Source organism: Amphiprion ocellaris, chromosome 21 (assembly GCF_022539595.1).
Source record: "Amphiprion ocellaris isolate individual 3 ecotype Okinawa chromosome 21, ASM2253959v1, whole genome shotgun sequence".
Lineage (NCBI taxonomy): Eukaryota > Metazoa > Chordata > Actinopteri > Pomacentridae > Amphiprion > Amphiprion ocellaris.
The window spans coordinates 21,353,183-21,489,718 of record NC_072786.1 but is presented as its reverse complement, the minus strand read 5'-3'; the positions used below and the strand labels follow the sequence as shown (position 1 = coordinate 21,489,718).

The following is a 136,536-nucleotide window of genomic DNA, read 5'->3' as shown; positions in this document are numbered from 1 at the left end:
TTTTCACCAGCATTGCAGCATTTTTAACAGATCATAACAACAAATCATTACATGTTTTCAACTAATTATTTGTCACATTTTTGTGTAATGGCACAGTGTTTTGAATGACAACATGTTACCTCTTTCTCTGTCTGTAAATGTGTGTTAGTGGGAAGCCTGGCATTGCAGAGCTTATCATGTCTTACCTTTACCTTACAGCTCACAGTACAGATGGTTCAGTTTCCCAGTGATGTGTTAAAAATGCAAGTGCAAGAAACCACTCAGTGTCCTCAAGCAGCGAGATGTCTTCCCCTTTGGATTGCATCAACTCTTTGATTTTGGCCAACAGTGACAAAAAACGCTGCAAAACTGTTCCCCTGCTGATCCATGGGGTTTCTGTGTGTAGTAACAGGTCACCATGTTCAGCTAACAGCTCCTCCAGCAGCACCTTCAATGTCCTGGTTGTTTGGCTTTGGAGCCATTTATGATCTTCACGACACGAGTCATCACATGATCAAATCCGGCCACTTTTGTACATACATATGTCCTGCTGGTGAATGATGCAGTGGTAATGTAGGAATGTTGGGAAGTCTGGATCCCCTCTGCATCGTACAATGAAGCCTACATGGCGACCCGTCATGGAGGGAGCCCCGTCTGTCGTCAGTAAAACAAGCTTTTCTAAGGGTACATTTTTCTCCACGAAGAAACTTTTCGTCGCGTAGCAGACGTCAAAGCTGCCTTTAAGTCCGGGGCTTTTCCTGTCTGTAGTGCGCATACAGTCTATGTGTGCTACCAGGTGGCTAGTTAGCATGGAAGCTTTGTAGCGGCTAAAGTAGCGTCTCTCCACATTGTGTTCGCTTTGCCGACACAATAGTCACCCCGCAAATAGGACACTTACATTTATCTTTCACTGTCGTGAAAAAGAACTCTTCCTCCCAGTCATCGTGAAAACAGTGTTTTCTCTTTCACTTCTCTGTCATGTTTTGGGGGTAAAAACCACGTCTAGCATCCCTAGCTGTCTGCGTCCGGACGCTTCAGCAGAGTGACGTGTAGTTGGACATGCGCAGTGAACTTTGACTCGGACAAGGTCAAAGTTCATTTACACCGAAGACATTTTTGTTTTTTAAAAAAAATATAATAAATATTGTAATTTAAAATCTGCATTAATGTAAGTACTTTTGATTTAAAAAGAAAAGCCACTATAATTTTTATAAGGAATTTCATGGTGACTAGTGTTATTTTTAGAGCGTGTGGCAGGCAACTCACATGGTCTCTGCGGGCAACCAGGCGCCCGCGGGCACCGTGTTGGCTACCCCTGCTATAGAGTATACAAAATAGTTTAAATTAGTATGGGTGACCTGTCTTGGTGTCCCCTGCCTTCACCCTAAGTCAGCTGGGATAGACTCCAGCCCCATAGGGTGACTTTGAACCAATGAATCAACCAAAGTGTAGTTAACTAACATTTTAAAGCCAGCAGTGGAACTTAGGTTTCTGAGCTGCATTAACTTAGACTGATTTACAGTGTACTTAACAATAGAACAATGTTTTTTAAAAATCCATTACAAATTATAGTCCTGCATTCAAAATTTAACTCAGGTAAAAGTACAAAAGTATCACCAGCCAGATGTATTTAAAGTATTCAAAATACAAGTACTCACACAACAGAATCCCATATTATTACACTGTATTATGGAATTAAAGTACTATTACCAGTGGATTTGTGTGTAGACAGCATAATACAGTTGGGCTAATTTTAACTACTGTATATACAGTTGAATACTTTAAGCGACTCCTGAGTATTCTAGCTCAGTGCTGAGAAGGTCATTCTGGCTATGCAATATAAGCCATAACTATGCAACACATTTATGTTTGTAACATCTACATCTGCACAGTTCAGTAGATGTAGTAAAGAGAAAGTGGAATGCTTTCTTTTAAAATGAAGTGAAGCAGAAGTATAAAGTAACATGGAAATACTCAAGTACCTTAATATTATACTGAGTGCAATACTTGAGTGAATGTACTTAGCTGCATTGCACCACTCCTTGAGTTTTATGCTACTTTAAAACTTCAGCACAACATAGTTACCTTTTTATTTCACGTGCCCTCCAGTGATTCTTTGAGTACATTTTACTGATAACATTTATGTATGTTTACACAAAGAGGATATATAGGATTTATATTCAAGATTTTAACTCGTAATGGAGTATTTTTACATTGCTGTACTAAGTATGGTATTTGAATACCTGACTACTTGTAGTAGTTGCATCAAGATCAGTAGCTGCAGACATTATAGGAGCAGCAGCAATAATAAAAAAAGAAATTGTCAACCCAAACACCTGTCTCCGTTTTATTTGTCTTTCTTTCCAGTCATGACAAAACACAGTAGGAGTACAGTATTGCTCCATTGACCTACTCCACATACGGCTACAGTGCCACCTAGTGGAGGGGGAGCGCACACCGCTCAAGGATCAGGTGAAACCTCTGAACACTGTCCAAGACAAGGAGGCAGTGATAGATAGACCTATATGCAGCATCTTAACCTTGCTGTGAGATCCGCACAAAGTCATAGCAGCTGCTTTGCTTTGATCAAATTATGCTCTAATGGCATTTTCAGGCATACGCCAAAAGAAACAGTCCTGTGCACTTTTTCTAATTAGGATATCTGTCTTACTTACACAAGCAGGTCTGTCAGGGAGAGAATCAGAAGGTGGTCTGGAGGATAACCTCGTAAAATTTGCTTCTAATCATTCTGCAACAATTGTTCAGCAGGCAACAGTGCAATGTGCAGGCATTAACACGGCGTGGATGGGCACCCATCCACTCGTGACATGCAGCTATGCACCAAGAGAATTAAAATGACGTCCTTGCACAGGACACATCTGTGTTGTAAGTTCACAAATGTACATTTTCCAATCTAAATGTGGAGTTTAGAGCGGGGATGGCGAGGGAAATTTAAAGGGTCAGAGGCATGCTTTTAAGAAATATCTGTCCTCCAGTCCCCACCTTCATTTGTATGAGGCACTCCACTTAATGACCCACATGAATATTCAACAGTTGTGTAAAGACGGTTGCTATGCTCAGCAGCACTGAATCAAACACAGAATATAAAAGAGGGAAAACAAATAAGGTAGCGCATCAAAACCTCTGGCCTAATGTCTCAATAAAGACCATATGCATCAATTAAAGTGAGAGCATTCGCCGATAAACACTATTAATTTGGGTAATTCCATAATCCCCGTCTAGTTCATTACATGAAATTAAGGCTGTAAAGCCCCTGAGGCTCATGCCATAGCAATAAAAACACCAAGTATAAGCCAGAGCTTTTACTCCATGTAAATGCATCAAATCCCAGAGCCTTATCACTCTCCTGCAGCCTTTAAAAACTCTGCTATATTCAAGCTTACAGAGGCTTTCAAAGGCAGAACCTTAGGGAGCATGTTATCTTCCCTAAAGTTGAGAGCCATAAAAATGCATCAATGAGACTGTATATTTCAAAGTTATGCTCGAAGCAAATGGTTCATAAAAGATGCAAACAAACCTAAAAAGCAGCACAGACACAAAAACACACAAAATAAAGAAGTGTGTCAGCAGCAGATCATCAGCCGTCGCCCGCCTGTCCTTCAGGCTTTAGGTGAAGACGTCATTGGATGGTCAGTTGACCGTCGTGCTGCCGTCACTACTCAGAAGATCGCAGGCACTTCCCTGCTGTCCTGTACTGTTGCTATAGGCAACGGTGACTGACAGCAGGGAGTTAACCTCAGCAGTTTCCCCTCAGCATCAAGGCTTCAGACATACGCTGGGTTTGGGTCAATGAGGTGAGCACCTGGAGAGCAGAGAGCACATGTCAAGGGTCTGTACTGCCCCGCAAAGTGAAGGTTGGTAGAAAATTATCTTACTTTGTCTGCATAAAAGTATAGCTCTAGCAAATCATATTTAACATGAAGCCTGACTATAAAAGAGAGATAATGATCTGTAGATGTGGGATGATGTTTGGAGCTTTAATTCCATCATTTACTCAGTAAATTGACAGCTCAGAGCCTCTTTATGTAAGGGCCAGTTTAAGTTATCTACACCCCTATGTGCTGGCTGATGCAGACCTGAACGTGGACAGTCACATGGTTTTATTTATACAACAATATCAGTGACTGTTTATAGAAATTGATTGACTTTGTGGTGTTACAAATAGGTTTCAGGAAGAGACGTTTTGAAGCGTAGTGTGGTGGCTGTTGTTGTCTTGGCAGTGTCTGACTCCTTCTAATTCTTGGCTAATTCAGAGATGAGAAAAGAGGTGGAAGAGGAGTGGAGCTGAAGGCCATGCATCCACAAAGTGCCAAACCATTATTTATGTATGATTTAAAGCCCTAATACTATTTAAAGTATAAAAATGCATCCCCCATACAGTTGTTATGAACGGTGACATTATCTATCAAAACCAAAACTGTTTTTGTACCAAATTGGAAATATGTTTATTTCTGCTTTTAACAAGACAATTAACCCGGTCTTGGAGCCAGACTCAAGCGAACATTTAACAAAATACATATATACGTATACACTACCGGTCAAAAGTTTTAGAATACACCAATTTTTCATTTTATTGGAAATTATGCATGTTAATGTCTCATTGCACTCTGAAATGAAAGGGTAGAACAAATACACAAATGAAGTAAAAAAAAAAAATCAATTTAGAAACCAAAATGTGTTCTTTGACTCATCAAAGTAGCACCTTTGACAGATATAACAGCTGAACACACTCGTGGCATTCTTTCCACAATGGAAATCAAATATTCTTCAGAAAGTTCTTCCCAACTCTGTTGCAGAAGTTCCCATAAATGTGTGGCACTTGTAGGTTGCTTTGCTTTCAGTCTTCTGTCCAGTTCATCCCAAACCAGCTCCATGGCTTTAAGTCTGGAGACTGTGCTGCCACTCCATGGTTTCAAGCTTACCATCTTGTTCTTTATTGCTAAGGTAGTTCTGGCACAGCTTGGACTGGTGTTTTGGGTCATTATCTTGCTGTAGGATGAACCTCTGACCAACTAGGAACATACCAGAGGGTTCTGCATGGTGCTGCAGAATGCTGTAGTAGCCGTTTAGGTTCAGGGTTCCTCTCACTCTGTACAAGTCACTGACCCTGGATCCAGTAAAACAGCCCCAGACCATCACACTTCTTCCATGTTTGACAGTTGATGTCACACACTGAGGAACCATCCTTTCTCCTACTGGATGGCGTACAAAAATCCTGCATGATGAACCAAAGATTTCTAATTTTGATACATCAGTTCATAATACCTTCTTCCAGTCTTCAGTGGTCCATTGGTGGTGTTTCATGGCCCATGCAAGCCTCTTTTTCATATTCTGATGTCTTAGCATTGGCTTTCTTGCTGCAACTCCACCTGTCAAACCTGCAACTCCATGTCTTCACAGTTGAAACTGAGACTTCTCCCTACGACCACTATGAAGCTGTGCTTGAAGCTGTTGTCCTGTGAGCTCCTATCACCAAGCTGTTGACTCTCACAAACTTGTCTTCTGATTCTGTTGTGTCTTTGGATCTTCCAGACCTCTTCCTGTCAGAGTTTCCTCCAGTTTCTGAGCCTTTTGATGGTGAAGAAAACTGGACTCACTGACACCTTGACTTTCTTCACAGTTTCTCTGTAGGAAAGACCTACATTTATAAGTGTTATGATGGTCTGTGTCTCTTCTATTGTTAACTGCCTTTTCCTCGCCATTTTTATAGCAACACACTACTTTCTGCAGTATAATACTGTTCAAATGATGCTCTGGAGGGTATGGAGCCACCTTGTGTTCCAGCACTACTTTTATGCAGACAGAGGGGGTTGGAAGTAATCTAGAAAAGTTGGGACACCTGTAGGATTTGGTAGCACCAACTTTCAAGGCTTGATCAACCTCCATTGCTGCAGAACAGCTTTAAGTTGTTAACCCATTTCTTGTTCCCTGAAAAAGGCCTTTTTGTATAATTCTGAAATGTACATTATTTTTCAGTTTTGGCTAAACTTAACTTTTTTTTTAATACCTCCGGCAGTTCACTACTTACCTTTGTACCATTTCAAGCTATTCATTGGACTTAGACTACTTGAATTTCAATAAAAAAGTGGAAAAACCGGGTCATTCTAAAACTCTTGACGGGTAGTGTATACTATAAGGTGTATAAGGTTTTTTGCTGCCTGCTGCAAAAATAGTGTTGATGTGAGCAGCATTATGGGCTGAAAATCAAATCAGTAAGCTGAAAGATGCTTCGACACTGTGCTCAACTGTGGAAACCTGCAGAGGAAGATAATTCTCACATAGTGAGCGACACCTTTCACGTTACTCACAATCATTTGGTTCAGTGGTTCTATTTTGTAAAAAATGGATTGGTGCAGCTCTTTAACTGATCAGAATAATTTATGGAATCAATATGCTCAGTCACATAAGTCTACAGATGGTGGCTATAAATCTCTGACAAACATATGCAGATACAGACAGTACCTAAGCGGTATATCATGGCATGGTGATTACCAACTATCTGCATTTGTAAACTATAGAAGGGATTAGCACCTTGAGAATTTTTAAAATCAACGAAAGGTTATTGACTGAGCTCCAAGCAAGCCGAAACATCTGTGTCCAAACTGTAGTTACATTAGTTCAAAACCATGCAAAATGACTCTATGTGTAAAGGTAGAAAAATGACAACATATGCCAAACACAAATTTAGAAATATTTGATATGCGAGACTAACAAATCTGAACTCTGACCTATAAAACATGCTGTCAAAATAAGGTGCATAATTACAGACTCTCTTGTCCCTCAGAGCAATCAATCCACCTCATCAATCAGTCCAGAGGGAGTATATGGTTAGCCATTACTCAATATCACCAAACAACTTCTTACTTGACATTGCCAGGACCAGTGACCTATACTTAACACTTTATTGAATGCCTTATTAATTAATTTGGGAAAATGTCAAGTATTAACCCACTCATGCACCGTGGGGTCAACTTCCACAGAGACAGAATGTGAGCGACAGGTTTTATTAAACACTGTCCATGAATAATTCAGACAGGCAGCATTCAGAGCAGGAAACTCATTTAAATCAGCGGCTCTGCTATTGACCCCAGACAGCACAGTTTTCATAAGGCAATGTCTCAAAACTGAGCTCCCAGCGTAGTATCTCAAAACTTGTGTAACAGGACAACAAGGAGGCAACAGTGAATTGCATTGATGGCTAAGAAAAACTCAATAAGTGCCAAAAACAGCAGTTAGTCATTTTCTGTCTTAAAAGCCTTGAAATTGAAGTTATTTTCGAGATTTAGTGCAGAAAAAAGAGGATGCTGACCTGGGCTGCTCCAGGGTGGATGCCAACAGTGGCATCTAGCTGTTGTTTGGTGAGACCACATTTCATCGCTGTAACAAAACCCTGGAGGATGTCTCCTGCGTTGGGGCCCATGACATGGAGACCAACAACACGCTCCTGTTGTAACACAGCAGTGGTGTAGATAGTTCAAAGGTTGAGCTGTAAGTTACTGATGTTCAAGCACATATGTCACAACAGACTCAAAATGTTCAAACCTGGTTTGTCAACTTTCTCTCTTCTTGATCTTATATACTTAAGGTCTAAGTCAGAATTCTCAACATCACATCCAAATTGAGTTCCATTTCTATATTTTTGTGGGTCATTTAGATTACACTGAAATTAATACCCAACTCTCCAATCCAACTCCAAATTGAAGTTCAAGTTGAGTGATTTGGTTAGTGTTCTACAGTGACAAAGTTTGTGTCCAACTCGATTACCAGCTCTTCAGTTCCTAAATGTCAGCCCATATGTGTCAGTTATTCAGTGGGAGTCAGGCTAAATAAAATCTCAAGTCCGCGAGTAACAGGTCAGAACCTGGTTCCATGTCCCCAGGATCTTATCTGAGTTTAGTATAGACTAAGTTCCTTGATAGGTAAGGCAACAAGCTGTTTTGCACTGTAGGAACTTGTGGGTCATTTTTGGGCAGCCTCAACTTTTGAGTGTGTTCCGATCACAAGAACTGTCCCTGTACAACCTCATTCACAGTTGTTTTGTGGGTAGAAAGCAGCACCAACTCCTGAATCAAAAAAGAAAAGCTGAGAGTCACGTGGTGAGGTATCAGGGAATGGCTGCGCCGTAGGAGAGCTCTGAACCCCGTCAACCTAATTCTATTTTTTGGCAACTAAAACTCTCTCCAAACGTAATTTCAAGGCAGGGTTCTCGACGTTTTTGTGGAGGATGACTGCAAATTTGAAGAAAAAGAATGTTCAGACTCGTTTGCAAACGATGAACATTGGGGATGCTACTGCTAGCTCTCCTACAGCTAACACTGCTAATGCTAACACTGCTGACACCGGAGAAACTCCAAACACGGATATGAGCGCCTTATTCATGGAGATGACAAAAATGGGAGCAATTATGACTGGAGTAGCAGCTGATGTGTCGTTTATTAAGTCTGATATGGCTGAACTTAAGAACACTCTGAGTGCGACCCAGGTCCGGATGGCCGAAGCCGAGGGCCGCATCTCGGATATCGAAGACAAGGTAACTACTATGGCTCAGGACAACAGCGCATACGCTAAAACGCTCAAGCACCTCTGGGCTCGAGTTGAAGATCAAGAAAATCGAAGTCGCAGAAAGAATGTACGGCTTATTGGATTGAAAGAAGGCTCAGAGACTGGCGGAGGTTTGAGTGATTATGTACAGAAGATCCTTTCTGATGGCCTGGGTCTAACCGGAGCAGAGTTTGAAATCGAGAGATGCCATAGAAGTTTACAACCCCGCCCCGGACCGGACCAGCCACCTCGCATCATAATGATAAGATTTCTCCGCTACACTGCACGTCATAAAGTCCTGACTGTTGCTAAACAAAAGAAAGGTTTTACCTGGAATGATTGCCGCCTGTCGATTTACGAGGATATGACTGCAGAACGCGCAAAGCAAAGGAAACCATTCTTCCCAGTGATGAAAACGCTCTGGCAGCATCAGGTGAAACACACGCTGGCACATCCCGCAACACTCAAATTTACATGGAAAGGACAGCGAAAGAGCTTCGATGATGTGGAGGAAGCTCAGAGATTTGTACGTGACTACATTGAGAGTGAACTGGCCTGACGAGGATGTAAAAGTAGCGGACAGGAGAGAGTCCAGAAATAATTCCAAATGACGGGGACAGGATCACTGGGGTGCAGCCTGGGCAGCTGGAGGAGCCGAGGACGCTGTCTGCGGGACCCGCACGGACCAGAGACTACTTGAAGCTTCGCCTATTGGGCATGTGCGCTGTCATGTTCCTTTTTAGAACAGCGCCATTTATTTTTTGTTTTGTTTTTTCTCTTGAGAGCGTTCAATGTGAGGTACTAATTTTGTTTATATTTTGGTTCACATTAAGCTGTCGGTGTATGTTTAATTATTTCAGACAGGGAGGTACAGAGCGTTTAAATGTGGAGTAATGGGTAGCACAGGAATAAATATAGTTTCATGGAACATAAATGGCTGCAGCACACCAATTAAACGTAAGAAAATACTGAATTATCTTAAGTCTCATGACACTGACGTTGCTTACATTCAAGAAACTCACTTTGAAAATGAAAATGAAGCAGTGAAATTAAAGAGAGATTGGGTGGGCAAAATTTTTCATAATTCGGTTTCAAGCAAAAGTCGTGGTGTTATGATACTTATACATAAAAAGTTACATTTTGTTCTACTGCAACAATTTAAGGATGAAGATGGGCGACTTTTGTGTCTCCAAGCACTTATTAATGGTGTAAAAGTAGTATTGTGTAATGTTTATGCCCCAAATAGAGATGAACCTAAATTTATTTACAAAATCAATGAGATGTTGGGGAACATAGAGGGACATATCTTGCTAGGTGGAGACTTTAACAATGTGTTAGATGAATATATAGACAGAAGCACCATCAATACAACCTTAACAACTAAAACAGGATTGGCTTTGAAATCTCTAAGAGAAGATATTGGCCTGGAAGATATTTGGAGACTTGTTCATCCCTTGGAAAAGGAGTACACATTTTATTCTCATTCACACAAAACATACTCCCGAATAGATTATTTTTTGATCTCCAATGCATGTGTTGATCTAGTGGTGAACAGTAAAATAGGTGTCATTGCCTTAACCGATCATGCTCCTGTAGAATTACGTATAAACTTGCAAACGGAGAGAGTCAATAGAGGTAGATGGAGACTAAATACAAGTGTACTGCAGGATGAACAATTTGTGCTATCTCTACAAAAAGATATAGAATATTTTTTACAGGTGAATGTTGGGTCTACTGATAGATTAGCCACAGTGTGGGATGCTCTCAAGGCATTTGTCCGGGGAAAATGTTTGGGTTATTGCTCAAAGAAAATTAAAGAAAATAAGAACAAGATTAAAACTTTGGAGGAAAAAATATGTATTTTTGAAAAACAATTAGCTGAAAAATTCAACGAAACTAAATTTAAAGAAATCTGTAAACTTAAATATAATCTTCATGACATATATAACAAGAAAGCAGAGTATGCACTTTTCCGGCTTAAAACACATTTCTATGAAAATGGTGAAAAAACAGGGAAACTATTAGCAAGACAACTTAAAAAAATAGATAGCCAAAATATTATTACAGCAATTAAAAAAGATGATAAGTTAGTTACATCGTCATCTGATATTAACACAGTTTTTAAAACATTCTACCAAAACCTTTATACATCTGAAAATAAGACTAACACGAAACAACTAGATGAATTTTTTGATAAAATAACAATACCAAAGATTTCACAAGAAGAAAAGGACAAATTGGAAACCCCCTTAACAGAGGAAGAAGTAAAGAAGGCAATTAATGCAATGAAAACTGGAAAGTCACCGGGGATTGATGGCTTTCCGGCTGAATTTTACAGGAGATTTACAGACACACTCTGCCCATTTTTAACAAGAGTATTTCATGAAGCTTTTGAACATGGGTTGCTTCCTCCAAGTTTTAATCAGGCAATAATATCACTTATCCCGAAGACTGACAAAGACGTAACGGACCCAGCCAATTATAGACCAATAAGTTTAATAAATGTTGACTGTAAAATATTATCTAAAATACTAGCAACAAGATTAGAAACTGGGTTACCACAAATTATACATAAAGACCAAGTTGGGTTTATCAAGGGCAGATCTGCATCTGATAATATGAGAAGGTTGTTACATCTCTTATGGTTGAACAAAAACAACGTTGATCCTGTGTTAGCCATATCTTTAGACGCCCAAAAAGCGTTCGACAGGGTAGAATGGTCTTTTTTATTTACTGCTCTGAAAAGGTTTGGTTTGGGTGACAATTTTTGTCACTGGATTAAGATTCTGTATTCCAAGCCACAGGCAGCTGTTTTTACTAACGGGGTACTCTCCCATTTTTTCGATATTTCCAGATCGACCCGTCAAGGGTGCAGTTTAAGCCCTCTTTTATTTACCATCTTTCTAGAGCCCTTGGCTATTCAAATTAGAGAAAATTCACTAATCAGAGGTGTGTTGGGGGGAGGAAGGGAACACAAATTGTTTTTATACGCAGACGACATTTTGGTTTTAAGTAAAGACCCTGCTAACTCTATTACAACTCTGCTAGAGGTTATTGATGAATACTCAATGTACTCTGGGTATAAAATTAATTGGCAAAAATCTGAAGCCATGCCAGTCTCTCAATCTTGCAGTCACGGCTCTGTGTCTGGTTTCAATTTCAGGTGGATGCATAAAGGGATGAAGTATCTAGGAATTGAGTTGGACCCAGACATTGAGGATATTTTGGCTGACAGCATGGGCAAATTGATAAACAAAATTAAGACAAATTTGGATAAATGGAGTAAATTAAATTTGACATTATGGGGGAAGGTAAATGCAGTGAAAATGGTCATAACCCCACTTATTAATTACTATACCGGAATGTTACCAATATGTATCCCCCAGCCACTATTATTAAATTACAATAACATGATAAAACACTTTCTCTGGGATGGTCGTAAACCACGCATTAACCTAAGTCGACTCTGTCAGCCGAAAAAGGAAGGGGGCTTAGCCCTGCCCAATGTGGAACACTACAGTATATCCTTCGAAATGTCTAGACTAGCCAAACATTGGGCGGGGAAAGTTGACCTGGATTGGATTTTAATTGAACAGGAACTTACTTCTCCATTTACGCCAATCGAAACTTTATCTCAAAAGTTGAACAAAGACAAGTTTGAAAATCCAATCTTAAAATTTTCCAAAATGGTATGGCTGGAGGTACATAGAAAATACAAGCTTGATCCGTATGTCATGAGGTACTCGTCTTTATGGAACAACCCCAAAATTAAGATTGGCAAACAGTCTATCTACTGGGCACAATGGCTACGAAAAGGTATAAGAACTGTTGGTGACTTATTTGAGGGCGATGTCTTTATGACATTTAATGAAATCAAGCAGAAATTCAAATTAGAGGGTCATGGCCACTTTTGGAAGTATTTACAGATACGGGATTGTTTAAAAGGAAAATATAAATCACAGGAGAGAACCCCAGTAGAGACATTTCTGCTATTACCTCCATTACTGTGTAAAGCCTCTAAATGGTATAACGTTTGCCCTTGGGCAAATAATAACACAATTAAAAGTCTAAAAGCAATATGGGAAAAAGATTTACATTGTTTTATAGATGACGATATTTGGGATTCAATTATGTCAAATTGTGGATTATATGTTAGAGAAGCCAAGGGAAAATTCATTCAATATAAAATTCTCAATAGATATTACTATACCCCCTCTCGACTTTATAAAATGGGTATTAGCAGAAATGATCTGTGTTGGAAATGTCAGAAAGCTCAGGGTACTTTGATGCATGCTCTGTGGGAGTGCCCTTTGGTTTTTCCGATTTGGAACAATGTTTTAAGTTATATGCAGAGTTGGTTATCTTGTAATGTACCCAAATCACCTAGACTATGTTTATTAGGAGATAGAACAGAGGTGCCCTTGTTAAACAGACATAGTTTTAGAGTTTTAAATACTGCTCTTGTGACATGTGCATGTCTGATCCTAAAGTTATGGAAGGATCCTCATTCCCCAACTCTGAAAATGTGGAAAGAAAAAATGACTGAGAATATGGCCTGTGAGAAGATGTTAGGACGACTAACCTCTAGGAATGAAGACGCGATGGAACAATGGGACAATTTTTGCACCTTCCTGTCTACAAACTGAATACAAACTTAATGCATTACGACAGCTGGTTTTGTACTGAACCTCACATTTTGTTGCTTGGGTGTTTTTGTCTGTGTTCTGTGGTTAAAATGTAAAAACATGGAATAAAAACTTCAATTACAAAAAAAAAAAAAAGAAAAGCTGAAAGGACAGATGATAGGGACATTCCTGTGAACGTTTACGCCACCTCAGGCCTGCTCTGGGTCCCTGCAGTGGAGACTCACCACTGTCTTTTCCACGTCACACAGTCTTTATTCGGTGTGTAATCTTGAGTCATGTCTACTGAGTTTTCAAGGCTATCTGTGAACTTGAGTCATGAAGGTCACATTCAAGTGGACATCCAGCTCCTCAATGTCTTAGTCATTTCATATCGGAATAGAGTCTCGACTCCTCAGTTCCTAATATCCTTAATATCCCGTTGAGTCTATCTCCCATGTTACAATCATTCCCTTGACTTCGAAACTGGGTATGAATTCCTCAGTGTATGAACAGAAGTCTACATAGTCGGGGCCAAGTCACAGTTCCTTACTATAAGTCAGAGTCACCATAATCAAAATGGAGTCATAGTTATTCTATGTGAAATCAGATTTAGTGGGGCAGTTTTGCAGTTGCAACTGGGATATATCCCATGATATTGATGCTCAAAGTAGGCTATAAATAAAACCCTGCTGAACAAAAACAAGATTTTGGCTTTAGATTGTGACACTTACAGTGGATATAAGATTGATTTGATTGAGATTTGGTTGTGAACAGAGCGTGTGTGTCTACACATATTCCAGTAGGGCCTACTTAGGAAGTCATAGGGCTCAAAAATGCGAGAAAGAGAATCATCCAAATTAAAAGGCGACCCACCCCTATGTATTTCAAGAGCCTGTAACTCTAAAAATATTCATAGTATGAAGGTTACCTATTACATGGCTTCAATACTAAGTTATCGCACAAAAAAAAATTTAGGTGATGCTGAAATGGGCTGGTTGGGGAAAACTGAATGATTTTTCATGAAATGACCCAGTAATGCACACTAGAACAAATTTAAAGTGACAAAAACAAATGAATACATATTAAAAGCCACTTTTGCGTTTATGCTGGCTGCAATATTTTTCAATCTGTAGTCAGGGAATCAAGTGTAATTAAAATGTCAGAGAGATCACAGTATAATTCATCTACACAAAGCTAATGAGTGAGAAGAGCAGAGAGCACTGACATTAACACAGTTATCACCAGCTTGACAAAGACGCATTATGAAATGCAGCCATCTCCAGTGATGCCAAGTCAATCGTGGAAAGAGCTAAAAATATAACAAAAGGGTGGGCAGATTATTGAGGTTTGAGATAGTACAAAACTTGTGGCACTGTGACTAAGGATTGCCAGAGGAATGAAAGAAACCTGTCTTTTATTTTAGCTGTGCGAATGTATATTACACCTAAAAACGTGGTGGTCTGAAAACGTCTATTACCACACAGTCACTTCATTGGGTGGCTAGTATTATCATCAATGAGGGCAAACTAATAGATATAGTCAGTACTTTAGCATATACAACTTTATTGGCCACAGCAAGAGAGAGAGTGGATGAAATAATACAAACACCTATCAGCATGCTATACAATCATGCCTGCAACAAACACTACCTTTGTGAAGTCTATTGAGGTCAGTTTTATTGTTGAGGCCTTTAGAGATGTTAATTGAACTCAGTCTAAGTGTGGCATTTGTACTGCATTACAGTATCAGCTGCTACTTTATTTGCTTGTATTGTAAATCAATATATTAAACACATTAGCTTTAAAAATGCACATAAAATGTAGATGTAAACCATTTCAGAATTCATGAATGATGAATTCTGTCTGAGTTGTTAGAAAACATTTGCATACTTACACATCTAGACAGACACAGACACATTAGCATTATTTGAGAACCAGTCTTCTGCTCACTATTTTAATCTCAGTCCAATATTCACTCTACTATTATCTCTGGCTTTGTCCCCACCAACTCCCGAGAAAGATATCTGCTTCTTTGGCAGCTAAATGCTCCACTATGCTTACCATCTAGTTGCTAATTTTGCCTAATGCCTGGCCCTGTGTAGGTGGTGTACAGTGAATTTTTAGAGCTTTGTCTCTGACCTGCTGCATTTGAACACTTGATGAAAGTGAATTTAAACTTTGAGGTTACAGGCCATAAAGCGTAACAATTCGTTAAAAAGCCGTGTAGAGATGAGGGAGCTGCAGAACTGGTGATAACGGTCTGTAGGTTTGTCAATATGAACCACACATTACACATGATAAATTGAGTTATTGGTCGTATTTAAATTAAAATGTATTGATAGACAAAATCTTAATGATGCATACGTGATCGGGGATGTGGCAGATGACTTTAACATAGCAGGAGTTTTTATTCCTTGCAGGCAGAGTCCACTCCAGAGGCCAGTAGTAGCTGTGATAAACCTGCAAAAGGACATTTTGATTTCAGATAATTCCACAAGTTGACAAGTCCTGTTCGCTCAAGTATGCATGCTTGTGTGTGTGTGTGTGTGTGTGCCTCAATGCTGTCCTCTCCAAATATCAGATTGGCTCTCTCCTCAGACAGACCACAGGCAGCATATTCCAGTGGAGTGAGCACAACAGTCGGCACAATGGTGTAATCACACTGTGAGAAAAAACTCTATCAGTTCAAATCACTCCTATCTACGCTGTTTCTCATGCGACGATTGTCCTCAGTGCTCATGTAGAAATTATACAAATGATGGTTCCTCTTTCCAGATTGTGTACCAAGATGCTGTCTCCTCCATAGAGTCGACGTGCCAGCAGCTTCCCAGCATGCACTGAGAGGCCAGTAGTGGAGGGGCGCCCATGCTGCACTGATCCAATGGCATAAATGTGATCTACGCTGGTCTGGTCCCTCTCATTCACCAGAATCCTGCCAGTGCTACACACACACACAAAAATATACACACCACAGTTAAACAAAATCTGCTATGCACAAAATGAGAGCTGAAACGTGGATGGATTAAACCCACTCCTGGCTGCACTGCACCCTGACACACTCCAGGCCGATGTCACTGGTGCAGGCCTTCCTCCCGACAGCGAGCAGCACCTGCACACAACAGACAAACACAATCAACAACAGACTCTACAAACCATTGGCATTCATGTTAATACAAGGCTGCTGGTTTCTGTGACAGGAAAAATTATTGGAGAGAAAAAGAAGAAGACGTACTGTATCAAAGTGGTCTTGTTTAATTTGGCCGTCCTTGGAGATAATAGTCACTTGAAGTCTCCCCTTAGATACCTGCTGTGGTGCTGTAGTCAAATCACCTACTAATAAATGATACATTCAGCCTCTACATTAACACAGAAATCGGAATGTCACTTAAAATTCACACCGGTGTAATAGTTTCTGTAGAAAGGGTAGCAGTTGGTGTCGTTCAATATTTTTAAATCATAACACCCCGAAAAACCATAATTCTCAAAACTTTCTGACCCCTGCTCAGTCTATGGCTCTCGGCTATAAGGACACTAGTTCTTACTGAAGCCATAAATCTTTCAAAACAGCTCACAAATATGTCCTTTCATCTTTAAAAATGACTCAGTAGTTTTCTAAAACAGATGGCCACTGCACCTTTTAACACACATTACTGAAACAGGAGGGAATAGCGCATTTGTTGGGGACCATGTTCACGTAATTAATCTACATTTGGTGCACTACTTTGTATTCCCTGCAGCAGGGCAGGGTATAAACGACAGTGTATGTTTATGGTAATAGAGGACCATAGAGTGCTGCTCTACAGCACAGAGGAGGAAGATATATCAGGCTTTGGGGACAAACTTGCACACAATACTTACCAGTCAAATTAGGTCAATACATGTTTCTAGCCATCAGAGAAAGTTATATTTGCAGCAATATTTGATGATGTTGTTTTTCAGGCTGATATATATGTTTGTTTGTTTTTTGAAAAACTGTATTCTGGACCAAGACTGAAGGTCAGCTTCTGCAGGTTTCATCTATAAATGATACACTGCTGGACATCAAAGGGTTTGAGCAGTGATCTGATCCTGTCAGTTCTTAGATCCTACCAGTTCCACTATTTGAGACTACTACATTAAAGATAAAACTAATGCATTTAAAAGTGCATTTTAGGTACAAGCAGAGATGTACTAAATGTGCCTATATAGTTAGTACTCTACAGACAAATACATTATTATATTATATTATTTTACAGGTGGTAGTCTTGTCCAGTAGTTTTCAACCTAGAAATGTATTTTTTTATGAAGCCCAAAAGGTTGAAAACCACTGGTTTTATCTGTAAAAATGCGTCCTATTTTCAAAGCTTATCTATAATTAGTTTTATGCAAATTAATCTGAAACTAGGAAAACAGCTGTGTTGATTCAACTAAGTATAATGTGGAAAACATTATCAAATATATAACCATTTAAGCCATGTATTGACATACAATTAATATACAAGTAGTAGTATATAATTACATGTGCTAAAATGTAATGATAACACAATCACAGGACAGTTGATGTCATAATATAGAAAACGCATAAGAAAGGTCTATGTGAACTACTAGGAGGCACAGGGCTTCTCTGCATAACAGTGAACGTCAGTACATGAGGTGTCAGAAAGATTGGTAAAACTGGTAAATACAATCCTCTTAGAAAGTACTCAGCATGTTCACAAGATAAGCAGTATGAAGTTCTTGGGAAGATTCATGTAATGATTGCTTCCAAAGCAGGGCATACAGAAACATTGGGTTGTGGGATAGTTTATGAGAAAGCAACCGCAGGAACTGACAAGAAGGAAATCAGATGACACCTTATCGAAAGCTGACTTTCCAGAGTGATAAAGAGATTTTGCAACGCACTTGGTGCAGATTGGGAATTCTGTTGAAAAATGTTTACAGCTTTCATATCTCAGTTTCTCTCGGGACCAACTCAGTTTGTTATACACTGTGATGGGGCTGAGTGCATGTTTTCTTTCCAAATGTTTACAGAATAGCACAGTGCAGCAGATGTGGTAGTAAGAAAATGCTCTACATCAGAGGGAAAATGTTTAATATGTACCCTTGAATGACAATTGCAGTTCAAGTATTACATTATAAAATGGCTCCTCAAGATTGTACTGAAGTGCAGTACTTCAGTATATTTACTTGTATTTTACACCACAGCCTTTGGCTTAGAGAGGTTAAATTAGGGATTTATGCAAAACACAGTTGAGGCTGATTTGGGGGGATATTTCAGTACAAACTACAATTAGTATCTTGTATTTGTATGCCTCTGTCAACCAGTTAATTTGCAGTTACACTACCATTCAAAAGTTTGGGGTCACTTAGAAATGTCCTTATTTTTGAAAGAAAAGCAGTTTTTTTTCAATGAAGATAACAATAAATCATTCATATATCCAGTCTAGACATTGTTAATGTGGTAAATGACTATTCTAGCTGGAAACAGCTGATTTTTAATGGAATATCTCCATAGGGGTACAGAGGAACATTTCCAGCAACCATCACTCCTGTGTTCTAATGCTACATTGTGTTAGTTAATGGTGTTGAAAGGCTAATTGATGATTACAAAACCCTTGTGCAGTTATGTTAGCACATGAACAAAAGCGTGTGTTTTCATGGAAAACATGAAATTGTCTGGGTGACCCCAAACTTTGGAACGGTAGTGTATATCCATGTCTGTCCAGACAAGACCTTTGACTTCTTGGTTTAAGCAGTAGTAGGCAGAAATCTGGAAAAAGCATAGAAGGAGGAAGTGATTAAGTCCACTCAGGCCACTTAAATTATAATATGCTGAAAGGCTAGTAAAAAGCCTAAAAAAATACTGCCTATCCCAGCTTTAAATGGCTTGTGCTTGTATATAGCACTTTTTCAAATTTGTGGTACCTAAAGCACTTTAACAATATTTCGTATTCACCCATTTAACCTCACACATGATGCAAGGCTACAGCCTGTCATCAAAACAGGGATGTGACACGCAGCCTGGCATACAAGCCTTAGCTGTCGTCAGTGTGGAGGCATAAAAATGCACATGCACAGAGTTTGGGCAAATTTTTCTGGAAGCTTGCATTATGTTATTTTACAACTGAATATTTGGTTTGTATCACAGTCCTATTGTAATAGGTGTAAACAGTTACCTTACCTGACATGACACCCTCAGTCTGCTCCACCTGGCGCACGCACACACACACACGCACACACAAAAACATACACACACACAGTCTAAAATGATGCTGTGTTTTTAACAGAAACATTGCGTTGCTGTCTGTGTGTCTGTGTGTCTCTGTACCTTACTGAGTGAACAGTGATGAAGAAAGTCCACTCCTCCAACAAACATATAGTTTTCTATCTTCTCTGCCATTTTCAGATCAAACTCCTGCAGAAGGTCAGCTAGCAGCATGACGGTGACTTGCAGCCCCAGACTGAACAGGAAGCCAGCACACTCTAATCCCTCAGCACTTCCACATACGACCAGGGTTCGAGCTGGGGGGTGAGGCAGGGAGAGGAGGTCCTCACTAAAGGGGGGACAGGGTGTTATTACATGTGGTGTACAGTGCATTGCAGGAGATGCAGTTTTCTTTATTCAGGTGCATGTGGTATCTGGTGGATAAGTACGAGCTGACCTGGTCAGGCAGTACTCTCTGTCTCCAGGTATGTCCAGATACTGAGGTCTGTCTCCTGTGGCAACGACTAAAGTCTCTGCTGTCAGATGCCTTTTCCTCCCGTTCACATCTGTCACCTGATTAAACACAAATCGGAAAGCTTACATTGCACCATTGAAATTATCCAAGTTTGCTTAGATGTTAAAGGTACACAGTTACAGTCAAAGTAAGTATTGAAAGGCTGAACTTGGGGAATAAATAGCTAGCTCTCCATTTCTAAGAGAAGTTCACAGACTTCCCATTCATGCACATAGAAATGTCTGCATTTAGTGGCATTCACTGGCTTTGACATTCCCCATGGAGGTTGTGTTTTGCTGGAGAGCCTTAAATAATCTAACTGGTTGAGTGCAATGTTGTATTGTTAATTGAATTGACGGTAACTGTGTAAGCCCTTGATGAGCAAAACTGTGAGTGAGAAGAGTCACAATATGCATAACAGGTCATACAGCAGATTGTGCAAAGCTGGATTTATGCTGAAAAGCACCTGAAACCCCAGAAATCGTCTTGATATTGGACATGGGATAATGGCAAAGGCAAACGTAGATATCAGGGTGTATACAGGGGATATCAATATTTAGAACACCAGCATTTGTCCTCTCAAATAAAAACATGAAAGAAGCAGATTTTTATTTGAAATAACACTATAACATTACCATTACATGCAGCAATGCATTTGACACAGGCTTGTTTTTTTCTCCATAACTGGGTCAGTTTTACTCCACAAAATATGAAAATGAAACATGACCACTGAATCTCTTGTGGAAAGCATTTTTAGACCCATATGTACCTCAGTATATTTTAAATTGTTACCCACTACTGGAATATTGTGTTTTCCTTTACATAATTAAAACTGTTTCCACCATAAACTGATTTAGAGAAAGCACAAACTGGCACCAAGTAACTGACCACAGGAGAGTGAGTTGTGTGTATGTAAATCTCATATACAAATCACCAACAGTGACTGAATAATGCTAATATTTGGGGCATCTTGTTGACTTAGAGATATAAAGCACTGTACATGTCATCATACAGTTATCAACTCAAGTCTAACTGGAAATTTTAGCTGAATTTTTGAATGAAACTTGTGGTAGATGCTCCCAGGCTCCTTGCAATCTTACTCACATGTTTTGGTCTTGTTCTAAATTTGTTAATTTCTGGCAATTGTTCTTTAAATCCATCTCCAACATTTTAGGTTTAAACATCAATCCATCCCCCCACATATCCATCTTTGGTAGGCCGCCTGACAATCTTGCCACCTCAACCACTCAGGAAAATGTTGCCTTTGCCTCTTTAATTGCCCGCAGGAGGATCCTTCTCTGATGGAAATCTTCACAACCTCCCTCCCACAAAGCATGTCTGCACGATGTCTTGTATCTTCTTAAGTTGGAGAAAATTAAATTCACTCTGACAGGTTTTATACTCACTATAAAACTTCTGCTTCAATATTTTGAGAAACTCTCATCTAATGAGGTATTATACACCATCGCCTGCCGATACCCATCCTTTCCTCTGGCAGCGCTCGTCCCTCTCCTCCTCCCCAAGTTGGGGCAAACCTGTGCGTGACTAATTACCAAATTTTAGGTTCTGACTATACTCCTTCCTAAGCGTGGATTCTTCATCCGCTGAGGCGATGGCCTGGATGCGAGCAGCTGTTGTCTTTTCCTTTTATAGATCAAGTTGAGCAGTGTGTGTGACTGATTCTGTTTCTTTGACAGGTCATACTGCTTTTCCTTTGTAGTTGTGCACTATACATGTAACAATATTCATTTCTGCTAAGGTTTTTTTTTAATGTCTCATAATTTTGTACTATTATTATTTTTGATACTACTTCTCAAATGTATTTATTTTTTTTATTTTTCCATGCTTCCTTATTTATTTAGTCATTGTATTTTATCTTTGAGAGTTGTCCACTCTTACACGTTGAATGTCGACTGCATCCCAGTTGCACTGTATGTCTTGAACTTGCTCAATAAATATATATATAGGTTTTTCTATATTTATTTTTCTGCAAAGATTCTATCACAGACTTGGCCTGTAAGTGTTTTAACCAATCAGCGCTTACCTCGACTGTATGAGGCGCCACTATCTCCCCTCGAGCTCTGAGGTAAAAGACGCCACAGCTCTTCAGCTCCCTCACCAGCTCTAAACTAGCAGACTTTAACTGCTCCTGCACAGCCTGCACAAGATCACTCCAGCCATGTGACACTGAAACCAACAGCACAGCATTTGTGTACACGTCTGACACATGATTATATAATTGCTAAAATTGCTTGTGTTTGATTTTGATTAATTTTAAACTGTTACTAATTGTGCTTGTTTTGTTTGAATTTTGCAGCAAAACTTCTAAATTATCTATAAATGAATGACAGACAAATGGAGTGTTTGGTCATGTGATTCATCATCACTCACCAACTTACCCTCATGTCTGAACCTCCAGCCGTATTTTTGAGAATCTTGAACAGCTTTTCCCAGCAGTGTTGCCTGTTGTAGAAATTTCCTGATGCTGTCCATGTTGAAACTGGAGCCTCCCAGTTCTGCAGAAAGAAGAGAAGAGAAGAGAAGAGAAGAGAAGAGAAGAGAAGAGAAGAGAAGAGAAGAGAAGAGAAGAGAAGAGAAGAGAAGAGAAGAGAAGAGAAGAGAAGAGAAGAGAAGAGAAGAGAAGAGAAGAGAAGAGAAGAGAAGAGAAGAGAAGAGAAGAGAAGAGAAGAGAAGAGAAGAGAAGAGAAATGATTCATTATCACCACAACTCTTGACAGTGTGAGAAATGAACTCACCTCTCTCGGTTCCTCTTGGAGAGGGAGCCAGAAAGTCAAGGATAAGCACCTTTTTCCTCAACCCTGCTGCTTCCTGAAGGATGAAGAGGAGAGAAAAACAGACTGAGAGGGACACTCAGACAGCAATGGAGAGGTGAGAAATTAAATATTTAAACGGGTTAAGCATTTGTCCTTCTCAACAATCCCAGCTCTTGCCCCTTCATCTCATTTCCACTTTCCTCTAGAGCTGCTCACAGATCATCCCATTACCATAAAGCCCATTAATATGATAATCATCTGAGCTGTGCTTTGGCAAAGAGCGCTTTTATTGACCAGATTAGCAGTAATTATGAGGTTCAGTTGGTCGAAGTGTCCTCTTCCACTGGGAGGGATGCAGGAGCTACATTAGGATGTGGAGAGGAACTTGGGAAAGTACAGACATAAATAAATGGAGAGTTATCCATGTTGGACAGCAGTCAGATGATGACCCGGTAGCTTTAATGTGTGCAAATAATGAGCAGGGAATCATCAGGAGACACATAAATCGATTCGTTGCAACAAACAATAATCCAGACAACAAAAGGAAAAGGTAAATACACACTGCTATTTCTGTACTTCTTCTATTCTACATGGACATGGCAACATTTTCACCACAAAATAGTAGAAAGCAGGATGTAAACATAACTGCACACTCAGGTGAGTTGTGAAGTACGGCTGCAACGATTCCTGGAATAATTCGATTACTAAAATTCCTCGAGGCCAAATTCTCTGAATCAAGGCTTCTTTTAATCCACTACATACTAGACCCCAGGTCACTAACTGGTGGACTGCGGTCTGAGTCTGGACCCAGACTTCATCCTATACGGACCCGGACCTATAATCAATGAATTATAAGGGGATTTTAAATTTGACAGGACGCTACTATTTGAAACGCTGCAGCTTTTCTAGTGTTTACAGCATTTATTAGATCAGAGGACTGAACTATGAAGGCAGTTTCACATAGTCAGACTTTCGGCTCAACAAAAACTAAACTCTCAGTCAGAGTTAACAGGGATGAAGGAGGTTTTTCCACTTTTTTCGTTAACTCAGACTTTCTGCTTCAATCTCGTCACACAAACAGAAGCGTTTAACCATCATTTGACTCGTTTTCTGCACGAAACAAAACGATTGTAAACAGGTTGTTTAAATGGAGAACAATGAGGAACATAAACATTTATGATGGTAAAAAGCTGCAACTGGAAATGATGTAAGACAGGAATGCTGGTAGAAAACTGTTAAACGTGTGTTAATGTATTTATTTTACCAATCAATGCAGCTGATTATTGATAACAGACAGTTGAACAATAAAACTATCAAACTTCATATATTCAAACATGAAATTGTATTGAAGTGCATGTAGGTCTGACACTGTCTCATAATGAAGGAAATCATTTTAATTTGTGGCCAAATCAAAGTGAAACTAAAGTTACTGATCGAATATTCTCTGTAATAAATACTAATAAACTGATCAGTTTTCTTATTTGTGTTCTATCAGCTGCAGTAGCAGCAGTTTAAACGGAACAAACATAAAAACATATTTATGAGATTTCTGTATCACCAACTAAATACATGTGAAGTTCCCATGGCTTTGAGTTTCAGTTAGATGCCCCTGTATTATACTATATATGTATAATACTCCTGTACTATCCTATATGTGTATAATACACCACAGATGTTTGCCCGTGTTTCACCAGGACAGTTATTTCTGTTGCACAGTGCGTTCACTTCTGCTTTTGATGCTGTAACACGCATTCCAAACACGGGATACGATTACTTGATTAATCACCAGAATAATCGATGGAATACTCGATTACTAAAACAATCGATAGCTGCAGCCCGAAGTAACATAATCCACTGCATTACCAAAGAAAAAAATCTAATCAGAACACTTTCTATTACTTCAAATTCCATCCATCCATTATCTATACATTTAATCCTCCTCAGCATCGCAGGTAGGCTGGAGTCTATCCCAACTGACTTAGAGTTTCCATGTTTTCCCTGTGCATGTGTGTTTTTTGTCCCGGTTCTCCAGCTTCCTCCCACAGTCCAAAAACATGCTGAGGTTAATTGGTGATTCTAAATTGTCCGTAGGTGTGAGTGTGAGTGTAATTGTTTGTCTCTATATGTAGTCCTGTGATAGACTGGTGACCTGTCCAGGTGTCCCCTGTCTTCACCCTAAGCAGAAAGATCTCGGGAAGGTCGGGACACGAACCGGGGATCTTCTAGCTGCAAGACGAAAGTGCTAACCACACACTGAAAATACTGTTCATCATACTGAGAAAATGGACAAAAATTTGAGTAGCACATTCTCTGTGTCTCTTCAAACGTCTCAAAACACTTTCTATGCAAATAAAATGCATTTTGCACATTCAGCCCTTACAAATCAAATTTTCGTTACAAAAACAGCACTAGCACAAGCTTCAGGTGTGTTGTATGTATTCTACAACATGTGAGATGCTGTTTCTTTTGTGTAAGATTTTGTTGTTGCTCGTTCTTCTTTTTTAAATCAAAGGCCACATGTGACATTGGTTATTTAATTCTAATCTAATTGCACATATTTTCAAATGTAATCTGGGCTGATTATAGTGTTTTATTTTTGCAGTCTGACTCCATAATCCCAGTAACATCTAATGGCTTACTATCCAACTCCGGTTGTTCACAGTGTCTGAGCAACAATCGGAAATTACACATGTGACACTTTTGTTACAGTTTTGACAGATAACTGATTTTTGTTGCTTTTAATTTCAAAATGGTCTATATAACCTGTTCATTTTTTCGTATACATAACAAAAGCCCTACACTTTCAACTCGAAATATGACAGTTAATGCAATTTTGAATCATTTTAGTAGCTCTGCACAGGAGCTTACTCATTTTTGCTGTATACCGCATATGCATATCTGGAAGGTCTGACTGATGGAAAACAAACCCAACTGCTACAAGAAGTCTACAAGTGGCTGCAGAGCAGAATAAGAAGTGAGCTAACCTTGGCCACAGCCAGGCCTCCTGACCCCCCTCCAATAACCAGCAGGTCATAGTCGTAGAGGCCCAAGGATGGCCCTGTCGGTGGGTCCATGTTTCACTGCCACAAGCCTGGACACTGAGAGCTGTTAACTAGAAGCACAGACACAAAGATCAAAACCACAAACACTCCCGAAGAGAAGGGACTTTGGTCTCTATGCTCTTTTGCACTGAATGACGTCAGCTGACAGGAGCGTTCAAGTCTCAGTATTGAACATTATGAAGGACAGCTGCCAAATTTTATGATAAAAGTCCAAATCTGTGCTTTTCTATGCACAAAATTTTCAAAGTCGTTTTGTTTTGGGGTTCCCTGCCTGAATGGAAAAGACATGTTACTTTTTATGTTAGGTTAAGATTGAGTAAAAACATAATCACAATGCTATTTCATAGAAAGCAATCAAAATTACTACAGCAATAATTCAAATGCAGTTCAAAGAGCTTTACAAGCTATTAACACAACACAGTGTGGTAAAAATATTTTCAGACACTGCATGCCAAAACAATGGAGTAAGACAAAATACTTGATGGGTGGTTAAACTACTTAAGTCAGTTGTTCTTGAATAAAAGCCACTGATCAATAGCATTGATCCCATAAAACCAAAACTAAACAGTACATCGAAAATGACTGAAAGCTAGATGACTAAATACTATTGTCCGTGTAGTGTATATTAATTTAATCTTGACAGACACTTGAGGAGGGTTTAATATCACTTCCAGAGAGAAAACCTGGCAGCTTTATTGGCACAGTAGCAGGGCGCCATCTTGTGCTGAAACTTTTAAATGTCAACCTGGATTTAGCATGTAGAACGCAACAGCTGCATTTAGGAGTATAATGCTTCAGGACACTATACATTTTAAAAAAATTGTACAATGCTCCGAAACATATAAACACAATAAATATAATGAAACTCTTGGGTTCAATACAAATACCAATAGTATTTGTGCAAAACAAAATGCCTACCTTCACTTTTCTTGGCATAAAACGCTGCTCGGAACAACACGGCTTACCTTATTTTTCATCAATAATGACTAAGGGGAAATGTCAGCACTTCGCTGAATGGTTTTCTACACACTTCTTATTAACTTAAAGTTTACTTATCTACGTAATTAATTATTAACCATGCAGCTAAAATAAATCAGACATTCGTGAAACAAGCCTACTGGAGAATTTAGCGCCTTCATTAGCTGTTTGGCTTCAGTCACTCGGTGGGAGTGCGAACACTTGTGTAAACAGCAGAGCGGTTCTGTGAAAGGAAAATCGGGGGGAGGGTGAAACATTTGCGGGAAACCAGCAGACGAGCGGAGATGCATTCGGGTACTACCATAAATGTAGGAATTGATACCAATATAATGACAAAACTACGAGACAATGAAAGACCGACATTATATTAAGCCTATCAAGTTGATTTCATGCTGTGCTTGGTGAAGGAGAAACCACAAAATAAATTTCTGTAAAGGTTGGACATTATTACAATTATATAAATTTTCGATGAAGGACATTACTAGCTTCCCCTTCTGATTGGACTGAAAGCTGTGAATTCTGAGCTTGTGAGGAGTCCCTGAACATAGCACGGCCCTCTCCTGATCAGACGCGGTAGTGCAGCCGCGGCTCCGCGCTGGGACTGGTCCTTTCGCAGCCATTTTCTGTCCAACCAAACAGCCGTCTCAGGAAGGTAACCAACCAGGGCTTCATTGCAGGTTTGTGCCTGGCTCCGGCCAATGATTGCTAACCGATTTCTCGTTAGCTCGAATGGAAATGTCCGTGTCTGTCTGATTTTTTATTTGTTGTCTGAGTGTGGGCTGCTCATCAGGAAGTATCCAGCGGGCGAAAGTTTAAAAAATAGAATTTAACATTTCGGCCATGGCCACGTCTTGCTCTGTTCTGTGCGACAAAGAACAGGCCAGCGCTGAGGCGAACTGCAGCGGATTCACAATGAGAATTTATTCAAGGGATACTGTGTGGCTGAATATGTTAACTACACAAGGTAACAGCCCGCTGGACAGCCTTTCTTCATTACAGTGGAGTCATTAGTTTTCCGAAAACCCGTGAGCCGACCAGCTAACCCTGTTCTTGGGTTAACGTTAGCTAACGTTAGCTAAATATCTCACTTACCCGCGGCTGGATCTGCTCGTTAGCATTCGGTAGCCAAACACACATCCGTGTATTTAGCGTGCTGCTAACATAAACGGACCTTACCGTGGTTTTACAGCGGTGTAACCATCACTATTTTGAATTAAAGTTACTGTCCTAACCGCAGTAATTAAACTAGCTAGCTATGTCCTGCCAAATTCGGTGTTTTCCACAATGTACCGATAACAGAAACACATAAAACATGTATGAAGGAGGCTGCTCATATTTAGTCACCTCTGAAAATATGTCCGTCCTCTTAAAAAGACTACACAGATAAGCTATTCGGAGCCTTTAATGTAGAATACGACTGCAGACCAACTGAGTGTAACGTCGGACACAATACCAGACCCGCCAAGTCGGTGAATACAGAACAGACAGGTCGGTTGCGGTCTCTACGTCCTCAGAAACACAGCAAGACACATTTATTCATCTGTGAGATACTGATAGCTTCTCTCCTAAGCCAAAAATGGACAATTTAAGAGTTAATTGTTACAGCTATCAGCTATTTGGTGTTGTTGGCATGTCCGAGTTGTTCACGAGCATTCACGTAATCAATAAAACAACTATATGCCCTCCGGATGTTTATTTTGAGGCTGTCTTGACATGATTAAACCTCCAAGTCCATCATATTGAGATATGAAGCCTCGGCACGTAGATTTGATAGACCAAAGGTAACTCCAAGACAAATTCTCTCCAGGTTCTCTGTGGCTGTAATAACCTCTTAACCAAAGTTGCATGAAAGGGCAGTGTTAAACTGGCTTTAAAATAAGTTAATATAAGCTGTCAGGAATCACCATACATACAATGACTGCACTAACATGCAGGCAGATCCTTTGTAGCATCTACATGCAGAATGTAATGATGCAGTCAACGGTTGTTCTCTCTGCTGATTAAGTTTTCCAATAAACTTTGATCAGTTTAAATACTCAAACATGCTCAGATTATAATTATGGATGTTGCCAGATGGGACTGCACAGTGGCTCAGTGGTTAGCACTTTCACCTTGCAGCTAGAAGATCCCTGGTTCATTGCCCGGCCTTTCTGCATAGAGTTTGCATGTTCTTCTTGTGCATGTGTGGGTTTTCTCTGGGTTCTCCAGCTTCCTTCCACAGTCCAAAAACATGCTGAGGTTAATTGGTGATTCTAAATTGTCCGTAGGTGTGAGTGTGATTGTTTATCTCTATATGTAGCCCTGTGGTAGACTGGTGGCCTGTCAAGAGCCCCTAATGAGGATTAAGCGGTGTATAGATAATGGATGGATGTTTCAAGTTGTACTCAGTTATGCTGGTTGACATTGTACTTGATTTTCCAGCTGGTGGTAAGAAGTGCAGCTACAACAGCAAAGACTAGTGTCGCTTAAATTTTTTTTAGAATGAATGCCATATAGTGTCTCCGATTTCCCTCATTAATGTAGTTGAGTTTTGGTCATAATTTGATGTTGTTGCTAAGTGATCCAAATGCAGATGACCCACAGACAGACCAGGTCCATGAGAACAGTGTAACAGCAGTCTCAGTGTATCAGTTAAATTATTATTGTAGTCCAGTTAACTTCACATTTAATCTATAAACCTACAAACTGCCCATTTAAAAATATTGATCCTTTGCTTACACAACAAGATACAACTATGGGTCAAACTAAGCTACTGTAGGGCAAACTAGAATAAATAAATCTTATTTGCATAAATAGATTGTCAGCCACCCATAACTGTTACCCTTTACTCTGTTTTGTACTTCCCTGCATCAGAGTTATGTATCTAGGTCAGCCTGTCAGGCGTTTCAGAGTGTAGAATCCACAGCGTAGCTACAGAGAAAGAAGACGGGCTTTCATTATTTATTTCATTTTATAGTTCAGAGCTTAGTAAAACAGCATGTTGTTGAATCCCAAAGGAGAACATCTCCTTGAGTAGTCTGCGTGTAGGCAGCTTTGTAAATGACTTTCAAGTCATGCCTTCACTGCTTCCAAGAGGTGATTCAGAGATGCTTATACATTCAGATTTTGCAGGTATACTGTATTGCTACAGCTCCAGATGTTGATGTGGAACTGTTTGTGTTGCAGATGGACGGAGACAGCTCAACCACCGACGCCTCCCAGCTGGGCATCACCGGAGAGTACATGCCTTCCAGTCACTATGTTCTCCAGTCTCAAGATGGTGAGGAGAACAAGTGTTTCTAAGCAACCATCACCATCAGTTGGGGATGGGTACCAAACTCCAGATTTAAACCTTTTTTTTTTAAATTTAGTATTGCTATATAAGTGTTACCTTGCACATTTCTTCTAACCAACTCATTTTCTAATTCGTGCATGATGCATTTGAAATTTTCCAATGAAGCTTTTGTGTGAGGAGCAGAACAACTCTCTCTCTCTGATACACACTGCAACACTGTACAACACACACACAAACTCTGCTTTTACTTACAATAGACAGAGTTTGACACTCAAACGTTTGGCTCCACTTTACAAGTACAAGAAGTCTTTTGGATGTAAAAGCAGAAACACAGTAAGTCTGTCAAAAACATTCAATCAAAGTTCACCACATGCAGATGGACAAATACACAGCTAAGTAAATTGTATACAAATGGGTTAATGATGAAAAAATAACCTTCAGCCTATAGAGTATCATCAAAACTGTTGTTCAGAAATTCAGTTTTCAAGACAGGAAAGATTATGATTAGGGGGCTGAAGGCAAACTCTGCTTTGCTTTATTTTCACCCTTTTTCTAAATGACAGTAAAACAATATTAATACCACACAGTTAAAAAATACTAACTTAGAAAAAAATCCTGCATTCATTGTTTTTTTGAACTTTATAGTGAAAAATTAAAGCAAATAAATTTTACAAGACAAAATGTTCACTCTGTTCTTAATTTATTTCATTTGTCTCTTAAAAAATTAAAATTAGAACCAATCAGTGTCGTTGAAGTTCTTGATCAGTAAGCAGTATTGTTTGCAGTAGGAGGAATAGAGCTGATTCTGTGTGTTTTGCAGATGATGGAGAGGAGAATCTAAACGACCATGAAGATGGTGGCATCAAGGAGAACTACAGGGAGCAGGACATTTATCTTCCTATTGCCAACGTGGCTCGCATCATGAAGAACGCTGTTCCTCAGACTGGAAAGGTTTGTGAAGGAGAGGAGAGGGAGCAGGGATGACGAATATTTGTATGGTTGTTTGGCATTAGATTTAATACCATGGTTAATTGGTACATCACAGGAAGGCTGGTCATCCTGGTTATTTGGATGGAAATTGTAGGATTGTGTGTGTCTGGAGTGGAAATGTTTTAATATTAGCTTTGAACCTTAAAATTAACATTTTTTTATGAACAATGGGCCTCATTCAACAGCCAGAACTTGGCAGTCGTGTGAGAAGTGTTGTGAAATGTTTAGATGTCTGTTCCAAAGTGTCGCAACACAGAGACAGCACAGCACCAAGAGACACATTTAGCAGCGAAAGTCGAAGTTTTGACAATTAGCAAGTCTGCTGTGAGATCAAATTTAGGGACCAAATTTGCGTGCATGTGACAGTTGCTACATCCAACATTTACCCATCATCCATTCAGAATGGTTTGTGAAATAATGCTGGTCAAACATGTCGTACGTGCCAGTTTTGAATGACGTTTGGAGGGGAAAACATGCACACAGACCAGAACAGTGGAGGCAAATGGGTGGAAATAAACCCAAGAGTTTGTGCGTTAGTGCAGAGAGATGACACAGGCTGATGATGTGTCTCTGCTTTCACACTTTATTCTATTTATATGGTGGCACCGCTGTTCACCACGCTGTCATCATACAACCTGACATAGCTCAAAGTGATGATTCAGTGTGGATCAGAGTGACAGACTTTATTTGAGCCATCTCACGCAGGGTGACATGTATTAAAGTGACATGACTGTTGGTGTCACGCAAGTCCAAAGCTGCCTTCAGACACAAGTGGACTCTAAACAATGTCTGCTCAAACGTGGGATAAAGTATGAAATGTCATGTTACATTTTTTTATTGGCTTATTTCAGCACACACACTTGTACAGCTCAGTAGTTGTCGGAATATTCTCTGTCTCTCTCTCTCTCTCTCTCTCTGGTAGTTGCTTCAGGCCTCCTAATGGATAACTCTGTCCAACATCACCCTCTGTAGGCTCCACAGTGATCACCTCTCATATTTGTCATGGATTGCTGCACTTTAGAGGGATGTTATTTGAATCTGTCCGTGTTAAATCTTTTAGTGTCCATTTGTGGCTGAGTACAGCGTGGCTCTCTAAACACACTGCTGCCAGCTGTACTGCTAATATTTCCTAATCGTGTCAGGTCCTCTCATGCAGCTGCTGAAATTAATGCATTCATTACTGCAGTTTCTGTTAGTGTCAGAGTCATGCTTGACTGCTCATTGGTCACAATTAAGATGGCCAATTACATTGCTAAATGATTAGAAGAAGAGAAGCTAGGCATTCAAATACGAAGTTATATCTTTAGTTTCACAAAATGGACATAAATTCAATTAAATCGGTAAAAAAAATTGTTTTGAACTAACAAACAACTTACAAAGATTTGATCAGGCATTTAGTAAGATCCAGACTGAAGGAGAGGATGTAGATTCAGATGTGGTTAAACGCAATATAACCCCATCTCTCTGAACAGCTGTCATTATCCAGTTAAAAAGAGCAGCTTCTGACAGGTTTGATGAGAGGAAGTGAATGTGACTTGGGGAAGAAACTGTTTTCTTCAGTGTTTCTCAAAATAGCAACAGATAGCAAGGTTTTCGCACACTGAGAGAAGAAGACATTGTTCTATGCTGAAATCAAGATTTAGACTAAATTAATGGAGGCAGTAAACTAAAATAATTAGATATTTTCTAAATGTTTTGTTTTTGCCCCATGAAATATAACTAACTCTTCTTTATTGCCAACATCTGTTTCATCATGAGATAGCATTTTGTAATGTGTGTGGGATTTGTTTTCCACAGATTGCAAAAGATGCCAAAGAGTGTGTGCAGGAGTGCGTGAGCGAGTTCATCAGCTTCATCACGTCTGAGGCGAGCGAACGCTGCCACCAGGAGAAGAGGAAGACCATCAACGGGGAGGACATCCTGTTCGCCATGTCCACTCTGGGCTTCGACATGTATGTGGATCCACTGAAGCTCTACCTGCAGAAGTTCAGAGAGGTGAGACACAAGTGCCAGATAAAGCGGTTCTCTTTGAATTTCTGTTTCCATCTGTGGCACAGAGCCCTTTTTATTTATAGTTTAACACAGATTGTGAGCTTTCCAGTGCGTTTCTGTCATAGTATGTTACTCTCATTATCTATTTATTTGTCAGAATCACTCTTTGATCAGAGCAGAGTTAGAAGAAATGTTGCCAGAATTATTTGACGGGATTCCAGCTGAATAACTGTTAAAAAGTAACCCAGTCTTTAGGATATGAAAAGCTAAATGGTGCAGTTTTACCACCTGTGATCACCCTTAGGTGATCATGCCAGCCTAATTTGTGTCTTAACTGCCAGTTGTGATTAAAAGCAGTACAGCTTGGCTGGACCATGAAGCACCTGGGTTGCCAGATGTGTCTGGGATTTTCTGCAAGAACAGCAGTAGCATTCAAACATTTTTATTTGCCATCTAGAGTACCGGTAATTTGGCCACCTTAAATAGATCATGGCAGTACTCGATACAGTTTTAAATGTATGATTCTTGCAACACCAAAAGGTAAAAAGTTTTGGTGAGTTCAAGTTTAGGGTGTCTGCAGGTCTTTAAAATTCTCTTCTTCTCTCTTCTTCAAAACAGAGAAACTAATCCTATCAGTTGGCAAGTTGAAGCCTCATGCATCAGCATTCTTCTACAGAATCAGTTTCCATTCTAAACATGTATGGCTGAATTACTCCAAGTGTTACAACTTGTTATTGTGTACTGTAGGGAAATGTTCCAGTGTTGGAGCGGAGTTATATGTGAGCTGGTGTGCTCAAGCTGTAGTGAGGGGGAAGATGTGTGGAAAGAGAAGCAAGGATTTGATAAATCTGCACATTCTAGGGATATTAACAGCGTGAAGTTATATCTAAGACATTTGGAGGCATGAAGATACTATTTTTTATTAAAACACACATACATTGATATTCAGAGATGAGTTTTTTTTAAAATGAATATTGCTTTTCTTGGCCATATGAGGTTAGTTAAACACAGTCAGCTCAATAGTGCTGCACCATCATCATCATCATCATCAACCCTTCTGGCAGGGTTTGAGAATCAGAGGGTTAAAAGGGTCTTTGGCAGAAATCCTGAAGTAGTGATGAAAGAAAGATGTAAAACAGAGAATCAGTTTAGCAGCTTTCTCTTTATTGTCATCTCGTTTCAGAGCTATGATGTGACTCAGTCATCTCCAGGCAAAACAACATTCATGTTTAGTTTCAGGTGTTGCTGTGCTCACACATGTAACATTTCCTGGTATCTCTGGTTGCTTTCCAGGCGATGAAGGGGGAGAAGGGGATGCCCGGGGTGGCGGTGGGTGAGAGTCTGGGTGAGGAGCTCACAGACGACAGCTTCAGTAAGTGGAACAAATTTTAGAACAAGTTTTAGCTTTGCCCTTCGGTTTGTGGTTTGGCCGTCCTCTTCTTATCACATACTTCTGTTTAGTTTCTGTGACTGCATTCTCAGTCCATTTTATTGAAATACACCTTTTCTTCCTCATCAGCAAATCCACTGCCGGCTGGGATTATCACAGCAGATGGTCAGCAGCAGAACGTCATGGTGTACACCACCACCTCATATCAACAGGTGAAACTCTCAACTTAGTGCATGAAAAATAACTGTAGAGTCTGTTTGTTTTTCTGCCAAAATTACAAAAACAGCATGCTAAGACTGTAGTGAGTAATCGGGGCACACTAAGCTAAGTTTAGCGTAATAGCAGCATGCTAGTCTAGATTAGTTAAACCACAAGTGACGAACACTGAGACAACAGCTCTGTCAACACTAACCATGAAGTAACTATTGTGCAGCTTATCGGATCTCCTGTGTTCCAGATTCCCACTGTACAGCAGATCCAGTTCTCATGACGAGGCCCTACTTTGGGCCCAAACACAGCGGCTCCACACGGGGCCCTCACTAGCCGGATGACCTCTGACCCCGCCACGGGGTGAAGGTCATTAGACGGACAGGAAGGAGGGGCATCTGCAGAAACCCTCATGTACAGAGAAATCACTACCTGTTCAGTAGAAAGTATAGTTTCTAGTTGTGAGGTACCAAATGTTTTGGAGAGCTTCCAAAGCAGCTGGGTAATTCAAAGCTTTATTTTAAAGGCTAGTCTTCTTACAGTACCTGATTTAGTGGTGGAAATCTGTTTGTGCGTGTGTTAATGTGTTTGCTTTTATGCATTTTTTTTTTCTTTTAGGGTGTGGGTTGGGTAGAGGAGGAGTAAGGGGAAGTGTTGCATCGAATGCTTATTTTTGAACACCTTCTCTGTTTAAATTAAGAGAAGCCACGTTGTTACTGTCATGTTAGATCATGCAGCTCTTTTGTAAGTTCACACAGTTTACCATGTGCTATAACGTTATGGAAATCCTTTGAATAAAAATTCAAACGTGATGTTTAAAGCTTTATTTGTCTTTATTGCATACAGCCCTAGTTTGCATGAGTGCAATGAAGTAGAGCTGCAGCTTTTCTCTCTGCTGCCTTTTCTTTTATTTTTGTAACTTCTTTCTGCATTTGTATGGTTGAAATACCCCCCAGACCCAAAGAAGAAACACTCCCGATCAGTGAAATCACTGTGTTACAATGCTATACTGCTCCATGTTGTAAAGAAAGGTTAGTTTTGGGAACCGTCGTTGCCTAGAAAAAGTATTCACCCCTTGGAAGTTTCCCCCTTTGTTGTTTTTCAGCATTAAATCATGGTCAGTTTAATCTGGCTTTTATTTACTTGTGCCAAAGTGAAGACAAATTTCAACAAGGTAATGTCAATTAATTTAAAATGTAAGTGAAGTGACTGCATAAGTATTCACCTCCTTTAAAATGACCCACCTAATTCAACACATGTACAGCCAAAATCTGCTGCAGACATTCATGTTCCCCAGAGGAAGAAGTATACTGAGGTGTCTGTGGTACCCAGAGGATGAACCCTGGTGACTGTCTTCTGTTACTCTTCCTCTGGCAACACCAGCTGCATAAAGTCCACACTCATCCAGAAGCACCTCAACTTCTCCTAGATGGATTGGCATTTAGATTTTGTTTTAAATGACTTTGTTGATGTCCTTACGTTCCCTCTAACGCCACCATGAGGTTAACACATAAACTACTGTTCAAAAGTTTGGGGCCACTGAGAAATGTCCTTATTTTTGAAAGAAAAGCAGTTTTTTTTCAATGAAGATAACATTAAATGAGTCAGAAATCCAGTGTAGACATTGTTAATGTGGTAAATGACTATTCTAGCTGGAAACAGCTGATTTTTAATGGAATATCTCCATAGGGGTACAGAGGAACATTTCCAGCAACCATCACTCCTGTGTTCTAATGCTACATTGTGTTAGCTAATGGTGCTGAAAGGCTAATTGATGATTAGAAAACCCTTGTGCAGTTATGTTAGCACATGGATAAAAGTGTGAATTTAGGTTTATGTCATTAGATTTGACACGATAAAGAGAAACTGTAGGCTGCCTAGACAGAAGGAAAAACTATTTGAATTCGTATCCAATCTCCTATAAAACAAATGAATTGTCAGTGCAGTTTTCAAAATGTTAAAATCCCCCATAAACAGTATGGGTTTTTAAGTATAAAAGCAATGAAAAGACAGACGCATCTAAAGCAGCAGCTGTGCGACCATGAAACCACAGTTCAGCCCTGCACTTCATCTCCATCCTCCTCTCACTTACACCAGCCAACAAAAAAACATTTACTAAAGAGGACAAAAGCACTACAAGCTGAAGTGGAAGGTCTGTGGTATTTATCTGATGGTCCCAACTCAGCTTTTTAACTTTTGAAATCTCCAGCCTCCTCCACCGTGTCATTTAGTGACATTACACTCGCTGTCTTTGCCAAAGCTGCCAACACTGGATGAAGCACTGCCAGAAAAAGACACAATTTATGAGCATTCAGCTGCTGACTGTGTATGTCCTCTCCTCTCCACACCGTCTGCCAACCCAAACACCATCAAACCCATAGAACAGGGGGAGACGGCAGACACAGAAGACGATGAAGAACAATAAATCAGGCACAGCTCATCAGTTCGTGCACTGGGACTTTACCTTGGCTGGATGCACTCCATGGAAATTTCCACCAGAAAATGTCTCTTCAATTTCTGCAAATACCAGCTGGAGGTAAGCTGAGGATGCGAAGACCACAATCAGTCTCCTGTGGTTTGTGAAACACTGGCACCTTGTGGCAAAAACATTTCTATTACTTGCTCTAGTTGGGGGGGAAATGGCCTTGTGTGAAGAAAACAAAACAGTACAGCCTCAGCCCTTTGTTTTCACTATCTCAAGTTGCAGTTTCATAGAGGGATTGTCTTATTATACTTTTACTAGAAGACAGCAAAATCAGAAGTACCCAGATGAAACTTGGAGAGCCTTTAATGCTCCACTGATGTATTTAGATTTAGCCAAACATTTGTGACCATGAGACAATGACGTTCTCCTTCACCCATGCCTTTCTAATTAATCATTCAGAAAGTTGTAATTGAAGAAGTCACTGCTGGACTTTGGAGGTTCCTTGATGTCTGTAGACTTATCATTGACGGAGCCCAAACACAGAAGGAAGTTCTGAACTCTCCAGAAATCCTTTGCTGTGACTGAAGAAAAGCAGAAAATCATCACATTTCAGAAAAATTGAACCAACAAATGCTTCACATTTTTTCTGGTTAATACCTTTCATCAGTTTTTGAATTTCAGCTTTCATTTCTTTCTGTATTTGGACGGGACAGTTCATATTAATGAACGTACAGTCTCATAAGTTCACACAAGGTTCCTGTTACAACCCCGGCTCGGGGGGGAAGGGAAGCAACATAAACAGTTGTTGGTGGTAAAAATCAAATTATTTATTACAGAAAAGGTTGAACAGAAATGTGCAAGTTACTATACAAATGAGGCAAAACTAAGGAAGAGGGCTGGTGCGTGCTGCTCAAATCAAAGAAAACATCAAAACACAAGAAGAGTTCTCATAAGGAGAACTTAACACTACAATCGCGGTGGACAAAAGAAAAACGGAACAAAAGGCTCACTAAATGGGAACTGACAAAACAAAACTTACACAGGAGTCAGCACCCCTAATCCTGGTGAAACTAGACAATAAGGAACTACCTGTAATGAAATGAGGCTGTATCAGTATTTAATTCTAACCCTGGCCCAATTCCTATCACACAGACAATCTTGCCTCAACCACACAGGAACACAGAATGACACGCTGAAAGTCAGTTCAGTTGAACTGACAACTCTTTTAAAGGAGTTGGCAGTTTTCGGTTGGTCGGCCTGGGGAGCGCCGCACCAATCACAGGACTCCTGGTCGCAGCCACGCCTCTGCTGTCACGGTCCAACCAGGGAGTGGGGATCACACAGCCCTATTTGCATAGACACAATATTGTTAAAACACACACACACACACGGGGTAGGAGGCGCTGGCCGTAACAGTTCCAGTTAATAAGTCGGATTTAGCACAAGGCTAATTTTCAGCCGTTGTCCCAAACATAAAAGGAAAAACATACAGGGATACAGACGGATAAAAACAATATAGTAAAACAAAGACCATGATGATGAATGAATTCTGGTTGGGTAAACCTACCCTAAAGTGCTTTTATTTCAGTAAAGTGCTTTCTAGGCAGAGCTTGTCATAAAGTGCTTTCTAGTGCTTACAGTTAAAGTGCCTGATTTTCTCAGTGTTCACAAGTTTGATTGTCAATCAGCCATGTCTAATGCTGTGTCTTAAAACTGACAAAGGTGGATCTTTCTCCGATAGCTGTAGGTGAAGTATTCCAGTGTGCGCAACCTTGAATAGATAAGGCATTCTGTGCAAAGGAGGCCTTTCTAAATTTTACTTCACAATCACCCCTTGTATTAGTAATACCATTTCTCTTTTGATAAAATCCCCCTGAGGCAGTCAGACCATCCCATTCACAGACGGATATATCAAGCAAGCACTTTTAAATGATTTGAAATTATCAAGGCTTAGGAATTGATATTTCTTCTTTAAGATTGCAAAATGGTGAAATGACTGTGGCTTTTTGTCAAACACCTTGATGGCTTGATTGAATTGATTCTGACTGCTGGGCCAGAATCATATTAAAACCAGTTTCTGTAGGATACATGGTTGTCTGCGGAGCTGTTTAACTCAGCAACGTTCATCTTCTGGATCAATATATCTGCATCAACCTGCAGCAACACAGGAAGCACACAGCTGAATTAAAGTCATCTGCCTCCAGTCTCACTCCAACACTTCTGTCATCAGAAACAATAAAAACCTGACAAGTGCACATTTTTCAGTTTATCATCACATGCTCTGCTCTGTCTTGGCAGAGTGGAAATGAAATAACATCCTGACACAATCACATAATACCTGTGGGACGCAGGATGTCGGCTTCCTGAGCTTGATCCTGCATGATCTATGACTGTCTTCAAGAAGAACAGCAGACGGAAATCAGAGAGCAGGCTGTCAGAAAACATGATTGCATAAGTCACTGTATCAAAAAGACACACGAACTGTCCCTTGTGTGTGATAAGCAGTGAATTCTGAGGCATGGTGTCAGTGCTGGGCTGAAGGTCCAACCTAAGATCTTAGAAGAGAAGATTCCAGAGTCATGAAGACATGGAAGCTTCTCAGCCTCCTCCATCTGACCCTGGTGAGCTCACACAGCATGGATAGCTACATCACGACTGTTTTATTAATCAGTTAATCTGTAATGTTGTATTCCACAACACAGTGAATCAGACGATATCTGTGAAAACAACATTAACGTCACGGATATTCAGTTGTCAACAAAAAAATGGTTAAAATTGTCATAAATCAGATCAAAGTAAATATTTCTTGGGTGATGACAAAAGTATATACATTTATTTTCATTCTGATTAGGTGGCCCTTTCAGTAACGTCTCCACTTAAAACTGATATGTGACCAAGACGGACAAAACTTGAGGTGCAATATTATGGTGAAGTAGTATGTCCCATTATATGGCATGAAATAGAACATACTTTGTAAGGACAGCTGTAGTACATACACTGCCATTCAAGTTTGAAGTCACCCAGACAATTTTATGTTTTCCATGAAACCCACACTTTTATTCATGTGCTAACATAACTGCACAAGGGTTTTCTAATCATCAATGAGCCTTTAAACACCATTCGCTAACACAATGTAGCATTAGAACACAGGAGTGATGGTTGCTGGAAATGTTCCTCTGTACCTCTATGGAGATATTCCATTAAAAATCAGCTGTTTCCAGCTACAATAGTCATTTACCACATTAACAATGTCTACACTGGATTTCTGATTCATTTAGTTCTATCTTCATAGAAAAAACTGTGTTTCTTTCAAAAATAAGGACATTTCTAAGTGACCCCAAACTTTTGAATGGTAGTGTAAATAAAGTGAAAAGAAAAAGTTTGTCCTTTTTGCTCTGTCTCTACCAACTCCTGAGAGAAACATTGGCATCTATAGGTGCTGAATGTGTGGCTTTTCATTTCCTAGATTTCTACAGCAGAGGTGAAGAGTGTAAAGTTAGCCTGAGTAACAGTATCATACTAACCGCAATAGATAATTGATGATCAATTTGGCAGATTGAAATTTGCCTTTAATACACAATACTCATATTGTGTGTTAAATGTACCGTGTGTCCATTCTACGCCAGTTTAAATAGCATTCTGAGGTCACGGGAAAAGTCACCATTCACTCCTTCACATTCATTGTTTATCTCGGTCAATCTGCTATGTTATGCTTTCTTCTACTCAGTCATTCTTGATAAGATAAATACCTCAATGTACGTGCAATATACATGAAATGTCATTTTTCCTGTGCGTGGCCCCACCTCAGGGCCCACGGGTTGGAAGTGGTCTCCGTCAGGCCCACGCCCACGTGGCTCATTTCCTCCTATAGAAGTGCAGGGATCGCCCCTGGTCCTTTTCCCCGGGAAGCTCCTGTTGGCTGTTTCCTGAGCTGCTCCCACTCCGTGAATAAACACCACACTTCGGGGTCTGCCTCCAAATTCTCACATCCCCTGACAGACACACAAACAGACACATACTTTCACAATGTGCTGGCTGCACCACAATCTTCTGTCTGAGGAGCTGTGCCCAACAAAGACACAACTCGGCCTCCTCCCTTTCCTTTTCCTCCTTTTCTGCAGTTTTACCTATTTGTCTGTTCATCCTCACCCTCCACCCACCCCTTTGTTAAGGTTAAGACTATAAATAACTGCAAACAAGCTCCTAAGAAAGACAGTCCAAGTTCAAGTTTTACTGTGGCTACTTTCCAAAATGCTACACAAACTGAAGGAGCATTTAGAAAATACATTGTGATCATTACACCCCAAAATACAAAAGCTTGGATGTCTTGGTCAAGTTCATCGCTCATCCCCAGTTCACATCCCGACCTTCCTGGGATCTTTCTGCATGGAGTTTGCATGTTCTCCCTGTCTATGTGTGGGTTTTCTCCAGGTTCTCCAGCTTCTTCCCACAGTCCACAAACATACTGAGGTTAATTGGTGATTCTAAATTGTCTGTAGGTGTGAATGTGAGTGTGATTGTCTGTCTCTATATGTAGCCCTGTGATAGACTGGTGTCCAGGTGTCTCCTGCTTTCAACCTAAATCAGCTGGGATAGACTCCAGCCCCCTGTCACCCTAATGAAGATAAAGTGGTGTATAAATGATGGATGGATGGAAATTTATTGCTGTCAATTCGATCTGAGTCATTTACTATTTAGTATCTCCTAATACAGTGTCCCAGTCTGACACTATTTTCCTAGAGAATGCACAGTTCACGTTTTGTAGATGAGCTGTAGAACCTGGTTAGTGGAGCCTGTACACTGCAGTGATGTGGGGTGTTGGTTACTCAGACTACAGGCCGTTCAAGTTTGAAGTCACCCAGACAATTTCATGTTTTGTTGCTAACAGACAGACAAACCAACGCCGATTGTCACATAACCCCTGTCGCGTTCCTTGGCGGAGTAATAAAGGGACATTTATCTCACCAGTCCCTGTCACTATGTTCCACTATGTGCTTCAGTTCACTGGATCAGATAAAGTTTGTTTTTATTAAACCAAAGGGATGATGTGAGGTCCAAAAACATCATCATTAAGCAAAGAACAGCATCATACATTAGTTCAAATACTTACAATCCCCTAAACCATCCACCACTACTACCCTCCTTGAAGCCTTCCTAAACAAAGGCTTCAGTACAGCTTCCACAGACGGTTTACACCAAGGTGTGATATATGAAATTATGGGTTATTAGCAGAATCATCAGAGAAACAAAGCTGAAATAAGGAGTGTTTGAGTTAAAGATAAAAGTGGTTGGATGTGGCTCTAGCCCTGCTAACAACAATGAGCCAATGTTACTTTCTCTTAGCCATCCTTATGACTGTAAACAGACCTGGTTATCGTTTAATTATCTGTTAATCATCTATTCATAATCAATTACTTATATGTTTACTCGTGTTCAGAGAAACTAAACCACTGCTCTCTGCAATGTGACTTGTGTGTTGTATAACACAAGTAGTTCCCAAGTAGGATAAAAAGAGGTTAGCAGGCTCTTATGAGGTATGAGGATCCAGTCTGTAAAGTTTCTTTGTTACTATATGAAATGCAGATTTAGAGTTTCTGATTTGGGCAGAAGAATTCCACAGCTCATACGTTATGCAGTGTTTGAAACAAGCCAATGGAAAGAGTTGTGTGTTGACTGTCAAACTATAAATAAACTTATACTTGTCTTACTGGACAAATTCTGTCTTTCTCCAACTTGCAATGGATTAATACTTACAACTCCTAGCGAAGAGTTTCTTGTATTTTTTAAGGTCATATGAGTCATAACATTTTTTCCGCATGATCATTCCTTAACTTGAAACCAGTTAGCTCCAGCTGTCTAAACATAACTAGCCAGTAAATATAGAGGTGGCATATACAAATAGTAATGTTATGAGGATTTGTCAGGTGGATCAGTCAATGAAATAGGGCTCAGATGAACACCAAACACTGTGTTGCTCCACTGCTGGCAGGTCAATGAAAGACTATTGTGTTTAACCTGAATGAAGGAGCTGGAGTTAAGCTTGACAGTTCAGTGTTAACCTGAGAAACACGTACAGCTGACTAAACACTTCACTCAAAGTCCACTTTCTCTACTGTGAGTGATTTGAAGATTTTAAAGTGACCAACTGAGCGCAAAGCTTGAAGGCCATGTAACACAGTCAAAAGCTCAAGTAAGCAGACCTGGAGGAAACTGCCACTTCTAAAGTCAAGAAGGAAAAGTCTGGGTCAACTTTTATTGTTCTGTAGAGTGCAGAGTATATTGGACTGCTTTGTTTGAAATCTGTTACAGAAAACTATGATTTGGTCAAAAGCTTGAGAGCTGTCAAGTACGGAGACCATGAGCATTGATTATTTTGTCAAAATTAGTGTTTGTTTCTCATGTTTCATCCATCCATCCATCCATCCATCCATCCATCCATCCATCTGTACACCGCTTAATCCTCATTAGGGTCACAGGGGGACTGGAGTCTATCCCAACTGACCAGTTCCTGGGTTATGCTTTCCGAACAAACGTGATGTGCGGAAAGTAGACGTTTGGAATCCGCATGAGAGAAAGCACTAAACTAGAGTAGAAGAAATTTTCTATCATTTACACCACTTACAACATGACATTTTACCAAATAGCTGCATTTCAGCAGTTAGTTTTAATTTCACGCCAAGAATTGTTCATAACCACAGTGATATCTGTGATGAATCGTATAAATGCCTGGATTTCTGAACTTCTGCTGCTAGAAGCTCTAGTTCTTCCGACATTTTTTCCCATAGACTGTGTGTTTTTCACATGTCTCCGTATGTGTTGTGAGAAAAATTTGGTGGTGCACAACATGGAAATTTTCCCCCTCAGATGGGCCACATGAGGGGGTGTAGCTGCTAAAATGACGTAATTCGTCCGAGCGGAGCTGTGCGGACCTCATGGACGCGTCAAACATAAAACAAGCTTTAGGGCAGTCTATCACAGGGCTACACATAGAGACAAACAATCATTCTCAAATTCACACCTACGGATAATTTAGAATCATCAATTAACCTCAGCATGATTTTGGGAGGAAGCTGGAGAACCAGGAGAAAACCCACACATGCACAGGGAGAACATGCAAACTCTATGCAGAAAGATCCCAGGAAGGCCAGGACGCGATCCAGGGATCTTCTAGCTGCAAGATGAAAGTGCTAACCACCGAGCTACTGTGCAGCCCCCTCATGCTTCATGTAAAAAGTAAATGTGTGATGTTAACTGGTAATGACAGTAAGCCTCTAAAACATACAAGGAGATGTGATGCTGACAGAACACAGAGAAGGAAACAAAGTGATAAAGAGTTTTGACATAAACGCCATTATTCAAAGTAAAGTATGTCATTGTTGCTGATGTCTGACAGAAAAACGAGAGATTTCTCTTCCCCAGAACAGTGTTATTCATAAGGGAACTGTACAGGGACACTATATGTCTGCAGTAGATCAGGTCAGCGGTTCGTGGTGTCAGTCAGAGATGGATCCATATGGTAGCACCTCCAGATAAGTCCTATCACAGGCAGATAAAGGTATCGTCCATCAGCTCACCCCCTGCTGTCGCTCATTCCTCCGAGGCTCCTTGCCTCGATAGCTTCCTCTCAGGCCTCATGTCTGGAGAATGTTCCTGCAGGACACACACACACACACACACACACACACACACACCTTCCTTCTTATCCTACGTCACCTTCTTCCTCCCTTTAACCTCTGACCCCTTGTCCTCCTGATCTGCTTGACTAGTGGAAGATGGTTTGCGTGGTGCTGAGTGAAGTGAAGGAAGGAGGGTTAACAACAAAGCTTTTCACAGTCAGAGAACAGGAAAGACACATTTGTACGGAGCAGAACCCCCTGACACTGAACCAAAAGCTCCTTCTCCTTCACACACATGCTGTACTTCAGGCTGCAGCTCCACTTGGTACCAGGCTTCTGATAACAAGGTGTGGAGTGTTCTGCGTCCTATCATTACTCTCATGTCATGCCTCCTCCCACACTGGACACGCTGTGCAGAACAGAGCGGCAAACATCGAAGTATCGAATAGTCTCCTGATGAAAGATTTGCAGTTCACACTTCAGACGATCAAATCTCTCTCATCTCTGATTCTTAAGATCATGCAAATATGCAAATGCTTACTGGGAGTCAGGAGCCGCAGGAGAAATGGTGTTTATGCGTATTTTGACAGGTATATTTCTGAATGGGCTAGAGAGCATCACAGCCTGGAATCAGCTCGATGCTCTGGTCTGTCCAAAGCCAGGGTGGAGGAAGTGAACTTTAGAGTGGAATTTAATCCGTTCCTATAAACAACTGTTTTCTCCACCAGGCACTAACTCTTTAGAGGATCAGTCAAGACAAATTCATCCTGTGCAGCCAGTCTTTTTTGTAAAGTTACATTGTTATGAAAAGCTGGTAATTCCCTCAGGCAAAGTCTGCAGAGGGGAGGACTTACGGAAAATGTACATAAAGGGCTCAAAATGTCTGAGAGAGCTCTTGTGGACTTGGTGATTTGACAGGTGTAGAGCTCTAAGCACTCATGGAGTTAGAAGCTCAAAGTCTGAGTGTAGACACTGGGACTGAGCCATACAGTCTATACGCTGCTGCACTTTAGTGCTTTATGTTTAAACAGCAGACTCTTCTAAGATGCTGTTTTTTAAGTTATTATTTTGACTTTTTTTTGTCATTATTATATAGGACAGTGAAGAGAGACAGGAAACATGGGTAGAGGAGTGGGGGAATGACATGCAGTGAATGGCCATGAGCTGGATTTGAAGTCATGACCGCTGCTTTGGGGACTATAGCCCCTGTTCATGGGTCACCCGCTCAGCCAGTTAAGCTTTCTGGGTGCCCAAGATGCTTTTTTTTTTTTTTAAAACAATCACAAAACCTAGAAGTCATTTTTTAAAATTGCAGTCTTGCAAATTCATTTATTGACCTTGATTCACTTATGAAAAGCAATAAAAGGAGGAAACTTGTGGGCACTGTACTTTATTACAAGTCAAATCTGTGACAGCAAATCAAAGAATTTTAAGTCAAAGAATCCAAATCCTTGACGTTTTTAAGTGACTCAGCCCTGCAGCGTCACCTGTTAAGTCTGTAAGAATGTTTGTGTCCTTTATATCCCGTGGAGGGATGGCCATGCAGCTATTACTCAGATAGCATAAGTAAAAGAGTTTGAGTGCATGTCATAACTATTGAGAAAACATAGCATTAGCCACAATAAATCTGCTCAGAGCTGATGCAAAAATGCACTAAATTATAGGGAGGATTAGCATCTTATCTGCCTGCGATTGGTACCACGTCTCATGGGAATGTCAGAGAGCTGTGTGATAGCCCTGGAGAGAAGCAGCGAGGAGCACCATGGTGGGAGGTTTGAGGCGGGTGAGGAGGGGAGTCACGGGGGGGAGGAGAGGAGCTGTGTAAGGGGGATGCTATGCAAGATGTGGAGGAGTGTGAGTGTGAGGGGAGAGGAGGGCAGCAGGGGGGACAGTGAGTGTTTAAAGGAGAGCAGAAGGTGCTGAGGAGGTTACTGTTGAGGCGTTGTGGGGGTAAGGGAAGAATGCACTCTCACATTCCTGGCATGCCCACCTCATTGTAGCAGGCTAATGAGGCAAAGGAGGGAGCTGTGCTGCTGCCCCGGACCCAGAGAGAGGACAAAACCGGCCGAGTGCCGGGCCAGCACGGAGCGGCTGAGCTCACGGCTGAGGAATTCCGAACGCCGGACATGAGAGGGCACGGCTCGCTGCCAGCACCTCTCCAACAGCAAATGCACATGTCGATTCCAGGACGACCAAAGCTGGGCCGCAGAGAAAAGTCACGCATCAGCCAGTTCTGACAGCCACAGCATAGACAGCATGGACATTCCTGCCTCAGCAGAAAAATAAAAAAACTCTCTTTACTCAGTATATGCCTGAGTTTGTTTCTTAATTCAACAGCACAGAAGGAATAGAGCAGAAATGGGAAACTATAATAGGCATGTAATTAACAGCAAAACCTAAAATTCAGAATGAGGTACATTACCGTTCAAAAGTTTGGGGTCATCCAGACAATTTCATGTTTTCCATGAAAACTCACACTTTTATTCATGTGCTAACATAACTGCACAAGGGTTTTCTAATCATCAATTAGCCTTTCAACACCATTAGCTAACACAATGTAGCATTAGAACACAGGAGTGATGGTTGCTGGAAATGTTCCTCTGTACCCCTATGGAGATATTCCATTAAAAATCAGCAGTTTCTAGCTAGAATAGTCATTTACCACATTAACAATGTCTAGACTGGATTTATCATTCATTTAATGTTATCTTCACTGAAAAAACTGCTTTTCTTTCAAAAATAAGGACATTTCTAAGTGACCCCAAACTTTTGATTTGTGTATGTTCAGTGCATATAAACCTTAGTGGAAAGTAAACAGTTCGGAAGACAAGATACAAATAGTTAATGAGGAATTATTGAGACACAATCTGATCATCACTGAACAACTCTGACCTGAGGACTTTACAGCAGATAATGATGAGGCACTACAGACCAGGCTGGGAGGTACTATAATAACGAAGCAGCAGGTAATAATATTAACCATCATTTTCTTTATAATGCATTGCTGATTCAGTAATTAGCAATGACTGAGCTGCTGCTAGTTAATCAGGAGCAGCTTGTGAAGAAAGACTTTGCTTTTCAGGAAATACTCAATAATAATTAACTGATGGTCAGGTTGTTCCTCATTTGCTTCTTAGCAATGAGTCCTATTTTTTTGTACCATGCTGGAAATTGTTACCAAAAGATCTGCCGCAAAAACATGTAACCTTGGTTTAGTTGGTAGGTTAAACTTTAATGGTGTGCTGTTTCCCAATACACATCTATTCAAAGAAAACACAAACTTAGAGCGTCGTTATCCTTACATTTAGTTGCATGTGTGCACATATGATGTCTACTACACATATCCTGCATTCCTCTAGAGCAGGGATGCCAAAACCAGCCCACCAGAGGGTCCTGCCCAGCCCAAGGAATGACTTTGTACAGTACAAGGCATTAACTGCATTTTTTCAATAAACAAAACTTTTATTTTTACTGCTATTGTTTTATTATCACTTCCAGATCCCTGTGACTAAATGCCTTGTGCCTTTGTAGCTACACTGTGATCTGTAAGTTGTAATGCACATATGTAAATGGTAAACTGAGGCACAATATTGTTGAAATTGCACTTATTTTTCTTAAGAAATTTCAGGTTGTTCATAATGTTCTGTAAAAAGAGAGTTCATTAAATGTGAACATTTTCAGAATGCACTTTTTTGCACCTAAACATTTCAGAATGCACTTTTTTGCACTTAAACAAAGGAAAGCATTTGGAGTTGTGGCTATTACTCTGCCAAGGAACCTGGTGTGGAGTCAGGTGGAGTTACGTGACAATCAGCGTTGGCTTGTCTGTTTGTCTGTCTGTTAGCAACATTACTCAAAAACGGATTAATGGAATTGGATGAAATTTTCAGACTTTCTAATCTACTTGGACTTGGCTTGGAGGGCTCCATACCTGCACAGTAGATCAGTGTGTATGTATTTTGCATATTCACACTATTAACCTTGCAGAGTAGCCAACTCATCATCACAAATTTACACACAAACCCTGGCAAACCCAAGAAGCATAACACAGTTAGCTGCTTAGTCAATTTTCCAAAATGTAGACAAATAAACAAGCAGTACTGATATGATGCCAAATTTGTGTACTTTTTTCTTTTTATAAAAGATTTTTTTTCCACACAAGAAACAGCTGTCCATTGATTTTGGTATAAAAGTTGTCATAATTGTTCTAAATAGCACCGCTTGCATTTCAGCATCGGCCTTCAGCCATTAATCATTAATCCAGCCTGCAGTGGCAAATGTCAGTGAGCAGCTTCAGACCCAAATCAGTTCTGATCAGCAGTCTACAGGGAGCTAAAGTTAACATCAAAGTGGAGAACATCCTTCCTACTCGTGGATCACAGCTGACAGGCGGACCATTGACAAGACAAAATAAGTCCGTCACATTCAGGAAGCTCTGTGACATATCCTTCCCTCTCGCCCTCCCTCCATCTGTCATTTTCTCGCTGAGCTCAGTTCACTGAACTGCTAATGAGTTTATACACCGTGTCTGTCCTGGATCCAGCTGGCCTGAAGAGGTGCATCATCCAGGCCACATGGAGGTAATGGAGGGTAAAATCTATGTGGAGCTCCGGGATCGAGCCGCTCTGCAAGTGCTAAAGCTAACATGACATTCCTGCGACCAGCTGCAGAATTAGGATGGCTGCTGGCTGCTGTCACGCCTGTGGGCACATTTGGACATTCATCAGAGCTAAACGTGGAGAGTGTAAACACAACTGACATAACTCCATCAGCTCACCCCGACCACGTCTGCATGCTGTGTTCAAAGTCAGATAACTGTTGTTAAAGAAATACTGTGACATAAAGAGACCAGACACACAGTAACAGAATGACAGACATAAATCTCTATTTAGGTTTTAACCTCAGCTTTATGCTGGCTGAATTAAACCCAACCATGTTCAGATATCAACTAATCTCTGATAGGCCCCCCGGTGCCAGCGTAAACAGAGCTTTAGTTGTGGCAAAGTAGATATTCAAGCATGTTCTATCTGGATGATGGTTTCCCTCATTGAATCTCAAAATACAGCCATCAGTCAAAGGGGACTGCTATGGTTGCTTCAGGACTGCTGTTTGTTGTAGATCAACATCTGGTTGTGACTCTTCAATCACGAGGCACTGGCTATGCAGCACCAGGCTAAAGATTCAGCACCGCGGGGTCTGCAGCCGGCTCTCTCCTGGATACAGATTTGTGTTGGGAATAAGGTACTGCTCCAAGTTAAAAACTTCAAGTATTTTGTTCATGAGTTCACAAAGTTAAGATGCAACATGGACACTCATGGACACATACTGCTGTTGTTCTACTTTTCAGGATTCTGCTGATTTGTGACAAACATGCACAGCATTCTGCACATCCACTACTGCTGAACATGTGCACTGTTCAACTTGTAATCACGTTGGGCTGCATATGGACCCTAATGGACGCAGGTAGATGATGAAATTTACGTCACAAGGACCCTAACATTAGCTACCCTTCATGCATTCATTGAAAGTTTAACACCAGCCTTAGGCGGTGACTCAGAGAATCAGATCAATGAGACAAATGGGGAAGCAAAAGCTAGCAGGACACATTAATGTGAAACATGCCAGGTTGAAATACCCTGGTAATCTTCAATAAGACCAATATTTTCTTAGGCAGTGTACAGAGCTTCTCCAGCTGAAAACTGTTGCCTGCTGTTTGCTGGTAACACGACTGTTGAGAGGAGGGAGTGAACAAACATTTAGAAGCTCAGAAACAAAAACTATGACCTGAAAGATACTAAAACACAAGTGTCATAGACGTAGAGTCTGGGGCTTATTACTCTGCCGCGTTCCTTGGTGGAGTCTTGTGACGATCGGTGTATGTTTGTCTGTTTGCCTGTTTGTCTGTTTGTCTGTCCATCTATCTGTCTGTCTGTTAGCAACATTACTCAAAAACGGATTTGGATGAAATATTCAGGGAAGGTCAGAAATGACACAAGGACCAATTAATTAGATTTTGGCAGTGATGTGGCTTATAGTCTGGATCCACGGATTTGTTAAAAATTTCTGTATCATTACAAGATAACGTCACTGTAACGATGACAACAAGTGAACACTATGTCAGCTGCCTGCTGATGATCACACAATAGTGATCGCCAGCCTCTGCAGACTTATCCGTTGGAAACGACACGAGGAATGAACAGCCTTGGCGGAGTACTGCGTTCTCTGAGTGCTCTTCTTGTTTTCTACATATTGCCACCTGAAGCAACTGCCTTCACATGCACAGAAAAATATTGATCATACCTGCTTTGGATTTAAAATGCAACTCTTTTTCTTGTAATTTTTTACATTTTTTTCACTTTTATACATCAGTCACTGTAACATGTAGATGTCCCAAAGGCTGACAACATGATTACTTAATGAATAAATAACTGTGACTGAGAAATCTCACACTAACACATTTGTTACATGGGGCTTAAATACGTTTGTACCTACAATCAGGCAGATCCCCATGAATGAACACATGCTAATGACAACAGTGAAGCAGATCCCCAGTGTCTGTACACACCCACAACACTACCATGAATGATCTTAATGCACATGTACACACACAATTACGCTCTAATCCTGGGATCACTGAGTGTAACTTAGAGATCTGCCGTCCTAGCGTGACTCCTGACATCGTCATTGTGTCTTTGAAGCTCAGTCTCCAAAGCTTTTTATTAATGATTCCTAACTGTTCCAGTGGCAGGAAACACCCACGAAAAGCTCCACACCCCTGATCTTATCTCTCCTGTCTAAGTTTTTCCCTCAGACTTCCCATCAACAGCCGGTGGAGCTTATTACGTCCCTAAAAGCACAATAGCATTTAGATTACAAGGTCTCTTTAAAACAGTGGACTTGTTCAGAGTTGTTGCTTTTTGCACTGAGAGAAGGATCTGGATTAGATCCAGTTGTGCACTGTCAGTCAAGAGAGATTTGGAGCCAAATGAATGGAGGCATAGTGAAAGTGACCTGAAAGCCATTCCTGGGACGTTTCTGAATATCCGTCGTCGTGGCTACAAGCACATGAGTCAACTCAGTGGCTCCTGCAGGGTAACAATTCGGCCAACTGCCTGACTTTAATCCAAAAGTCAAACACAACGCCAGCTGGACCAGTGTGCCAGTTTTAAGAGTAAATGAATCTGTCATTGTAGGCTAAAAAGAAACCAATGAATATTCATCAATGTGAACTGACACAGCCGGGATGTGTTTCTAATGTTTCTATTGGATGTGTAGAAATAATGCTCTTATACTTTGAATGTTGAGAGGCATCGTTATCATATACAAACAGAAAAAGAACGATTGTCTTCTTGTGTGTGCTCGATGTTAGTGGTCAGGTGACAGTGTTTGATTTTGAACGTGACCCCAGTGAAGGTCAAGTCTTCAGTCAGTTCAAGTCTCAGCTCTACATCACAAACTTACCAATAAGCCTAATTTGAAAGATATCAGTCTATCAAGTCAGTCCCGTTACAGTACACTTTCACCTCATGAGACTCTCTTGAGACACATTTGGGACTTTAGGCAGCAACAGTTATGAGAACTGCTCAGGACACTGGAAATATGCCTGTGCTCTTTCATGACGCTAAACCACCCCCAAAGTCTCTATTAGAGTCTAACCAATATATTGGTTAGCAGATGTTATCAGCAGATCTTGGCTTGTAACAGATAAACTGTTACCTTTACAGAACATAGGACAGAGAGAGATGCTTGGGGTAATATACAAATGGTGTCATCATATAGTTTGTCCAGCGGAGTGACTCCAACTCCACTGTTTAAAATACTTTCAGCACTGTCTGCAGCACATGTAGCAGAGTACATATCAAAGCTGAGCAGACCATAGTGTGGAATCAGGTGGTGTTTATAACTGAATTTGCTAACTAGTTATGAAATTTTTTCATTGCTCAAAAGAACTCAAACGCATTTGGTCAATAAATTGGTATCATAATTTCTGGTTTCCTAAAAATTGTTACAACCTCAAGTGTTTCCTTTTATCTATTCTTATCTCAAATCCAGCATTGGTTTCACCCTTATCCCTACTGCACATTTTATTTAAGTGACAATCTTAACAAGAAAAGCACTCAGAGAGCAGTACTCCACCAAGGCTGTTCATTCCCCCATATGTCATTGTCGGAAATGCAGAATTTCTTTTTGAACTGCAGCATTTGTTTATTTATTAGTTAATGATGATCAGAAATCACGCAACATAGAATGTGTCCATTTAATACAGATGTACCCACAAACAAAATGACCTTGAGCTGATCACAGGCATGTTATGTATATGTATGTGATCTCACAGGGATACAGAAATCTTTAACAAATCCATGGATCCAGACTATAAGCCGCATCACTGCCAAAATCTAATCACTTGGTCCTTGTTTCATTTCTGACCTTCTCTGAAAATTTAATTAAAATCCGTTAGTCCATTTTGTTGCGCACAGACAGACAAACCAACGCTGATCCTCACATAACTCCACTGTGTTCCTTGGCGGAGTAACTAAAAAAATATAAACAGCATGATATAATATATAGTGCACTATATAGTAAACAAGCACAGACATATGGATGGATATATTTGATCTTAATATATAAAGATGTTCTGTTGTAAACTGCAGTAATCCAAAGAAGTCATTTGGAATATGTATATGAATATATTTAATGAATTATACACTATATACACGACTGTTCAAAAGTTTGGAGTCATCCAGACAATTTTTATCTATCTATCTATCTATCTATCTATATATATATAATATACATACATATACATGTGTATATATATACATCCATCCATCCATCCATTATCTATACACCGCTTATTCCTCACTAGGGTCGTGGGGGGGGCTGGAGCCTATCCCAGCTGACTCGGGCGAAGGCAGGGGACACCCTGGACAGGTCACCAGTCTGTCACAGGGCTACATATATAGACAAACAATCACTCTCACATTCACACCTACGGGCAATTTAGAGTAATCAATTAACCTCAGCATATTTTTGGACTGTGGGAGGAAGCCGGAGTACCCGGAGAAAACCCACGCATGCACAGGGAGAACATGCAAACTCCATGCAGAAAGATCCCGGGAAAGCCGGGACGCGAACCAGGGATCTTCTCGCTGCAAGGCGAAAGTGCTAACCACTACGCCACTGTGCAGCCCGTATATATATATACATATATATATATAAAGTTAGGACACACCTTCTCATTCAATGGCTTTTATTTAATTATTTTGTACATTGTAGATTAATACTGAAGACATCAAAACTATAAAAGAATACATATGGAATTAAATTGTAAAATACCAAAAAGTGTTAATCTTTGGTATTAATTGACAATGTAGAAAATAAGACAAATAAATATAAAGCACTGAATGAGAAGGTATCCAGACTTTTGGCTGGTAGTGTACACACTGTATATATACTGTACAAGTATACTTTCTAAGCACTACAGCCCATATCCCACCTAAGCAAGACATTTCATCCACTATGATTGAAAGAACATTATGAAACCCATTTAACCCCAAAACTCCTCTCCGCGTATTTAAGTTATCTCTTATTTTTTCAAGAAAACAATCCCTTCCTGTCTTAACATGGCTCAGATGTAACTCTATATTGTTGTTCCCTCTAGAATGTGCAGATCTGTGAAGTCGCCGCCTTTTTCTCCATCCACCCTTCCCACTCACTGCAGCTCGAGCACACCAGCAAACAGTGCAAAACTACACCACACAATGGCTGATACTGTAAGCTTTCCCTCTGCAGGTCGGTAGGAGTGGCTCTTTTGGTTTGTTACATATGAAACCCTGGAAGTTTACTTTTGTGTTTTTGAGAACGTCCTCTGTGTAGTGCAGTTTTAAGATGGAAAAGTTCAGTCATGGTGTTGACTACTTATTTCTGTCATGATATGTCATCATGCACATCAAAAAACACAGAAAGGACACATGAACAAATTAAAAAACTAGATTTTTCACAGGTGTGGAACTTGAAATTCTCTTATCGTTCGGTGGAGAGAAGGCTTTTTCATCCAGATGGTTAGAGACTTTGTTACTTCTGGAGATACCTTCAAGCAACAACAGTAAGTGTTTGTGGGTTTTTCAAGTAGTCAATTAACTTTCAGAGAAATCAAAACTGGGCGAGTGAAGTGGCAGCAATAATGAGAGTAAATCTGTAACTGCTCACTAATAAAATGACATTAGAGCCGTTCTACATTTAAAGTTTTTGTGACTGCAGTGACAGGTCTCTACAAGAGTCTAGTCTAGCATTCTAGTGTATCTGAGTGAACTGCTGAACGGTGGAAGGACGTGAAGTTAACACAGGCCTTTCCCCTGATCAAACCACATCAGTGCTGATGTGACTTCACCCCACGTCCTTGAGTCATGGACCATTTTAGGAATGAATCAAAAGCAGGGGAACACATTGTCTCACAGCTTCCTTTGTTATTCAAAGTGTCCCGAGCAGCAGCGAGTCCGGGGCGGTGGGATTGGACCGGGCTGGGTCTGCCCCTGCTTTCTCATGATAAGGGAGGCAGGGCAGCACTCCTGGTCTGCAAACAGCTGAACAACTTCGCAGGAGAGTGAGGACTGACTGAGCACAATACAGCACAGAGAGGGAGAGAGAGAGAGAGAGACACTGAGGAACAACGCTGCAGCCAAGGAGACCACAGAAACACTCTTCCCCCAAATCCCCAACTCTGCAGAGGCAGCGCGGAGAAAGAAGCAGCAGAGACTAACAAAAGCATTCTTGGCTTTCAGTTTTAAAAGAAGAAGGAAAAATAACAATACGTGGGGCGAGATCATTTACTCTGAGATACAAATTCAAGGAGAAAGGCGTGACAGCCTCAGGATTGTCATCAGCAACATCTCCTGGTACAAAGTGAGGGATCGGAGCGCTGCGCTGCATGAAGGATAAACCCATCTGGGAGAAGAAGCGAGCAGAAACAGGATGAGAGCGACTCTGAGGATCACGTGGCTGCTACTTTCACTCAGTGAGTAAGCTTTCATTTCACATACGTACACCTGGGACTGGAGACCCTGCATGTGTCTGCTAGTCTGGGATGGTGGTGGAATAGTCTCTAAAATGTAAAATAAAATAGAGAATATGTGCGGTAGTCTGTGTTTGTGCTGCATCACTTTAGACTAGTATAAAAAGACAGAGTGATGCAGCAACAGGTGGACAGACATCTGATATAGTCAGGACTGAAACTAGTCTTCTGTATCTCAATGTTAAAAAAATTAATTTCTGTATTTTAAAATTCTCTTAAAGAAAATAACGAGTCAGGTAATCACGATGCTGTGATTGAGGATGAATCGAGAGCAATAATATGAAAACAGTCAAAATTATGATTGATATTGTGTCATGCACACATAAAACGTGCAGCTTAAACAGACTGACAAACAACATAAATTACAAAAGTTGTAACTACTTTCTTAACTTTTAGGTGGTTTAATTAAGCAGTTAATTGTTGCGAGGGTGGGGGTTGTCTGATTGTGACCTCGAATGGCAATGATTGTGTGCAATTTAGCTGAAGAATGTTTTTAGCTTGTATGACTTAAGGGATTTTTAGAGCCCTGGAAAGGTGGAAGTGAGCAGTATGCCTTTAAGACTTGTCAGTGGCCACCACTGTATTGTATTTAGTGTGATCATATAATGATTTCTATGCAAAGTCCAGTATTATAATTTTTGTCCATTTCGTGATTGACAGAATAGCTGTCAAGCTTTTCGCTCCTTGTGTAAGTTAATTCCTCAAAGAAATATCTTGTCACTTCAGTGAACACATGATTGCCTTGAACTTTGAAGTGCTGGTCATTAAATGTATTCAATGATCTCCACTTTACTGACTTCAGTTTGTCCATATGTATTGTTTTGTGTGAGTATATAACAAGAAGTGATGGTGCTGTTTTCTCATGTTATATCGTGAATAGTTTTGCTATAGGTTGATGTCATGTAAATGATTTGAACCATGTACTGTTCAGTAGTTTAGGATCACCCAGACAATTTCATGTTTCCCATGAAAACTCACACTTCTATTCATGTGCTAACATAACTGTACAAGGGTTTTCTATTCATCAATTAGCCTTTCAACACCATTAACTAACACAATGTAGCATTAGAACACAGGAGTGATGGTTGCTGGAAATGTTCCTCTGTACCCCTATGGAGATATTCCATTAAAAATCAGCTGTTTCCAGCTAGAATAGTCATTTACCACATTAACAATGTCTGCACTGGATTTATCATTCATTTAATGTTATCTTCATTGAAAAAAGTGACCCCAAACTTTTGATCGTACAATCATATAAAAGAGAAAACTCTCCAGCCACTTTCTGGGGTGCTCTGTGTAATATCTTTGTAAATTCAATTTTTATGAATTGTTGTCACTGTCAGAAATTTGCTGATTCTACTTGACGTTCACCATGAAGGGAGTATTGGTGGTGTACTAGACTGTTTAAAAGTGTTCTTAAGATTGAATCCCTCTCATTACCATACATGTGGGGCCAAATTTGATGCTTTTAAAGAAGCAAAAGGAGAAACTCCAGCTCAAATTGTGCACAAATGCAGAATCAAAGAAGAAAAAACATGACGGTGGATGACACTCATTGCAACAAAAGTAGACACCAGCTTATATTCTTTATCTTTTTGCCACTTCTTCAAATTGTACACAAATTGATCCCATTTCTGCACTGAACAGCTCCCCACACTTTTTCTCTCCGTGCCTCTGCTGGGCTGTTTTCTTTCCACCGTTTCTGTATAAAACCTGTAAGAAAGCCGCCCTAATCATTCCTAATGACACAGTAAGACTCAGAGCTGAAACATCTGCCCCTCCATCCACCATCCCACAGTGAAGGACTCCCCAATGATCCCCCTCCCTACAAACACACACACACACACACACACACACACACACACACACACACACACACACACACACAGAGTCCACCAAGAGCTTGGTCCAGAGACAGAAGGAGCCTGAATAATGAAGAGCACCCCTGACCTCCTTCCCCAGCTGAAAGGCGACGAAAGTGTTTTTCTTTAATTATGCACCTGCCGCTCTCTCACCACTGCAGTAGGTGGATGCAGACGGGAGGCTTTTATTTTTTCGAGCGTGTGAACAAGAATGAGTGCCACAGCCTCAAAAGTCCGTGTGAGGGCGGTCAGCACTGTTTTCTAAAAATAAAAGCTCGGCATGTTTTAGTGCGTGTGAACAAGCATCTGGGCCTGTTTGTTTAACGTCCTGGTATCACAAGTGCAGGTCAATGCAGACATGTGCGCTGTGTGTTGCAATTTTTTGTGCTTTTTGACATCTTTTTAAAGTGAACGGTTCTGATTTCTCTTTATTTTTCCTATTTGACTGCTGATTGTGTGGAAAAAAGACAGTCAGCAGTGAAGACCAGAAGTGCGGATGCAGCATTAGGTTATTCACATGACTGCATGAAGCGATTGTTTCTCACAGTCTTCAAAATAACAACTGCTTTATTAGATTTTGTATTTTACTTAACCTTGAATAGCATTTGAAGAAATCATTAGGCATTTTGGGAAATACACATTCACTTGCTGAGAGTTACATGCAAAGAACAAAACCAATCTCATAAATAGACAGGCGACACATTAAAGGAAAACCCTGAATAAATGAGTAGAGAAGCCCAACAAATGCAAATGCTTCCACGCAGATGAACTGTATGCTCCATGTATTTGTAAAAGTGTTGAGGAGGCCCAGCTGATTTTGATATTGATCAAGAAAATAAAAGGAAAAAGTCAAAGTGACTTGAATGTTCAGCGTTGGTGCGTAGATGGCAGGAGCTTCAGGCATAACGACTGCTCAGCTCTCTGGTGTTTCAGGAGGAACAGTGACTAAAGGGCATCTGCATTTACATCTGTGGAAAAGACATCAGTAAACATGGTCTGTGTTTGTGGTCAGCAGCACACATTTGATGACTGATGCTTATTTATTAGTGCAAGATGTAGGAAAAAAATGAAGAGCAATCATCAAAACACCAAATGAGGGAATATCTGTTTGAAGAATGGTGTTCATTCCCCCAGTAGAGTTCCTGACTCAGAGAATAAATGACAACACCTTACTGAGACACTTTATGTTGGTTTGCCTTTACATTGTCATCTGTCTGTATGTCTGGTAAATGTACATCTTCAGCTTGCAGCTTAGTTAGCTTGATTAGCATGAAGACTTGTAGCAGGGCTAAAAAAAAAATGTAGCCTCCACTGGCAATGTCCAAATGTAACAAAATCTGCACAGCAGTATTGCTAAAGTTCACTATTTAATATTATGTGTTTCCAATTTTTATTTTTTTGCTAAAATAAAAGTATAAAAATGATAGGTTGAAGTTTTTGGAGGAATATTTTTTTGGCTCAGAGTAATAACTTTCAGATAAATATAATCAGTAGCATTTGTACATTATTCTTTTTTGAGTAAACAAACACGATAAAAGCTTTAGAAGTTGATGTTTGGTCACTACTAAATTAGGAATACAAAGTACAAGGGAATCCAAATCCCACTCTAGCTAACTAGAAAAGCACTCAGAGAAAGCAGTACTAAGCCATTGTCAGAAATGTAGCATTTTTTTTTTCAGAAGTGCAGCATACGGATACTAAATCATGTGACCTAAATATGTAGCGAGTGGCGGGAATTGATGAGACTTGGAAACACCCACACAATTTAATCAGTTATTCCTTGTATCATTTCTAATGGATAAGTCTGCAGTGGTGGATTTGTAGTAGAATCACAATCATGTAATCATCAGCAGGCAGCTGAAGTAGTGTTCACTTGTTGTCATAGTTACAGTGTCGCTGTGCCGCTATCTCGTAATGATACAGAAATCTTTAACAAATCCGTGGATCCAGACTATAAGCCACATCACTTCCAAAATCTAATCAAAAAAATCAAAAAATAATTGGTCCTTGTGTCATTTCTGACCTTCCCTGAAAATTTCATTTAAATCCGTTTGTTTTTGAGTAATGTTGCTAACAGACAGACAAACCAACGCCGATCATCACATAACTCTGCTGCATCCAACCGCAAAGCTGATTTTAACTCAATTTTAAAACATTCTGAAGAAAGAAAATCTGGAATAACACCCTCTTCCACTTGGAAGATCCACAGCTGGTTGTTCAGTCGGCACCATTAGACCATTAAACCAATTAAAAGTGTATATAATAATGGCTGTGTTTAGATTCTTTTTACGTGCTTCAGATGGTTTTCAACATCCCATTTCAACAGCATACTTATTAACTGCAACTGACTGCGTAAAGATGATGTCACTGCTGAAATAAATAAGTTGGATCCTGGAGTTTAGGAAAAGCCAGTATCATCACTTATCAGTCCCCTCCAGGACTTCCTAGCCTCTATCCAGAGCGTCTTTCTAGTGCGTTCACTGGTTCACGACTTGTCCGTTTCCTACAAGATAACAGGCAGTCCTGTCCGGACACCAGCAGCCGGCCTGGCACACTCGTCTGCTGTCTGCTCAGGCCAGCACATGGGGGAGAACGGAGAAACAATAGGAGGGAAAAAACTTCATCAACATCCCGGTTCCCAAAGAGGGTGTGGTGGCAGCAGACGGCCTTGAGCTGCCTGTCCTGCTCAGGCTTTCCTTTGTAGAGCTGCTTCAGCCACAGACCCCCTTTCAGTGAGAATTTCACAGCAGTTTGAAGATAATCTGAAGGTATTCTGATTTGCAAACACAAGTAACCTCCATTTAAAGTAAAAACTGAAGTTGTGCTAACATACTGACAAAGCAAAGAAGAACAAATCCTGATCAGTCAGTCTTTAGCTGTGAGCAGAAAACTTCTTTCAGCAGAATTTGTAGTGTGCTCAGAAAAAGTGACAAAATTAACTAGACCTAAAGGCTGGTATACACGACTGAACAAACAGAACCAATGGATGCTGGTGAAGCAGTCCAGGAAGACCTCAGGGAAAAAAAATTCTGAAAAAACACTTACTGCATTTCGCTCTCAGCACATATTAGCTAATCATAGTCTTGTTAAATTTCCTAACAGTGTTGTGCCATCAAGGACAATGGGGACTATTACATTAAAACATTAACTTCACAGTATTTTTTCATAATGCTCACACAAAATTTAGATGACACATTTCCTATAAAGTTCTAGTCATCTGCAACTTAATTACTCCGCCAAGGAACGCGGCAGAGCTATGTGATGATCGACATTGGTTTGTCTGTCTGTCTGTCTGTTAGCAACATTACTTTATAACATAATAAAGGATTTGGATGAAATTTTCAGCGAAAGTCAGAAATGACACAAGGAGTGATGCAGCACTGTGGATCCACGGATTTGTTAAAGATTTCTGTTTCATTGTGAGATAGCAGCACTGTAACTATGACAACAAGTGAACACTACATCAGCTGCCTGCTGACAATCACATGATCGTGATCCTACTACAAATCCACCGCTGTGGACTTATCAGGACTTATTCGTTGGAAATGAAACAATGACTGAACAGCCTTGGGGGAGTACTGCACTCTCTGATTCTGACTTTTCTAGTTTTATATTGTGCTGCTATCAGTTCTAAAACTGTCTAAACCATCAACATGTCTAAAACCAGTTACATTCTTTGGGAAAACGCTAGCAGTAAGTAAAAATTTTGAAGGTAAATGGACTTAAAACACAAGAAGTGTCCTTAAAACATGACTTAGGGCTGAATTTAGTTTGAACGGAAACCAAACTTTCCAAAAACATAACACCAGTAAAGTTATTCACAGTAATCAGTCACCTTAGTAACAAAATCACTGTGGAATTGAAATAATCGACATCCCTACAGGACCTGAGGGTCTATCTGTGACTGCTGTCCAGAGGGAGTGTCTTGTTCTAAAGGCCAGGCATGGCTGGCATGTGGACACAGGTTTCCTTCAGGGAGGAACCTCTGCTCTGTGTAAAGCTCAGTGTTTCATCACTGTCCAGTGCTGCTTATAGAGCCGCTCGCCTTCACCTCCGCTGTAACCTCACACTCCCTCCCTCTACCCAGCATGCCATGCTGCACACCCAGGTGTCCATTAATCAGACCAGTGGCTGGTACCGTCATGGACCTTCTCCTCCTCCCCTCGTTCCTCGCCTCTCTTCATCTTCCCCTCCTTACTGCCTCAGCACTCTTTTCATGTACCTCATCACTTTCAGTGAACTCCCTTCACTTCTCAGCTTTCAGCAAAAACACCACAGGCTGTCGCTCCATTAGCTGTGCGTGTGTGTGTGTGTGCGTGTGTGCTATGATGCATGTTTACACACTCCTGATTCTTTTATAGGACTAGTTCATCCAAACCTAGAACAGCTAGAGTCTACTAAAAAAAAAAAACATTCTCTCGCTTTCCTTTTGTGCTGTTGGGTCAACCAGACAGATTTTTATTTCACATGAATGACCATGTTGACCTTAGAAATGGTATCTGTAAACTGCACAAATCTGTAGTGACTACATGCAGGGAACATATGTGTAGTATAATAGTAACTTTGGGGAGGTGTCGGGTAGCAATAATCACAGCTCAGCTACACGTTGTTTAAAAGGCAACTTACCAGTGAGCACCGATGACAGGCAAAATCAGCAGTGTGTCTGAAATCTTCAATAACCAGAGCAGGTTTCGTTCATTTCTGTTAGGGTTAGGGTGTGTGTGTGTGTGTGTGTGTGTGTGTGTGTGTGTGTGTGTGTGTGTGTGTGTGTGTGTGTGTGTGTGTGTGTGTGGTGGGAGGTGATGGAGCTCTAACATTGAACTTTTACCACCAGTGTGCCCCACAGCTTGTATAAACACACATACCAGTCTGGTTTCTAAGGACAGGGAGTGTGTTGTGTTCTGATGAAGTGTAAGTGTGTGTGTGGGCAGTCGTTCCCATGTGGCCGTTAGATTTACAGCACCTCAGACCCCTCTTCACTTTCTCTCCTCTCACCCCCCTTCTCCCCTCTCTCCTCCCATTCACTTGCCTCTCTTTTATTCCCGCCGAGTGTTTTTACATTCACAGCTCCTCACCTCCCTTCACTGCAGCACACAATGTAAAGCGAAGACGCCTCCCGTCCCCTCCTCACCCACCCACCCGCCCCCAGCGGCCCACCACAGTCCCCCACAGAGCAGAAAAACCTGGCTCAATAGGCTGGGGATGGGGGCGGCTGGACCCCTGAAAGGCCCCGGCTGCAGCAGGGGTCTGCAGTGAGGGAGTGGCCCGTCCTTGCATGGCTGCACGTGGGGCCGGAGGGGCTTTTGTGTGGACTGTCACCAAGCTAACATGGCAGCTTTGTCCTGCCGGTGCTTTGGAGCGACAGCTACATTTATTTATTTACTCTCCTCCGTTTGGCGCGCACAGTGCATGTTCACGCTCAGACGCACATCAATCCGGGTTACAGTCGGAGGGCCTGGCAGGCTGGTTGGATAACTGGCTGGATAACTCTCTCACACACACACACACACACACACACACACACACACACACACACACACACACACACCCACACACACACACACACACACACACACACACACACACACACACACACACACACACACACACACACACACACACACACACACACACACACACACACACACACACACACACACACACCCCCACACACACACACACACACACACACACACACACACACCCCCACACACACACACACACACACACACACACACACACACACACACACACACACACACACACACACACACACACACACACACACACACACACACACACACACACACACACACACACACACACACAGCCAGTCAGCCTGTTAGTCTGTCTCCGCATCCATTGTGTGGTTTGATAATACAGGTCCAGATAGTACATATATAACAATGCTGCTGTCACATTATCTTATTGCTTAGCTCAGATGACACCATGTACAGACAGCTTACTGCTCTTCTGACATACTCAGTTCAGCAATACATTCATCCAATATTGTGTAAAATGGTGTACTTTAGTGAGCAAATTATGCGAAATTTGTGAATTACATGCTGCAAAGTGATTAATGCGCTCATTTCAGAAAACAAAGAAATGTATGAAATAATCTATGTGTCAGAAAATTGTGTTTTATAATGCAGAAGCCTGTCACTTATATCAAGAGTAATATCTGACAGGATTTCAGCTGCTTTAATGCTACAGCAAACAGTATGTCAGACTGTCATGTGCCTGAAATTTTGAAGGAAGAGATTGTGTTTGTGTCTTTCCTGCTTCAGCGTGTAAATGTCAGTGTCCTGACTTCAACCCTGTGCAACATGTTAAGGTGAAATGGAACACTAGCTGTGTTTCCATGACGTGTTTTTATCCACATTTTGAAGTATCTAATTGGAAAAGGTTAACTGAAACAGCAAAACTGGAATTTCCTGAATTTCACAAAAACAGCTATCAAGCTCTCTTGAGGTGGTTATTGATTTTTTTTTTCTAAAAAGAGTGAATAAACTTGATTAGAGATGTAAACAGCTTTTCTGCAAACGTGCAACATGACGGCTGAGCTGATTCCTGCTTGTTTCGTTGACTTCATCTCCAGCATGGCTGACGTCAGCTGACATTACAACAACTGAAAATCATTTCTGAAGACTTTGCTCCGTTTTTCTGCCATAATAATAATAATAATAATAATAATAATAATAATAATAATAATAATAATAATAATAATAAATTTTATTTATAAAGCGCTTTTCCAAAAACTCAAAGACGCTATACATAAAATACAATAAGATAAAACAAAACAGTTAATTAAAATCAGTAGATAGTAAAACAAGTTCAAGATAAAATACAGAATCACTTAAGGAAAGCAGATCTTTGTCCATAGATGGACAAAGTTTTGTTAATTTATTTTTGTCCGTTTTTTTAGGTTGACAAATAGATTTATTTGTGGCTTCTTCTACTCTGTTTATTATAACCATGAGCAACATACACTACCAGGCAAAGGTTTGGACACACCTTCTCATTCAGTGGTTTTTATTTAATTACTTTCTACATCATAGATTAATACTGAAGACATCAAATCTATAAAAGAATACATACGGAATTATGTTGTAAACAAAAAAGTGTGAATCTTCAGTATTAATCTACAATGTAGAAGATAATACAAATAAATAAAAAGCATTGAAAGAGAAGGTGTGTCCAGACTTTTGACTGGTTTGTAGTCTACATCAGTCTGATAACACTGCACAGCCTACTTTATTCACTACAAAACAGTTCATGGACACACCGCAAATTCACATTTCACGTTTTAAACTCGTTGCAGCATCTCAAAAGTTTATTTCAGATTCCCTTAACAGTTATATGGAAGCACAGCTTCTACTGCTGAGGTCTTATCTTCTAATATCAGTGTTGTATTAGTGCTCCTGTGGCTGCATGGGAGCAAATGAGACTCCCTGCTGATATGAGCAGTATTTGCTCAGACAAAGCAATAAAACTGGCCCTTCTCCTTTCCTATCCTCTCCAAGTTTCTGTCTGTGTGGGGCCTCGTTCCTCTAGGCATTTATTTACAACATGGCAGTCACAGGAAGGGAAGACGGTTCAGCCAGTCTCCCCCCTCTGGCTGCTCAGGCCTCCTCCTTCAGTATGTACTGATGGTGGTTCTCATACTGAGCAGGACTCACACAGTGGGACCCCTGCAGGGAGGCCAGAGAGACGGAGTCGCCCTCTGACCTCCTCCATCCTCCACTTAGTGTCGGTGAATACAGCCTAAACACCGTCACGCTCCACAGAGTCACTATAGCAGCAGCTTCAAAGCTGCATCAGGTCTCTGAGGACAGACAAATCTGAGGATATGTTTTACTTCTGGTGCAAACGGTCCTTTCATTGTTCATCCTGTAGACCTGCTGCTGTAGGAGGTGATTAGTGCCACAAAGTAATGAATTAAATAATGAGTTGACTGACAATTACAATCCAATCTCATAATGACTGTGTGTGGATCAAAATTAACAATATTTTTTAATTGTTGAAACAATTTGGAATTTAATTAATGATAATAATATTTAAAACAGTCACAAACTTTATTGTATTGTTATTACTCCACCAAGGAACGCGGCAGAGTTAGACTACCGGTCAAAAGTTTGGGGTCACTTGAAAATGTTCTTAGTTTTGAAAGAAAAGATGTTTTTTCAATGAAGATAACAGTAAATGAATGATAAATCCAGTGTAGACATTGTTAATGTGGTAAATGACTATTCTAGCTGGAAACAGCTGATTTTTAATGGAATATCTCCATAGAGGTACAGAGGAACATTTCCAGCAACCATCACTCCTGTGTTCTAATGCTACATTGTGTTAGCTAATGGTGTTGAAAGACTAACTGATGATTAGAAAACCCTTGTGCAATTGCTGGTGGTTTGTCTGTTTGTCTTTCTGTCAGCAACATTACTCAAAAAACGGATTTGGATGAAATTTTCAGGGAAGGTCAGAAATGACACAAGGACCAAGTGATTAGATTTTGGCAGTGATGCAGCTTATAGTCTGGATCCACGGATTTGTTAAAGATTTCTGTAGCATTGTGAGATAGCGTCATGATTGTGATCCTACTACAAATCCACCGCTGTGGACTTATCAGGACTTATCCATCAGAAATGATACAAGGAATAATTGATTAAATTGTGGGGGTGTTTCTGAGTCCCATCAATTCCTGCCGCCTGCTACATATTTAGATCACGTGATTTGGTATCTATACATAACGTACACATGCATAACACACATCTGTGCTCAGAGCAAGATCATTTTGTTTGTGGGTACATCTATATTAAACGGACACAATCTATGTTGCTGTGATTTCTGATCAGCAATAACTAATAAACAAATGCTGCATTGCTAAAAAAAAATTTTTTTTTAAAATACTGCATTTCTGACAATCCATATGGGGGAATAACACTACATGCTTTTCTACTTGTTGTGTCTCAGGTCTTGGAATGCTTTGGAACAAACAGAGGAATTTGTCATAATTCTGTTGCACATATGTCAGAAGGGGGTTTTCACATACTTTACTAATGTTAAATGCTTTTGTCCAAGTGCAGCTGATTTTAACTTCATAATTTGAGGCTAAATTATTAAATCCAGACATTTTTAAATCAATACTTGCACAGCAGACACCAGCAGCATGTGATATGTGGTATTTACGGCACACTCGGCTGTTTGCGTGTTTTCCTGGAACACCACGACCCTCCTATCCTAAAGATAATAATGTTGTTCACAATTAGAAGTCAAACACAGTTCTGAATCAACTGGGCCATTTCCCGTCACTGACATGAGCCAAGACGTAGGAAGAAGAGCCAGGGAAAGGACAGCAGGTCGGTTCTCACACTGCTGCTGCCCGACCCTCGCTGAGAGCATCGGAGTGTCTGTACTCTGTAGGACGCTGTAGTGTTCAGTCCGCTGGCAGGGAGGAGATCTACAGAGTCAGGCTGATGGTCAGTGAGCATCCAGAGGTCAGAGAGCTCTGAAGGTTTGTCACAAAGCAGGAAACATCACCAGATAAAGACACGATTTTGAGATCCTGAGCTTAAATCTGAGAGTAGCCTGCAGTGAAATAGTCACTGCTGGTGAACTCGTCATCTTCTTGTAGTAGTTACTTATTCTACTAGTTCTGTGTTTTAATTTGGAGACTGTTACATTTAGTTTTTGTTGATAGTGTTTTTATTTTTGGCAGGATTTAATACAGAAGGGACACAGACTTTAATGCAATTGTAAGTTTTATTACTAGACAAAGGGACTCGTGGTTAGCACTGTTGCCTTGCAGCTAGAAGATCGCATCCTGGTCTGGCATCTTTCTGCATGGAGTTTGCATGTTCTCCCTGTGCATGTGTGCCCCCCACAACCCCAATGAGGATAAAGTGGTGTAACAATGACGGATGGATGAAATACAGGACAATGTTTCAGTCCGAGAGTCTCCTCAAAAATAAGAGATCAAACATGCTGCTATTGTGAAAAGTTCAGATGTAAGGCTTGTTATAATTACATTCTAGTCTGATATCGGGGGTGGTTGTGCTCAGGAGGTGTTTGCTTGCCCTCTGGTACACCTGTACACATGCTGAACAGTCTTTGAACACTCACACCAACATGTTAGTGCCACTGCTGAGTGAATCTGTGAAAGGATGAATGAGAGATAGTTTGTAAAACATACAAAAATGTGTACTTAGCACTTCTGGATTACTGCAGCCCTTTAACAAGAGGGAAAAGGGACAAACTTGATTTTTCTTTTGGGGGGGGGTTTAGCCCTTATTATATAGGACAGTGGAGAGAGAGAGAGAGACATGAAACATGGGGAGGAGAGTTGGGGAAGAACATGCAGTAAATGGCAATAGGCTGGATTCAAACCCATGACCACTGTGTCGGGGACGATAGGCATTATTTATTGGTCACCTGCTCAACCAGTTGAGCTAGCAGCGCGCCCCAAACTCGATGTACTTTCACCTTAAATTGTGCTAATAGTAAAGGGTTAGTAAACTGTTGCCAGTTTGCTCACCCAGTTGAAGTTTCCTGTCTTGTAGCTCTGCTTCACTAAACTCTACTGACAGTTCAGCAGCTAGTTGCTTGCTGTGTCTGTCTGCTGTTTGGTGCTGGGTCAGGAGTATACAGAGGATTTATCACAGCTGTATTTCTTTGTTGTTGTTGTTGTTGAAAACAGCTGCTTGCTGTTGTTGGAATCAAGGTAATTGAGAGCCGTGAAACTGAACCAAAGCAGTAAAGTTATAATCTGTAGAACCAAAGCAACGAACTGAAAGAGGTTCAAAGAGTTTGGCCATTAGAGGGGAATATGGAGATAATTCTTTTGTTTTGTCACTATAAATGGCAGCATTAACCCATTCCATTGTTATTATTAAAACATTAATAAGAGAACCTTTCAGTTTCCATCAAAGGAAGTCTCTGTAGAAGGAGACAGAGCACAAAAACAGGGTGTACTGTAAGAGGATTTGACAGACTGCAGGTGGTGTGTGTGTGTGTGTGTGTGTGTGTGTGTGTGTGTGTGTGTGTGTGTGAGAGAGAGAGTGTGTTTTCAGGAGGGTGTGCAGAGAGGAATGTGTGGGTGAGGTAAAAACAGCCTTGGTGCTGATAAGAGCAGGATCACTGGGTGCTGTGTCCCGCTAAGAAACAGATACATCAGTGACAGCTGGGGTCAGGAGGGTCACACCAAACAAGACTGCACACCTGGGGGGAGAGGGTGTAAGGCATCGAGTGGACGGAGACACGGAGAAACTGATTTTGGAAACATCTCAGAAGAAACGGTGAAACTCTGTCAGCTCAGGATGTGAAAAATCTGCTCGCCGTGTTGACTTACGTGTTGATTTGCAGTTATATTTCAAAAAAAAAAAAAAAAACAGCTGCCAAATCAAAACCGTAACATTGAAATATCCTTATTTAAAGAAACTGCAAAAACACACATTTTCATTACATGTTTTGCAGATAATTTTTTTTTTTTTTAAATTGCTGTGATTAGACACCTTTAATAAAGTATTAAGACATGCTCAAGCTTGTCAGCAGTCTTATTTTAGAAGACAAATAACCACTGATGATTCTAATGCACTTCTGTTTAATTTTTCCAGGTAAAAATTTACAATATCGACCAATTTTGCACTAATGAATCTGTACAGCCCCACAGGATGAACTGAAAAACTAAAAATAGCCTTTTTCTTTAACCTCCCGGCTTGGGGGCTGCTAAATATAGCAGAGAGTTAAGTTGAAGCAGAAAAAAAAAACCCTGATAAATGATATATTAAATCCATCCTTCCATTCATTATCGATCCACTGCTTAATCCTGATTAGGATCATTGGGGGGCTGGAGTCTATCAGCTGACTTAGATTGAAGGCAGGGGACACCTGGACAGGTAACAGTCTATCACAGGGCTACATATAGAGACAAACAATCACACTCACTTTCACACCTGTGGACAATTTAGAATCACCAATTAACCTCAGCATGTTTTTGGACTGTGGGAGGAAGCTGGAGAACCTGGAGAAAAGCCACACCTGCACAGGGAGAACATGGAAACTCCATGCAGAAAGATTCCATGAGCTCCAGGACATGAACCAGGGATCTTCTAACTGCATGGCCAAAGTGCTAAACACCAAGCCACTGTGCAGCCCATATAGTAAACCTTCTGCTAAAAATTAATAATAAATGTAATTTGCCGTTATATCCACACTGCTTCCAATACCTGCTGGGATGTTAAATTACAGATAACGTCTGTAAGTTTACATACATTAAAAAACCTAGATAAGTACTGTAAAATCTGGATTTTCTTTAGTGTACTGAACTCCTTCAGCTAAATCCCCCTTATAAGATGTTTCTGACTGCATGTGAACATAGTTTTAAAACAACTAGTACAGATATATGTTGTATTAATGGGTCCGTTTCTACACTGATAGTAGCAGAGCACAATCTACAAACCAGTACAGCCGTGGTACAGGCTGGATGGAACCTCATTTGTTTTAACTCTAATAAGTGAACAAACTGATCACAAGTCATTCTGCTAAGCTGGAGACTATTGGGAAGGAAGAAGCAGGTGGATTGTATCTGCCATCAAACAGCACTCGTGCCCTCTGCTCCGTCAAAGGGGCTCCTCTGCCTGGACAACTGTGACATGGTTCTCTCTTAGTAGCAGGGCTGAGGGCAGCAGGCTGACAGCTGATAAGTGATGTGTTAAAGTGAGACAGGACAGGCTCGTCTCTACCAGCCTCCACTTGACCAGAACACAACTCTTATCTGCTGCTGGGAATTCTGCTTTTAAAGGCTTTGGTTTTGCTTGGTTTGTGTCCTGTCCATCAAAGTCTCACATGAATGTTTGATTCAGCTGCATGAACTCTGGTTGCCTTCAGCTTTTTAGGGATTCTTGTAAACCAGGTAAAGAAGAGTGACTTATGTTGGGGTGATTGTGAAATGACACCTTGTATAATTGCTGACAAGAGAATCTGCTTTTATCAGAATAATTGTTGCAGGTATTTGTGACTTGGCTGTGTAAAAAAAATCCCACATGTGAAGTTTAGGTCTAGAGATATTTAAAATTTTCTGAACATTAACAAATCCCACGAGAGAATGAAAACCAGATTCATCACATATAATATTCCTGTGCCTGTATTGTCCAAAAACTATAAAGTTACATTACCATGAATACACACTGTAGTTATTTGGATTTAATCCCCCCCACACACTAAATACTCCAAATATTGTTACGTTTTCCAAGCGGGACCCCAGGAAAATACCCAGAACCCCAAACTTTATTAAAGTATCAGAAGGAAAACCGTAACAAAACAAAGAACCCCAACACAAATAAACCAAACAAAAGGTCACAAAATGGGTTGGGAAAGGTGATAGAGGTAGATTGCCTCTATCACCCACTAAGCCAGCCAAAATGGCTGGAAGAATTATAATAAACAAAAGGAGGGGAGGGTGAAATAAATGTACTTAGGGTGTAAACACAATTCAAAGGGGCTTTATTTCTCACAAGAGAGCTATTTGACACCCGCTGTCAAACGAACAGAGAAATATGATGTGCAGTTCTCTGAAGTCGGAGCCCATCTGAACAGCTCAAGAGTCTGTCTTTTAAAGGAGTGTCACCAATCACTGCAGCAGGTGCGTCGGATGCAGCAGCTGTAGCCACTCAGCCTAATCAACCAGTGTCCCAACACTGATCACATAGACACATATGGAAAAACAGCAAAACAACACAAATTTGCAGTCACAAAGCCACAAAACAAGTTTGAAATGGCCAAAAATACAAGACACAAAACTCAAGTGAACTGATCAATGTGTTTTAAGCATTATTTCCTTCACTGTGGTCACTCATGAATTAAAAAGTCCCCTCACAAACATATGGTCACTAAAATTGGGCAAGACACCACACAAGCTCATAACAATATAGACTATTCTGATGTTGAAAATAGTCCTTATAAATATCACTGCTTCTTCCAGTTTGAGTTACTATGTGTTTGTTAAAAGCTACAGTACCAAGTACTGAACTTGGGAAAAAATTTTTTAAAAAGATTGTTTACTAATATATATATATTATATATGTATATATAAATATTCACAATCTTCAGTAGGACAAGCAGGTTTCTAGCTACAGGAGAGTAGAGAAATCTGACAGCAGTGACAGAAGGACAAACACCTTCTTGACTTGAGTCTCTTCTGTACAGAATTAGAGCTGTTGCACAAAAAAAAATCTAAAAAATTGAGGGTGGTTGTTGGGCTGCACAGTGGCGTGGTGGTTAGCACTGTGGCCTTACAGCTAGACGATCCCTGGTTCTCGTCCCTGCCATCCTGGGATCTTTCTCATGCTAATCTTTAGCATTACATAGTTTGTATGTTCTTTAGCAAGGCTGCATGTGTCATGACACATGTATGCTGAAAATCCATTGGCTGTGTGGCTCTACTGTAGGTGGGAGGAGGTCACTAGGAGAGGTGGTGTGCCTGGATAAGGCCATTGTTTTGTGGCAGTGGAGTCCAGTGAGGATTGTTCACTGTGGCACTCAGAACAGGCCTCGGTCACGGGTGTGGTGCCTCCAAGTTTATTGTCTGCAGCATCCTGTCCTGGTCACTATTAATAGAGGAACAGAAGAAGATGGAGGGCTGCGGCTGAAGTTTACAGCTGTCCCAACAGAAGGAAGTCCAGGAGCAAGAGGTCGGAACAGCGCAGACTCCACAGTGGTCCTGGCTTTGAAATTAAAGCTGCACCAATCAGTAACTGAACAGAAAGAATAGATCGAATAACTGTGGAGTATAAAGGGGCTGCTTGTAGTGACATGGAGCATCATGAGGAGTTTAAGTGCTAATTCTTTAGCTGCACCTTTAATGTTTATTTTAATAATTTATTTTACCTTGCTACCAGCAGCTTCATACCACTGTTTTTGAAACAAACAAACAGAAAAGGGACTTGAATAAACCACCAGTATGTACACTACCGTTCAGGAGTTTGGGGTCACCCAGGCAATTACATGTTTTCCATGAAAACTCACACTTTTATATATATGTGCAGGCATCATTGCAGGAGGGTTTTCTAATCATCAATTAGCCTTTCAACACCATCAGCTAACACAATGTAGCATTAGAACAAAGGAGTGATGGTTGCTGGAAATGTTCCTCTGTACCCCTATGGAGATATTCCATTAAAAATCAGCTGTTTCCAGCTACAATAGTCATTTACCACATTAACAATGTCTACACTGGATTTATCATTCATTTAATTTCATATTCAATTAAAAAAACAGATTTTCTTTCAAAAATAAGGACATGTCTAAGTGACCCCAAACTTTTGAATAGTAGTGTATGTCCAGCAATAAATAGGACCTGCCTGCTGACCACAGCAGACACACACAAGTGTAAATATGTAACTGCTAACTAATAATATGATTTCACTGCACCCAAGTGACCAATAAAATAATTGCTTCTCATAGATTTTAGTAGATGTAGTAATAGTTACCTAAAAAGTCCATAAAATAACTGCAGCTGATCCAGAATGCTGCTGCCACAGTCTTCACCAAGACTAAAAAAGTTGATCACGTGTCTCCAGTTTTGAGGTCTTTGTACTGGCTTCTGGTCTCTCAGAGGATAGACTTTAAAATGCTTCTGTTAGCTTATAAAGCTCTGAATGGTTTAGGGCCCAAGTATATCAGTGACCCCCTTTCATCATATGAAGCATCCAGATCGCTCAGGTCCTGTGGTACAGGTCTGCTGTCTGTCCCCAGTCACAACCAAAAATGGAAATGTAGCTTTCAGTTCTTATGCTCCACATATCTGAAACTCTCGGCTCATTTAAATCATGGTTAAAGACTCATTTGTTTACTGCTGCCTTTGATTAATGACTGTCTTAATACCAGCGCTGCACTGTTATTCTTAACATTGCAGTGTAACTTTCAAATTGATTTTATTTTAGCTCTTTTTATCTTAGTTTTAATTTCCTTGATTTTATCATGATAAAATTTCATGTTGATTTTATTGCTTAAATTATGCTTAATTTCTGTGATTTTCAGGCATGCTTTTAATGTCGACCTTTTAAATCATCTTTGGAATAACTTTCTTTGCCACTGTAAAGCACTTTGAATTGCCTTGTGTATGAATTGTGTTATAGAAATAAATTTGTCTTGCTTTGGCTAGGTTAGTCTTCACCAGTGATTGGTTTGTTTCTATGTCACATATAGTTGTGTGCTGACAGTAATAGTTTGCGTCTTTTTTTCTTTAGGTTTCCTATTTTACAGTGTTTGTTTGGGGGAGGATGGTGCTCCTGTGACGATCGGGACTCCTGACCCTGCTGCTGGTGCCACGCCTGCGACAACTGTTGCTGCTACCACGGCCAGAGTTGAGGTATCGACTGCAAACAAGCCTCAGAATGACGGAACTTCCAAAGCCCCAACTGAAGTACCAACGACTACTGGTGTCAAAGAGAAGAATGACCCTACACAAAAACCTACAACTGTTGTTGTGACCACCTTAGCTGCTATTGTAACCACTCCTGTGGCTAAAACAGATTCCACTCAGCCTCAAGCAACAACTGTCACAAACAACACACCGGCAAAACCAAACACTCCTGGAAACCCTCCTCCTGCGAACGGTGTCACTACTCCTATTGTTCCTACCAACGTCCCACCCAAGACCGTGAATCCAGCAACTGAGAGCAACCACGGCTCTGGGGTGACCACCAGGGCTACCACAGTACAGATCACTACAGTGTCCATACCCACTAAAGTCTCTGAAGCACCTGGCAGCCTCCCAGGGACTTCTGTCACTGTGGAGTCTTCCAAGAACACAGTGGTCCCAACAGATGCTACTACAGTAAAACAAGTGTCCAAGCCTCACATCTCCATCACTTCAACAATGAGCCAGGGGGACAGCACTGGAGGTAAGGACTATTCTTTAGCCACTATATCCACTGTGTTCCAACATCAAAATTACTGTCAGTTAACCTGATGTGAACCTAATGATTGAAGGTCCATTTGAAATTTTAACAGGCAATGACTTACCTAAAGTTGACGCAAGAAATATCCCACAATTCTGGACTAGATCTACATATTTGAAAAGGTGTGAGAAGATGTAAACAAACACTTATTTAATCCCACCCCTTTACCATAAATTATTGATTGATAATTTCCAGTTTCCTAAGTATCTATATAATATACAATTTCTGTTTATACATGTAAGATACAATAAAAATATATACAATTATAGTACCACCTATTTAGATACATCTATATATACAGTCATGGAAAAAATGATTAGACCACCCTTGTTTTCTTCAATTTCTTGTTTATTTCAATGCCTGGTACCACTAAAGGTATATTACCTGATGAATACAATGAACACGACAAAAAATGCAGCTGACATAATACAATATGTTCCGTTTGACATGCTTAAGTTTTATTGTATTCCCAGGGTATATAAGAGGCCATTTCATGTCATAAGCAGCACTGCACATGCAAAGGTCTAGAGTGGTTTCCTGATGACATTCAAGCACAACTCAGAAGTTGTCAGCTCTCACAAAGAATTATGTGAAGCCACAAAGGCAACCATCTTTCTGCCCGCCTAAAATTCAAAACTCTGACACCTATATTCAAAACTAGAGTGAAAACAGCTCCCTCCTACCTGAACTCTCTCATTCAGGTCTACACTCCCTCCTGCTCACTACACTCAGCCAACAAAAGGTTCCTGATCCAACCACCACAACTGGGATGGTCCATAGCTGGACTCTTCTCCTCTGTGGTTCCCTGGTGGTGGAAAGAGTTACCAAACTCTGTTTCATGTGCAGAATCCCTCTCAGTCTTTTAGGAAAGACTGAAAACCAGCTCTTCACTGAACACCTTTGCACTTGACAGACTGCAAAAAACAAAATCCTATTACGTCTGCTTTGCCTGTAGACACCATGGTCCTATTATCACTTGAACTTGTTTTATGGCTCTTATCCAGGTTGTTTTCTCCTCACTAGATCCTTGCTTGTGTTCTATCTACTCTCAGATGTACATCGCTTTGGATAAAAGCATCTGCTAAATGAATTTGTAGAACTGTAGAATCTGGGTTGATGTGTTTGCATTTGTCATGTTATTCCTGATAGCAGTTACCACGAAAGAATCTAAAAAAAATCAGGAGCTGACATCACTGAAGCCCACACAGCTCCCTGGGAGCATAGAGACAACCAGCATCCCCTCCAGCCAGAGCCAGACCAGAGCTTCTACAGTAGGGACTGTAGGTAGTAGAGATGCTACCACCCCTCTGCAAACCACCACTGCAGCTACCACCACAAATCCAACCAGCACCACTCCACCTCAGCCAAAGAAGTTTGTTGTAAGTAACAAAGGGGAGCAGATATACCCAGTATATGGACTTGCTTTTACTTTAACAAGAAAATACAAGCCAATCATATGTCTGACTGACACATATTTCTTTTGACAGTACTCTCTACTCAGTGAGCAGGAGGTAAGACTTTCCTTTAATTTGTTTTGTGTATCTTTAAATCTGTTAACGCACATACAGACCACTTCTCTTCACACACTGCTGACTCTCATCAGACCTCTGCCATTGTCCTGTCCAATGTAGGCTGGCCCACGCCCTTTCCACTCCATTCTGTTTTGACATTAACCGCTTAAAACTAACGCACAACACTGCATTACATTCATTTAAGCATTCATACTACACGTCTGTATTTCTGTTGTATCTGCTGTGACCTCCTCAAGCCGCGTTAAAAAAAAGTAAAGCCATAGCAGAGTCTTACTGTCTGGATAGAAAAACTGCGTCACATTTTTAAAAAATGAAAGGTCCCATTTTATATCTTTTTTTTAAACAAGTTACTGTAAGTCTCACATGTCCCCAAAATGTATATTTTAGCTAACAATACTGCATAGATCCTCCATTCCATCATATATACACTACCATTCAAAAGTTTGGACACACTTTCTTATTCAGTGCTTTTTAGTTGTTTGTATTATTTTCTCCATTGTAGATTAATACTGAAGATTAACACTTTTTTGCTTTAAGATAATTCCATATGCATTATTTTATTGTTTTGATGTCTTCAGTATTAATCTACAATGGAGAAAATAATTAAATAAAACCCATTGAATGAGAAGGTGTGTCCAAACTTTTGACTGATAGTGTATATATGCTGTGGTTCTAAAGGTTGGGGTCTCTTAGAAATGTCCTTATTTTTGAAAGAAAAGCAGTTTTTTCAATGAAGATAACATTAAATGAATGATAAATCCAGTGTAGACATTGTTAATGTGGTAAATGACTATTCTAGCTGGAAACAGCTGATTTTTAATGGAATATCTCCATAGAGGTACAGAGGAACATTTCCAGCAACCATCACTCCTGTGTTCTAATGCTACATTGTGTTAGCTAATGGTGTTGAAAGGCTCATTGATGATTAGAAAACCCTTGTGCAATTATGTTATCACATGAATAAAAGTGTGAGTTTTCATGGAAAACATGAAATTGCGTGAGTGACCCCAAACTTTTGAACGGTAGTGTATAATATCCCTGCTGTTAGCTCTTCAGTGTCTGTAGCTTCAGATGTAGCTCAGCTGCTACTCTTTACACTCGTTTCAAGAAGACAGCAGCAGACACAGTGGCTGACAAATGGTGGGATTTTGGTCATTTCTTTTGGAAAGACAACATGCCTTTCAACCCTGACAATGGATTTTGGTTGATGATAAACCGTTCATATCAGTGTACAAGGTTAAGCATAACATAATGGCATTTAAACATGATACTTCCACCACTGGAGGAGGATCTGGGTGGATCTCTGAGTGTCCAGACGCTGTGTTTCCAGCAGCAGGACAGGAAGCTGTGAAGCCTGCTATAAAAAAAAGGAAAGGATTCCAGTTGCAGGGTGGAAAAAGTGTCTTAGTGGGAACCTTTCCTGCCTTTCACTAGTTTCCTTCGTTCCCACACCTCTTTCATATACTCACCCTCTCTCTCTCTCTGTCTGACTGCCCACACAGCTGTGCCCTTCTATAGTACACCACAAATAATCCACACATCACAGCACAGGAAGAAATGACCTCAGCCGCCACCTCTGATCTTCCTGTTGTCCCTTTGGCAGCACAGCAGAGTCCTGTCATCTCATTCATCATTATGAAAAATAAAAACGTCTTGTGGCTTCGATCACTTCATTATGTGTTGTTTGACCTCAGACGAAGGAAGAAAAGGATCTGGCCAAGGTGTGCAAGCTGCTGATGGCAAACTGGCAAAATGGAACCTGCACTCTGACATACAGGCACGACAACGGCAAAAAAATATTTGACAGCGTGGAGATAAACGGCAAAGGTGCAACAGCAGCCTCCCTTCAGAAAAAAACGCACATTTATCAAAATAAATAACGTTCATTTTTGGTTTTGCAAACTAATGAATTACAATTCATCTTACAGTGCCGACCAGCGTCGCAGCGCAGTATTATGAAGAAATCACCAAGGTGAGGATCTGATATGTTCCAGGGTTAGAGCTTCAGCTCAGCAGCAAACACCTCAGCGTGGCTCTGACTAATTCTCTTCTTGTCTTTTGCACTTGAAGGAACCAACAGATAACAAAACCCTGATAGCCATCCTGGCCTCCTGTGGAGCTCTGCTCATCATGATCGTCATCCTTGCTGTCTGTGCCTCCCACCACCGCAAGCCCTACAACGAGAACCAGGTAGGTTTCAGGCCTTTCCCTGCAGTTTACCTGCGGTTCTGTTTTTGAGGGTCTGTGGAGACAAAGTATGTCATTCATTTAATGTTATCTTGGTTGAAAAAATGCTTTTCTTTCAAAAATCAGTGCCTTTGTAAGTGGCCCTAAACTTTTGAACAGTAGCATAACTGGGTTTATTTTGTCCCTCCTGGTTTTCCATACACATTAGACAGTTAGGTGGTGAAACAAGTGTTTGATTACATCCTTTGAGGTATTTTAAAAAAAAAAAACTTTAAGCTAAAGTCTTAAAATGAACTTAGTGAACCTGCAGAAAGTCTGGAAAACAGATGGCACAAATCTGAGGCCGTGCAGAGCTGACTGCCTGCTGCCAAATACAGTTAGTGTCAGTGGATTTTAGTCAGCAGAAGTTCTTTTAGAGCAAAGTACTGCAGTCAGTGCTACCAAAGTGTACGAATGTCAAAAGCACAAAGATGAAAATGGAGCTTCAACACCTTGGTGGCATTAGAACAATAACAATAGAAGCTTCATAAAGGTGATCCGAATAAATCAACATGAATTTAAAGTTGCATTCCATTCACTATATTCACAGCTAAGCGGTAAATTTGAAGGTAACAAAGAGAAAACCAGGAACCTTTAAAAAGAGATATTAACTCTTTGTAAAACCACATCACAATCAGTTTAGCCGCTCGAGAAAATTCAAATAATTTTAGAGATTTTGTGCTCTTAATCTCCGTAGCAACACCTGACGGAGGAGCTGCACACGGTGGAGAATGGTTACCACGACAACCCCACGCTGGAGGTGATGGAGGTGCAGCCGGAGATGCAGGAGAAGAAGGTGGCGCTGAACGGAGAGTTCAACGACAGCTGGATCGTCCCCATCGACAACCTGCTGAAGGAGGACATCCCCGACGAGGAGGACACCCACCTGTAAGGACGGCGGGGACAGAGAAGAAGAAGAGGATGGTGACAGGACCGGCCACGACAAAACTAATCAAACGATCTCCACACTCGACCCTGGGAGCACGTCCCTGCAGCCACCTAGACTGTCTCATGTATAGAAATACATCCTACAGAATGCTGGTGTTTCTGACCTGCTCTGATGGATGTATTTCTGCTGCAGTTTGATACAGCAGTAAAACCTGACACAGTGGCCTGCTTAGAAAAACCACTAAACCAATCACTGTTGTGTTTATACTGTAGTTTTTATACAAATCTTTGACATGTGACTTCTTGCAGAGCACAATTCCAAATTTTTAATATCACTTATTACACTTATGTAAACTCCCAAACCCAGAGAGGACTGTGCCTTTTCTTTTACTGCACTGGCACCTGTAAATAGAGTATTTTTATATTATTATAAAGTAATAAAGGAGCTAGGTGATGTTGCAAACTTATCGCTTTGCGTCATTTTGGGGTGGAACAGAGGTAACGGAAACATCAGCTGCCTCGGTAGCTCTAAACTTACTAACGTAGACAGATGACCTCAGGATACTTTAAAGCATCCTGGTGATTTTCCACTAATGTGTTTCAGCTCTGAGGAAGCTGCCAATAAAAGTTAAATAAATCCCACACTGGTACATGAACCTTATTGAAAGAGAAGACATGCCCATAGAGATGCTGCTGATGATAGATGGGTCAACAGTAATAAGCCAGATGAGGGTTTTTAACCCAAAACACCACATATTGACTCTAAGGTCCCAGAGGGGACGGATCTATTTGTTGTGTCTGTTCCTCTTTGTTTATTAAAGATATATTCATGGGATTGTGGAGAAAAGGCTCCATCATTTGAAAAAGATATTTGCTTCTATACTGGTAGAAAAAGGAGGAAATTGTTCAGTATTCTGAGAAAAAGAGAAGGCTGTTTCATTGAAATGACTCATTGTGGAAATTAGAGGGTAATTAGGGCTTTAGTACAGCTTCAGTCCGATTTTTGTGTTTTTTGCTGTCATTACAATCACTTAAAACGAAGTCGAACAGAAAAAGCAAAAAGCTTGAGCAATCAGATAATCAGATAGGTTCTAATAATAGATTCTATGTAAAAGATGGACATTATCCTCGGCAACATGGAAGAGTCTTAAACCTGCATTCTTTGTAGCAACCAGCAGTAAAGTCCTTGTATAGAGGTCTATGAGAAAACAAGAACACTTCTCACTTGATTTGTTACCTCAGTAAACACTGTCCTAATGTGTTCATGGTCTCAATTACTAGTCTGCAGTCTCCTTCAATACAGCATGATGTTCATTTAGCAAATTATGGCCCCATTTACAGTAAAATAGATGATGAGGCAGGGTGTATTTTAGGGCAAGTCTACATTGTGTAGTTTTCAGTCAGAGCCACCCCTTGCTCATTAACTTGTAGTTTCAAAAAAGCAAGATTCATTCCAAGCCCAGAGCTTTAAGATGATAGTCCACAAACCAATGGGTGTCACTGTACGGTAAATCACTGCACTGGGGGGTAAATCTGATAACAGTCTCCCACTGTGAAACTGTACACAAAAGTATGGCTGGTACAAGAGGTCATCGTTGAAAAAGAGACCCATTGACCAGGGTTAGTTTGAGAGCACTGCTCAGGCAAAGATGCCTCTACTACTTAGAGCTAGTTACATTACATATACAGCACTCAAAAATGGCACCTGCCTACTGAAATGAAAATTGTTCATTGCTGTGTAAACCAAATGTTTTCAAGCTTTCCAGTTTGTATCTGCATGGTGCAGTCCACTGCACATGTGCATCAGTGTTTACCCTGCTGACCTTCCCACAGCTTCTCATCGAGACCCTAGACTTTACATTGTGATGGCATCATGAAAACAAGAAAAGCACTCTGAGCCCAGCACTCTACCAAGGATGCTCAGTCGTCCGATGGATGAAATCTTTAAACAATTCAAGATTTGTAGTAGGATCACAGTCATGTGATCGTCAGCAGGCAGCTGATGTAGTGTTCACTTGTTGTCATAGTTACAGTGACGCCATGATAGTATCTCACAATGATACAGAAATCTTTAACAAATCCGTGGATGCAGACTATAAGCTGCATCACTGCCAAAATCTAAACACTTGGCCCTTGTGTCATTTCTGACCTTCCCTGAAAATTTCATCCAGATCCACTAATCCGTTTTTGAGCAATGTTGCTAACAGACAGATAAACCAACAGTGATCATCACACATCTCTGCTGCGTTCCTTGGCGGAATAATAAAACAGACTTTTCCAAATATCAGAGTTTTTACAACCAAATAAACCAGATTTATAATAGAAACAAAAATCTGGTTTATTTGGGGTTAGTTTAATACCTGTCTGGTGTCGGTTCATCTTTTCTACTGTACAATATAATCATTACTGATTGGAGAGACAGCAAAACTATTAAAATAACACCCCAGCGAGAATCACCTCAAATGATCCTTTAACTATTGTGACATTATTTTCTGAAGCTGGCACCAACAAACATTTTACACTCTGACAGGTTGAGACTTTCCACCTGTTGTCCACTGTTACCATGGATACCAGTAAAAGCCTGCTCCTCAGTCAGCTCAACATTCATATTAACACTGGACTGACGCTGACTGTGCTTTTTAGAGCTGATATCGTGTAAATAGTTCTGTGTTGTTTCATTGTGTCTGATGCTGGAGGGGTCATCTGACATTTTCAAGATGCTGGATAATAAAACCCTCACAGCAGGATTTGAACACTTTATGTTGTTTGTAATTCTGTCTAATCATTTTCTTCCATTTAAACCAATTAAGACGTTAATATATATGTACTTCCACCTATATACAAGTGAATCCATCACATTGGGCACTCCACTTCAACCTATTCTTTCTTGTTTGTGTGCGTCTACTGTTTCACTTTTATTATAGTTGTGCCATGTTCACCAAAGTACGTTACCAGTATTTTATGTATTTATGGTTTGTTTGCTGCTGAAGGCAGACAACAGGGGTCTGACACACTGGAAGCTGTAAATTGTGGATGGCTGCGGCCGTCGTGTTGTTGTATCTGATAAGATTTGCAAATAAAGGAAGTGTTTTTCCATTTTGCTTGCGCAGCTTTCTTCAGTAGTACCTGCAGCCAGCCACCAGGGGGCAGAAACACCACAGAGACAGCAGTTAAGAAAACTTGAACAAAATACAATCTTTATTCATTATATACATTACATACAATGCAATACTACAAGGCTTTCTACACATTCACTGTATCCACAGAGTAGTGCTCACTGATCTGAGAGTACCAGCCTTTAGACTCCTGAGTCCCACCCAGGCCTAACGAGAAAACAAAGAGGAAAACAAGGAATAACTTTCCACACAGTGAATGTCGACGTGTGGAGGATGTTTACCCTAAAATAGCAAAAAGAAAAGTAGTATTTGGCATTGTGTGTTTTATTTTATTTTATTTTTTACAAAGGTGCTTTCAGTTCGTTTTCTTCAACACATCTTTCTTCTGGCACAAACAGAAATGCTACGGCAAAGTGTCCTAAGCCCTAAATATCATCAAAATGCCATAAATAATCCCTCATGTTGCTTTAATCTAGTGATTTTTAAAAAAATAATCACATAATTGATTCCATTATCGGAGCAACAGAGGCAAAACATACATGAACACACACATGCCTTCATCCTCGTCCACCAAAACATGAACACGCCCAATGACCACACATTGGCATAAAGTGTTACAGCTTGTACTCTCCTCAACTGCTGGATTTAGGGAATTAAATGTCTAAGTAGCTTCTGTTGGTGCTTGCTCATGCTAAGCTGTCAAAAATATTAGTAATAATAAATGTAAATGCAGAGGGATGAGATCTGCTAATTAGGGAAATGCAGCAACAACAGTATTTACAGGGATGATGGGAACAGCAGCAGAACATCCACAATCAGTAAACAGCCTTCTGGGGGAGCACAGGGGGGTTTATATGTTACACCAGAGCAGTTAATGAGACGTTCTGTCACAGGATAAATGTGCTCAGTGTTCATTTAAATACAGGATCAAGTAAACGAGGAAGTGAGGCTGAATTTATCGGATACAGACTTCACATCAAGTGCCTTCAAGCAGGGCTGCTAGGAGAAGAAGATCTCATGTCAGACACTTAAAGGATGACACCACTGCTTTTTGTTTGGTTCTGTACATTTCAGCCCATTTGCTACAAGTCACATCCTTTGTAATTTAATAGTATGCATGCTCTCTTCTTGCAGAGATTTGATGAAACCACCCTCATATCTGTATGCTAAAAATGACACCACTGGTAGGTTGTTTAGCTTAGCTTAGCTTAGCCCAGAGCCTCCAAACAGTCTGCAACCAGTAGACTCCACTGGGTTCTTAGTGAGCTTTACAAATGATCCAGATCAACTCTGGAAAGGCCAGGCTTGCAGTGCAGTCTATATGCTAAGCTAGGCTCACAACTTGCTAGCATCATAATGAAGGTACCTATATGAGTGTGGTATCGAACATCTCAGCTAACTCTAAGGAAGAAAGCAGAAGTCCAGATGAGGCATTACACTGAAGATACAACCATGTTCAGATTTGAAGTGACAGCACTGTTTCAAGTCTCTGCCAGCTGATTTTCACAGCATACTGAAATAAACATTACAGCTGTCTGCAAAGCAGCACACACTGAAAAATCAACAGTCAGTGGTCATTCGAACAAGTAAGTTTAGAACAAAGAAACGACATTAACTCATACAAACAAAAACTTCAATTCTTGAGCAAGAAAACACATCTTCGCTCAGTTTAGTACTCAGTAGTTTTACTGTTGAAGCCCTCCTTGTTCTGGTATGAACAGTAACTTAGGGTGGCTAATGTTAGCATTGGTTAGCACTGGAGAGACACTGCTGTGTAACAGATAATCTTCCTGTCTAAGAGCTATGGTTACATTGCATTTTAGAATTCATCTTTCCTCAGTTTGTGCCTTTCATTATTCTATATTTTCATGTTCAGATTTTCTGTTTTACAAAAAAGCAATGAGATATGTCATTTTCAGCAGTTGATAAAAGACCCTCTGGGGTTTTCAAAGATAAACAGAAATATATCTTTCAGAAAAACTGATCACTGGATCTGACTCAGCTATGATGTGAAAACATCATATCCTGTCTAGTCAAGGCTACGGCGGCTGCTGTCCAGCTAAAGCCGTGTTTCCACTGCAGGAATTAAACTGTTTCAGGTTGCATAAAGTTCCCGCTCATTGGTGACTACTTTTTCAAGCACTTTTTCAGGAACTGTTGTGTCAATGTTGATTACAGGTGGAATACTCTAGCATTTTACAGCAGCCATTTTAAAAACCTGCAGCTCCAAACAAGTTTACTGGGTTGTGTTTGGACACAACATCGTGCAACTAGAGAAGAAATAGTATGGGAGATGGATTGATAGAAAAATCCAGGCCTTGCTAAAAATGAAGTTTGTCATTGTTTCATATTGTTGCTCAGAAATGAGGTAGTAAAACAGCTGACTACTTTTGATGCTTCAGCTGACTAACATGCCTAATCTTCCCACGTATTTATACCAGGGTGAAAATGCAGATAGCGAGTGAAATGTCATGGGAAATGTCCAGACTTAGCCCCTACAACTACACATTCCAGTTTTGTTTGATTGTTTTCTGTTGGTGGAAACACAGCTAAAAGTTACACAAGGTTATTACTTTTTGGGTTTACACTTGCAAAACCCCAGAATGGTCCTTTAATTTCAGAATTCAGAAGCGCACTAATTGTTAATAACTGCCTATACAATGCTAGAGAGAGACTTAAATACAATAACTAGTTCTGTATGATCTTAAAGTCTGTCACTCAAACGCTCAGTTTGAGAAAACAGTTGAACATGACACAATTTTTAAACGAGTTACACAACTTACAAACCACATATTTACCCCATTCTGTCCTCTTGGTAAACCGCCCCACTGATCTGCTTGGTCTGTTCTCAATGTTCCTCAAGCTCAGAGATAGAAAAATGCTGATCCTGTACAATACACACAGATTATCTACAAAGTCCGGCTAACAGTCGCAGCAGATGTGCCAACGGTGACGAGTCATGTAGTGTTGTGATGCGTCACAGATGTTCTAGACATAGTACTGGAAGAGACAATCAGTTGGTGCTGCTGCACCTGACCTTCAGACACTCCAGTGGGACGTTAGTGATCACGTTTCCTATGAAAGACAATCAGCTTGTCTCTGAGAGTCATGGAAGACAACAAACAGGAACACTTACAGGTGGGACCTTCAGTGAGCAGTAAGCACCAGTGGACATGAATCCCAAACTGCCCAACATGATTTGGTGACAGCAGAGGTAAACATGTTGACTAAAAGCTTGCAACTGGGCCGCGAGCAGGGAAGCAGCCCTGCAGCCGAACCCCTCCCTCCATTCACTGTGCCCGAGCAAGACCCCAAATATTCTGCCAGCACCACACTCTCAAACAGCACCTTCCACCTGTGAGCTGGTTAACTGCTTTTCTGTTATTTCATCAATTTAAAACTTGATTTAAAGTTGCCACCTCACAGTTTTTTACTCCTTTTCAGTGAGCTGACACCCAGCATCTGACATCTGGTTTCAGGGGGACTGTATTCAGTTTTACCACTTCTTTAACTGAACTAAAAATCATCAGTTTCACAAGTTTCCTCTAGGAATAGAAAATACTACATAATCTTTTGAGTGTTGACCAAGGACACTCTGATGCATGAGGGGCCAGGGATTGAACCACCAACTGTACATTTAGAGGACAACCTGCTCCACCACCTGTCATGGCCAACCCTGATGACTATGGAAAGAGTTACCTGAATAACACGGCTCAGCTGAAGATCATTAGTTTGATCAATATGATAACAAACACTACCATTGAAAAGTTTGGGGTCACCAAGATAATTTCATGTTTTCCATGAAAACTCACACTTTTATTCATGTGCTAACATAATTACACAAAGGTTTTCTAATCATCAGTTAGCCTTTCAACACCATTAGCTAACACAATGTAGCATTAGAACACAGGAGTGATGGTTGCTGGAAATGTTCCTCTGTACCCCTATGGAGATATTCCATTAAAAATCAGCTGTTTCCAGCTAGAATAGTCATTTACCACATTAACAATGTCTACACTGGATTTATCATTCATTTAATGTTATCTTCATTGAAAAAACTGCTTTTCTTTCAAAAATAAGGACATTTCTAAGTGACCCCAAACTTTTGAATGCTATTGTAGATGGTTGGTGACTCAGTGAACTTCACTTCTATCAATTCATATTTGTGTTAATGTGGCACACATATGGCAGCAGGAATTCTGAATAGACCTCAGGATCCCAATGGAATTCAGCCTGTTAACGGAAGATAAGTGATCAGGTGTTCAAGTCATTTTTAGGCAAAAATGCTACAAATTTACTTGGTTTTTTTTTCAATTTCTTGGGCTGTGGCAAAATGTGAAGGGTATTTTTTTTTTTATAACCTATTTTAACATTTAACAAATCAAAAAACCAATAGATTTTTTAAAAAAAAACAAAAAAAAACTATGGTCAGATCAATCAGGAATGATAATGCTAACAGTTAGTTGCAGATCAATACTTGTTCAAAGTAAAACCAACCAGCATTTCTAATCCAACGGCTCGGGCAAAAGTGACATAACACCTGCAAACTGGGTGTTTTATGACCGTAACAGACTGAACTCAGAGGCAAACAAGGCCTCAGGCTGCTTCCTCTCAGTCCTGCTGTCTAATTCACAAAACTATTCTGGTGGACATTTGGAACTTTGAGGAGAAAACAGGAAAATTCATCACACTAAAGGAACCTCCTCTCAGCTCAAAAAGATTTCTGCCACTGTAATGCTGATCAAACTGGATAAGTGGCAGCAGCACTTCATCCACACACCCACACCAACTATTTGAAATTCTTTCCCATAAGTAACGATGAGTGTTAAATGTAGAGCCAGAAAGTTTCTGTATGTGGAGAAAGAACGCGATCCAGCAGAGGATCTGTTCAATCCAGGAAACTTTGAAAAAATTCCTAAAGTATATTTACATATTCTGTACACCATGGAACCACTTAGAATTAAATTACAGTCCAATAATTACTGAGGAAACAACTTGTATCAGCCAGTTTTACAGGGATAACAACCAAAACCAATATAAATGTATATTTCAATATATATTAAACTTTATCTCATAGAATCATTCCTCTACTGTTCCTACAACACTATTAAAATGGTTCTTCTTCTTTTTTTTTTTTGCATCTGCATGGCTGTCACGATCACAAATAGGGGGGTGTGTTACAGAAAAGCAAACTAACCAAATCATCAATGAGGAAGCTGAAATGGAGCCAGAAATATTTTGCAGTAGAGATGCAGAAAGAATAGTAAAAGAACAGGGGAGCTTGTGCGTTGGTGACACCGCCCCGTCTTCAAATAAATAAGTGAATCTGAATTGAACTTTTGCAACAACTGGCCTCAACAGACGTCATTCTCATCTGTTCTGCTCCAAACATGTGGATAGACGCCTGTGGTCTACTGTGTGGGAGTTTGAGTGCACAAATCCAGAGCTTTAAAAACAAAAAAACCAGGAAGAATCAATGGAAAAAAAAGATTGCAAACAAATGTGCAAATCCTCTTTTTTGGCTTCAACTTTTCTGGGAAGAAAAAAAAACAATCAAGTGAAGATGAAAAACACAAGCAGGGCTGTGCGTGCTCAGCAAAAACAAAAGGAAAAACACACACACCTCAGGCTGTCGTGGAATTGCGCTCATATCCAACTAGCACAGTGTTGTTGTGTGTGTTTACGACCCTCATCGTCGTGGTAACGCAGCCCGTGACAGCAGCAGGTCAGTGTGGTGGAGGTGGATTAAGTGTAATCCCACCAGCAGGGTTCAGGAATAGAAAAAGAGCTGGTCTCTGTCTCCACATGGGGCAGGTGTTCAGTCAGTCCAGCAGGTGAGGCGTCAGAGGTGGGAGGGGCTAGAGGGTGATGAGGTCCACCAGGTTGCCCTTAGGTGGGGTCATGCTGTCCGGGAAGAAGTTGACGAGTGTGTCGAAGAGCTGCGTCCGCTGAGCGTACGTCTGGTCTACGTCTGAGAAACCTGAGCGAGACGGAGAAAAGCATCATTAACCCAACGACTAGTACAGAACAGAGCCTTTGTAGTTACTGCAGCAGTCTGCACACTCGTTCCACAACCACACACTACAGCTGCATTCAGTTCTGAACGCTGCACACTTCAGCCTGATTCTGCAAATACCTCAATCCACATAGAAATGCCAGAAAAGGTCTTTTTCTTTTTTAAATATACAGTTCAAGGGTCATTCCAGAATTGGAGGAAATTTTATGTCTCACCCATCAAATTTCAAATAATCCATGTATAAAATACTAAAACATGCAGTTGTTGTGTAAATGTACTTGGCCTGAGACCAAATCTAAAAAAACTAGGAGAAAAGAATGTTTGAAAATATTTTTAAAAATACCAAACAAGCCTGGAGTTCCCCCTAAAGTGCCATTTTTCTCGTCTCAAATAAAACAGTTAAAATGAGTTTAAATCTCCTTTTTTGATATTATTTTTTTCATTGATGTCTCTTGTAATTGTGGGAGCACTTTCTTTTTTAAATCAACTTAATATTTTAAATAATTATTATGTATGGAACGTGTGTCCCACAACAACCCTGTTAGCATAACCTTTTTAACTGGTAGAAGAAAACAGTGAATCACATGAAATGCTGGAATTAACATCACTTTTCCTAAAGAATGGGTAGATCAAAGCTATGTCCTCTTCTATTTTTCATATTTTCATAACACTGTCAGCCTTGATTGAATGCCTCACTCTACCTCATATTAGTTGATACTTATAATGTACATGATGAGGTGATAAGATATGATGCATCCCCTATTCTACTGGACAAGACTACAGAAAATAGTTGAAATTAACAAGTCCTAGACCAACAACATCAGTAGAATGCTGTCTCCACATGAATTAATCAGGAGTAATAACTCAGGCTTATTCTGATAGGTTGAGACAGTTGTTAGTATTTATAGTCGTTTATACTCCTCTGGAATGAGATATCTCTTCTTAATCTCAATGAGACGTTTTTTTTTTGCTAAAGCAAAGGCAAAATGAAATTACAGCGCAGCACTCAGGGGTAATTTTCTAAATGAGGAGATATTTTGAGTATGTTTTGCTGACATTTTCAATGCACAATGTTTTTCATATCACATAGTTGAGACTTAGAGCGAAGCTTACGTAACAAACACTGAGGTTCCACTACAGTAAAGTGTTTGGCTCTGATACATTGCTCTCCAGCTTGAATCCAAAGCATCATTTCAGTTTGTTAATTCTATTTTTGAACTTTATTCCAAACTGAGGAAAACACTGTGGGACAACAGCTACTAGAGAAATTCTTAACAGATAAAATCTTAACATTCTATATGTCAAACATGCAGACAAACTGAGGCTAGCTGAAGTAGCTTTCCTGCGTGGACCTGTATTGTGTTATTATGAACAGTGGTCAGGTTCTTACCCAGAGGGATGAAGTCAGAGCTGGACTTGAAGAGCGCCGAGGGCAGGAGCTGGAACTGAAGCACAGCAAAAACGCCTGAGTCACTTTAACATTCAACAGCGCTGAACAAACAAACGGCCTGAGCAGACGAAGCTGCTGCTGCAGTAGCTGCTGCGCCCCTCTGAATACAGATGAGGGCAGAATACACCTTCTAATCACAGATCTGTCTGGACAGATGGAGGTTACAAATTACAGTTTCAGCTCCAACCTAATGGGACTTCCTGCATTATTCACACACGGAGACATGCTCAACATTCACACCAGCCTTTTCTGACTTGGAGGAACTCATTTAGAGCTCATGTCGCTTCTCATCCTCACCCTGCTTCTCTCTATTTTTGTCTTTTCATCTACAGGGTCAGCTTTGTTTAATATGTGGATATTTCTGAAATACTGAAACCTGAAGCTGATACTTAAATAAGTAGAAAGTCAAAAATGTAAAGGCTAAAGTGTAATGCGGTACCTCTTTGGTCTCATCAGGGTCTGTGTGGTCCACAGTGAGCGACAGGTCGTTCTGCAGGTACTTGAGTGCACTCAGTGGCTCTGACTGGGCTTTCTCCTCGAACCTTACCAAACAAAGCACAATAATGGGAAACATACTCAGAAGACGTGCTGGAGTTACAACTATCATCCACTAGATGGCAACAGCAGCAAGGCAATTACATGCCTATGGCTCCACAGGCAGGAAACAATGACCCTGATGGAAGTTTCTACAGCCTCATCATGACTTTCCATCACCAAGTCAAAGGCTTTTCATGATGTATTACTCTCCCCTAAGATGTTATTTTCCATCTGAAAAAGGTCAACGCCTCAACAGTTGGCACCGTTGTTGACAAATGTACCAAAGGGAAACAACATCGAGCAGCAACAAATGAAGAATGAAACATGAAAAATCTCATAGACTGTGTTTACACGCACAACATTTTCCTCTTCATGAGCTCCATCTCAGCTCTGATCATGTTTGGGAGACAGTGTTTACACTGAGCACAGAGAAATCTGGTTATTCATACCTCTCTATATAAGATAAATACTAGCAGTAAGTTACAGACTACTGCGTGCTGTTTGCACCTGTGATGTTTACAACACAACCCAGCAATTTAATCTGACATTCCTACTGCTACTGTTAGCCTAACCTTAAATTAAACTGAATGCGGATAATATAAATGAGGCCACTTTGGCTCATAGGAGGGTTAGTGCTATTAAATGCCGGCATCACATTGCAGTTTGGTGGATCCACCTCATTGCCAGCAATAGGAGAAGAGAGTGACAAAAAATATTACACGTCCTCCACTTTGACCTGTGTTTAGGCTGTTACTGTCACCGTGTAGGGAGTAGCAGTGGATGAAGATATGCAGCCAGACTGGTGGGATAGAGTCATCATGATGGGGTTCAGTGGCCCAGAGTGGAGAGAACATCTCCGTGTGAGTATAAGAGACTCCTACTGGCTGTGTGACACAGTTAGATCACTCATGAGCCCAGAGGAAACAACAGTACCAGCACCAGTTCCAGTTCATCACTCGCTGTGGGGAATATTGCTTGTTTGCTAATCAGGTTGGGGTTCAAAGAAGCACAGCCACAAAAAGTGTATGCATGTGCTGTCAGAAACAAAGTTATCAGCTGCTTCATAAAAGTCCTAAGACAAGACAAAGTCTTCCCCAGACAGTATGTGTTTCTGTTCGGTCACTTGGCAGAAGCCACACCTGAGGAAGTAGTCGGCACAAATTAACATATGGTGCTTACATGAGTAAATCTATACTTTAAAAATCATGACTAGGACATTAAAGTCCACATAAACACAGTCATGATTACTCCAAGTTTCATTGTGTCCAACTCAAATATAACTCTACAGCACTGATCTGTTACCAGCTCTTCCCATCTAAACATCAAGAATACAATTTATGTAGCGATTCTAACCAGACTGAAAATCCATTTAGATTCCTGGACAGTTGCAACAAATTGTAATTATAACCTGAGTAATTACTCCATCAAGGAACGGAGCGGAGTTATGTGACAATCGGTGTTGGTTTGTCTGTTTGTTCGCAACATTAGTCGAAAACACACTAACGGATTTGGACGAAATTTACAGGGAAGGTCAGAAATGACACAAGGACCAAGTGATTAGATTTTGGCAGTGATGCAGCTTATAGTCTGGATCCATGGATTTGTTAAAGATTTCTGTATCACTGTGAGATAGTGGGACGCCGTCACTGTAACCATGACAACAAGTGAACACTACGTCAGCTGCCTGCTGACGACCACATGACATATCCGTTGGAAATGATACAAGGAGCAATTGATTAAATTGTGAGATGTTTCTGAGTCACATCAATTCCCACCACCCGCTACATATTTAGGTCACGCAATTTGGTATCTGTACATAATGTACACATGCATAACACACGCCTGTGCTCAGCGCAAGGTCATTTTTTATTGAAGATTTCATCCGTTGGAAATGATACAACGACTGAGCAGCCTTGGTGGAGTACTGCGCTCTCTGTTAAAGTCTTGTTATGAAGTGCTGTCACAATTGCATAAAAGGCAGCAAATTTAATTTGAACTAGACAAACAGATGCAGTGGTGGGAGAAGTATCGGGGCTGCTGCTACAGACCTGTATTTCCTGATGAGGTATCTGCAGTGGCGGAGCAGGTACTCCTTGGAGGGCCGACACAGTTTGAGGGACCAGAAGTCATCCAGGCGCATCTTCGGAGAGCAAGACTTGCCAGGGTTTCCACCAAATAGGTAATGCACCTGGAGACACACAGGAAACAAAACAGCTGATGAAATCTTCTACTCCACACTCCCTTAACACACACAAAGCCACCATGAAAAATCCCCAACAAAATACAGAAGATTTACACCACTCACACATCTGGCTCTGTGAGTTTACAGAATTTACTGCAAGAAAAAAAAATCTTAGTGTCAAAATTTAGAATGACAGAATTGTCATTATATTGCCTTTTTAAATCTATGTTGTGCATATGTTTAATGGAGAGTTTAAACATTTATCCTATTTTAGGCTATTACTCGTGACCTGTAACCAATCAGACTGAGACTACAGAGAGGTTACAACACAGAGGCAGCTGCAGCAAAGCCAAAACAGTGTATTTTAAATGAATCTATCTGTTAAAACCACTATACCAGTAATCAGAAAAATGCTAAATATCAGATCTGATAATTGGTTGACCATGGGTAGATTTATTGTTACTTTACAACAGAGTCAAGTGATTCTGCTATGAAAGTATTTTGGATCTTCTGATCTAGCTCCAGGCAAGCAAGCCAGAAAAAACTATCCTAAATGTACTGACCCCAGTGGCAAAGACAACCAGGCCTTTATTTGGGTCAGGATTAGATTCTAGAAAAGCCTATTTCTGGTTTCCCCTGCAAACTTCCTCTGTGTTTACCTGTTGCCATAATAAAGCCAAGAAAATGTTCACAGTATGAAATGAAACTTTATACTGCCTTCATAATTTTCACTTTAAAATTCTTCATTTGAAAGCAGTTTGTAACATAAAACAAACAAAAAAAACATCATAGAGTGTGGAGTTTTGTTGTACATCGTTTAACATCAGATGTGTGGCAAAGAGGAAATCACTATTTCAAGTAAGTTAATAAAAATAATAGGACTGACCCTGAATCTGAATGTTGTCAGTCAAATCAGGATGATTGAAACGTTTTTTCATTCCTTTTTGCTTAGTTTTTTCTTTTTTCTGTAGTTGGGAGACTGTGACTCTCTTTACTCTGGCCCAGTTCATTAGATGGTGATCTTTGTCCAGACCAACTCTACAATGATGACGGGGATGCAGAGAGGCACCGTAGTAACGTCGTATGGACCAGGCCTTTATTTCCTTCATTTCAGAGCAACGAACACGATACGTATATATACTGAATAGCTGTTACACCAAAACGTCAGCCTATCTACACACTTTATGTCTGACCAAAGTCACTTAATCAGCCCTGTTAGCATGCATGTGCATGTAGTGGTACTTCTTTGGTGCACCTGAGTGGCTTATTTCCCACACCACAGGGCATACGTGACACACAAGTTACACACAACACAGTGTCCCTTGCAGGCAAAGTCTTGAGCGGTAGAAAGAGCATCACTCCACCTCAGGTTTCATGAGTTAACCACAAATGTAGCGCATGCTGTCCCGTGGATAAATGAATGCTTAATTTAAAGAAGTTACAATATGGATCTTCGACTGATGCTTCTGAGCCTTGATGTTTAGGGAGTACCCCTAAACACTAGAAACCATGAGTGGCAAAGTGACATTCAGCAGTTTGTCCAGAAAGACTTTTCCTGTTTTACTGTGAACAATGCAGCCACATAAAACTTGCTCACGTTTCTGGCCTCATTATTCGCAAACAACTGTGGCAATTCCAAAAAAATTAAAAAATTATTGTTTAAAAGACAAAGTTGTTAATTCTAATTTGGACCTTTCAAAAGGACATTGTGCTCTCACAAAGCTCCCACGAATACTGTAACGCATGAATAATCGAATTTGTGCTTTTGTTTCTGACATTAAGATTTCAAATTCCAACAGAAACTGAGCCATAGCTAGGTTTGTCATTTCCTCCATATTCTGACTTGCAACTTTTGTACTCCGTGATTTGTAAAGAGTGATAAGTCCAAAGCTGTCCACCATGTTGTACTTCATTCTACGATCATTTGGCAGCATTAATGAGGGGAACATCCTCATTTTAGGTGTCAACAGAATAGAGTGAGGTGTGTGAAAGAGTAACAGAGAGATGGTAACTTGTCTCTAACTGAATACAATTTTGAGCGTTTTATAGAGCCACTATTTTATTTTTTGACTTGAATACTGTGTGACACAGTGTGTGTGTGTGTGTGTGTGTGTGTGTGTTACTTTGTGCATCTCATCGTAGACCAGCTGGTGTGCAAAGCGTGGACACGGTTCCTCCTCCTGCAGAGCCTTGCTTGGGTTTTCTTTCACAGCCTGATCATTCTTATACACGCATGACCTGCACAGAAACACACACGAGAAAAAGAGAGGGAGGAAGCAAATATACATTGGTGACAACAAGAAACTGAACACTTCCTGTAGCCCTCAAGGAAAAACTATTCAACAAATGCAGTTTGTACAAACAGAAACACACATTTTGTACTTTTATCTTTGTCGGGACAATCTGTGTCATAATGCATTCATTAGTCCTTTAAAAAACCCTAATCTAAACATGATGCAAACCTGAATCATGAAACCAAGTCTGAACGCTCAAACAGCCCTTTGAAGCGGTCTGAGACAGTGAGGATCAGCAGAAATGTTCCCACTCCACAGTATAAAACTGAAACTGTTTCTCACAAAGAAGAAGCGCAGATTCATATTAGGCTGTTAAATGTCTCACAGACTTATCTGACTGGACACTGAGTACAAGAACAGTAACTGAAATCCATGTACTGGAACAATGACGGCTGCAGCATGACAGCTTGTTCTTTGACAAACACCAATCCACATATGACGTACACACATACATAGACACACATACACACTGGGAACAAGCAGTTCCCTGGTAGATGGCTGAGGGATTACCAGCTGTGTGTAGAGGTCATGAAATGCTTTGACATGTGACGGTCTGCAGCGCTGACATTTGTATATAAATGTTGTGAGTATGAGGCGCATGTGTGTATGCATGTACTCTCTGCTATCTGTTGTGGTGAAGATCTTGGCTACAAAGAGCTGGCGTGTGTGAAAGTGCTTCCTGCGAGTGTTGTTGTGGTTACGATCAGAGAAACATCGCAGCAGCACAAAGTGTGTGTTTATTTGTCATCCTGTCTCCTACCAGCTATTGCGGGCGATGTCGTAGATCCAGAAGGAGTTGCGGACGTTCTCCTCACGTTTGTCCTTGTCTTTGCTGAGGCCTGACAGGACATGGATCTCGTTGAGTTCAGGGTCAATAGTGGCTCTCTGGGTAAAACCAGTCATTGGAACTGCAAAAGAGAAAACAACAAATAAATCAATAGGGAGCTCAACTCAGATACAAACATTTATCTCTACAGGTCTGACTCAGCTGCGATAAGGAAATAACACCATGTACAAGTCATGCATGTCAGCATTTCTTATTAGCTTTGGGGGAGGAAAAGTGTGCAAATGTAGGCATGAGTTTGACGAGTTCTATTAATAATAAAACTTTCTTCTCATCAACATGAAAAAAACAGTTAAGCAGCAAACAGCAGTATTAGAGGCTAACAGAGAAAACTACTTGATAACATAGCAACGTGCCACCATGGCAACAAGGACCAACAGAAAGAGCAAACAGAATGCAAATTCAGCTTGGTGTGATGAGAGACAGAGACACAGTGTTGTTCTACTGTGATTACTGCAGACTGGAGGCCGGCGGTGGATACAGCAAGGCACTGAAACAACAGGGATGAGGGTCTGTGTGGTCAGTGATCAGAGGAAGGCATGCACACTGCAGGAGAACAGGTAAGACCAAAGGTTGCCCTGGAAGTGAAACTATCAAATGATGTGCAAATAAAATGGCAGAACACGGCACTCACTGTGTACATGAGACTCTATACTTTAATATGCTAAACAGCAATTCTAATTGTGGACTCGACATTTGGTGTCCAATTACAATAAAATTCCCTCTAGTTTAACTGACAGACCAGCTCCACGTCTGTTCATCAAAAACCACAAACAAAGTGCAGACCGCTCCTATAGCTCAGCACAGCAATGTTGAAGACTGAATCCATTTTCAGCAGCAAGTAGTTCCTTTTGCATTTTCCCATGAATTGTGCACACAGAAGAGGAAGCACAACGAGCATGAAATTCATGATACGCTGCCAGCAGCTCGACACTCGACTGACTCAGCATGAGAACTGCTGTGGTGATCTGCTGCTTTAAATGCAGGATAATGATTCAAAATTCTAACTATTTAGACTGACTCAATTAACTACTGTAAGCTTAGTTGATATAATCGTTATTAGTGTTGGTTTTACACTACAATCAATTGGACTGGGAGACATATAGACTACCGTTGAAAAGTTTGGGGTCACCCACACAATTTCATGTCCTCCATGAAAACTCACACTTTTATTCATGTGCTAACATAACTGCACAAGGTTTTTCTAATCATCAATTAGCCTTTCAACACCATTAGCTAACTCAATGTAGCATTAGAACACAGGAGTGATGGTTGCTGGAAATGTTCCTCTGTACCCCTATGGAGATATTCCATTAAAAATCAGCTGTTTCCAGCTAGAATAGTCATTTACCACATTAACAATGTCTACACTGGATTTATGACTCATTTAATGTTACTTTCATTGAAAAAACTGCTTTTCTTTCAAAAATACGGACATTTCTAAGTGACCCCAAACTTTTGAACAGCAGTGCATGTATTTCATAAAACAAGGCTTTTGCTTCATCATTCTCAAAAAAAAAAAAAAAATCCACGTTAAAGCAAAAACACAACTGAAGTGCTGGCAAGAGCATGCCAAACAAACAGACAGATATACCATCAGCATCAAGAGGTGAGGGAATCATATGTGGATTGGGTTTGGCTACACTGAAAAAAACACTTTTCTTTCAAAAATAAGGACATTTCTAAGTGACCCCAAACTTTTGAACGGTGGTGTATTTAATACACTCCACTGCAGCAGCGATCCATTTTGACCTTGACAATAAACATGAAGGAGAATCATCACTTTTTTGACAGTGAAAACTGAATATAAAAAGAGAATATAAAACTAGAATTTAGTGAAGCTGTTGCATTGAACAAAAATCATCAGAACAGGCACGTTTTTCCATAGTCCAGCTGTGATATTCACATGACCATTGGAGGGGCTTTCATAGCAATTTTCACAGCCAGCATTAAGATTTTCAGCCATTTGTGATACAGTAGCCCTGCTGTTGGATAAGAACACAAGAGCCAGTCTTCACTCATCACATACATCAGTGAGCCTTGGGCACCCATGAACCTGTTACTGGTTCACTGGTGGTCCTACCTTGGACCACTTTAGGTACAAACCAGTATATAATGGAACACCCTACAAGAGCTGCTGTTATGGAGACTCTGACCCACTCATCTAGCATCACAATTTTGTCCTTCTTCCAACACATCAACTTCAAGAAGTGTTCATCTGAGGCCTAATTTATCCCACCAACTGACAGGTGCCATAGTAATGAGAAAATCTGTGTTATTCACCTCATCTTAAAGGGGGCTATAAGGCTGGGGCAGACTGGACATCGGTCGTCCTGTTCTTTAAATATCAGCACTGGCAACTGAAAACTCATATCGGTGAACAACTATTACTGACGATGCCAAGAGTTAGGGTTATTTAGTTCAATGATATATTTGAAAAAACTTTGTTTTAACAACTTGCACTATGACAACTCTAAAGTAACACAAACAAGGGTTCAGTATTTTGATAGTCTAACAAAACCCATATGGTGATATCAGACTGACTGACAAACAGAGCACAGGCTGGATGACAGACATCTGGGTTCCTAGACAGAGGCTGGGGTTACAGGTCGGCACATAAGCATCGAGAAGACGAGCTGCTGCTGCTGCAGTGCTGAGCTCGGCCTGAGCCTCAGCAACAACCACACACCACACTGATTATGAAGCAGAGAGAAGAAAAGCGAACTGTTCAGGCTTGCTGCTTCCTTCCTGCCAAATCACATTCTGTTCTTTCTTGCTCCGTTTCACTTGCACACCCATTTGAATTGTTTCAGTTTCTCATCCCCCTACTATCACTTGGTCCAGATTCTCTCCTCCCTGCCTCCCTGGGTAGGACGGAGGTGAGTGGTGGGAAGACAGAGGTCTATTTATAATGGGTTTGAGGCGGAGCTGAGACTGCAGCAGAGATTTCAGTCAATCTGGCAGGAAGCGTCTGACTGCTGCCGGAGATCTTGAAGCAAAGAATCTGTCACCTCTCCTCTGACAGAGGTGCAGAAGCCAACAGAACCCATTAGACTCTGTAGACAAGATGTCTGCACTGATCATGGAATGTTATTTATTTTATCTGATGGAGCCACTGGCTGAGTAAAACAATATCCACAAGGCGATGGGTCGGCTAACCAAAAACACGCCCACAAGAGTCAGGTGATGCCAAGTGAAACTGGATATGTATGAGCACAAAAATACACTGATAACAGAGGAAAGACAACATGTTCAAGGAGTGACTATCACTATGAATCAGACATGTTTCACAAAAGAAAAATGAGCATTAAGGACAAAAACAATACAGAACAACAAAATGATAAAAATTCACTTGTTAGTCATTGTCTGGTGGTTCAGTAGTGTTTAACTACAAATTGAAAAGGGAGAAATAAACAAGTTCTAGCCAAAGGACAAACCAGCAGATAAGATATAAACAAAGAGAAAGCATCAAGTAATATTCTCAGCTCCTGCTGAGTTGTAGAGTGATTTAAAAATGTGTCTATTTTCCAAGATATGAACACTTGAATAAATAAATACCTGAAGAGGTATAAAATCAAAACAGCAAGACACTGTAGTGTTAGTGTCTAGCCTTGTTCCTCAATGAATAAAATCCAATCTCATTTGTTGAATTGTCAATTAAATCAGATGTAGTTTATACCCAAAAACTGCTTCATCTTGCGAGTAAATTTGTAAAGCATTCGCAGTCACACAACAGGTTTCTACTTCATTTTTCTGAAGCAACTGGACTCGGCAGTATCTTGCAGTGTCTATAGATTAAGAAAGGATTTAATTTAACCGATGTCCGTTTAACATGTTTACAGAGTAAAATGATGCAGAATAGAGATTTTTCACTCACTCTCGCCAAGTGCTTCTCAAAGGGATTATAATATTATACCTTATTATGTGAATTTGTGAGTTATGTTGTAAATTAGTGCTACGTAAATAAAATCTAACTGAACGGTATCATTTGTGAAGGAAACCACAAAATCCAGTAGTGTTGCTTTGCATAACATGAACCCATAGAGCAGTAGCGGTCTGAAGATCGTAGCAGTGAATGTGGCGAAGCTGCTGCCCTTCTGGAGAGCTAATTGTGCATCATTAACTGGGATTTTTCACAGAGAGCAACACATGCAGCTGCGTGGAATCACATCACACACTGTGAATTGCATAATGTCTAAAGAAACAGAAAATGTATACATACAGACTCAGTTTGATTTGTGTCTGGGGCAGACAGAGATAAAGCTAGCTCACTTTAATCAAGGTAACAGTTTAATTCTAGGTGTGCAATGGTACACAATATTAGTGACGCACAGACACACGTGGACTGCACAGACACACACATGTTCAACAGACACAGCAGAGAAGGAAAGGCAGCAACTTTGTCTCTGCTATGAGCTTCAAAACACCAGGATGGACTGACAACAAGCTGACATGAAAGGAGTGCACATAAATTAAATAAATAAAATACTATTATTATACATCTTAATTTTTTTCTGTGTAGATACTGCATACATTCTCCATCCTATATCCTATTCATTATTCATACTGTTTAAAGTGTTCATACTGTTCATCCTGTATATATGCAGATATCTCAGAGTTAATACTGTTGGCATTACCAATACTGCTGTACTATCCATAATATTATACTGTTTATATCATTATACCATTATTGTACTTATAGCTCCATATTCATATACTTAGTGTGTGCATGCTACTGTTTATTCTGTTTATACTGTACATACCGCACTGTGTATAATGTAATCCTGTTTAGATGCTAAACTGTATTCCATCATCTTAGTAGTTGGACTCTGTGTAATGACAATAAAGTTGAATCTAATCTAAACTAGTGTCCCAGGGCTGAAATGCTGGAGACGCCACATTTGTTCATCCACAAAACATTGCAATAACTACAAGCAAGTGACTGATCAGTGATTGCTTTGCTGACTAATCTGGGTTTGGTAGGTGTCACTCAATGATTAGTTACAGTGGGTTGTGTGAAAATCCAATAGTAAAACAGCGGAACACACACACTGTGAGACACTGTCAATTTAGAAAAAAAACTACATTTTTTGTGTTCTATCAATGACTAACATTTCACAGAACACAAAAGTATTTTCTGTGTTAGTTGTTGGTTTAATCTGCCTTATCTATAAATCTGACTTTTTTATGCAGTTACAGTGCAGTTCAAAGTGCTTCACAATACTGATAAGCCACAAATAAGGCAAAACTAGAATACAAACACAAGGAAAGGTACTTGCACTAATATCCTATCCTATAACTAATAAGGCCAAGTTAAAAGGTGACTTGAAATTGAATTTCCGTGTGTGTTACAGCCACTCATTGTAAACTCTTTAACTAAAACAACAGTATCAGACTGACAAGTGCAGTTTCCTAAGTCAGTGCACCCCATCAGTTCAGAGAGGTTTAGGCTGTCCAGTATTCTTACCCATCCCGGAGTCCTTCTTAGTGCCATCAGATATGATCTCTACGTGGTCTCCATCCACATCGTAGCTGAAGAAATCATTGAGGTACGTCTTCGACCTCTGACCCCCAAACACATAGAGACAGCGATTTCTCTGGTGGTCAAATAAAGAAAAAAACTTAGTCTGGCAGGATTATACTCTTCAGTAAAAGTAATAGATCTAAACACAACATCTGCATTCACACTCACGGTGTGGAAGAGCATACAGTGCCCAATGCGGGACTGGACATCTTCTGGCCCAGCGTTGCATGAGTCCTCCCGCAGGAGGCTCCACGTCCCGCCCTGGCAGTGGTAGGCATACAGGCCACTGAACTGCGGCTCTGATGTCCGGCTGTCTTCAACGCTGCCGTTACACGTCAGGATCCGACCGCCGAATGTGTAGATCATGTGCTTCTCTGAGTCCATGCACATCTGCAGGAAGAACAGAAGGAAGGGGACAACAGGGGCAAGAAACAGAGGAAACCGGAAGAAGTTCAGGTCAGAAAGAAGCTGAGGCAAGGATGTAACGGACAGCAGCAGGAATTTCTGGTTTCCACTGCCTAATTACAGTATTTGTCTATATGTACAAAAAAATATGACAGTTTCTACATATACTTTCCATTCCACTCACTAAGTTATTTAAATGAGCATCTTCGACACAATTTTGTCCTGGTGGGTTGTGTTTTTGTTTTTGCAGTGAAGATGCGTTTTTAATCTGCATGTATTTAATCTGCATTGTCAGGAGTGAGTCCTAACAGTAAAATAAATAGTCATAGTTCCCTTGGACTCACCTCACTGATCAGCAGACAACAATGAGCCTAACAAGGCTGACTTATTACTTCAGTAGTATGGTAATGTATATCTAAAGTTTCAAAATAAAAGTGGCAGTAAAATAAAGCTGTTTCAACATCTAAAGCAGCAGTTCCCATTTCCATTTTGAAATCCCAGCTAAAACCAGCTACGGTTCTTGTCATCAGCGTGCAAGAAAAGCAGAAGCTGCTCCGAGTAGTTTTCTGCACAATATTTACAATTTGGTCCTGTACATACAGCCCTAGATTCTGGGGAAAACTGTACAGGTTCGGTAAGGAAGACTTTGTTTGACTTATGGTATGTTTTGTATTTAGGGAGAAACAAATCATCTAAAAGAACTGACATTTACTTGTTTGACCATGTTGTCTTCCCATTTGAGAAGATGAACAAATGTCACAAGGTGTACAAATACCTCTACAAACACCTGAAAGATGCATGAGCAATATTATTAAACTTAATCTTATTTAATTTGTAAATCTCAATGATTGTGTGACAGTTTAATACAGTTTAAATAATTTCAAGTTTATAAAGTAGACCAACTAAAAACTAATACAGTCTCTAATCCTTGAAGGCTGTAGGAGTCCTTTTTCAAAAGCATTTTGGAGGATGAGGATTTAGAATTTAATAGGATCACTTCACTTTACCTGGTGAGGTACCTGCTTGGATGAAGAGACTTAACAAACCGCAGTAATGTACTCAGTGAGTGCCAGCTTCACAGCCTGTATGTCAAAAGTGTGTGAGAGGTCTGGCTTTGCAGCTACCTGATGGTCAAACACCAACTTCGGCCCTCCGTCAGCCGACGTGTCTTCACTGAGTAGTGTCCAGGTGTTGGCATCAATGTCATAGCGGTAGAAGTCACTCTTCAGAGACTTGCTGTTCCTGACACTCGAGTCTAGGTAGCGGCCCAGTGTGTAGATCTGACGTCGCTGCGAGTCGATGCACATTTTGTGGCACGAGCGAGCACTAGGACCACTCTGATTCATAGACAGCAGACAGGCTTACATAGCTTACATGAACATATAATTAGTGTCTTAAAGTAGTAACTATCTTGAGGAGTGTGCCTGTTAAGAGTCTGTTAAGTGTTTTAAGAGGAGACTATAAGAACTATTCACAAATACTTAAACCACCAACAATTTAAGCAGCTCATGGAGACTATAAATCAAACCAATATTTGGAAACACAGCCAAATGTTTTTCATGAGTCATCCTCACCTCTTTCTCAGTGTCTCTGGAGATGCAAGCCCACTGGTTCTCCTGCACACTGTAAGCCCAGAAATCAGCCAGGTCCTGTGTGCCGTCCCAGCCCCCGAACAGGTACACCGTCTCTGCAGGGCACAGACATTGCTTGGTCAGAGGGCAGACTGCTGCTACACAACAATGAGTCTTTTCCTTCATGTGTATTCTGTTTTTGAAAGTACTCCCAGGAATCAGGTAAACTAGGGCACCTCTGCTATCAAAGTCAGCAGAAACTCTGTCACACACTGAAGCAGTTACTTTGAATAATTAGATGAGGCTTGTGTTTTAGTACAGAATCTAAAAGAGAACATGGCAATTCAGCTATGTCCTCAGACATCAATTATTATTACTGTCCAAAATGCTACTAATCTGCTAGTATTCAATAACCACAATAAAACCGCAAAAGAATAATGGTGATCACTTGGGATGTGCCAATTGTCTTTTTGTCTGGTCTGCTTCTAATACACTGATCTAACTTTACAACAAAAAATATATATATTATGTAGTACAGCCACACAGGCAACTAGGTTTAGGCCATATCATCATAGTTTATACCAATATTCAGAGATCCCAAAGATCCCTTTTCTATTAAACCGATATAGAGACACTATTGACATGATAGACTGTATTGCACAAGACATGTCACCAGAGGTCAGTCCTGATGCAGGCAGCTGGAGGGACACCAGAGCTAAGAAAGACGGTGACCACTGGTGGGAATACAACACCCACTTTCTGGGTACACTTATGGGTGGTTCCTTTAGCAGTGAAACAGGAAAAAAAATTTTGAGGCAGGAATTCCTGATGGTTGTTCATTTTGGGCTGCTGACAACAATTAACTTTAGGCACACAGCTAGATCGTAATTTAGGTCAAAAATTATTCCAGCAAGATTTGTCAAAGGAACTAAACTGTATTAGACATGAAATATAGGACGTGAATAAATGGATACTTCAAAATTCTATTGTAGACCGAGATAAAAATAAAGCAATGATTGTGTCTTTTTTGTAACCAGACGTGGCTCTTCCTGACCAACACACAGAAAAGACCTTACTGAAGAATTTGATATGAAGCTAATTTACCATTAAAAAGACTACAGCAATATGAAATTTGGCAATCAAGCAGGCTTCAGTTTGTGAACCTTTAAAACATGCCTGGACCAGCCCCAACCCGATCCCATGAATTGCCTTGGTTCATTCCTTTATCGGACGATTTTCTGCCTTTCAAATCCTGATTCTTCTTTGCAACACACCCTCCCCACCCTCTGTCATTTTAAAATATGAATGTTTGGGAACTGGAAAGTAATAAGAATGCAAAAGAGAACAAGCAACCAACACTTTATGTATTGTGATATACTACTTCTAATTAATAAGCTGCTCTCTCTGCTATGAAAACATCACTGTTTGGGTCAAATACAGGCCACTGTGGCTCAGGCAGATGGGAGATGTGGGAAGTTGTGATTGTATCAGAGACTCGTGTAGGAGGAAATAAGTTGTGCCAATACTGAGGCAAATTCCAAAACAGAGTGAGTTGTAAAGCCTGAAAGTATTCGCTGAGCCACTGGCAGTGATCAACAATAGGTTCCTTTGTACTCAGCATTAGCAGAAATTGTATGTTTTGCATTGGCTGTAACTGAGTCATTTCAGATCATGTGCTTCATAATGTTTGACGTCTAAGAGCATGACCATATGTGTGACTGTTGGGCCCCACAGGTAGAGATAAACCTGCAGCTTGTATGAATTAAACACTGCATTAAAAAGACACCTGTGGGCCAGAATGCAGGAAGGAAAAGTCTCAGACGGGTACAGGGATTTATCATCTAACTGTCTATGACGCATCACTTTCAGCATGAGATCATGATGTATTAGCTCAATACAAGGAAATCACTAATTCAGTGGCTTGTTTTCCAAAGCTGACATCACATCACTAAAATAAGCCCAGTACACAAGCTTAGGCATTTACATGTTTAAAAGCCTTGCCTTTCACACTTTGGTTCAGCAACAGCCAAAACAGGACATTATTACTGAGGATCAAAGTGGACCAAGCAAGAAGTGATTGTTTTGGGACTGAACTATTTAAAATAAATAAATAAATAAATAAATAAATAAATAATAATAATAATAATAATAATAATAATAATAATAATAATAATAATAATAATAATAATAATAATAATAATAATAATAATAATAAAATAAAAATTTGAAAACCTTTTAAAAAGCATACCTGGCATCAAAACACACGCTTGATTCTGAACAGGTTCAACTGCCATTGTACTGAGACTTTAAAGAGGAGCCAAAGTGACAGGACCAGGGCAGAACAGGTTTGGTAACAAGGATCATTTTCACCTCACTTCTCTAATTATGTAGTTGGTTGTATGTTTCCTTTAATGGTTAGCTCATTTCTTTCATCCATTTAGTTAATATTCTCTTCTCAGTTCAGACACATACAATTATACGCATAAACTAACAAAGACTGTATTTGTCCCGAACATGTTCAGAACATGATGTTCAGCTCAAGATGAGACTTCCTCAGTTCAGTAATTTCAAAAATTACTGTCAGCAGTCTATTCATGCCTACACACTCACACACCAGAAAGAACTAGTCTAGAGCGTCAGTTTGGGGACGTTTTCACAGCACACAACTAATTATGAATTTGATTTATTTTATACAATATTAAATAATCAGCTAGGCGTGTTTTCTTTTTGACAGTATGCAGCATGTAAAATGTTTTCATGATACAAATGTTCTAAGTACTGTACTAGCATTTGTATTCATTTTTCTTTACATACTTACAAGACTTAATGTCTTATATATAACGGCATGTTTTACTGTCCATGTCTTTTAATGGTGACTTCTAAGCCGGTATTACCAACAAAATTTCGTTACGTGACTGGTGAAAGCTAACTGCATAATGACAATAAAGATTCCTGACTCTTAAAGGCAGTGCCTAAGCATTTCCACAGTGCGTAAGCCAAATGAACATGCAAACAACTATGCTGAGAGATCTCTAACACAGTCTGCTGTCATTTATGAGCAAATTGCAGCATCTCCTCTCTTTTTGAGTCACATCACATAAAGAAAAGAGTCTTTGATAGAGACAGTGAACCTAGGTAAGGTGAAGTGAAAATGACCAAAACATGACTTTGCTCTGGACTGTGAGTGCAATAATACCTTGCAGAGTAAAAGGCAAGTAAGGCTAGTTCATCAAACCACGTGTTCAATAAGCATAAACACGTAGAAAAGTGACATTTTCAACTGCTTTGACTGCAGTCTACCATCCACCACCAGTACACAATATACCAGTTAATTGTGAACTGATATGAACAAGCTCAAACAGAAGCTGTCTGTATGTAGGGGAGCTGCTGGCTTAACTTTCCATATATCTTAAAATGTGGCAAATTCTTATTATCTTAGATACTGGCTGACACAGCAAAATATAAATCAATGACATCCATGCTGTGAATTTATTATCTTTTTAAATCGAAAAATATAACACTTGTAGCAATGGCTAAAGAAGAAAGAAAAAAGAAAGAAGCATCAATATGATAAAGATAATAAATCCCAACAGTTTCTTTGTGGTTACACCCTGACTATGGGAAGATGATGAAATCACAGTTCAAATCAATTCACTCTAAGAACTGTTTTACAATTGTTACACTGTGATTGTTTTCTACAGCACACTGTGAATACGTAGGGATATAGTGCTTACTTCACCTTAAATTGGTTTAATCTTTATGTAGCTAATGTCTTGAGTCTACGGTGAAGAACTATAACCTGAGTTGCATTTTTAGAAATGCAATGATAACAGGCCAAAAAGACATGAAAGTGCATATATTTTGGTCAAATAACATCAGCTCCACAAACACCAACATCGACACACGTAACCACAGGACTTAAGTCTTCCAGAAACCTGCAGACAACCACGGCTAATGTGATGACTTGTCCTTTTGCACTCAAAATCTATTTTTAAAAAGTCACTCTCGAGGCCTAAGCACTTGGAACTCAAACCATGCGTTGTGACACATGCTAGCTTTGTCCAGTAAAATCATTACTGCTCAGAAAATAGGATCAAGGTGACAAGCGACTAAATTAGAACCAGACAGACAATTTGAATGACGACAAAGAAGTCATTTGCAACAGCATGAATGATTTTATATTTAAAGCCATGCCTTCCTTGTTTTACATGTACATGCTCTTTGGCAAGAATTTCCACAGTAATCAAAAAAAGGGGAAAAAAATGTGGGAATTTGAATGGGATGAGGAACAGGGCAGGACTGTTAAAGTACAAAGAAATCCTTTGGTGTCTCCTGTATCAACTTGTTCTATTGACTCCTCCAACCAAAACACAGAGGTCAGTGTGTGCGGCCTGAGACACAGACCAGAGGGATGCAATGCCTTCTCTCAGCTCTGACACAAGCTACAGACACTGCATCACTCTTTCTCACATACACGCGTACACAAAGCAGCCTTTTGTTTTTCCGATAGCCAGCGGGGAAGTACACCACCAACAGTCGCCAGATACAGAAAAAAAAAACAATAGTTATGTGTCTCTGTCAAACCAAAGTTGTGATTTATGTGCTTTTAGAAGAGAAATGCCCTCCGCATGGCTTTCTTTTGAAGGAGATTGGCTGGAGTTGGAGGGGACGAGGAGGGAGGGTTAATTTGATTAAACAGCAATAGAGCTTTGCGTTCTGAGTCTGAGTAGGAGGATGTGAGTCATAGCCAAGTCATAACACTGGCTGCGTGGGTCTCACCAGTCTGGACGTCAATGACCATTTGATGTCCTCCCCTCATCCCTGGCCTGTTGTCATCGCCGTCACCTGCAAAGAGGAGAGAAGGGAGGAGACAAGGACGGCATATGAGTGTGGGATGGATGGAGGATGACGCAGAGGAAAGCGAAGGAATGGATAATATGAAATGGGTGGAGCCGAAGGGCAAGAGGGGGCAGCAAACAAAAGGGGAAGGCAGTGCTGGTTTAGAAACAAGGCCACAAAGGCTTCAGATTGTACTGAAATGTTTGAGTCACAAATGGGGAATATTTCCCACGTGAAGAGATGATCTCACTGTTCATGTCGTCTCGGTTGATTTCTTGGGCGCTTGTACCTTTGTTGCATTTAGGGATGATCTGACTCCACCTGGGCTTGTACTCCTGCTGGCTGATATACTGGTTAAACAAACCATCTAACAAGGAGAGAAGAGATTCAAATATTGCAAAATAGCCATTAGAAGTGTAACTCAATTATTTTTATTCCACACCTCAAAAAAAATCATTAAAACAACCTAACACTCAGCAGTGACGCTCATGTTTAGTACGTTACCTCTCACAGCTTTGTCTATGAGCTCCTCACAGGCGTCAAAGTCTCCTTGCAGCACCAGTCGGTCGTGCAGGTGGGTGAGCATGGGGTGCTCCAGTGCTATCCGAGTCTTCTTCTGCAGCGACTCGAAGGCCTCTGTGTAGTTGTGTTGCCGGAAGTGTTTGAGGCAAAGGCGGATGGCTTCCTGTTCTCTGTACTGCAAGGACACCAAGAAGAGGAAGCAGAAGGCTCAAATCAATACACAAAGTTTTTACAACCCAAACCTGTCAGACAGGCAACTTCTGAACCTGGGTGACAGTAAACAGAAGAGCTCAAATATGGAAAGCACCAAATGATGCCACCAAACACCTGATTAACATTTGAGATGTGCTTGCTGGCTCTTCATCAGGTTAAACCTAAATTGTTAAAAATTGCGGGTTAGTAATTTACAGGTCTTTATTTAGGTTAATGTCCTATGGACTGTTTAAGGATAATTTATTTTTGTACTGGGAACAATAAGCATTTTCAGACAGTGTTCCTACACCTCAGTATTTAAAGAGATCACCATAAATTTTACACATCACAGTGTTTACAAGGTAGTATCACTGTATATGTGAAAAGAAAACTGTGCAGTGCCTTTAGTATCATCAAAGATAAGATAAGACAAGATAAACTGTATTGATCCCACAGTGGGGAAAGTTCACTGTTACAGCAGCTCCAAAAAGAAGAAGTATAAAGGAAGTACAAGAATAAACTAGAACACACCATGCAAAATTGCAGAGAACATTATATACACAAGATAATTTTGTTACATTTTTTTTAAAAAGACTGTATAAAAAAGGAAAGGCAGCTGTGTGAAGTGTGATATATGTCCTAATGTGATGTCGCTAGGAGCTAGCATTAGCTAGGGTGTCTGGAGCTGAGCTGTGTATGCTGTGTTTCTGTGGTATGAACCTTAGTCATTCTGCAACTGAATAACCCCAGGTTCTAGTTGTGACAAAACAAATCAACAAATAGAATTAAAAGATATTTGATGTGGTCGTGGCCTCAGTTAAGTCAAACAAAGTTATAGATGTGCAATGTTAAAAATTGTTGGCATGCTCCGTTAACTTGGTGAGTACGATGCTCGTATTATCAGCAGGAATGATGTCCAAAAAATTTGTAAGAACTCAGTTTATCTTCCAAAATCAACTGCACTTATTGCTTAAAAGTTTGACATATTTAGCTAAATGAAAACAGACTTTTATATAAGGATTCACTGATACAAACATCGAATCCTGTACAGCTTCTCATCTACAACTTCTGTGATGCAGCCCACCCCATACCATTTTACACCAAGCAGGTAGGTGGAGGAGGAGAAATGCCAGCAGTCTGGAGATATTTTAAGACGACAAAAGTAAAGCACAAAGTAGACAGCAAGCTCTGCTTTGGTAAATCATCAGGAGGCGGACTGAGAAACGGCTCATTTTCCTCAAGCAAAGAACTAAAACATCTGAAATCCAAACAAATGCAGACCTTAAGGAGCATCGGAATGCTAGCAGTAGAGCTGAAACTATTTATTGATTAATTAATTGATTGTCAATATTAAATTATTCATCAACTATTTTGATAATCAGATTATACATTTTGAGTATTTGTTTAAGAATATAACGTCAAAATTCTCAGATTCCAGTTTCTTAAATATGGATGTTAGCTCTGATGGCTAGCTACCAGCACGACACAAAAATAACAAACTTTGCAGCCAACACTGGAAAAGCAAGAGAAAATGTTCAGAGACCACCTGTGCACAGTAAAAATACCAGCAGCTCTTACCCTCTACGCTGCTCTTGATAACCAACCGATGCTGGTTGATAATATAGGATTTTGACGCATGCTCGCAGCTTAGGTATGAGATGCCGAATTAGATGCTTTCTCTTTCTTTCCCTCTTTTATCCCAATCACACACTTTTATTGCTTAGTGACAGAATTGAGCTGTAGCTTGTCTTCCCAGGATTTTAAATCTAGGCCTGAATGGTGTCAGGGTCATTCTCATGCACATGTGGAGGAGCTCATTGGTGAGCCTGGAATGATATTTAGTCTGAATTATGTTCATGGCTTAACTCACATGCACTTTGCTGAACTACAAAGACAGATTAGTTGGCTAGCAGGTACGTTGAGCCTGAAGTCAGAGTTTTCAGTGAAGTGGCTCTGTTTTAACCTGCTAGATCTCCACAGTAACTGAGGCTGTGGAGCTATCCTGGTCTAGATCAGGTTATGTTCAGTTTTAGATTTAAATCAGCTTTAAGAAGAGTCTTTCTCTAAGACACTCTTTAGAAGTGATACTGATTCTCAGCTGTTGGAATACATTTCATCTGTAAACACCTTGAGCTGTATGTTACTAAAACCACTGAATGTAGTCGTACAGTAACAGTACCACACACCCTATGCATTGTGTTTCCATGGGAACCTGACATGTATTTAGCTGGTGATGCAGAATTGTATAAATATGTTTTTATGTTAGCTGGGATAGGCTCCAGCACCCCCCCGCGACCCTAGTGAGGATTAAGCGGTGTATAGATAATGGATGGATGGATGTTTTTATGTTTGGTTCGTTTAAACTGCTGCTGCTACAGAATTGATTAGTTTATTAGTATTTACTACAGATGATATTCAATCAGTAACATTAGTTTCACTTTCCTTTGTCCACAAATTGAAGTGATTTCCTGCATTATGGTTTGAATATATGAAGTTTAATAGCTTTATTGTACAGCTATCAGTTAGACATAATCAGCTGCATGGATTGCTAACTAAATACATTAACACACATTTAACAGTTTTCTACCAGCATTCCTGTCTTACATCATTTCCAGTCGCAGCTTTTAATCATCATACATTTTATGTTTACATTTTGACATTTTTATACATTTAGACTATATTCCTCATTGTTCTCCAATAAAACAAACTGTTGATTGAAGCAGCTGAACATGATTGGTTCATTTTGTGCAGAAAGTGAGTCAAATGATGTGTGAAACACTCCTTTTTTGAAGCTGGTCAAGTGAAGTTGACAAAGAAAGTTGAAAACCACCTTCATACCTGTTAACTCTGACTGAGGTTTTAGTTTTTGTTGCGCCTACTTAAGGAAAGTCTGACTACTTCAAACTGCCTTCATAGTTCAGCCCTCTGGTCTGATAAACCACATAAACACTAGAAGAGCTGCGCGGGTCAAAACAGAAGCGACCTGTCAAATGTAAAATCTCCTAATAATTCATTGATTATAGGTCCGGGTCCATATAGGATCAAGTCTGGGTCCAGACTCAGACCGCAGTCCACCAGTTAGTGACCTGGGGTCTAGTATGTAGTAGATTAAACGAAGCCTCGAGGTATTTTAGTAATCAAATTACTCGAGAAATAATTTCAGCCCTATATCCAAATGTAAGTACTTGCACTTGGTCTAGAAACACAGTGGTATTCATGCATCCCTACTTCTTCAACAACCTTAATATTTGGCAAAATGATGAATCAAAAATGTTCCATTTTGGTATTGCTAAAAGGTTTGTACTTGTATATCAGTAAAGAAAATAATATCTGATTATAAAAGCCAGCCCTGCTAAAACTTTCACGAGAGCCATTAGCCATCAAAGAACTACCTCATAAGAAGATGGATATTTTCATTCATCTTGCCTTTCAGATACTTCATGTCTGGAAGGCGTAGTGCAACATGAACTGAGGTCAAACTGTCCTATGTAGTGATGCAGTGAGCTGTGGTATCAATAAATTACATGATATGAGTTCATATTAAGTTCATCTTGATCAGCTGAATATGTAACGGGACTGAAACAGGAAATGTGGGATGACAAGTTAATGAAACTGTCCAATACCGAGCTACATATGAGTTTATGTGGCTTTCAGCTGTAAATAAGCTGTGATTTACAAAAAAAAAAAAAACAGCATATACCATGTTCTCTCACAAGTTTAGTGAAACAAAACCAACTTTCGGCACAATTATATTCTTTACAGTTTTTATAGTTCTAAAATGCCAGATAAATACAAGTCCTTCTACAGACAAACACAAGCTGTAAATGCACAAAAATAGTCCACCTAAAGTCAACATTCAATTGTGGCTTCACCAAGGTTTCAAACCCCAAATTCCTGAATGAATGTCCTCCATCGAACCCACTGTGCCACCATGAACAACACTGACTGAGGAGTTTGACGCTCCTTATACTACCTCAGCAGATCTGGAAGAAGTCTTGTGATTGGCTAAACACACCCATCACATAATTCGTAAAGACTTGAAAGCTGAGAAGCTGCCAAAATCTTGCTGAGCAGAGCAAGAGTGGAGGCAGACAGTTAATGTTATGAAGTGGATGAGAGAGACAGTAATAGGAGTTGTCCAATCACAGGAGGTCTAACAACACAGATTTGCTACTAAGAAAAAAGGGTGTGCCTGAGGTGCAGAACACAGCATCCCATAAATTCATCTTCTTTCCAGAAGATGAAGGAGCTACATACACATTCATTCAGCAGTTGGCCCGCACATATAAAGTACATGTGTTCAGACAAAAATACAAAATAAATGTAATTTGAAACCTATTTTTAATAAATCCTTACATTCCTAGCAGGACTTATTTTTATTTCATGACTATTTTTGAAATATACAATCAATTACGCTTAATATGTTTAAGTTGTCTTTCTTGTTTTGACAATTAAAACAGGGCAGCGCACCATCCATATTAACTAGCTGCCACTAGTAACCTCACTCAAGGACATTTGTCAAGCTAACAGACACCTCAGAGATATTTTTTGTAGAAGTTTAGCTCTCCTGCCAGCTGATTAATCCATCTAATGAGAGATTCAGGCCTGCTGTATCTCTAATCGACTCTTCTAGTTCTACCGCACGTCTCCAAGCTCCAGGCTTAGTTCTTACCTTGCTGTACCAGTTAAGGCAGGGCTGCACCACATCAGGGTCTTCAATACCGTGCAGTTCAATGTACCAGATGCTGAAGTTAAAACTGGGACCCCAAGACATCAGAGGCACTAAGACAAAAAGGAAGAAAGATGAGGAACATATAAAAACATGACCAGGGCAAAGAAAACAAAGCACACAGGCTTGCCAAACTGTATCTGCTCTTACCTATTTTGACAAATCTGCAGGGAAACATCTGCTCGTCGATCTTGTGCTTTAAGGTGAACGTTTCCTTGTTGTAGTCATTCTTAAGGCCACTAGCAGATGGAGACAGAGAGAATCAGGATGATGCAGCTGTTTTACCAATTACGTTGCTGTGTCGAGATGCCAACTGAATCCATATGCTGGTATATTCTGGACAGCCCTCTCACTCTGGCAATTAAGCACACTTCATCTGTGGGTATGGCAGCTGCAGCTCTGATCTGTTCTCTTTTTAACAAACTGGCCGTCTGGGAACGTAGACGATTAACTGAATGGTGTGAATCAACAACAACTGCGTTTACTGTAGTTTCTCCAGAGACAAAATTACTGCATCCTGGAGAAAATAGGCTTAGCATCCCCAAACAATGGGTGCAGAATATAAATAACAGTTTCCAGTTCTCATGTAAAGGTACGGGCTAGCTGCTTAGTTAAAAAAGTTTCTGAAAACAATGAAAAATGTGGGACACAATTGGCCAATTAAGAAGATGTAACCAGATAATGATTATACTAATAATTTAAACTGTTGCTAATTTTTTTTTCCAGTCAGCTAAGAGAATAATTAATAGTTTCGGAATGGGTATTCAGATTGGGTTTGGACTTAACAAGAACTCAATACTAAATAAAGCACAAAGCATTTAGAACAAAGGAGTAAACATGTAAAATTTATCTAAGCACAAAGACAGACATCCACATCAGTTCACAGAATTCAAGCTGAGACAGTTTCAGTTTATACTTTATAATAACAACATGTCACAATGTGCACATCCAGAAACGTTAGCACTATTGTTTGCGAATTGCTGGCAGCTGTATCTGTTGTAGTGATTGTGTTGTAGTATAGCTTCCTTCTGGTAAACGGAAACATTAAAACTTTACCAGATTGAATAACAGTTTTTATCCCAGAGCTGTCCGATCCATTTCCCCTCTGCACACAAACAGACACAATATGTGCAATAAAGAACTGAGTCTTGCACTGGACTGCACTTTACCACCCATCTCACTGCTCATTTTGCACAAGTTCTCTTTACATATTTATGTCTTCTGAGTATTTTATTTTATCTGTACATAGCGCGTCTTTTTCTATTTTTTATCTATAACTGGGAATCACCAATCGAAATTTTGCTATGTGAAAACAATGACAATAAAGGTTCTTGATGCACCACACACAATGGTCATAAAGGATACTGTTAGCTTATTTAGGCTAATGTAGAAATGGCTCAGAATGTGAAGAGTAAAAATCAAATCCTGAAAATATCTAAAGTGATTACATACATATCAGTAAAACGTCTATTTTCTTTAAGAACATTCACAAAAGAAATCAACCAAAATCCAACGAATTCTTTTTTCCCCACCAAAAATGTTCAAAAATTCCTCAAAAATGTTGAAAATAGGGACATCAGAAGTTTCACTGTGAAAGTACATTTTTTTCAACACTTCCAAACTTTAAAACTGGTCAGTTTGACCCGCAGGACAACACGAAAGTTAAAGCTGTTCTCAAGGCCCATGGAAATACAATTGCATTGGTACTGACTACTACATTATTGGCATTGTAACACCCCACCTGAGTACCACTTTAAGTCTTTGCATAAAGCTGTATATAAGATGACATTATACAGTAGTGATGGCCACAAGAGGATGAATGTAAGTGAGGACAGGTACAATGGGTTTCTTTTAAAAAATGGACAAAGAAACTGTATTCTATTTGATCACGGACATCTAAAATGTATGCTCACATTAATGTGTTACAATACTCTTACTTTCATATCTGACTCCAAGTTGGTAACAGATTTGTTAAGCTGGTCACTAAATCACAATACAAAAAAACAGTTGTATTGGTAACTAATTAGATGAAATTGCATAATTTAAAATCTCATTTTTGTGACATGAAACAGTTGAAATGTGTTACTGTCTTGAATAAAACAAAAACTGTACATTTTTTTAAACTAACAAACTACTTCAGAAGATTCATCAAGGGATTAGAAAGATGCTGATTTGATAAGGAGATTCAGGGTTCAGGGTTTGATAAAATGCAATTAAAACCTATCCCTGGTTAATGTGTAGTTGTTTTAACAGCTTTTGTCTCCATTCTTCTCTGCCCAGTTTGGGTAAATGTTCCTGGTACTAAATTTAGACACTGCTCAAGAGGTGGTACTAAGACCAAGTTCCAGCTCTCTGAGGTAAGGAACTGAACAGCTCATCTACAACACTTCAAACAATAAAACTAACAAAACATGTTAAGATGAGCGCCGCAAGGAAGCGTGTTTCAATGTAACTGTGATTGTCTGGTTCGGGAGATGTGTTTTGTTGTTTTTCTTTCTGTGTTTTTGTAAACTGTAGAATGCTTGCATAGTATGAGGAAGTGGATTGCTTGTTTAAATGTCCCAGTCTGCTAAGGCAGTGCAGGTATTTAATAAAAACAACAACATAGACTACAGTTCAAAAGTTTAGGGTCGCAGAGACAATTTCATGTTTTCCATGAAAACTCACACTTTCATTCATGCGCTAACATAACTGCACAAGGGTTTTTTAAATCATCAATTAGCCTTTCAACACCATTAGCTAACACAATGTAGCATTAGAACACAGGAGTGATGGTTGCTGGAAATGTTCCTCTGTACCTCTATGGAGATATTCCATTACAAATCAGCCATTTCCAGCTAGAATAGTCATTTATCACATTAACAATGTCTACATTGGATTTATCATTTATTTAATGTTATCCTCATTGGAAAAAAATGCTTTTCTTTCAAAAATAAAGACATTTCTAAGTGACTCCAAACTTTACAACAGTAGTGAAGGTATTTCTTAAAACAAGATTTTTGCTCCATCATTCTCCAAAAAAATCTGTCCACATGTTAAAGCAAAAACACAACTGAAGTGCTGGCAAGAGTATGCCAAACAAACAGACAGATATACCATCAGCATCAAGAGGTGAGGGAGTCATGTGTGAACTAAGTTTGACTTCTCTGTTCCTCAGCATCATGGAAGACAAACTGTACATTTATGTGTAAATGAAGGCTAAAATCAGAATTTGACATCATTAATAATCACAAAAACTGCACTTTAGGGTATATGAGATGTGGCTATTAAAAATAATTCTAACACTGTAATTGAATTTTATTTCATTGAAGCACCTTGAAATTTTCATAGGTTGTTTCCGCTGTCCACTGATCAGTGTTTACTGTGGTTTATAGCCACACCTCGTCCATTTCAAAGTGCACCTGATCCAAGGTGCTTTAACAAATTACTGCCGAACTTCTCGTGTGAGAGTCACACTTCTGATGGTATCTCATGTGGTAATTCTCATGTTTTACAACTTTAACACAGTGAACACTGAACTGACGTGTTAGGAGAAAAACATCTAAACACATCATAAAGAGCTCTTTTCACTAGCAGCATCCACCTCAGTGTGGCGCAGTATCTTCGCGAGGCGTATGCCTCTGGATTTTATTTGTGTTTCAAGGTGAGATCATTCCTATGTCTTTTGGCTATTCATTATTTATTTATGAGTAAATGTACCTATTTATGTGTTCTGGTAACACTTTATGAGTACCTTGACAAATAAAGTGTTCATGTTCAAGTTAAACTCTAATTTCTGCTGGTTTTATTTTTAAAATGTAATTAATGATCAATATCAATGGAAATTACATTTTTTAATCACGGTAATTTTTAAAGATTTATACCTATTTTGTCTTAAAAAATGATCGCACGGTTTGCCACCATTGCATTATCTTTTCTTCTTTCTGTCAACCTTTTACTGCAGTTGGTGAAAATTCATTGATTTACTTACACTGATGCTTAAAAGTAATGAAAGGAAATCAATATAGCAGCGCTTGATACACATTAGAAACAAGGCAGAACCTAGAACAAACACCTTACAGGGACTCATTTGTGCTTGAAATGGAAAAACGCCTTTAAGGGCCAGCATTGACACCAATAACAGTCAGCTGTCGGCCTCAGATTCAGAACTGAATCTGAGGCCAGGTCAAAAGAAAATCAATCCCAGACATCAATAATCCAGCTTCCTTGCAGGAATTTTATTGCCTATGGGACTTTATTTCCCCTGAAGTTGTCTTTGTAGGCAGAGCTTACTCTGAGGCTGTGTACAACCAGTAGTGAGTTCCAAATAATCACTGTTTTACCTCAAACAATGCGGTAAAGGCTGCTGCAAACGCAGTCACTTCCGACTGCAGTAGTCATAAAATTGTACTTGCATAAATGGGGATGTCTCACCTGGACAAAAGCTCTGTCATGTTCTCTTCACTCATCCCACCGAAGACTTTAAATTTTTTGAGGTTACAGACGTGAGTCTTCTCATACTTCCCAAAGGTGATGCTCTGAACAATTGCCGGCCTTTCCAACTTCAATATTAAAAACTGGAGGAAAAGAGAAACAGAGGCATGAATTACACTGAAAGCACAGAACAGAGTTTGGATGCACTTAGTGTGTGTGGAGGACGGCAGGAAATTGCCTGTGATTACGGCAGGTCAGGCACTGTGAAAAGATTTGCTCGTTATCTAAACGGCTACAGCAGGGTCAATCTACTGCATCAGGTAAGTGGCATTACATACAATCTATGAGCCATGTCCACATGTCACTGGCACTCTAACAAGCCAGGACATCAAATGACAAATCACCGGCAGCCATTAGGCCAGAACGGGTGGAGGCCACAGGCTGGAGAATTGATTGAATGTGCCACTGGAAAGCAGGCACTTAACAGACCCAAGAGAATGACATTTTCATATCCACTGAAAAAAGATGTGAATATTCTATCAATCCGTGTCACCAGAGCATATCAATATCCATCAGAGGTAAAAGTTTCACATGAATTTCCCTTCTAGCTTTTATGATCAGTAAAAAAAATCAAGGCAGCTCTATTGACTTGACTTTTGACTCTCCTGTCAGGTATTGATCCTGTTAGTAATGAGTCAACATGTAATAAAACAGCCTGATCCTCCCATCAAGCTCCTGCAATGAGTCACATGTTCAAGGACATTATTTACAGCCCTTTGCCTGTAATTTGACCCACATCTTGTTTTAATTGGTTGATGGAGAAGGAACACACTATTCCTGTCATTTGAATGTCATGGCTCAGTGACAGTGTGTACTATGAGCCGAATAACCAGCCAACAGTGGAAGCTTCCCTTTGAAAAAAAGATATGCGAGCCGTTTTCAAGGACTGTGACTGTATTTACTTTGTGTGAACATTCTTCCACTATTCAGTATCGTGTTAAGTTGACATGATTTTCAGAAGCCAAAACCAACATGCAATGTTTTTCTCCAGTCATATCAGCTACGATATGTAGTTTAAGTATGTCAGTACAAATCAATGGAGGTACAAAGTAGGTTAAACTTCACAGACATCAAGTTCCTCCTACAGTGACTCAGTTAACTGTTTACTGTCAAAATATAGTGAATAATGTCCATCAACATTTCCTACACCCCAGGATGACATCTTCACATTGCTTGTTTTTTCCCCTATCAACAGTCCAAATTATTCAGTTTATGTGTAACTTGACTATTCCATTCATCACCTAAACATTGTTTTTTAAAAACTGATATCAGCAAATTATCAGAATCTGCAGAGTAAACAATCCTACAGTAATTATTTGTCGATTGTTGCAAAATATGACAGAATTTTAATTAATTAATGTGTTATTATACCAATGCTGCATAATAGTACTAATTTGTGAAGCCCATTTTACCTGTGCTTTAAGCCTGGCATGTTTAAGGTAATCAGATTTTTGTGATGCTTCATTTCCTCTTGCTGTAAAATGCAAACTTTGAGATTAAATCTCAAACTCTGGCTGTCTGCTGCAATGTCGCTGCAGTCGGTCAATGAGTTCAAGTTGTTTCACTGTGTGAAGGTAAACTATTCAGGCCTGTGTACTGCTAGATGGGCTCTCAAAGGGGAAGTCTGTTTATGAGATATTTCCTTATTCAATCCACAGCCACTTAAAGGACCAATAATTGATTAGTTATTGGATGCCTATAGCCTTAATTATAAAAAAAAAAAAAAACAACTACCACGGCACTTCTGCATACAGTGAAAACGAGGACTTTGGTTACTGTCTCTATTTTTCTACAGTCAATAAATCTTAAAAAAGCACCAAACCAAAAACAACTATTGTCTATGTATACAAAAACCTAAACTGTCTTAGTCCTCTGCTCCACAACACAACAGGGAATCACACTGCTGCTCTCGGTTTCTTCATTATAAAAAAAAAAAATATGGGCATTGTAGCTTATTGACACCCACTAATAACAACATCACTTTCATTCCTGTAATCCACTCTCCAGAAACATACAAGTTACTACTGTTACTCAAGTGACTTCTAATAAATGACAACATTTATGCAACAGGGGTTTCCTGGTTCAGAATGGGCCTCTGGGTGATGATTAAACACAACAGTAAGCATCATAGGTCTCTGTACAGCAAAAGAAACCAGTCTTATTTGACAGAATCTAAGCATGTTATTGTTATTTCTGAACATTTGGTGAAGAATAATGTCTATTATGCTTAAATAAAAGAAACACCAATGAACTAAACTGACTTCAGAAAGAACATTTCTGATGGGTATTACTTTGGCGCAGATGACTTTCCTTGGGTGCAGGCTAAAATGTTTTTGTGGGTCACCTAAAACCTTTCTGGGTGTGCAGAAATTTTTCAATGCAAATAAACCCTTATGTAAGCAAACCATAAAATGGGATATTTCATAACCCCATGTCCAAGTAGCCATAAGCAAGATCATTTCATAGCTGCTCAAGCAGAGCGCTTTGGTTAACTAACAGCAGCTAGTTACTTACTTTAGCTCTGAGGTCCACCTATCGAACATCAACATTTGTTTTTAGTTTATCAGAGTGCACATTTATTAATCAAATGCTGAAATATGATCATAATTGCAGGATTTTCAGAACTAGTTTAGTGTAAAGTTCCCCTATTTTCTATATCTTTTACAGTTTTTATGTATCTGGAGCCTGATGTGGCTTAGTCCTCTGTGTTAAAGAGTTCTAAAAACTGCCAAACACACAAAAAATATACTGTTAAACTGGGTGATATGTTCCTTTATTGCAAACATGTGGTTGTTCCAGTTCATAGAGAAACCACTTCACAGTTCCCAATACTTTCACTTTAATAGAAACTACTTTCCAGAGACATGAAATTGATCGCTGCTATTAGTCTGAGATGTTTTTCCCCAGGGTTTGAGGCTGTACTTAGTTCAATGTTAAATGCAAACAGGTCAGAGACCCAGTGAGCCTTGAGCTTTCCCATGCTTATCTGAACTATTCAAATATAAAAGAAAGTCAGTGAGATCTTGTCAAAGAAGCCAGGCAACTGTCATTGTGACATCTTTATTGCTTTCCCTGCACATTAGTACAACAGAACACTGAGAATAAATCAGTAGTATAATAAAGCAATGCACAGACTGCCCTGTATTTTACCATTTGGTCTTTCCCATCGGCCTGTCTGTACACTGCTCTCAGTCTATTGTTCACACAAGGTATTTGGTCGTCTACAGATGTAACAATAATTATTTTGCTATGTTTCAAATGAAAGTTTAAAACACTTGCCAGCTAAAGCACCTCAGATCCGATGATGTGATGCTTATCGTTACAACTTACTGCAGAATTATGTTCTCAGATTTTGATTGCTCCTTATATATATCAAGCAATATGAATACATCATTTGTGATCACTTTGGGAAAATATTACATGCCATCTTTCACAATTTTTTGACATCATACAGACCAATTATCAAGCTTAAAAAACAGGAACTACACAGTAGTGAAGGTGATTGATCAAGCTAGATTGTTGCTCTCTCATCCAGTTATCTGGAACCACCTATATTTGCCTGTACACATCAATTGAAAAACAGCATTCAAGGAAAGCTGCCATCAGTGAAGTGAACAGCTTGTCTGACCCAGTTTAGACCTACCTGTGGAGGATAGTTGCTCTCAGAAGACCACCTGGAAGACTGATCGTTAGGTTTATCCACCAAGATATTCCTAAAGAACACACACACAGACAGGTGGAGTTTATTTACTCCTGTGCAATTCTAATGCATCACAGCAGCACCATAAGGATAAAACCTATACAACACTGCATCAAAGTTAGGAGCCTGGACTCACAAATCGTTATTGGGCTGAATAAATGTGTGTTCCTATTTATATATAAACTAGCTATATCTGTACAGAAATCATAAAATAATACTACTGCGTATAGAGTCCAGCAGGATCGCGCTAGAAGGACAAATTGGAAAATTATTACTGCTATTGAACGCTAACAAACTGTTGTTTTTGTTAGCCCGCCAAGAAGCTACAGCTAAACTGCAGCTTGAGTGCTGAACCAGCAACAGGCGAGAGCTTTGAAACTGTGGGTGACTTCACTCACAATGAATTACAACATTTAGGGGTGTTAACATGTGTAAGCGAGCCACAAAGTGGGACATTTCGTTTCGTAACCCCAGTCTCAGGTAGCCAGTAAACAACCTCATTAGCATAGGTGCTAATGCAGGGCTCGTTGGTTAGATAACAGCGGCTAGTTACCTACTTTAGCTCTGAGTCCAGTCAGCTAACGCGGACGCTCGTTTTTAATACAATCGGGTGCCGAAGTGCACTCAGCAGAAAGAAACACTAAAATATAATCTAGTTTCAACAATTTAGTAGTCGGGCGTTGCATAGAACATGCCGAACTAGTTTCAGTGATAACTACTGGGGCCTGCAAATTCAAAATATGCTCTTGGTAAGAAAATAAAATCACTTCACTTTGCTTTGTTTACATATCAAGTAAATAACTGTATTAGCCAGCCGTCACTGCCCGTTAATGTTCCCCAGAAATAGCCAAACGATGTTTATTCGGACATACGATCCTTCACCAGCCACTGTTTACCACAGTGCATTAACAACAACATCTGAAACGGGCGGCACAGTCTCCAAACCGAACGTCCCTCCCGCTGATGACAAAGCTAGCGCTAGCTGGCTGGGCTCGTAGACAAGCTAGGCCAGCCGGGCCGGCTGGAACAAACACCCTGCTGCACTGAGGCGACAAAAGAGCACCTATAAGCGCAACACCTAATGCACACGCCGGGCAAGCTTATGTGCGCAATACTCACTCAGGTAAATATGTAGAGGAGTAAGAGCTCCATTTAAAAACGCTGAAAGTGAGGACCCTGCTCTCAGGAACGACAGCCATCTTGTTGCAGAAAATAACAGGCAGCGGGAGGCTAGCAGGAGCGAGCAGTGACAGCCTTAAAGAGACACTACACCTGCGGCCTGCGTTTATATATTTACATAATCAACCATTACGTTACTACATCTTCTCCAATAATTTATCAGCTTTAGCCAAACTGCTACTTCAAAACTAAAGCAGTTCCCATATAATAGGAAAGCGTGTACTCCAGTACACTGGGCTGTACTTCTCAGCTGCAACGTATCTTTCCAGAAATGATGACCTGATATTTATGAGTTCACAGACCTCCCTGTGACATGGCCGGATATATCTGTCTCTGGCCCACAGTGCAAAAATGAGCTTCACGGTCCCTGTTTAACCTCCATTTCTCCGTATTTCTGTTCATCATTATGTACATTACTCCTGAAAAGATACACAGTTCCAGTTTTGCTGGATGGCAGTTTTTGATTTCCTGCCAAAGTAATTACCATTGAGGACACTTAGTGGTTAATATCAGCTTAAAGATGAAATTTTAAAAACCAAGTCTTGACACAGGGCCAGTTACAGGTGAATTAATGGTTTCCACAAGACCAAGGCCAACTTTGAAAGCAGACATCCATGCGGTTCTGTTCATGTTATGATAGATACACATCAATCTGCTGCACATACAGTCTCATTGCCATATCAATCCCAGAAAAAACCAAAGGGTTCCTGTGCAAGTTTCTGAAAGACTGTGACTTTGCTCTTTCTACAGGAAGTAACAGCTATTTACTGATTGGCCTGTTGCACCATGTCAGTGTGTTTATTTCTCAGGTGTGCCAAGCCCAGTGGGCAGACGTAGCACAGGATTTCTGGAGAATTTACAAGTTCTGACTGTTTTTGAAGGCTGCAGAGTGGCTTGGTGATTAGCACTTTTGCCTTGCAGCTAGAAGATTGCTGGTTCGTGTCCCCGCCCTGGTGACGTGTCCAGGGTGTCCCCAGCCTTCACCCGAAGGGATAGGCTCCAGCCCCCAGTGACCCTAAATAGGATTGAGCGGTGTATAGATAATGGATGGATGACTGTTTGAGCTCAGTCCATGGAAAGCATTAACAAATCAAAGCACTTCCGAAGTCCAGCAGCTTCAGCTACAGCTGTTTCAGGGATGAATTCTGAAAGTATCAATGAATGAAAATCTCCATGTGCAGTCTATCATTTGTTTTCCTGGCACACTTGTAGCGCGTTCAGTCTGTGCGGTAACAAATTTTGGGCTGCATGCTGTGGACCTTTGGGGACCCCGTTGGGCACGCAGACATAGAAAGCATGAACTTCCCTTAAGACAGGGCTTCAAAAGGAGGTAACAAAGTCCCCACCTTATGGTACTAATTATGCCAGCTGATGTTACATCATGTTTTAGTGATGCGTAGTACCTGAGTGTTTTTTCTCCAAAACTAATAGAAAATAAAAAACATTTAAATATACTACTAAAACTGCACAACTGTACTCTGTGTCTTTATGCATTTTTATCCATGTACATTCCTAAATTTGTGGATTTTCCCACAGTCACAGTTATCTCCGCTATATAGAATGTGGAATCTTGCCTCATCTTGACATTAAGTTGATTATTCGATCCTCTGCTCTCTATAGCCATTACTAGACTGTAGACTGCAGTGTTTCCTCTCTGAAACAAAAACAGCATGACTGCAGAATTCCTTATCTAAAAGCAACTTTGAGGGTGACCTCAGAGTTTCTCTACATGTAGAGTCATCGATAGCTTACGGGGTGGATGAATCATTTGGTGAGTAATGTGAACGTAGCTTTTTTCCAGTTAACCAGAGGCAAGCTAAGCCTCTTAATTATCACTATAATCTATGATTGTAAGGAGTATATTTATGTTACAGCTATTATATTCCGTCACAGTTTATTGACGCTAAAGTCCAGTTTTAAAGATAAGTGATATTGCTTTTATTCTGATGTCAAGAAGAGAATTTTCGAAGCTGCCCTTACATTCTTACACTTTATACTAACAAGACTGGGGTTGGGGTTGAATAGTCAAATATTATTTCCTGTGAGTTTTCCTACTAACACATTTCAACTTTGTGCCTATTCAGACTTCCATTTACCTCATGTTAAAAACTCAATCAGAAGGCTGAGGTAGTCACTGTAAGCCTATTTTAATTGTGCATAATTACATTTGGGTTCATACAGCTTTTAAAGACCCCATCCAGTGAAAATCTCTTTTTTTACCCTGTTGACAAGTCCATGTGATGTTTTTTATATGCTAGAAGACATAGCATGAGTAAAATTAGAAAAGCACTCAAAGAGCACAGTACTCTGCCAGATTGTCAGGTCAGTCTCCATGATTAATAATAATACCATAGGTCTTAGCCTTAAGTTATAGAAGTAACTAGAAAAGCACTCAGAGAGCACAGTACCCCACCAAGGCTGTTCATTCCCCTATATGGCATTGTCAGAAATGCAGCATTTTGTTGTAGAAATGCAGCATTTGTTTATTAGTTATTGCTGATCAGAAATCATGTCAACATAGGATGTGTCCATTTAATATAGATGTACCCACAAGCAAAATGACCTTGCACTGAGCACAGGCGTGTGTTATGCATGTGTACCTTACGTACGGATACCAAATCACGTGATCTAAATATGTAGCGGGTGGCGGGAATTGATGGGACTCAGAAACACCCCCACAATTTAATCAATTGTTCCTTGTATCATTTCTGACAGATAAGTCCTGATAAGTCAGCAGCAATCAATTTGTAGTAGGATCGTATTGTTGTCATAGTTACAGTGATACTGTGCTGCTATCTTGCAATGATTCAGAAATCTTTAACAAATCCATGGGTCCAGACTATAAGCTGCATCACTGCCAAAATCTAATCACTTGGTCCTTGTGTCATTTCTGACCTTCCATGCAATTTTCATCCAAATCTGTTTGTCCGTTTTTGAGTAATGTTGCGTACAGACAAACAGACGGAGAGACAAACCAACGTTGATTGTCACATAACTTCACCGCGATCCTTGGCGGGGTAATAAGCAGTCAAAGCAATGGCTGAGTATTTTGGTATTTAGTATGTTAAATTAACAACCGGAGAGGGACTTTAAGAGTAAAATTCAAGCACTTTTAAGGTCCTACACCTTCTCAGGCTCTCAAAGCCCTAATTGTCACCTCCAAAGTGTTACTTTAATTGAAACTGTGCTAAAGTTTAGAGAATTTTCTGTATATCCACAGCTATTAATGTATATTGCCACTTCATTTATTTTACCAGCTTTTCATGTTAACTTTCTTGTATGTTTTGATCATGATTATTTAAAGCTTGCTAATGTTAACACCAAGAGGCAATAAATAGGAGGAAAAGATTATTTCATTTCAGATTTTAAGTCAAGGACTATATTTGAATTCAAACAGATTGAAGACAAAGCAGGTAAAATGAAATATTTTTCAAACTTTAAAGAGTTTGTACAAGCTCTGTAATACCCTCAGACACAAGGCCACCTAGTGCCCTGCACTGTATTTATACAAAAGTCATCTCTCCAGCCCCTCCTCCCTCACCTGCTGCCTATAGGTGGTCAGGATTAGCTTCGGTCACTGTATCATTTTATATTACGAACATTTGAACCCACAGGGGTTGCATTTTTTCTTTCCCGCTGAAGAAATGATCAAGTCTAAAACTCCCAAACTCAAGAATTTGTTGCTCTGGAATTTTGAGTACTTTGCAGTGTAATGTGTGACAACATGTGGTGGTGGTCTCTTTTATTTAACGTCTTGTAGATCAATGAATTAAAATAAATGAACCGATGAGTGTTACTTTGAGTCTGAATATTTATGTCCTGTGTGTACATTGTACACTTGGGCGATGGATGTCTTATTTTAGACTTTCTCAGCGCAGTAGGTTGGCTGCACAAAAGGAGCCACTTTTAGCTGGCTGTGTTGCTTGAACAGAAGAGCAGACAGCACAAGAAAAGTAGGCAGGAGGAGCCGAGAGGTGTCTTTTGTTGGTGAGACTTGTAATCCGCTCTAATTCAAACCACAGGGGGTCTGCGAGCCTCTGAGACCCCCGGACCTCTGGTATGTTCACACGGTCCTGACTGCCATCAAGCCCCACCATCACACTGACTCAAATAGTTTTCATTGCAGAGTTTCTGAATTTTATTTACTGCTCCTTATTTGCTGCATGCATGTGTTTTGACTTTATGACACCATGAATACGTGATTTGCATTTGAGCTGAGCTCTTTGTTCCTATCTTTGGCATCAGTTAAGTCAGTTAAGTAATTTTGGTTAATATTCAGAGACCAAACTTGTTTTTTCTTTAAACAATGCAGCCACTGAGCTTTAATTTAATTGACTATGTTTTTGCAAATTGATACAGCATAGCAGACTTTGTCATTGATAGTATATTCCTAGTGTTCAACAACCTTATCAAGGTGGCAACAGTCCAACATTACAAAATATAAGGCTAAAGAAAAAATTAAGAAATAGCTCAGATAATTGCAGTTTATTTCAGGTATTTTCTTGAAGTGTAAGGCAATAAAGGCAGTCACTGTGCTTGTTTTGAAGTGGATTCATTTGTTCGCAAAACAGCAGGAAGAGAAATGATGATTTGAGTACATGATTATGTACTAAAGGACTTCTAAAACTACAAATTAACATGAAGGCACCAAGAGGACAGAGTGTGGATAAAGTTCCGGTAGCAGCCTGTAGCTGTTCAGCATGCTCAAGTCTTACTTTGGATTTGATATTTTTGTCAAATCTCTGTAAAAGTGTTAGTTTTTGATGAATCATCTGCAAGTGGATCTCTTCCAGGCTTGATGACGTGAACTGAATGATAATGGCGTTTCTTTTAAGTGCACGTCCAGCTCTTGGCAGAGCCTGGTTTCCACTTACTGCAAATTGAAGGGCACCGGTCAATTTTCATTTGTATGGATGTAAACCCAGACACAAGTGAGAATGGTTTTATTATTGAGTAATACTGGCAAGTGTTCTATAATGTAAGTTTGAGAAAGGTTTTATTGTATGTCTGAGTGTAGGTTAGATGATGGTTTAAACTGAGTTCAGTCCAAGCAGCAACCTTCAAGGCTGAAAATGAAGCCAAAAGCTGCAGTTCCTTGAATGTCCACTTGAGGCTGGCTTCAAAAGCTTGTCAGTCTTCAGAGACCCTCATGTCCAACTGTCTATAGCAAAAATAGACAGCTGTTACAAAAAATTATTTTGACCTCTATAGCTGTTGTCCTTGTTCATTACAGTTGTACAGGTTGTGAATTTTTATATAACTCACATGTTCAAATTGTATTAGGGCTTCAAGTGATTATGTGCATGGCTGCTTCGATGAACAGGTGAGTGCCGTAACAGGACAGTCTATGGCCCACCTTAGCTCCACTTAGACTCCATCTCTTTGCTCATTCTTGGATTACCTGAGATTTGGGAGTAATGGTGGTGGACATCTTTGTTTACAGTCCATGGCTCCATCACAATTTGCCTTACTTACACCTAATTACTATATTCCCCAAGCTGTTTTCTGTCGTTTTGATGCTCAAACATCTCAAAAATTAAGTTTGTCATCCAAGAAATGCAATCCATCCAACCATCCATTATCTATACCACTTAATCCTCATTAGGGTTGTTGGGGAGCTGGAGTGTATCCCAGCTGACTTGATGAAGACAGGGGACACCCTGGACAGGTCACCAGTCTATCACAGGACTACATGTAGCAGACCTGGGCATCCTACGGCCCGCGGGCCACATCCGGCCCGCCGGATGACCCTGACTGGCCCTTATGAAGTCACTGGAAAATATTAAAAATCAGTGCAAATATATTTCATCACAATACATGCAAACAATACGCCTGCACTGCTTTTATTTTGAAAGATCAGCTAAGTTAACGTTTTTTCGCGCGTGCTTTCGTACTTAGCATAAGGTTTATGCACTGATTGGTTTGTTGGTCAGCTTCAACCCGGGAAGATGTCAGCTAACGACAAAAAAAGAAAGATCGATTCCCAATGCAGAGTTTTTAACAAGGCACGGACTTCCAAGTATTTCTGCACTGAAGTCAGAGGTAAAACTGTGGTCTAGTTTGTGGAGAACAGATCGCGGTGCTCAAGGATTATAATCTGAATCGACACTACGAGACCAAACATGGCGGAGAAGTACAAACATTTGACTGATGCAGAGCGGGGAGGATATCTGAAGGTTTGCTAGCTAAACTGCTAAAGCAGCAATGACTTTGTTTTACCAAAGCTCACATCAAGGGATGCAGCAGTCAAGACGAGTTTTCTAATATCCTACAAAATCGCAAAAAACAGTAAGCCATTCTTTGATGGAGAGTTTATAAAAGAATGTCTGGTGGACTCTGCAGCGTTTATATGCCCGGAGAAGAAAGGAGCGTTCATTAATGTGCCCCTTGGGAGGCGAACCGTAACGAGGCGGGTGGAGAGCATCGCCGAAAATCTGGAGCTTCAGCTGCACAACAAAGTGGACGATTTTGACGTTTTCTCCTTGACTCTGGACGAGAGCTGTGATGTCCGTGACAGCCCAGTTACTCATCTTTGTACGTGGACTAACAAAAACCTTTGAGATGACGGAGGAGCTGGCAGCTGTGCAGCCAATGAAGGAACCACGACGGTGAGTGATTTGTTCACTGAGGTAAATACACGCATGAACAAGCTGGGACTAAAATGGGAGAATTTGGTTGGTGTTACAACTGATGGCTGTCCAAATTTGACAGGGAAAAATGTTGGACTTTTTAAACGGATGCAAGATAAAATGACTGAAATAAACCCAGAACAGAAACTGATATGTTTGCATTGTATTATACATCAGGAGGTGGTGTGTAAGTCAGTGCTAAAAATCAACCACGTGACTGATGTTGTAGCTAAAGTAGTTCACTTCATCAGGGCAAGAGCATTGAATTACAGACAGTTTGTTGTCTTTTTGGAGGAGATGAGAGTGAACATGGTGACCTTGGTTACCAGACAGATGTCAGATGGCTCAGCCTGGACAAGGTGCTTAAATGAGTTTGGGATCTGAGAGCAGAGATTCAAGAGTTGGGCATTGTACATCATTGTATTGTGTAATTTACTGTTTTTATTGAGATATATATTGACACAGGGAGAACATGCAAACTCCATGCAGAAAGATCCCGGGAAAGCCAGGATGCTAACCAGGGATCTTCTACCTGCAAGGTGAAAGTGCTAACCACCAAGCCACTGTGCAGCCCAGAAATGCAATCATAATGCAGAAAAGTCTGTATCAGAAAAACTTTATTCATTCAAACACGGAAAAAATAGAAAGCCTTATATCCCTGTCCACAAAAACTAAAATGTTTAAAGCAATCAAAGAAAAAAGGAGAGGAAAGCTTTGATCTGACTGCTGTTGCTCCTTGACAATGCGTCCGTCCACACAGCACAGGTAGCAGAAGCAGCCAAATGTGTTTCTCCATATAACTTTGTCACCGACCTGCACCATTCGACTTCTGTTTTCCAAATTAAAATCCCAGTTGCGTGGCTGCCATTTTCAGAGTGATGATGAAGTGATTCAAGGAGTATCTGGAGGCTCAAGATTTAACCTTCTTCCACAAAGTGATAGCAAGACTTGAACATAGATGGCCCAAGTGCATTGAAATTAAAGGAGACTACGCTGAAAAGTAATACAAGAACAAATTTCCTTCTGTGCTGTTTTCTTCTGAGACCAAGAACTTTTTGAAGTAACCTCTTAGTATGGATGTAGCTCCATGGCCAACAGTACGCTGTCTGGGCTGCAGAAACATTGTTTCATAGTTCTATTACCAGCATGACAGCAACAGTAGTTGATAAACACAGCAAGTCCAAACTGTCTGAAAACCGTTATATTGATGGATTCAGAGTATTTCCTTGAAGCTGTGTCTCTGTGAAACAAAGAACGTGGCACTCACAGAAGTCCCTTCAGTTCCTCTCAATAGCAGTTAGATTTTCTGTTATTGTCCAGTGAGCTAAAGTTGTGCATGGTGGTAGAAGGAAGGTACAGCTTTTTTTTCATCTTTATTTTTCCCCACTCTTTTCGTCAACACAGACGGCCAAACGCTAACTAGCCAGGCTTTAAAGCCTAATACATTTTCCAAATGTAATGTGAATTTTGCCAGATAATAGCTGTGTCTTTTAAAGGATTTCACAGCTTATTTAGCCCTTACACTGTAGTATCTTCAGACCAGACAACTTTAGTCCTATTTAGTACTTGGTAATAAATGGAATCTATATTATGATAAGGATAAAAATCAGTAAACGCATTCATCGTCTGCATAGAATTGAATGTCAATGAGTTTATGATTTTGCCCCAGTAGAAGTTCTTAGAGCTACACTTAAATTTGCATCAAATGTATCGACCATTTAAAGACAGTACAACAAGCTGTTAACACATATGGAAGCTAAAATATGATATTATATATTTAACTATATAGCAAACATTAGCTTATCTGTCTATTGAGCAGAAACAGATCAACATCAGCATTCGTGGGAGGTTGTGGTTGTGTCCAATATTTACACTCTTTCTAGCTCTGAGCTTCCAACAACTCTTGAGGGAAATATCCAGCTACCATGTTCACCAGCTAGTGAATAACTTTGTCCAATGTTTAGTACAGTGGGTTTGTTATTATCTTTTGCTGTGAGGTTGAACTATATCAGTATTGTACTACAAACCTGAGTGATCATGTACTGTGAGTTTTTCACAGCAAGCAACTCCTTTGGAGTACATATATTGATTTGATCCAAGGTTACAATAAAAATATTTTTAGAGCACCTTTAAGTTCATGATGGTTGCACCTTTAAAACTGCTGACTAAATTCCAGTCAGCCTCAGCTGTACTTTGATGTTAGTCTTTTTTGTTCAGCACATTAGCAGTTTAATTTTCATTTATTATCACTGCAGGGCATTACCCAGCAATATGCGATATTTTTTATTTATGAGGCAGGAAATGTACTATACATTTGTATTATCCCTCTGGGACACACACACAGAGGATGTTAATGTAAACAAGAGTAAATATTCAACATGTAAATTCAGTGTAAACACTGGAAGCAAATGCAAAAGGCCCTGATATGACATCAGCATTGCTTCCCCGCAACATTAGTCACCCTATGATGATGTCACATACAGCATGATCTCACTGTGAGAGAAATAAAGAAAGGAAGGGCCAACAGAGAGGCAGTATCACCCTCATCTTCATCACTGTTCCCAGAACTGGAACCACAAACACTAGCAGTTATCTCCATCATCTCCATCATCATCACAACTAGGTATCTAGGTATCTTCATCCTCATCATCACAGCTGCTAACAGTTATTTTAATCATCTTCATCAGTGTCTTCTTCTTTATCACAACCACTAACAGTTATCTTCATCATCATCACCTTCATCATCATCATAACCACTACCAGTCATCATCATCACCACAGTTACAATAGTTATCTTCATCTTCATCATGACAGTTACAATAGTTATCTTCATCGTCATCATCACAGTTACAATAGTTATCTTCACCAGCACTGTTGCTATCAATATCACATTCCTCTTCATCATCAGTTCGGTAACAACCAGGCAGAAACCAGTCGGACAGTGTTCCAGTCCGCTGCTTTACTTTTTAGAAGGCCGCAGCATCTTATTTGTCCGGGACGCGCAGTCTTTGCCGTGAGCGCGCACGGAGCGCCATCACGTGGGAGGTCCCTTTAAGTTTCCATTGACTGAGGCCTGAGCGTGTCACATGGACATGATATAATGAAAAGGCAGGAACAGCCAGCCAGAGTGCGCTGAGCTCTTGCTGATGGAGAATGGAGCAGAAGTGTACGCAGCCGTCTGCCGACAGGGAGCAGGCCAGCGGGGCCGAGCCCGGCCGATCCTGAGCGGGGCGGGCCGAGTCGGACTCACTGCGCCTCATCGGACGGGACCTCTGTGTTCGCAGCTGCACCTGCCTGCTCTGACACGCACTTTAAAAGAGAAGGAAAATGTCGCCTGTCAGTGCGCGTATTTCGCCGTGGTCCCGGAGCAGCGGAGGAGCGCCTCAGCGTGAGTGAAGTTATTTCTAATGGCTCGGCTGATGTGGGATCGGCTCCGTGTTGCTGCTGCAGGTGCGTTTGCGCGCTGGTGTTGTGCTGTATTGTACTGGAGCCGCATCTCTGTGCTTTTGGAAAAGTGTGTTTGTTGGAGAGAGCGCAGTAGCCCTGCAGGGGAGAGTCTTGATCACGGGCCATGTGCGTTTTCGCGCACTGTGTCCGCCAGTGTCTGCATTCCAGGTGGTGTTGCGCACATAGAAATTGAAGTTGAAGTAAACAAGTGGGAATAGGGGCTAGACTCTGGAGCCTGACAACTGCGTTTTCACGTTCAGCTCGGCGCTCCAGGCAGGACTGGAAACATTCCGCCCAACCTGAAGCTCTGCGTCGGGATGCCAAGAACAAGTACAAGTTGCTGATGATTTTGTGCGACATTTACAGCAAGTCAGCAGCATGAATCGCAGTGACTAAGTCTGAGAGACTTATGTAATTTTATTTCCATCTCTGAAACAAGTTGGACAGTAAAGGATTCTAATGTTTGGTAGCTCTCCGTCTTAATGCGCAGTGATGCTGCGAGGAATTACGTTTTGCAAACTTGCGTATTAAACGTGTCTGCAGTTTTCAGACTGTACATTTAATTTACGTCGGTGTAGCTTGAAAGCAGCGGCACTATTTGTTGAACAAAACCGTCCATTTATCCTGCGGGATGTTTGGAAACGTGCCTCCGAGGTGCCGTCAGCGCTTCAATATTTCAATACTAGCCAGCGAAGAAAACAAGAAAACCACCTGCCTGCTGCTCTGGAGATTGCGCAAATACACACACGCACACACACACACACCAGCCAACATTTTGCTGATTCATAACAGGTCAGACACGTGTGTGGATGTGACACAGAGAGTTCAAACAGCCTCTAATTTTGGCCGCAGTGAGGGGAAGTATTCACTGTTTTAATGCAAGTGCCTCATCCGGAGCTGCTCTCATACTGGGCCAACTGGAGGAAGCACCAGTTGATAGAAAAGCCTGTCAGATCTGAGCAGCAGGAGGAGAGAGGAAACCCATTTTAGATTGCAAAGCTGAAATAATTAGGTTAGTCAATTAATCACTTGGTTGACTGACAAGAAAAATGGCTGACAACAATAATAATGATAATCAATCACTTCTGACTTTGTATGAGAAATACAGTTCAATATATTTGGGCTGTGAAGACGTTACAGGCATCTGTCATCATTTTCTGAGGGTCAATTAAAACTGCATTGAGATGTTTTTGCCTACAACAATAACACAATTATTGCTGTATAAATGAACATGTTTATTAAAATATTTGCATATTTATAAATTTATCTGATCCATAGTAGACTTTAATGTTTTTGGCAATTTGGCAAATGTAAGTTTAGTAAGAACTGTCTTTATAGCTGGAATACAAGTTTAAGATTTATTCTTATTTAGCCCGATCTGAAGGGAAATAGCTAGATATTTCACAGCTAGATATTTAACAACACAGATGTCACCAACTAGTGGCTAATTTTGTCTATGGTGTCCATGGTGGCTTCTGTGTTTGATGAAGGCAGGCTGTGGACAGTCGGATAATGAGGGCTAATTTGTACAAAAACAGCAGATTTTTGGAACCTAAAACCCGAATAATGAGCTAAAAAATGTAAAAGTGCTCCTCAGAGCTGTTGGGAACTGCAGAGTTTGCTTCTAAATCTTCTTTTATTATATGTACTAATTTCCTTTTAAGCAGCTTTAATTAACTTTAAAAATGATCACAAGATTCAATAAAATAGGACAGCAACAGAACAAACACACTTGTTTCTGTAACGCTTAAGTCAACAATCTAATTCAGTAATTCAGACTTGCACTCGTGGTCTACATCAGGCTATCATATAAACTCAGTTCCTCTGACACATAGGTGGCTTACCATCTGATAAGTTATATACTGGCTGTTAAAATCACTGTAGAATATTGAATAACTACTCCTATTATGGTGTGCCGGAGCTATGGTCAAGGCTTCGTTGGGTTCAAGGAACGATCATTCGTTAAGGTTAGAGGGTCCTTGTCATCAATAAAAAAACATAATTTAAAAAAAATGGTCAAGCTTGTGTTTGAAATAAATGATGCTGACCATTAATTTGAATCAGGAAATGAAAAGCGGCCTCCCATCCTGTCAGGTGTTTGTTCGACCCATACATTCACCCAGACCTCTTTCCTACCAACTACTTGTTATCGTCATATAAATCCAGTAATTCTAACTGGCTATGTCCTCTGACCTAAATAAACATATGGTGCTGTATCCCTGTCATTTGATACAAACCATAAAAGAAACAGCACAGATAAATGGTTGAAAGTTTATGTTGAAATTTTTATTTAATTTAACTGTGATGTGGCAGAGCTGTAGTAAAGATTTGGTCAGGTTTAGGCACAAAAGCCCATGGCTTGGGTTAAAATAAGTGCTTTATTAAGGTGACAGGGTGCTTGTCATCACTGCTACTATCATAAACATGCTCAGTATTGTAGTTAAAAGAAACAATGTTGGCCACTGGGTTGAAAGAGTAACCCTAAAGCAGCCTCCTATGTTGAAGTCCAATGTTTTGTTAATCCATCCATCCACCCCAGCCTCCTATCTATGCCAGCTTGGTGGCCCTTTAACAACATCACCTGATGTCTCTCATCTGCTCTTGTCATAATAACTAGAGCCACTAGAAGGAGCTGTCACCAGAGCATAAACATGTTTTTCTGGAACATCTAGTAGAAGTCACGCAACAATAAAATGTAACTATAGGTCATAATAAGCAGCTCGCACAAATGACCCACGGGCTTGTTTTTTTATGGGCCCCTTGTGTAAGGTCAGCAGTTTCTCCATTTACAGCTACTGCTAATGTAGGCATCACACTGAACGCATGCACTGTGAAATATGTGGTCTGAGCTTTAGAGTCCAGGACAGACGTTACATAACAGGAAATCAGTAACTCTGTAATGCACAATCAACCAATAACAAAGCTCTGACACAGTGCTTTCTCAGTATGAATTATATCAAGAAAGTGCTTGCATAAAGTGAACTGATAACACTGTGCTGGTATTTGACTGTTTCATGTGATCACTGGTTCCTTCTTCAGTAGAAACACGTAGGTTTGCATCACCTTTGAATTCGCACTTCCGCCCCTCGCTTGAAACCAAACCAACCAAATGTGTTTACTTTGAATGTAGGAATTATCTCTCATTCCTTGGTAAACAAATCCACAACTGTGCCCTGACAAGTACAAGTAGGACAGAACATGAGCTTTGCTGTTCTCCGGCGCTTGCATGACAATCAAATTGGCAATAATCCTGTAGCATTAACCATTAACCAGCATTAATCCTGCTGTGTTTGGCCTTATTAGCTGAAAACAAATCCATCAGCCTTTTGAAGCAAACTTTCACAGCTCTAAGCTGTTGTTTCCGCCCTTGAGAGCATTTCTTGGCAAACCTATATGCACAGAATTCCACCAATGAGCTTGAACCTCAGATTAGTGACATGCCTGAAATGGCTGGAGTGTGTCAGAGGAGTCCAGCGGTGATAACATGGCCTGCCGGTTTGTGTGTGTTCCTGTTTATCTGTGCCTGTTATTGCGGGTGTATGCATGTGCTTAGTGAAGACAGACTTTCCAACCTGCGTCACAGACTATGCATGACGTCTGTCAAATGTTTGTGTTCGCCTTGTTTCAACAAATAGACCCGTTTCATTTGGATATAAATGAGCATGTGCTGTTTTCATCCTTTTCTCCGCTACCACATGTAAATGGCCGACGCTGACAACGATTTATGCAGCTCGACCTTCCTCCATTGGTTCTCGCTGCTAAATCTCTGTCTCTCAGTC

The 136,536-nt window shown here is 40.2% G+C and overlaps 4 protein-coding genes across 11 annotated transcripts; 2 read left to right on the top strand and 2 right to left on the bottom strand.

The window, feature by feature from the left end:
* Window positions 1–2,299: 2,299 nt before the first annotated feature.
* Window positions 2,300–26,897, bottom strand: LOC111589054 (thioredoxin reductase 1, cytoplasmic). Of its 5 annotated transcripts, none has more exons than XM_035943655.2 (15): window positions 26,665–26,897; window positions 25,622–25,749; window positions 22,620–22,692; window positions 22,263–22,379; window positions 21,908–22,050; window positions 19,807–19,922; window positions 19,473–19,698; window positions 19,326–19,353; window positions 16,398–16,498; window positions 16,198–16,274; window positions 15,950–16,106; window positions 15,720–15,827; window positions 15,530–15,625; window positions 7,310–7,444; window positions 2,300–3,802 (listed from the first exon to the last, which is right to left on the bottom strand). In XM_035943655.2, the coding sequence occupies exons 2-15, from the start codon at window positions 25,709–25,711 to the stop codon at window positions 3,737–3,739; spliced, it is 1,533 nt and encodes a 510-aa protein (XP_035799548.2). In that variant the 5' UTR covers window positions 25,712–25,749; window positions 26,665–26,897; the 3' UTR covers window positions 2,300–3,736. The 5 variants fall into 5 exon arrangements, with proteins under 5 accessions (XP_035799548.2, XP_023155522.2, XP_054862391.1 ...); XM_023299754.3 differs by having other exon boundaries at window positions 26,618–26,896; XM_055006416.1 differs by having other exon boundaries at window positions 16,398–16,495; window positions 26,618–26,896.
* A 339-nt stretch (window positions 26,898–27,236) lies between these two features.
* Window positions 27,237–35,342, top strand: nfyba (nuclear transcription factor Y, beta a). Of its 2 annotated transcripts, none has more exons than XM_023299773.3 (7): window positions 27,237–27,354; window positions 29,843–29,936; window positions 30,772–30,902; window positions 32,739–32,936; window positions 34,227–34,305; window positions 34,453–34,535; window positions 34,781–35,342. In XM_023299773.3, exons 2-7 carry the CDS (start codon window positions 29,843–29,845, stop codon window positions 34,811–34,813), a joined length of 618 nt encoding a protein of 205 aa, XP_023155541.1. In that variant the 5' UTR covers window positions 27,237–27,354; the 3' UTR covers window positions 34,814–35,342. The 2 variants fall into 2 exon arrangements, with proteins under 2 accessions (XP_023155541.1, XP_054862392.1); XM_055006417.1 differs by lacking the exon at window positions 27,237–27,354 and adding an exon at window positions 27,492–27,641.
* Window positions 35,343–55,133: 19,791 nt separating this feature from the next.
* podxl (podocalyxin-like) lies at window positions 55,134–82,204 on the top strand. Of its 2 annotated transcripts, none has more exons than XM_035943659.2 (8): window positions 55,134–55,585; window positions 73,749–74,405; window positions 75,615–75,841; window positions 75,950–75,973; window positions 77,689–77,821; window positions 77,923–77,966; window positions 78,065–78,184; window positions 78,918–82,204. In XM_035943659.2, the coding sequence occupies exons 1-8, from the start codon at window positions 55,543–55,545 to the stop codon at window positions 79,110–79,112; spliced, it is 1,443 nt and encodes a 480-aa protein (XP_035799552.1). In that variant the 5' UTR covers window positions 55,134–55,542; the 3' UTR covers window positions 79,113–82,204. The 2 variants fall into 2 exon arrangements, with proteins under 2 accessions (XP_035799552.1, XP_023155545.1); XM_023299777.3 differs by having other exon boundaries at window positions 55,135–55,585; window positions 75,612–75,841.
* Window positions 82,205–82,278: 74 nt separating this feature from the next.
* On the bottom strand, window positions 82,279–122,864 carry mkln1 (muskelin 1, intracellular mediator containing kelch motifs). 2 transcript variants are annotated; one of them, XM_023299761.3, is made up of 18 exons: window positions 122,622–122,864; window positions 121,446–121,515; window positions 117,743–117,885; window positions 113,480–113,568; window positions 113,273–113,382; window positions 108,391–108,583; window positions 108,176–108,253; window positions 107,827–107,892; window positions 103,051–103,163; window positions 102,601–102,813; window positions 101,240–101,461; window positions 101,015–101,144; window positions 95,464–95,611; window positions 94,533–94,647; window positions 92,276–92,415; window positions 90,130–90,232; window positions 89,631–89,685; window positions 82,279–88,204 (listed from the first exon to the last, which is right to left on the bottom strand). In XM_023299761.3, the coding sequence occupies exons 1-18, from the start codon at window positions 122,699–122,701 to the stop codon at window positions 88,083–88,085; spliced, it is 2,190 nt and encodes a 729-aa protein (XP_023155529.1). In that variant the 5' UTR covers window positions 122,702–122,864; the 3' UTR covers window positions 82,279–88,082. The 2 variants fall into 2 exon arrangements, with proteins under 2 accessions (XP_023155529.1, XP_023155528.1); XM_023299760.3 differs by having other exon boundaries at window positions 108,137–108,253; window positions 122,622–122,862.
* Between the last annotated feature and the right edge of the window lie 13,672 nt (window positions 122,865–136,536).

What these genes read in the sequence shown, in the direction of transcription:
- LOC111589054 (XM_035943655.2), bottom strand. Translation starts at nt 25,711, where the DNA reads ATGGACCCACCGACAGGGCCATCCTTGGGCCTCTACGACTATGACCTG. An exon ending in GAGGCCTGGCTGTGGCCAAG is followed by an intron (nt 22,693 to 25,621) that starts GTTAGCTCACTT and finishes TTCATCCTTCAG; the next exon opens with GAAGCAGCAGGGTTGAGGAA. An exon ending in TCCACCCTGGAGCAGCCCAG is followed by an intron (nt 3,803 to 7,309) that starts GTCAGCATCCTC and finishes TCTGCTCTCCAG; the next exon opens with GTGCTCACCTCATTGACCCA.
- nfyba (XM_023299773.3), top strand. Translation starts at nt 29,843, where the DNA reads ATGGACGGAGACAGCTCAACCACCGACGCCTCCCAGCTGGGCATCACC. An exon ending in CTGTTCCTCAGACTGGAAAG is followed by an intron (nt 30,903 to 32,738) that starts GTTTGTGAAGGA and finishes TGTTTTCCACAG; the next exon opens with ATTGCAAAAGATGCCAAAGA. An exon ending in ACCTGCAGAAGTTCAGAGAG is followed by an intron (nt 32,937 to 34,226) that starts GTGAGACACAAG and finishes GTTGCTTTCCAG; the next exon opens with GCGATGAAGGGGGAGAAGGG.
- podxl (XM_023299777.3), top strand. Translation starts at nt 55,543, where the DNA reads ATGAGAGCGACTCTGAGGATCACGTGGCTGCTACTTTCACTCA. An exon ending in CGTGGAGATAAACGGCAAAG is followed by an intron (nt 77,822 to 77,922) that starts GTGCAACAGCAG and finishes TTCATCTTACAG; the next exon opens with TGCCGACCAGCGTCGCAGCG. An exon ending in AGCCCTACAACGAGAACCAG is followed by an intron (nt 78,185 to 78,917) that starts GTAGGTTTCAGG and finishes TAATCTCCGTAG; the next exon opens with CAACACCTGACGGAGGAGCT.
- mkln1 (XM_023299760.3), bottom strand. Translation starts at nt 122,701, where the DNA reads ATGGCTGTCGTTCCTGAGAGCAGGGTCCTCACTTTCAGCGTTTTTAAA. An exon ending in GCCTTAACTGGTACAGCAAG is followed by an intron (nt 108,584 to 113,272) that starts GTAAGAACTAAG and finishes GTGTCCTTGCAG; the next exon opens with TACAGAGAACAGGAAGCCAT. An exon ending in ACCCTGATGAGACCAAAGAG is followed by an intron (nt 89,686 to 90,129) that starts GTACCGCATTAC and finishes GCTGTGCTTCAG; the next exon opens with TTCCAGCTCCTGCCCTCGGC.